Raw genomic sequence first — 144179 nt, forward strand, 5'->3', positions numbered from 1 at the left:
TAAAATTCTGTTAATAAGTATAACTATAACATAAACAGTACCTTTCTTTTAATAAAAATAAAACAGTCCTCTAGGATTGAGTTGTACATAGTATATCAGAGCCTAATCAATAATTTATCAGCTGAAGCCATATATGATGAAGGATAGCTATAAGTCCAATAAAGCCTCATTAACTATATACCTAAAATTTGATAAAAGAATGAACTGACTACACACAAACTCATTCCTTATCCTTAACTGGAATTATAGTGCTTTGAGCGTCCAATTTTTTTGCGGCTTGATGTAAAACTTTTATTGGTCTGGTGTTCAGTGCAGAATCCGAGGAATTAAAACTAGCAATCACGGCTTGTCTACAGGTACGTATGCATGTCTGGTTAAAGGCAACCTTGAAATATCTTCTTTGTTCTTGCCTTAAGCTTTGACATATACAAATCAAATGTAATAGCTTCCAGACTCAATTCCCACATAACAAACAAGGAGAATTTAAACCAGAGTACATCCATGAGCAGAATTTTGACCACCTCGAAGGAGACCAAAAAGATATCTGATAAATAGGTCTTTTTCGTTCTTTGACCAGCCCAAGTCCAAAAAAGGCTGATGTTTTAGGGTTTTATACTTGTTTATTATTGCCCAGAAATGAGATCTACCAGCAAAAATACTCTTATCCACTACTAATTACTTTTTCTTCACAATACGATTAATCATTTTTTTAAAGGCGTCAAGTGGTAAACTCACATCCCACACTGAGCGGGTCCCCAGGTTGTCAAGGGCCTGGTCTAAATATATCTGTGAGGGGGCCCTCGGGTACATGCTCATCTCTTTTCAGAGAGCTTGACTTACCCATTTCCATTAGCTTGTTGAACAAGTTTCCAGATTTTAACATTGGCACCCTGTCTTGCAATTGTTTGGTTCATATATCCAAATTCCAGCCTACTTTGGGCCTGAGATGCTTTCTTTGGGAGATGAAAAAGAGCTCTAAAAACATTCCCTATTATCCTATTCAGGGTAACTGCATCCCTTCCTCGCAAAGCTTGACTACCATAAGTGATACTTGGAATTAGTTTAGCAGTTATCACTTGTGACAGAGGTTTATAGCTAGGACCATGTACTGATCTTAGCAGGTTACAGAAGGCAAGCAACAGTGTATTTCCTTTTTGTGTTTAGTCTGTGATCTGGGGAGTAAAAGACTACCTCTCATCAAATAGAACCCCCATGTATCTGTCTTGTTTTACTTGTTCACGTTTTTTGCCCTGGAGGTACCACTGATACGTTTTATGAATTCTGCTGCTTATTTCCATATTTTTTGTTTTCTTCTCATTTATTAACAATCTGTTATTTACAGCAAATTCTGTCAATTTCTCTATCAAACACTGCAATTTGACTTTTGTATAACTTAGAAGGATTACATTGTCTGCATAGAGCAAATTCGAAATGTTTAAGTGACTAATCTTTGGAGGGTGTGCATTTACCTCATTTAACATGGAGAACAGATTGGGTACAAAAGGTTGAAAAGCTAAGGTGCAAGCACACAGCCTTGTTTAAGAACACGTTCAGTCCCAATTTTCCTTGATAGATACGTACCATCCTCAATTGTTATTATGATCAATGTATCTGTGTAGAGCATCTGTATTGCTTTTAATAACTTCACCGGGATACCCCAGGAGGTTAGCTTTGCCCATAACTGGCTGTGGTCTACCGAGTCAAATGTGGATTTAAAATCCACAAAACATACATACAGGATTGTTTTTTCAGTTTACATTTGTCTATAATGTTAGTGAGGGATAAGATGTTTACAGTTGTTTCAGGCCCTTTAATGAAGCCTGTGTGATTGACCGGAATAATGTTGTTTTCTACGGCCCAGGTCTGAAGATCTTCCAAGAGAGAGCCAGCATAGTATTTTCCTTCTTCGTTAGTTAAAGTAATTAGACGATAATTCTCAGGGTTTGTGCAGCTACTGCCTTTAAATATTGGGTGCATAATAGCACCTTTCCAGGAGCTTGGAATAGTTTCCAGCTCGAGGGCATTATAAACTTCAACCAACTTCTCCGCCCAGAAACCTGGGTTTGTTTTATATAAAGCATTTGGGACCCCATGTGGACCGTGAGCCCCACCCTGCCTGCTCCTATTGATGAGTTTAGTAATCTGAGCAATGGAAAGCATTTGATCATTTTCTTCCATTGGCCTGTGGAGAGTTACATTGGCATCAGGTTGCTGGCCGTAAGTCCCTAATAACCTCCCTGGATAGGGCACCTCTTCTTTACATTTTTTATCTTGATTCAAATATTGAATTTGAAAATCATACCAGGATGATTCTGAGATATCTGAACTGGTCAGGATTGTGGGGGGTTTGTTTAGATTGTTTACCATTTTCCAGAATGCCTGAGAATTCCTTTGTTTAGTCAAAAATAAGGCCTTTGCCCAGAAATCCTGCCTATTCTTTGCTTGTTCTTCCCACATCTGTTTCCGGTATAAACGATTTATAACCTTTATATCATTTTGTAATCAAGAGTTGTTGGGTGCTTTTTCGCCAGTTTTAATAATCTGTTTCTCTTAGTACTTAGTAATGTGGGAACAACTGCTGTTTTTATTTTATCTCCGTTTCTTACATTTTGTATCTCATAATACTAATGAGTTTTATGGGAGTTATCAGAGAGAAACTTGACTGAAACCCCTTCAAGAATACTGACCATAAAATTATTTGATCATCGATTGAATTGCATCTAAATTTGTTCAATAGAACCTCTGAGTTTTTCCCAATAACTTCATTTGAATCTCCGTCCCATCAAAGTTTCTTATAATTTATTGAGTTAAGGTTCCTGGGAAGGGTAACAGCTGGTTTATGCTTTGGATATCTATAATTAACCTCAATATTTTGTAAGCCATGATCACTTAATTCTGTCGTTACGATACGGTAAGAGACAACTAAGACTAAAAGTGTGAAGGTAACCACTGCATAATTAATTAGGGATTGCCTCCTGAAGGCATAGCAGGTAGCCAGTGGGGGACCATCCTGTTGATACCTATAATGCTGCTACCTTTGTTCTTTGTTTTGTGCTGTGGAACAGACCATATGAAGTCCTGATGTACAATCTGTTCCTCCCTTCCAAAGGCTGCAGTAATTTCACATTAAAATCCCCTGCAATAAAAAGCTCTCGGGCATCTGGATCTTGGAACCTGGCTAAAATTACTTCTACAAGATTGGAGGTCAAAACTTTCTTGGAGTGGGCGTAAGGATGTATACAAACATTTATTATCAAAAGGGGTCTCCCTATCTTTTTATGCCACTTTAGCAGTGTTATTACCAAAAAATCTGCATGTTCTTCTTTTAATTGAGTACAGGTTACTTTTAGCCCGGCTGCTAGGAAAGTCGCCATCCCACCTTTCGGGCGCCCAAAATTCTTCACCTTATGGGCTGGGGAAAAAAGCCCAGATAGCCATCAATTGTAAATGGGTTTCTTGCCCAAGTTTCCTGTAGTAATACAATTTGAAAATCTTTTAATAGGGTTAAATATTTTCATTTATAGCACTAATCCCGTTTATATTCCAGGAGCAGATTTTTAGTAAATTGCAATGGTGTAGAAAACATTCAGGCCCCCATTATGACATTGATGGTAAATCCTGCTTACGGCCACAGTGACAGCTGCCAGCATACCACTGCGGTGGCACATATTCGTTCGCCATATTATGACACACACACACCAAACCGACAGAACACAGCCACATGAGAGGAACATGACGGTCAGCTAACGCGCTGCCCGTGAACTCCCGTCGGACGGACGAGAGACGGCAAGCATCGCGCGATTTTGGACGTGAGCAGATCTCCCCCGGTCTGTGCTCGTCAGAGCCGCGGTGGTTTTTGCTTCCTGGATTCTGAACTTTGGAGCCCCTGGCCCCCGGCGGCCGGTCTGTCAGGAGGGATTTTGGCGGGGGAGAGGATTCCCCCGCGTCTTTGTACATTTTGGTTCGGGAGCCGGCGTTTGGAAACCGGAGCTCCCGTTTGGCGCTTTGGGGAAGTCCTGGAGCCGTGCCGGCGGAGCGAGCGAGGAGCGGCAAAGACGGTGACATCATTTGTTTGGCGGCTTGGGGGGAGTCCGGGGCATTTATTCTCCTGGCTTTAGCAGGCTGAGGCAGTTTGTACTACCGGTGCTGCCTTTCCAGGAGTAACGGGGCACCTAAGTCAAACTTGTATAAAACTTACATGTGTTGCTCATTTGCAAAATAAGTAGGTGCAAGAGTTTTCTATGGATTAGCGGAATACCGTGTTCTTGGTATTGCGTTCCACAACTGCATTTTGTCAGGGAGTGTTAAGTTCTGGCTCCTTGACATCCCACGAACTTGTGTAAGCTCACTGCACTGCGCAGAAGGGATTTGAAGCGCAGATGGTTGCCCATTATTCAGCATTCTTGTATTCGTGGTGGTACACGGTTTGTTTTGGAAGTGCTGGAGATCGTGAATTGTTGCTTCAATGGGATTTCTTCAGGTTTAAAGGCCTTTGCGATAAGAGGCGGGCCATTGGCCAGCTCGGTTCCCTGTGGAGTGGGGGTATTTGAATCCTCACAACGTGTACTGTGTTTTCCAGCATTCCCAGTGGCCAGGGAAAGAGAGAGGGGGAAAGAAAACAAAAAGATAAATACTCCTTTTATCGTGCCTCGTTAACATCCTAATTACCCCCCTATAGTGTCTTTTTTTCCGACCTTCATCGGGAAAAAACTCGGAAGGAAAACGGCGAATAAGAAGGGGGGGTCACTGGCTACGGGGATGGGTGGTGGGGTGTCCTGGAAGCAGACACCAAATTCCAGTATTTGGACAGAAGCGGCGAGAGGTGTGCGACGTGGGAAATCTTATACTTCCCGTTGCTCTCTTCGTGGGAGTCTCCCGGAGACCCCGGGGGTCTTCACCAGAAGTAACTTAATTGGGAAGGGGGTAAGAAGGGAGTGTGAGAGTGTTGGAGCCTCACAGTGTATGTCATCAATCAAGCGCCGCCCCAGGGGTGCCCAGGCAGAAGTCAATGACTTGATTGTTTCCAGGAAAAGTAAGCCCGGTACCCGTGGTGCAAGTGTTAATCTTCGGACTCAGTTGTCTGGGACTATAACAACAGGCACAGCGGACTTAGATCATAAAACCCACGGTGAGGGGTCAAACTACACAACATTACTCGTGGATCACCCTTTACCCCTCTGGGAGGAAAGTCAAATTGAGCTTCAAGGGAGGAGCGATTCGTTGATTACAAGGTATTTTCAGACTACAATCCCTCCACCACAAGCCATGGCAGACGCTCAACCGGTCTTAGGCGAGCTAGGGGTTTTAAAGCTAGTTGAAGGTGGTTCAGCTGTTGGCCCAGCTCAAAAGCTATTAGATAAGGAACCAGCTACGTTGAGAGAGGGCCCTCCTAAGACACCACCCTTACTGGAAGTTGACGGTAATTTCTCTAGTGGATCAAAATCACACGACTTGGACGTACAGGCTCTGTTGATCTCTCTTACTAAAGAGATTAGGGGAAAATTTGAGATTTCAGAAACTAATCAAAATAGGATTCGGGAAGCCTGTGAAGTCTTGGAAAGTAAAATCAACCTGTTAACAGACCGGTTGGGGAAGTTAGAGGCGGTGGTGGAGGGCCATGAGGAGCGAGTTTTAGCTCAATCTAAGGACATTTTACAATTAAAATGGGGAGAAAAGTTGTTGCAGGACAAATTGGAAACATTAGAAAATAACATGAGGAGAAATAATATCAGGCTCCTGGGAGTCCCAGAGGTCTTGGAAGGGGAAGATATTAAGGGCTATGTGATTACGTTGATTAAGGAGGTCCTCCCTAGTATAGCAGGGATTAATTTGGAAGACGATATCCAGAGAGTCCATCGTGATCCTTTCAGGAAAAATTCAGGAAGGAAAAACCCCAGGAGGATCTTGATAAATTTCAACACATACTCCATAAAGGAAAGAATCTTGTCCGAAGCCCTCAAGGTTGGAGCTTTCCCCAAAGGGGATTGGTCTCTTAGGATAAGATCAGATGTGTCTAAGGCAACTTTAGACAGGCAGTGGGAGCTGGGAAACTTTATGCGGGAGCTCCGTGAACTTGGGGCTACAGTTCAACTAAGGTTCCCGGCCGCTCTCCGTATAATGTGGAAGAATAAAATGTATAATATGAGAGATCCCGGGGAGGTCAGCACATTTATAGATCAGATTAAGGCGTCTCAATAAGATCTAGTGGAAAGTTCCGTCCGGCGAGGAGTTCGAAGTGGGGATAACAGGATGGTTATCCCAGTAGAAATAGGGAGGGTTCCTCTGGGGGCGGGGGGTGGTTTTGGGGGTATGTTGGTGTTGGGTGTAGGGGTGGGAGGCACGGGGTGTTGGGGTTTGTTCTGGGTTTGGTGGGTTGAAAATGACAAAAATAAGAAAGTCCTCATATCTTGCCTACATAGGTCGGGGGTTCGGGGTTCTCCTTTTTTCTTCCTTCTCTCTACGAATGTTCATGTATGGCAATGTAAGGTTGAGATTCCTCTCTTGGAATGTGAATGGGTTAAGGGTGCCTGGTAGGAGGAGGAAGATCTTTGAGTATTTATGATTGGTTGAGGAGGAGATCATTATCCTGCAGGAAACTCACCTTCATCAAAGTGAGTGGAAGACCTGGCTTAAACGTCTGAATTGGGTTTCATTTAGCGTATGTTCTTCTCAAACCAGTACAATAAAAGGTGTGGCATTTTTGATTAAGAAATCCATGAGGTTCAAGGCAGGAACAGTACATGTTGACTCCAGAGGGAGGTGGGTAGTGGTAGAGCTGTGTGTATGCGGTTACTGGATTACAGTGGCGGGTTATTACGGGCCAAATATTGACGACCCAACGCCATTTCAAGACCTATTTAATATTCTACTTTCAGCTAGGTACCCAGTGGTATTAGGTGGGGATTTTAATATATTGCTAGACCCTGCACAGGACAAGTCAACCCCCTGGGGTACAGTAAATTCACCTAAAACAAGGGCAATGGTGAAACAAGCGATGCAGGATTTAGGCTTGGTAGATGTTTGGCACTGGAGAAGGGGTGAAGGAGATAGATATACATTTCACAATAAAAAATATGGGCATAGATCCAGAATAGATTTTTTTCTAATTCATAAAAGTTTATGCCCAGAGGTAAGAAGGGTAGCCCACAATATAGCATACTTGTCAGATCATTCAGCAGTAATACTACACTTGGACAGCAGGGTCATTAATAGGACTACTAGGAGCACAATTAATCGTACTTTATTTCTAGACGACGCAATAGTAGAAGCGTTAAAAAAAGATACTAGAGAATTTTTCCATGTGAATCAAGGAACTGCAAGTTTGTGGTGTGTTTGGGATGCGTTTAAGGCATATATAAGAGGGAGGTTAGTCAGCCTAGCATCATATAAGTATCGGGAAGAGAGGGAAAAGCTGGGAAACATGGAATTGTCATTAAAAACGCTTCAAGTCTCATTATATAATGCGCGGTTAGAAGGGAAAAGGGACTTATTAAAGGAGCTGTCTTGTCAAGAGGAAAAGGTTCGGTCTAGTTTAGACGCCTTTTTGGAAAATCGCTGTAGGTTAAAGTGGGAAAGTAGTCAATATGCACACTTTGAATATGGAGAAGGTTGCAGTAAATTGTTAGCGTGGAAGGTTAAGTCGGACCTTTCCAAAAAGCACATTTTATCAGTCAAATCAGATCTTACGAATCAGACCCGCTCGGAGCAAGAAGAGATTGAGGAGGCATTCGTATCCTTTTTTCAGAAGATATATTCAGAAAGTTTGGTCAACTCGGAAGAGTCGGTAAGAGAATTTTTAGATAAAGCACACCTCCCAGCGTTAGAGGAGTCTAAAATGCTCTTATTGAACGACAAGCTAAATGAGGCTGAGTTGGTTGAAGGTTTAAAGGTGTTGAAAAAAGGTAAGGCAGCGGGGCCAGATAGTCTACCTAATGAATTATACAAGGCTTTGGGGGAGGAACTTACTCCATTCTTATTAGAGCTATTTAATTCTATGTTGATAGAAGGGGCCCATATTCCTAACTCCTGGAGAGAGGCGACAATCTGTTTATTGTTAAAGCCAGGTAAGGATTCATCGTCTTGTTCCTCCTATAGGCCCATCTCCTTGCTGAACACGGACTATAAACTTTATACAGGAATCTTAGCTAAGAGATTGGGGAGAGTCATCGGCAATCTGATCCATCTGGACCAAAAGGGTTTCATGAAGGGGAGGCAGCTTCACGAGATAACTCACGAGTTATTTGCTGCAGTAGATTTGGCGGAACACGAGAAGGCGCCATTGGCGATTTTGGCTTTTGATGCAGCTAAGGCCTTTGATCGCGTTAATTGGTTGTTTTTGTTTTTGAAGGTGGTGTTGGAAAAAGCGGGCTTGGGAACCCCCTTCGTCAGAGCGATAGGGGAATTGTATAGATGCCCCTCAGCGAGAATCCTGGTTAATGGCCAATTATCACAAGAATTTAGGATCTGGCGGGGTACGCGACAGGGTTGCCCCCTATCTTGCTTTTCAATTTATACATTGAACCCCTGGCTACTTTACTCCGGTCTTCTAAGGAGATTATTCCATTTCGAATTGGGGGTTGGGAAAAAAAACTAGCGTTATATGCAGACGATTTGATGATATACACGAGTGATGTTAGGTCTACTCTACCTAGGGTCATCGCCTTGATGGAACTATTTGGTAGATATTCCGGGTACAGCATAAACGTAGAAAAGACGGAAATAATGTGTTGGAACTTGTCGTATGCTTCCCCCTTAGTTAAACAAGAGATCAGATACTTGGGAATTCGATTAGCAGCTGATCTTAATGAGGTAGCTAAATTGAACTTTGACATAACATACAGGGACACCAAAAAACTGTTAAAGGCGTGGGCCGCTCTTCCTCTTACGATAATTGGAAGATCCAACATTTTGAAGATGTGTATTCTTCCAAAATTTACTTTTTTATTTAACACTATCCCACTAGAGTTCAAGAAGAGCTGGTTTAAAAAACTACAGGGGGACTTATCCTCATTTGTATGGGCTTCCAAGGGAGTAAGGATTGCTTGGAAAAAGATGAGTAGAAAAAGAGAGTGGGGGGGATCGCGTCTCCTGACCTTTTTAGGTACTATTTGGCTTTCCAATTAAAAAACATTAGAGTCTTATTGAATAAAAAGTCAGAGCACGATTTAGTCTGGAGAGCATTACCGGCACACCTTGAAGAAGGAGCAGACCATTTTTTATATATATTTGGACACCCCAGGTACTTCAAGAAAGTTCGTTTGAAACTTCCCAGACATGCATGCAATGTTTGGATGTATTTTCGGAGGGTGTCAGAGATACCTTATTTTTGTAGTTCAGCTCCCATTTGGGATTCTCCTGGCACTCCGGAATGCCTTACAGACAAACTATCAACTCCTTTGAGAGCAAGTGGGATGGTAAGATGGGGCCAGTTAATAGAAGGAGTTGAATTGTTAAGTTGGTGTGCATTCCAGGAAGGTACTGGTGGGACAGTTTCTAGATTCAAGTACCTTCAGATATCTAGTTGGGTAAAGTCTCGTCGAGATGGAGAAATAGGGAGGAGCATATGGGAAGGGAAGCTAAACCAGAAAATCATTAATAAAGAGGTTGCAGTATGGTACCATGCTTTGTTGGAATCAACAGAGGATAGTGCATCCCTTCCCTTGTTGAAGTGGGGAGCGATTTTTCCATCTCTAGATGTTATAGCATTGTGACAAAAGTTTGTTCAATATTGTGGCTTACCACCAGTCCAGCAGGGCTGAAGAAAAATCACTTGTTTACACTGCATAGGGTTTACTGGACTTTGGCCAAATTAACAGCTATTGGGAAAATTCAGAAGAAGTGTCCAAGGTGTGGGGAAGATAAGGCTGATGATATCCATATGTTTTGGCAATGCTCTAAGTTGTTGAATTACTGGGGGGATATAGGCAGTATCTTAAAGGTAATCTTTAATGTTAATTTAGTTTTAAACCTAGCAATAGTGGTGTTTGGGGTTCGGGAACAGGATACAAACTACCAGAAATTGTCAGTTCAGCAGGAGTATTTGCTGTTTATATTAATCCTTCTAGCTAGGCGAGAAATTTGTCGTAAATGGATTGATCCTCTTCCTCCTCATGTGCTGGATTGGCAAACAGCTGTAAATCGAATTTGTACATTGGAACAACGGGGTCCCCTGTCTAGAAAAGATAACTTTTGGTTGTATTGGGAAAATGTGTATCAATAACATATTATTCTATGCTGTATAGGTTCTTTTGTTTTGTCTCTTCCCTTTAATTTTTTTTGAATTTTTGAACTCTTAAAGTCCAATGATTAGATCCCCCCCCACCCTATTTGGGTGCTGCTTTGGTTATGATCGGGTTCTAGAAAGTAACAATTAGCAGAACAGGAGGGATGGATCATCCGAGGTATGGATTATATACTTGGAGGCACACTGTCGCCTGCCGTGCCAGTGCTTTTCCTACCCAACCAAAGCAGTGGTGATGAATATGAGGACAAAAAAAAAAAAAAAAAAAAAAGAACACAGCCACATAAATAAATCTGCCAGCCCAAAGGTCAGTGGTAACCTGTCTGTACCAACACCCAAACCATTACGCCAACAAAACAACACCCACCACATCATGATCCACAAATCACAATGGCGGACATTCCACATTGGTAAACTATTGGTGGTACACACCGCTGCGCTCAGAATGGACCCCCAAATACTAAACTACACAACATTGGCCAATTAAAAAAACACACACCTGACACCCATACACATACCACACCCAGTCACACCACTATAAAACACACACCCACATTACCCAAAACCCCTTACGAAGACAAATCATTGCCACCAGACAGACATCAAGACCACTGCAACAACTACACACACACACACACATACATCCCTCAAGCACTCAACTACGCACACCCAATCACACTACCCAACACCCACACACTTACACACACCTCACAACACCCATGGCCCCACAAAGGCACCCCTGTTTCACAGATATGGAGTTGCGGGTCATGGTGGAGGAAATAGTCAGGGTAGAGCCACAGCTCTTTGGAGTACAGGTCCAGCAGATATCCATTGCAAGAAAGATGGAGCTATGGAAGAGAATCATAGACAGGGTGAATGCCGTGTCACAGCATCCAAGAACAAGGTACGACATCAGGAAAAGATGGAACGACCTACAGGGGAAGGTACGTTCCATGGCAGCAAGGCACCAGCTCACCATCCAGAGGACTGGAGGTGGACCCCCACCTTCTTCCCCACAGCTCACAGCATGGGAGGAGCAAGTCTTGGCAATACTGCATCCAGCGGGACTCACTGGAGTAGCCGGAGGACTGGACACTGGCAAGTCAACATTTACCACTTATCACCCCCATACCTGCATGCCATCTCATACCCTCACCCTCACTCACATCACTCCATTCCATCCCACACACTGCACCAACGCAGATGACTAACCCCAATGCTAAGGCCTGCATGTCATACCAATGTATGGACAGGCCTCCCAGCCCTTCATGGACAACCAGCCCCAAAGCATGCACTGCATAGGGGTACTAATAAACCCACAATACATCACCATACACGTTCAAAGGTGGTAGGGCAACAGCAACAATCGTGGTTAAGATAGGGATGTAAAATATGTCACAGGTGTGAAGCATAATACATCACTTACATTCCCACAGTTGCCCCAGCCAATCTCAGTGGAGAGGAGGGGCCACTACTAGCCACTCCCCCAACAGAAGATGCCCCCTGTGATGACAGTAACTCTGGACTTCAGGATCTGGATCAACAACCTGGCCCATCAGGGACCACTGGTCAGTTGGTCACCCCAACCCACTCCCATTCCACCACAGACCCTCCCTCATCAGTATACAACACCACAGCACCCACGCAGCGTACCCACACCTCTGTCCCCAGGACACATCAATCAGCAGTGTGCCACCTGTACAAGGACCCTAGTCCACACCTTGTACCCAAGACAATCAGGGACCTGGGGTCAGTGGCAGTGGATACACCGTTCAAGGGACAGGGGCACAGGGCAACAAGGACACTGGGAGGACCGCTGTGCACCAGAGAAAGAACAGGCCCAGGGAACCGACTCTCCACGAGGCACTCAATAATGTCCTGGGGCTTACCAACAATCCCAAGATATGATGAGCCAGATCCTGAACAACATGCAGGAGAACAAGTGGCTCAGGTGATCAGGGAGGACCTGCACACCCTCAAAACCACCATGATCGCCATAGCAGGGGTGCTGGCAGACATGGCCAACATCATGAGGGAATGGACTGCACAGCAGCGGGCCCCTACCACTAGCCAGTTTATTGACAAGCCACCACTTCCGCTGCAGCTAGTGGACAGGAGGACCCAGAGGCCACCAGCACCCCTCCCCCTGCAGAAGGTGAACCACCCCGCAAACGTTCCCTGTGACACAGACAGAAGCCAGAGACACTTGCCAAGACCAAGACCTCCGCCAGGAAATGAGACTCTCCTGATTGTCCCCCTTGTGTTCCATCTTGTCACCTTGTCCACTTTGAACTGCCTTTGCTCCCCTTCCTATGGCTCCTTGGACACTGGACCTGTGCCACAAGCAGACTGGAACACTACCCTGGACTTTCCACCACCATCACCCCATTCCATTGCACTTTTCAGTCACTTATTTGCACTACAATAAACACCCTTGAACACAATTTGAGTGACACCGTTTTATGTGTTGAAAATGTGCATGTGTGGGAACAGTCATATCTAGTGCAAATGATCTGAACACTGTGATAGTATACAAATAATGACCTGTAACTGTCTGTAGTGATCACATCAGGACATGGTTGTCATATCACCAACATCTGCAAAATGAGAAGCCATAAGTGACAGTAAGTTGAGATGTAAAAGAAGTGAATACCATAATGCTACAGCCACAGAGAAAATGTCAATAGTCAGAGTAATGGTCAGTTCCACTGTCTCACCTGTGTGTCATTGGAAGTATTGACGTAAAACTGGTTTTCTGTTGTCCTCATCCTCGTCCTTTGCCTACTCATCCTCTCTCGTGAGGGTCCACGGCTGCCACAGGGGCATCGCCAGTCCCCTCCTCCTGCAGAAAAGGCACATGTTGTCTGATGGCCAGGTTGTGCAACATGCAGCATGCTACTACTATCTGGCATACCTTTCGAGGAGTAGCACAGGAATCCACCTGTCAGATGGAGGCACCTGAACCTGGCCTTCAGGAGCCTGAAGGTCCTCTCGATTATTCTTCTGGTTTGCCAATGTGCCTCATTATAACTGTCCTCAGCCCCTGTCCTGGCATTCCTCCCAGGGTTCAGGAGCCACAATAGGTTTTGGTAGCCAGAGTCACCTGCAAGTATTGAGGGACAACATTTAGCCTTACACAATACTATGGGGATAACACCTAAAGGTATGGGCCTACAGTGGGTGGGGACTCTGGCTCACCTATTAGCCACACCCTGTGCCTCTGTAGTTGGACCATCACATTTGGGATGCTGCTATTCCTTGGGACAAAGGCGTCATGCTCCGACCCAGGATACTTGGCAGTGACGTGGGAGATGTACTGGTCCGCCAGGCACACCGTTTGCACATTCAGTGAGTGGAAACTCCTATGATGCCTGAATGCCTACGCTGGAGGTGGGGGACAAATGCTATATGGGTACTGTCAATCACCCCAATAATATTGGGGACATGCCCCATTGCATAGAATCCTGCCTTCACAGTGGCCAAATCTTCCAACCTGGGGAAGCAATGTAGCTGCACATGTGTTTCACCAGGGCAGACAAAACCCTTGGCAGCACGATTTAAAACATTGGCTGTGATATACCTACTGCCAATCCCACTGTTACTTGAAAATAACCAGTTGCTAGGAAATGGAGCACTGATAGCATTTGTACAAGAGGGGGGATCCCAGTGGGATGACAGATAGCTGATATCAGGTCAGGCTCCAATTGGGCACACAGCTCCTTGATTGTGGCCCTGTCTAGTCTATAAGTCAGTATAATGTGCCTGTCCTCCAGTGCAGCCAAGTCCACAAGGGTTCTGTATACAGGGGTTGGTCTTCTCCTCCCATTCATCTGCATTGGTAGGTATCTAAGGGACACAAGGTTTAGTAGGCTGTCACAATTTAAACAATGGAACCCCCACCTCAGTGTACATAATGCATTTATGTGATGGGACAGGCTGAATAGCAAGGTTTGTGCAAATCTAGGCAGTGACGCAGTTAAGGTTAATCTGATCGTTGTCCACTACCATGAAATGGCGACCACCTGTCCTGTAAGTAGGGACAGGTGGAAGTGAGGTAGCTCCGCTGACGTTGGCCGTCATGGCAGAAGGCGGTCTTGCAGCTCCATGAAATTCCTCAATGAATAATATGGGGCTCTATGGAGTACAGTGGCCAATGGGGATCAACACCAGCGGTGACGTTGTACACTGCCATAGATGTGACCGCCATTTTCTATCTCATTCCTTACTTGTTTACTGACCTTCAACAGGAGAACACCTACGCTGCGTGTGCTGCTGTAACCTGGGTCTGGAACTTACCATGGCCCATGTGACCAGAGAAAGGGCCCCTGTCTTCACTGCAGAGGAGTTGGAGTGATTGGTGGATGGGCTCCTACCCCAGTACGGACTACTGTATGGGCCTCCAGACCAACAGGTGAGTACACCTTAGGCAGGATGCATGTAGGAAGGATGCATGGAGATGTGTGTGCAAGCATCGTGTCATTGGGAGGAATGTCTTGTGGTGGTGTACATGGTGTGCGCCGGATTGTATGTGTAATGGTGTCCCCCAGTTTGTATCGCCAAGGACGTTCAGACCCAGGGGGTCTATGTCAGGTGGAACACCCACTGCTGGAAACATTGGGAGGACTTGAGATGCTGGGCACGGAAGAACGCGGAGGCCCAGCTGGGGATGGCCTCCCAATGAGGAAGGGGTGCCTATCGGAACCTGACCCTCTTGATGGCCTGCACACAGGCAGTGGCCTACCCAGAGCTGGAAGGGTGCTTGAGGGCATTACAGCAGCCACAAGGGGGTGAGTACAGTGGCCGTTACAACAATAATTTGTAGGTGGCATGGGATCCGGGTGGTGGGTGTCAGTTAGTGGGTGCCCCTTAATGTAGCCCAGACATTGCAGCATGATCCAGCTCAAGGGTAATGATTGAAAGGGAAAACAAGGTAACCTAGGTAGATTGCATTCCATGTCAGACAGGGCTTAGTTGGTCCCAGGAGGGGTGCAGTTGGCAGTGGTTGGCCCTCATCTTGCTGTGGCATATAGCCAATTGTTTGGCAGTGCAATGCATCGTGCTCAATCCTGATCCCTGTGTGAGGCGATACTGTGTATGCTTGCTGTGCTTTTGGTGCAGTAATTGACCTAGTGCTCCTTTTCTCTCTCCCCCCTTTTTTCCTCTGTCCATGTGTGCATTAGCATCATCTGGCGGAGGAGCAGGGGTACCGGTGACAGAAGGAGCTGCATCCCACAGGACCCAGGAGGCAGAGTCCACCGATGCCGAAGGAACCAGTAAGACGGAGGGCGAAGAAAGCAGCACGGCAGAGACAGGAGGTGACAACACTGACTCAGATACCTCCTCCGATGGAAGCTCCATGGTGGAGGCGGACACCTCTGTGACCACCCCAGCTGCAGGTATAGCCGCCACCCCCTGTACCAGCACCGCCTTTCCAGCAGCCTCTCAGTGAGTTGACCGTGCTCGCTCACCAAGGAGGGTGGGCATCTCCTTCGCCCCAGGCACCTCAGGCCCTGCCCCAGTGAGACCTGCTGCCCTGAGTGAGGAGGCTATTGACCTCCTGAGATCCATCTCTGTAGGGCAGTCAACCATTGTGAATGCCATCCGGGGGCTGGAATCCCAGATGCAGCAATGCAATGTATTCCTGGAGGGCATCCAAAGTGGATTGGCAGCCTAAACAGAGATCGATTCAGGCTCTGGCCTCCTCTCTGATGGCAGCCATTTTCCCTGTACCTACCATCCCCCCTCCAACTACCACTTCTCAGTCCCAGTCTCCTGAACCCCAACCCACTCCATGCACACATACAGATGAGCATGCACACAAGACATCACACAAGAGTGGCGCAGTCAAACCCAGTCACCACACTTCAGCCCACAAGTACTCATGCAACCACTAGACAGTTGCAGTCACACCACATCCACTGCCTCCACTGTCTCCCCCTCCTCCACCACCTCCCTCACAGTCACATCCACTCTTACACCTGCATGTACTGCATCAACATCCACCACCAGCATCACACACCAAGCAGCACACACACCTCACTAGCAGACACCTCTACAACATCCATCCACGCATCCCCTGTGTCCTCCCCAACCCTGTCTGTCTCCCCCAAAGGACACAAATGCAAGCACTCAGACACCCAACAGCCATCCACCTCACACACGCACACTGCCCATGCCTCCTGCACTCAAGTTCAGCAGACATACACCTCCAACAACCAATCCCTCAACCTCCACTCCCATCCCTCCTCCCTCTTCCCACCGTCCCTAAGAAGCTTTTCCCAGCCCATCTTGACCTCTTTGCTCCCCTTCCCCCGTCCTGCCCCTTTCCTCTTCCCCTGTAAGAGCAGGGTCCCAACGACCCAGCCTAGCACCTCAGCCAAACAGTCCATGCGGACAGTGGAGGCACCTCCTAGTCTTGGAGGCAAGACAGTGAAGGGTCCCACTCCACCAGCCAAGAAGGTTAAGGATCCCATACCTCCTGCCATGGAGGGGAAGAAGCCCTCAACTTCTGCCATGAAGGGGAAGAAGCCCTCAACTCCAGCAGAGGGTGGCAGTGTGACACCACCACCACCAGTGGTCACGGAGCACTCACCTCCAGCTGAGGCAGTGCAGCCCACTCCTCCAGCAGAGGCTGTACCTTCACCTGCTGAGACAGTGCAGCCCTCACCTCCAGGGAGTTCTCACCGCCATGGTCATAATTTGGAGGTAATTACTGCCGGCCTGTTGGCGGTATTTCTGCCTCTTTATCAATGTCATAATGACCACCTTAATCTTTAAAAAATCATATTTCTGGTTGCCTTTACTGGATTTCTGCGTTCTTGGTGTCATTTTAAATATAATAATATAATATATTTTAATAAGTTGGTGTTTCATTTTTATTGTGTTTTGTGTTTTACTTATTTATTCTTTTGTTGATATTAAATCCTTTACAAACCTGTCTCCTAAATTAAGTCTAATTGCTCATGGCCAAGCTTCCAAGGGCTGAGCCAGGATTAATTTATTGAGAACTTGACTGGACATAGTGAGGCTTGTGGCATATTGCTAAGTGTAGGTACTTACGTGCCCTTACCAATAATCCACTTTCCAACATTAATGTGGTAACTTGCTTCTTCCTGTTAAAGTTTCTTAGGAAGATCGTACATGTTCTTCGAAAGGTTGTCCATAAAGTGTTGATCCAGGACTCCTAAAAAAACTTCAGCTGATACAGAATATTATGGCCAGATTGGCACTGGGGCTTACACATTTCTCTTCCACACCTTAGACCTTGAAATCCATACATTGGCTTATAGGGGAAAAGAGGGTTATCTTTAAGTCTCCCTGCCGTGTGTGTAAAGAAGTCCACTGTAGTAAGCCAGATTACTTGTTTCAGAGGTTCTGCAACTACACTCCTTCATATTGCCTCTGCTTTTCTTAGGCCAAAATGCTTATTTTACCTCGGATTAAACATACTTACTCAGGTGGCAAACACTTTTCTTTTAGAGCGGCTGAATTCTGGTATGAACTTTCAATTTCTCTACAGCGTTTCTCTTCATTACTTCATTTCACAAAGTCTCTGAAGACCTGGCTTTTTAAGAACTAAGATTTGGGTTCAGTAGATTCCAGTAGGAAAACAGTGCAGTCTTTTTTGACTATCTGTTTTCATTCTGTTTCTCTTCTAGCTTCAGGACCCCCCCTGTGATATTTGTTGGGATGCTTCAGTTTTGGTAACATAACATAATAACAGGACATGATGTGACAACATAACATAACCTATAACATAATATAACATGTGTTGGACCTGGCATCTTTCTGCAAGGTCATCCCCAGGCATTTTGCCTTTTCCCTCCAATTTTGCTGAATTTCTTTTGTTTGTTTGAGGACTCGGGGCACTTTACCACTGTGCTCAAGTGCATGTGCTCTCTACTGAAAGCATGGTAACTTAAACTCATTCAAAATTGGCATATTTAATGTACTTATAAGTCCTAGTGAAGTACACTGCATGTACCCAGGGTCCGTAAATTAAATCCTACTAGTGGGCCTGCAGCACTGATTAAGCCAAATACTTCAGTAGCCCCTTTAAACATGGCTCAGGCCTGCTTTTCCACAGTGTGCTCTTTAAACTGCCATGTCAGCCTGATAAGTTAACCCTCTTGCCAGGCTCAAACATTCCTTTTTCATACATATAAGTCACTCCTAAGGTATGCTCTAGACAGACCTGAGGGCAGGGTGCAGTGTATTTAAAGTTTTAAATGTCCAGGTGGTGATAAACTCTTACATTTGTTTTGCACTACTGCAAGGCCTGTCTCTCCCATTAGATTAGCTTTGGGATTGCCTTATTATGTTTTATAAGTGTAATTTCAAATTGGGAAGAGAAGGGGCCCCTGAGTTTGGTGTCTCTGGAATCACAATTTAAAATCACAACTTATGTTGAAGTTGGATTTTAAATTGCAATTCTGAAAATGCAACTTTAAAAAGTTGCCATTTTCTTAGTTAAACAATTTGCTGTCTTCTGCCTGGCTCCAATACACATCTGGCGTGGGTGACAGCTGGCTTCCTAAATTTCCTCTAGACAGACACACACAAAGGAAAAGTAGGTGTGACTGAGTGGCTGTCTGCATATTGATCGATCATCATGAGCAGGATGGGAGGAAGAAGCTGGCACTTACATTTGAGCAGGCTTTGTCCTTATCCCACCCAAAAGGGCTGCACAACTCCCTCTAGTGAGTATGGAGACAAGGCAGGAAGGACAGGGACTCTGTGCACTTCAAAGGCCTCTCTTTGAAGTCCTCCACCTTCAAAGGTACCAATGGCCATAAGAGCTGGACTTGTGACCCTACCAAATCAGCACAATTCTGGACCTGAGGGCATTAAGCCAGGAAGAAGGACTGCTGTGCTGCTGAAGGGAATGTCACTCAGCTGTAACTGCTGGACTTTGCTGGTCTCCTGGTCTTCTGTGCTTGCCATGCTACCCTCCTTTCCTGGGAGTGAGGAGGACTGGACCTGCATCTCTACATCTCCAGAACCAAAGTGACTCCAAGGGCTTGCTGGCTTGCCTCTTGTTCTGAAGTCTCAGGGACAACAAAGACTTCACTTCATCCTACTACAGGACCAAGACTTTACTTTCTGCAAGTCTAGCCCTGGTAAGTGGTGTCAGTCCAGTACAGGGCCTTTGGAAGTGGGTAAAAGATGTTGCAACTGTTAAATCCATATATTGCCATTGTTGTGCCAGTCAGAACCGACACATCTCCCTTCAATGCATCACCAGTGAGGACAAAGATATTGCATCACATACGCGGCCCGATGACAACTGATCACCTAGATCACAAAGAGGTTCACTGACTCAACGCTGCTTGAAAACATTGCATCAACGGCTGCACTGCTCTATGATGATACATCTCTGACTGCGTGTATTGGAACCAACGAATTGCCTGCATCCTGAGGGTTCTGCACTGACAGATCACCTCTTCTGCTCCTCGCATCTGCTCTCCAACATCGCTGTATCCCTCCTGCCAATGTACTTTTTCAATGAGAATAGGTTGGTCCTTTTATCCGACCCGCACTCCAGATTGGTCAGCCTAAACCTTCAGATTTGACCCAGTGCGACCTGATGGCCCCGGTTGGGGCTTTATGTTTCTTAGCACTATGAAACATATTTAAACTTTAAACGCAGTTTTGCACCAAAAGGTTTACAGCCGGCTTGTGCCATTCCTGAACACTAGCCTGGCACCATATTTCTGGAATGGCGCAAACCAACACTAAGCTTGGGCTACCATCTACAGAAATTACGCTAGCTGGGTGGGGGTAGGGGTATCATTTCCAGGTGCACAACCATCATAAAACATGACTCCTGTCTTAGAAAAGACAGGAGTCAAGCCCACCACCCCAAAGGCCCGCACAGGAGACCAGTGTCCCCTGGGCATGGCCATTGCACCCAGTGCCATGCAGGGGGGCCCTCATTAGGGCCCCAATGTCATTTTTAAAAGATAACAAAAATGCTTATCTATACTTACCCTAAGGATGGGGTCCTCCATCCTCTGGGCTCCCTATGGTGTGGGTGTGCTTTTGGCTTGGGGTGGGCACCTGTGGACCCATTCCATAGTGTTTGACCATGGAAATAGGTCCACTGGTCCCCTAACACCTGGTCTGACCCAGGCGTTAAATAATGGCGCTAAGCAAGTTTAATGCCATTTATTTGGGTCCGCCTCCAACCTGTGCGTCATTTTAGCAATGGGGGAATATATATGGCGCTATGGGGATAGCGTCATTGTTTGGATGGGAATGCCTACTTGCCTCTCATTGATGCAAGGTGGGTTCATGCATCCCAAAAATTGTGCAAACTCCAATATTTTGATGCTAGACAGGTCTATCATCAAAATGTAAATAGGAAGTTAAGTTTGCACTGAATTAGCGTAAAAGAAGTGACACAAATTTGGTGCAAACAGAGTATAAATATACCCCTACATTTGCAGACATTCTTAAAAAATGAATTTCCCAACTTTTAATTATTGGATTTTTGTTCATTAAGTTCAGGCCTATTTTTCTAACATGGTGTGGATTAATCTTGTGCGGTGTATTCACTGCGTTATGTCTTAAGTGCTGCACAATTACTTTACAAATTGCCTCCTAATTTAAGCCTTCCTGCTCTGTGCAAGCTACCAAAGGGTGAGTTCAGGCTACTTTATGGTGTGTATCTGACTTACATTGACTATGATGGTTGTTCCCGCTTGGATAACGTGCATGCCTCTGCCAAAAAGAAATGAAATTTCTAACAACATAGCGTAACATACAGCATGTCATAACATACTTTATATAACATAACTGTGTTTGACGCATGGCCAAAGGTTCAAGTTTTAGCTGGTACACTCAAACTTTCATCGTTCAGAGATTGCCAAAATATGTACCATCGGGTTTGGTAACAATAAACACCAGTTATTTACGGCAAACACACCCCAATAAGAGATTGCAAGCTTTACAAAAACACGTTATGTTGTGATAAAGATTAGATCAATTGTTTTACATTAAAGTCAGATAGGGAAATGAGAGATGAGGTTCAGGCACAGTTCAAGAACAGTCAAGAACAAGATAAAATGGTAAAAACAGTATGTAACGAAACAGAAAGAGGAGTAGAAATTAATGTTAGTGCTTTAGCTAAACAGCTGAAGAATGAAGTATGGGGTCATAAAGTCCATTAGTATAAATCTGCTTGGAAACATCTTTCGATAAGAAGTGTAAAAAAGGTGCACAAAGCAGGGGGTGTGTTTTCCAAATTCTAGATAGTACTGGTTAAAACCACATACGAGTTTTAGATGGGTTTCCATCAGGAGTTACTCTGAAAGTGCACAGAAACCCTTTATTATCAGACATTTTCTGTCCCCTCGTGTGATAAAGAGGGATGTTGACCTAGCTTTAATAGGAAGCCATTGGAGCATGACTAGGATGGGTGATCTGATAGAATTGTCTGCTTCTGATGAGAAAGAGAGCTACCCCATGCAGAGGTGCCTTTAGTGCCGCCAGGTGGTCTTGTGGTAGGCTGGTGAAGACCTGCTCTAGGGTGAACTGTCTAATCTCCCAGAATAGATAGAGTTGGAAACATGTTCTCCTAGCCATAACATATGTAATATTTTATTTTACTTTTATATCCTGAAGTCCTTTCTGCTTTACTAGTGATTGCACACTTTGCTCAATTTGACTCCTTATATAGATGGCAATAAAAAGAAACACACAAAAGGACAACCGGTAAAAGTGAAATTCAAAGTGCAATTATCCATGTAACCTGAAAAAGTGCCAAAATCCATGTAACAGGGTCGATGTCATGCAAAGCTCTCTACTACTGCCCAGCGAGATGGCGCTGCCTACGAAATGAAGAGAAAAAATAGTACTGAAACTATATGGAAAACATGGAGCCTCGTATGTTTTCAGTAGTTGGCCAGTGCGCTTGAGGCAGGCTAAACACCGGAAAAGGCACAACTTATGCATCCCTTTCACTGATTAAATAAAGCTAATTTTAAATAAAAGGCAATTGCGCCCGAAGCAACCAAACTGATGGGCCTCACATGGGCATGGTTAAAAGCCCACGGAGAGGTTACAACAGGGGCCAGAGCGCTTTGCGCTCAATCCTAAAAATGGCCGCATAGAATACAGACTGAAAGTAGGCAGCATTATTTCAATATATTAAAGCAAGCAAGTTTGGAGTTGTGCTGTCGGCATGGGTAATTGCTACTCACACCAATTCCAGGGGAAGCCAAGAAGCATTTTATATTAGATATTTGTTTTTACGAGCTTTTAGATGAAAAATTGTAACTAGTTTCCGTTGTTATCCACATTATTTGGTTCCATTTAAATCGCACAGCGAAATGTATTCTTTCTTATTATGGAAAGTAGAAAATCGAGAATGTAATTTAGATCGGTGGTTCGAAGGAATTTCTTTGCCTGGATCAGATAGGCAGCCATCGGAAAGGAGTCATCAATCAAGGGGATGTTCAAAATGATTTGGTGCTCCCTTATCTGGCTTTGCCTGGAAAAAAATCTAACTGAATGTGCTCTTCTCCCTTTTTTGGGAGCTAATGAATAGGGATAATTGACAGTCGGAAATACGCCCTACATTATAGGTCTTGCCATCAACACTTCAACATCAAGTAGTTTCGATGAAACTCTGTTTCTTTCGGCCTGTCTCTCGCGGTCTCTCTCTCTCCCACCCTCTGTGATTCTTTCATTAATTATATATTTAAACGAAAAAACACCGTAAAAATTGCTACATGTCATTATTACTCTTCAAGGTCTTCATTACCAGCAGCCCAGTATACATGAGATAATTAACACATCTCTTAAAATTTGTATTTACCATGTTAGCTTATTGTCGCCTATTTAAATGAACATAACATGTTGAGTTTGAGGCATTCCGCTTCGAGATCGGCAGTTGCCATTATTTCCCAGGCATCTTCTGTAGGTAAATTGAGGCAGGATTTTTTTGCGGGGATGCGGTAAGTACCAAAAATACCGGCAATTTTGATCCCTACGCAAACATGTATTTGCGCAGTCATTAAAAACAGGGCAGCCCACTCGTAACTGGGGTCTGTGTGGAATTCACTACGACCACACCATGGAATGGGAAACGCATTAAAAAATCCTAACTTTTTTTTCATTCATATACCCTTTCTTAATTCAGTTTCTAACCATTTATCTCAATATCTATATTTTCTTTAACTTACATTGCACTAAAGTTAAAGGGCCTGGACAAGAGGAACTGTCAAGGCACTATTGTTGTGGTGCTATGAATACTGTCAGTTTATCTCAGCCCGTCAGATGCGTGGGTTTGCAAATTCTTATAGGGGCATATTCAAACTTTTTACCGCAAAACTGCACTTTTGCAGCAAAAATAGCAGATCCGGCTTGCGCCATTTCACAGTGCCAGCTGCGCGCCATATTTAAGGAATAGAGCAAGTCGGCGTTAAGATTAGGCTAGCTCATCAAAAATGATGCTAGCCAGGTGGGGGTGGCAGTTTGGAGTGAGGAGGTTGTCCGCCAAAAAGGATGTTAGGCTGGTTAGCAGCAAACAAAAATGCAGCTATCATGCCTTATTAAGGACAAGACTCATGCACACCACACCAATGGCCAGCACAGTGGACCAGTGTCCCCTGGGCATGCCCCCAGTGCCATGCAGGGGGCCCCTTGTTAGGACCCCAAATGGCACTTAAAAAAAAAGCCCTAATACTTACTGTTAGAAATTAGGTTTCTGGTTGGCTAGGGTATGCACCTAAGCCAGGCAGAACCCACCCACTCTAGTCAGGGCTTGGGAGTTCCAAGACTCATGCTCACCCCCTTGATAGCTTAGCACGAGCAGTCAGGCCTAACCCGGAGGCAATGTGTAAAGCATTTGCACAACACACACAACACACGTGACGCAATATGTACACCACAAAGTAAACACAACTTTGAGCTATGTAAAAATAAACTATATTGCACAAAACATTAGACCAAACATTACATGTCAGTAACATGCTGCCACCTTAGCAGTTGTCAGAACGTTACACAGGTTACTAATACGCTGCAATAATAAGCAGTAGTCAAAACAGAACACATATGCGCTCAGGCCCTGACTTATACTTTTTGATGCAAACCTGCGTTACCGCAGGTTTCTGTCAAAAAGTATAGCGCCGGCTAGCACCATTTCAGAGCGCCAGCCAGGCACCATATTTAACGAATGGCGCAAGCCGGTGCTAAGGCCGAATTAGCATCAAAATACATGATGCTAACCGGGTTGGGGGAAGTGGAGGAAAAACTGGAGGTTATGTCTAAAACAATGGCGCTAGTCAGGTTAGAGTCACAAAAATTACTCTAACCTGACTAGTGCCATTGTTAGATGCACAACCCCCATTGACATGACTCCTGTCTAAGTAAAGACAGGAGTCATGCCCCCCCAGCCCAATGGCCATGCCCAAGGGACTTAAGTCCCCTGGGCATAGCCACTGGGCACAGCACCATGCAGGGGGCCCAAGTTAGGGCCCCCAAGAGAGATAAAAAAATATATATATAAAATACTTACCAGGACTTACCTGGGATGGGTCCTCAATCCTGTGGTGTCCCTCTGGTGTGGGCAGGTGAGTCCCTGGGGCCAGGCAAGGGCACCTGTGGGCTCTTTCCATGGTCTCTAAGGCCTGCTCTGACCCAGGCATTAAATATTGGTGTGAAGCAAACATTATTTGACCCCTCCTCCCCCTGTGTGTGATTTTAGCATGGGGGGGGTAAATATGGCGCTAAGGACATAGAGTCATTTTTTGCATGGGAACGTCTACCTTGCATCTCATTGACGCAAGGTAGGTTTCCACGTCCAAAAAATGACTTTAACTCCAAAACTTTGGTGCTAGATGGATCTAGCACCAAAGTAAAAATATGGAGTTAGTTTTGCACTGAATTTGCATAAAAAAATTATGCAAATTCGGCACAAAACCAGTATGAATTGAATATGCCCCTCAGTATTCTGCAACATAAGCAGTAGTCAGGAATCACAGGAAGAAAGAAATACACTTGTCATAGAAGTTTCATACATGCCTAGATCAGGAACATCATAAAACCATATGGCAAGTAATCAACACATAACAGTATTTCCGGCCCCTAAAAGGCACATCAGCATGTACATGGCACAAAAAGACACAGGCTAACATCATAATCCACCCTGTCTATTAGGAACATTTGAAGTCATATGTTCTGTAAGAGAACCACTTAGGCACCAGGGATTGGTGTGTGTGTATGTGTGTGTTTTCTTTAGGGGGGCAGCCCCTTGGGTAGGGGTCTCTCCCCAAGGGTGCACATTACTGGTGGCCATATCTGCCCCCGATTGGGGGCAGATGGGCCTATTTTTGGAAGGCCCATCTGCCGCCAAGGGGGGCAGAAAGCCCACCACAGGCAGGGCTGTTTTTTTTTCAAAAATAACCCACCCCAAATAAATGGGGCCAAAGTTGTTCTGCCCACCAGTGGGCAGGTGGGGCATTTACCCCTGATCCACAGCCCGGCTGGGCAGAAAGTCTACTAGATGACAGGGTGATTTAAAAAAATATATATATATAGGCTACCAACCAGTATGGGCCTGGTTACGCCCCCACCTCAACTGAAGGGGTAACAGTCTTTCAGCTCTCCCCCGCACTCTAAAACATCTTATCCCATAGCAAGCAAGAAGACATTTGATTATTTTGGGTTTTAGGTTTGCATTTGGGCCATGAGAGTTTGGCTTACTCTCAAAATCGTCCCACTTGAAATGGTGAGGGCTGCACTTTATGGACTTTGGGACGCTGCCATGTAGAAAAATCCACAAGACCTAGACACATCTGAAAACTAAACATCTGGGTGATTCCAGGATAGTGTGTTTCGCATGCACCCCGCACCATTTTTGTACCCACAATCCCCTGCAAACCTCCAACTTTGTTGGAAATAACACATTTTTCCCACGTTTTTGTGATGGAACCTTCCGGAATCTGCAGGAATCCACAAAATTCCTACCATCCAACATTGTGTCATCTATACCGATAAAAATTCTGCTGCACTTGTCAGCCTAAAAATGTTTTTTTGCAAACTGCCCTTTTGGACCCCCTTTGGTTCCCCCTCAATATCAACATGTTTTTGGCTCTTCCCTTTCACAAGCACTTGGCCCACTTACACAAATGAGGTATTATTTTTACCGGGAGACTGAGTGGAACATTGGGTGGTATGAAATGTGTCCCAGTGCGGTGATCCCACACAGAAATGTGAGAAAAATGTGATTTTTTAGCTAAATTTGAGGTTTGCTGAGGATTCTGGGTAAGAAAACTTTGAGGGAACCACGCAAGTCAGACCTCACTGGACTCCCTCGGGTGTCTAGTTTTCAGAAATGTCTGGGTTTGGTAGGTTTCCCTAGAAGGCTGCTGAGCCCAGGACCTAAAACGCAGGCGTTGCCCCGCAAAAACAGGTAGTTTTGTATTTGATCATTTTGATGTGTCCAGATAGTGTTTTGGGGCATTTCCTTTCGTGGGCAGTAGGCCCACCCACAAAAGTGAGGTACCATTTTTATCAGGAGACTTGGGGAAACACTGGGTTGAAGGAAATTTGTGGCTGCGCTCTGATTCCAGAACTTTCTGTCACCGAAATGAGAGGAAAAGGTATTTTTTCGGCCACATTTTGAGGTTTGCAAAGGATTCTGGGTAACAGAATCTGGTCAGAGCCCCACAAGTCACCCCATCTTGGATTCCGCTCGGTGTCTAGTTTTCAGAACTGTGCAGGTTTGCTAGGTTTCCATAGGTGCCGGCTGAGCTAGAGGCCAAAATCCACAGCTCAGTGCTTTGCAAAAAACAGCTCTGTTTTCTTTGTGAAAATTTGATGTGTCCACGTTGTGTTTTGGCGCTTTTCCTGTCACAGGCGCTAGGTGTACCCCCACAAGTGAGGTACCATTTTTATCGGGAGACATGGGGGAACGCTGGGTGGAAGGACATTTGTGGCTCTTCTCTGATTCCAGAACTTTCTGTCACCGAAATGTTAGGGAAAAGTGTTTTTTTGGCCAAATTGTGAGGTTTGCAAAGGATTGTGGGTAACAGAACCTGGTTAGAACCCCACAAGTCACCCCATCTTGGATTCCCGTAGGTGTCTAGTTTTTAAAACTGCGCAGGTTTGCTAGGTTTCCCTAGGTGCCAGCTGAGCTAGAGGCCAAAATCCACAGCTAGGCACTTTGCAAAAAACAGCTTTGTTTTCTTTGTGAAAATGTGATGTGTCCATGTTGTGTTTTGGGGCTTTTCCTGTTGTGGGCGCTAGGCCTACCCCCACAAGTGAGGTACCATTTTTATTGGGAGACATGGGGGAACGCTGGGTGGAAGGACATTTGTGGCTCTTCTCTGATTCCAGAATTTTTTGTCACCGAAATGAGAGGAAAAACTGTTTTTTTGGCCACATTTTGAGGTTTGCAAAGGATTCTGGGTAAGTGCAGGCTTGCTAGATTTCCCTAGGTGCCGGCTGAGCTACAGGCCAAAATCCACAGCTAGGCACTTTGCAAAAAACAGCTGTTTTCTTTGTGAAAATGTGATGTGTCCACGTTGTGTTTTTGGGCTTTTCCTGTCGCGGGCGCTAGGCCTACCCCCACAAATGAGGTACCATTTTTATTGGCAGACATGGGGGAATACAGAATAGCAAAACAAGTGTTATTGCCCCTTGTCTTTCTCTACATTTCTTCCTTCAAATGTAAGACAGTGTGTAAAAAAGACGTCTATTTGAGAAATGCCCTGCAATTCACATGCTAGTATGGGCACCCAAGAATTCAGAGATGTTTAAATAACCACTGCTTCTCAAAACCTTATCTTGTGGCCATTTTGGAAATACTAAGGTTTTCTTGATACCTATTTTTAAATTTTGATATTTCAGCAAATGAATTGCTGTATACCCGGTATAGAATGAAAACCCATTGCAAGGTGCAGCTCAGTTATTGGCTCTGGGTACCTAGGGTTCTTGATGAACCTACAAGCCCTATATATCCCTGCAACCAGAAGAGTCCAGCTGACGTAACGTTATATTGCTTTCAAAAATCTGACATCGCAGGAAAAAGTTACAGAGTAAAACGTGGAGAAAAATGGCTATTGTTTTCACCTCAATTTTAGTATCCTTTTATTTCAGCTGGTATTTTCTGTAGGAAACACTTGTAGGATCTACACAAATGACCCCTTTCTGAATTCAGAATTTTGTCTACTTTTCAGAAATGTTTAGCTTTCTGGGATCCAGCATTGGTTTCTCACCCATTTCTGTCACTAACTGGAAGGAGGCTGAAAGCACAAAAAATAGTCAAAATGGGGTATGTCCCTGTAAAATGTCAAAATTGTGTTGAAAAAATTGGGTTTTCTAATTCAAGTCTGCCTGTTCCTGAAAGCTGGGAAGATGGTGATTTTATCACCGCAAACCCTTTGTTGATGTCATTTTCGGGGGAAAAACCACAAGCCGCCTTCTGCAGACCTTTTTCCCATTTTTTTGAAAAAAACTAAATGTTTGCTGTATTTTGGCTAATTTCTTAGTCTCCTTCAGGGGAACCCACAAAGTCTGGGTACGTCTAGAATCCCTAGGATGTTGGAAAAAAAGGAAGCAAATTTGGCATCAGTAGCTTATGTGAACAAAAAGTTATGAGGGCTTAAGAACAAACTGCCCCAAATAGCCAAAAAAATGCTCGTCACAGGAGGGGAAAAGGCCAGGCTGCGAAGGGGTTAACAGAGAAAACATGGATACAGGATATCTGAATTGTGACTAGGAACTTTGTTATGTGCTGGCTTCTACGAGGTCACAATGGATATCTAAAGACAAAAACGATGTAGTTAATTCCTCATTTCCGCATAGAATGATCTGATACTCATTATAACAAATAATGATTCTCCAGAATAGCTTTGTGTCTCACTCTCAAAGATAGCGGTGAAAGTCAGACATTCCTGAATCTGAAAAATAAACCGCAACAATGAAATGTTTATTATTTGGTATTTGGCATAAACCCATTTTCTTCTCCGACAAAGACACAACTTATTTTTTTGTAAGCGTTTGCCCTCTGATTCTCCAATTCATTCAAAGTGTATTAAAATAAACAACAGTTCATCAGAATAGTTTACACTGATACAAGTGAATCACTTTCAATGGCACATACCACTATCTTAAAAACGATGGCCCATATTTATACTTTTTTAGCACCGCATTTGCGCCGCTTTTTAACGCAAAAATGGCGCAAACTTACAAAATACAATTGTATTTTGTAAGTTTGCGCGGCTTTTGCGTCAAAAAGTGGCGCAAATTCGGCGCTAAAAAAGTATAAATATGGGCCGATGTGTGCATCATAAAATACCTACATTCTTTATAGGTGATGATGCTCCTTACCATTCCTCTGAACTTATTGGCTCTGATTTAGAGTTTGGTGGACAAGATAATCCATCACAAATGTGACAGATATTTCATCCACCTTATTATAACCGTTACACTTGTAATTAGGCGGACAGCATATCTGTCACGTTTGTGATGGAGTAACATCCGCCAAACACCAAATCAGACCCTTGGTATCCAGCTGTGCATAAAAATAAGTTTAATTGCCTACAAGGATATCTCCGAAACTGGATTAAGATAGAATTCCCTGCATTACTTTCCTGTACTCAGCTTCGACACTCTTCCAAAAAGGAAATAAATAACTAAAAAGTTTTGTCACAACGTCTATATATAAGGTCCTGGCCACGACAACAAAGTAGCTTGACTGCCTGGAAAGGGCATGGTGAACCACACCGAATCTTGGGCCAGATGTAGCAAAGAAACATTTTGCGACTTGCAAATAGCGAGTCATAGCGACTCGCTATTTGCAACTCGCAAAATGTTATGCAGAACGGTGTCTCAGACACCGTCTGCGAGTCGGTATGGGGTCGCAATGACCCACCTCATTAATATTAATGAGGTGGGTCGCAAATTGCGGCCCCATACCGATTATGGGCACTCACTGACATGGAGGCCTGCTGTAGTCAGCAGACCTCCATGTTCGTGACTGCTTTTAAATAAAGCAGTTTTTTTTTCTTTTAAGTGTAGCCCGTTTTCCTTAAAGGAAAACGAGCTGCACTTAAAAAAAAATCCGAAACCTTTAGTTTCGGTATTTTTTCAGGGTAGGTAGTGGTCCCTTGGACCACTACCTGCCCTGAAAAAATAATTTGGGGTCCATTCACAAAGAGGAAGGGGTCCCAAATTTGCGAGTGGGTTACCATCCACTTGAAGTGGATGGTAACTGCGACACCATTTGCGACCGCATATGCGGTCGCAAATGGTATTGCATACCACTTGGAATCGCAAATAGGAAGTGAACACCCCTTCCTATTTGCGAATCTGAAATGCATTTTGCGAGTCGGTCCCGACTCGCAGAATGCATTTCTGCATAGGAAAATGCGATTTGCGACTCGCAAACGGCAGTTTTTGCCGTTTGCGACTCGCAAATCATTTCCTACATCTGGACCCTTATTCTCACTATCTCCAAAATGGCTGCTGACATTTTCCGAATATGTCCGTAGCTTAATTGGAAATAATATTTTTGAATTTGTATTCAACCTCCTATGTGTAATGCATCCTCCAGAGATAGAAAGCCTTGTGTCAGGCAGCACCAATGTTCCAAGTGCACTGCCGGACATTCCTTCCCCAAAAGGAATGCAGTGAAAATGAGTTCAGAGAATTATGCTCAGTGGGTGTGCATGTGCTGGAAGGTGAGCCTGTGCCACAGATCAAAACACTTCCATTGATACTTACTAAGGTCACATACCAGTCCTTTTTGTGTTTTCTATTGTGTTACCCCAGATATTAACAAGCCAACATTTGGTCCGTCTCCAATAAGAATACTTTATCACAAACTGTCAGGCCAGAGGTCTCCTCTGATTTGGAACAGAAGCATCACCACATCTGTTTCAGCCTAACTAGGCCACGTCAGTGAAGAATATCGAAGGCCCTTTGGCAAAATCAACACAGGACACAGGACAAATGTCTGGAAATACAAATAGCACTTAAGTGAAAATGTAATGATGGAATGCTTGAATATTTCTCAGCAACTGATAATTACTTGAGCTGCATTTTAGTCCATACCGTCTTTGTCCTCCATGCTACCTCAGAGAGAAACCAGCCATGTGCAGCTAGGTCCCATGTGAATGGGAGCATACCAACCCCAGACTAGCAGCTGAGGTCATGGTTGATGGCACTTGTGGACATTCAGTTATTGAATAGCACACTCCACTTGTTGCAATGGCTTTCATATCTTCGCTTTCATATACCGTGTAATGTGCTGCAATGCCCATCATTGCTTTGAGTGAATATGGCAAATTTGCCTGACTCAAACATACTCCTACTTAGAGATCCTTCCAACACCCTCTTCTGAAAAAAAATTATTATTATGAAAAAGCAATACCTAAACTTTCCAAAATTCATTTGCACCTCAAAATGACACAGCCTCAAAAAACTCATTTTCCCCTCTCCATTAAAAGATCAGATTTCTTTCGTTTCAATCTGAGACGGTGCTCCTCTAAGAAACACATTGCCTCACCACAAAATAATCTATATTATTGTAGGGTTTACTTTTTCTCATGGAAGCCACCTGTCTTTGCGTTCCTATCTCATATTACTGTTTGCTAAATCTGGTTGTTTGTACCTTAATTTTCTTTTATTCAAACTCGTATAATCCTGTTGTATATATTGGAATTAATTGAACATGAGAATTGAGAACAGCTATGCTTTGCCCTAATTAGCTGCAACGCGCACCTAATTTAACTGTTTTCGCAATAATCCTTGACATTGCTTCTGTCAGGATAGTCCCCTTCCTGTTCTTACACATGCACTCTAACACATCCCTGTTCCAGTGATGTAGCAAGTCTGCTATGCGCCATAGTAAAAGGAAAGAAATAGGCCCCTGGCTACAGCTTGAATTGGCAATACAACAATAATCAAAGTTCAGTGGGCCCCAAGGGCATCTGGGCCCTAAAGCTACTGCACTCTCTCTCTCCCTCTGTCTTTCTCTCTATATATATATCTTGCTCCCTTCTATGCATATTTAGCTTCCAAATATGCAGAAGGAAGCATCACTGCAACCAGAGGGACCATCTCAATGTATGTTCTTGCTTACTATTCGTTAGACCTGTCATCTTTGACATGCTATTCACACAGACATGTTTGCCTTTAATAACCTGTTTTTGTTGTCAGTATAACTGTAAACACTCTACTCCTGATAGCTAGCGGTAAGGGGCTTGTGCTCTCCCTTCCAAACATGGTAACTTTGGTATGCAAGAAATTGGCACATTTAATTTCCTTACTAATTCCTAGCATATGATACTTCTTGTACCCAAGGACTGTAAATTAAAAACTACTAGTGAGCCACAGCAGTCATTTTGCCACCCACTAAAGCAGCACTGTAAAACATGTATCAGGCCTACCAATGCTGTCTGTAGTACATGTCATTTGCCATTTCAGTCTGGCAAAATAAACCCTTTGCTAGGTCTTCTAAACCTTCCTTTTAAATCCTTATGTCACCCATACAGGTAGGACATAAGGGCTCATAGTGCAGTTCACATGGTATTTAAAAGTGGGGCATGTGTTTTTAAGTTTTACAAGTCCTGACAGTGAAAAACTCCTAAAGTTGTTTTTCACTGTTCCATAGATTAACAATGGGTTACTTTATTACACTTATATGTGGTAACTTCAGTTTGGGTGCAGATAGAAAAATGTTACTTGCATTCATTTAGGTTGTAGTTTAAAGTCTTCTTCAAAGGTAAATTGTTTTTTTTTTATTACAGTCTGAAAAAGCCACTCTTAGAAAATTGGGATTTTTCTGCCTAAACCAAATGTGCCTTTTTGACAGTGTCCAGAATTATGTGACTGGGAATGGCTCTCCTGTGGTACACTGTATTTTTCTTCCAGACATGGGCACAAAAGGGACTTGGGTGTGGGGCAGGGTGTTCCTCTCCTGAACAGACTAGCCTAGCAGTTGTACTCAGCCCTTCCTGCACTCAAAGGATAGCCTGAGGTCTGTGACCACTCCTTTAATGACTTGTAAGTCTGTCTGGCCTCTTACTGACAAATACAGCTCACACCTAGGCCTGCCTTTGTCCCCCTAGAGAGATCAATGCCAAATCCAGAAAAGAGGGACTGGTAAACAAAGGGGGCATTCCCCCACCCTCAGGCTTGCACTGGATATAAGAAGGGCACCTTCAGAATGTCTCATCAGAACCCCTCAGGTCCTGAGGACTGTTCAGAAGAAGGGCTGTTCTGCTGTCTGAAAAAAGAACACTGGATTGCTTGCTTTAGAACTAGGATACCCAGAAGTGAGTCCAAGGGTCAGCTGGTTAAGCTTCTATTTGAGCTACAGGGAGACAAGAAGCCAGAGGTTTTCCCTGCTACTGCCCAGCCGACCAACACCAACTGGACATACCTGAGCCCTGCTACTGGCCCCTGTTAATGTGAGTCCTGATCCTGAAGCGGTGCCTCAGTAGGTCCTGTATCATTTGGTCACATCAGAGTGTATTCCTAATACTTCAAGACTGCTAATACTGAATTGCAGGTGAAAATCCATAAGTTTTGGACTCCTTGCAGCTATGAGTAGACTCCTCACAGCAGCAAAGACTACTGTGACTCCTGTAAATGTGAAATTTGATATTGATCTGCTCTTCGCACCAACAGTGACTGCCCATGTCTCCAGCCAATGTGAAGCTTCAAGAGCAACCTGCTCCTCGTACTGAGAACAGTCTCCATGTGGCCCCCCTACAGTGTGAAGCTCCAGCTGAGGCTCCTTGCTTAGAGCTGGACTGAGACAAGGTGAACAATTCACCAGCATTAACGTTGTCCCTGGTTTGGACCTGCTCTCCATCACATTCAGCCTGAATAGGTAAGACGATCATGGTCAGTCTGAAAGTGTTAACTGACTTTGACTTGGACCACATTGACCAAATAATTGTGCCTGGTGCTTTCTGCTTTTTGGGGCTTTTTTCACCCAAAACTTTAAAAACTCATGTCTCTGGTTCATCTTAATGGATTTTTTTGATTTTCCTGTCATATATTTTATTAATCTTTACTCTATTTTCCCAAAATTGTCTGGGATTTTACTTGGTTGAATTCTCCTTTTATTACTGTTCAAGTGCTACATTGATACTTTACACATTACCTCTAAGTTAAGCCTGACTGATTTTGTTGCAGGCTTAATCATACATTAAGTAAGTGGCTTTTATCCTGACACAGATTTTGTTTATTACTTGAGTGGGTCTCTCAATCCTGTCACCTAATAACCTACTTTCTTACATTATTCATTGGTCACAGTTGAACCTTATTATCTGAATGTTTAACTGCAAAGGTTATAGTTGCAGTTTAGTTCCTTTGCAGTGCATGATTGTTTGCATACATACTGTTTCCTCTGTAGTTTAATTGAAATGGAAACAATTTAGAAAGCACAGTTAATTTCTAAAAGTATATTCAGAATGTGACATTCTCAAACACAGTGGGCGCTGCATAATGGAAATGTATCACTGTTTTTTACTACGGAACAATTCTAAGAAAGCAAAACAATGTTAAAATATGTTAAAGACACAATGTAATTATCCCATTATGTTGTTGACCTTTTTAAAGCTATTCACTAGCCCTGCAGCAACTCTGAAGTGATAGCAGTAGCACTCTTACACTTGAGGTACCTACATGGGGCACAAATCAGATAACCCACAACATAATTTCCAGTCACTTGGGTGGAACAGGACCCAGTAAAAGTCTTATTTAAAAACACATCCTTCAAGTTATCTAGGGTCAGAAAAAAGGCAATCCACAATCACAAACAGAAGTAAGTCCACAAGAACCTCGAGGACCAAGAATGTAAGGAAATTGGTGAATGTGCAACCATACAAAATGTACAAAATATACATTCAATGCTTCACTGAGTAGCAGACCAATTAACTTTCTTTTCAAAGTATGTATAAGGCTTGGCTAACCATGTTTTGCTTCTGTGATCAGATGACATTGGAGTGATTCAATGTTGTACATTCGGAGGACAAAAAATCATTGAAGGCGAGAGAAGAGTTTTTACAAAATTCAAAAGTTTGATTAGCAAATTATTACATTACATGCACTTAATATACAGGGGGTCATTCCAACCCTGGCGGTCAGTGTTAAAGCGGTGGCCAACCCGCCAACAGGCTGGCGGTCCAAAAAATGGAATTCTGACCCGGGCGGGAACCGCCAACACAGGCCGCCGCTTTAACACTCCGACCGCCACGGCGGCACAAACAAACAGCGCGGCGGTCACCGCCAACAGACAGGCAGCAGACAATGTACCGCCCACACTATCACAACTCACCAATCCGCCACCTTTTCCGGGGCGGGAGCCCCGCCGATAAAAACACGGCGGAAACAGACTACGAACGGGAAAACGCTCACCTATACACACTCCACGAGGACGGAGAACAGCATGGAACCCGAATTAAACATCCTACCAGCTCTTGTCTACCTGCTCATCTACCACGAGTACGAACGCCGGCGCAGACGACAACGGTGAGTACTGCACCTACGACACAGGGGAGGGGGGAGGACGAAAGCTTACGTGCACACACATATGCACCCCCCCCAACTATCTACACACCAATGCAGAGCACCAAGTCACAGTGACACCACCCAAACTCCCCAGAATAATCCAAACACATAATTAAAGTGAGAATCAAAATTTATGTATAAAAGAGGGTCATTGAAGTCATGGTACAATAGCAATATGATTTTAAAAAAATCAAGTAAGAACCTTGCGAAACCGATAAACATAGGCAAAAAGTCCTGCACAGTCACTTAAATTTCCACTGTCCGTGGGCCAAAGTGTATCAACACATGGGCAAAGCCCACACAGGAGACCTGAGTCCGTTGGAGAGAACACTGATGGGGCATCAGATGACAAAACTACAGGCACCTCAGGGGGAAGGGAAGTGGGGGCACCTCAGCCACATGAGTCCACGACGCCAGATCCACGAAGGGTCCACCATGCCCACTGTGCCATCCTGGGGAGTGCAAAGCCACAGTCTCACAAGTCTCAACAGTGGGTGGTCTGCCCACTGTGCCATCCTGGGGAGTGCAAAGCCACAGTCTCTCAAGTGGATGACAGTGGGTGGTCTGCCCACTGTGCCATCCTGGGGAGTGCAAAGCCACAGTCTCACAAGTCTCTACAGTGGGTGGTCTGCCCACTCAGCCATCCTGGGGAGTGCAGAGACACAGTCCATCAGGTGGATGACAGACTCCACAGGTAATGGAGGAGGCAGGGTGCCCCGAGTGCAGCGTGAACACTAGCTCGACACAGAACCAGCACTGTCAATGGGCCAGCGGTGCTTGACAGGAAGGGCCCAGCGGAGCGGTGCTTGAGACGGCGAGGCCCAGCGGAGCGGTGCTTGACAGGAAGGGCCCAGCGGAGCGGTGCTTGACAGGAAGGGCCCAGCGGAGCGGTGCTTGAGACGGCGAGGCCCAGCAGAGCGGTGCTTGACAGGAAGGGCCCAGCGGAGCGGTGCTTGAGACGGCGAGGCCCAGCGGAGAGGTGCTTGACAGGAAGGGCCCAGCGGAGCGGTGCTTGAGACGGCGAGGCCCAGCGGAGCGGTGCTTGACAGGAAGGGCCCAGCGGAGCGGTGCTTGACAGGAAGGGCCCAGCGGAGCAGTGCTTGAGACGGCGAGGCCCAGCGGAGCGGTGCTTCACAGGAAGGGCCCAGCGGAGCGGTGCTTGAGACGGCGAGGCCCAGCAGAGCGGTGCTTGACAGGAAGGGCCCAGCGGAGCGGTGCTTGAGACGGCGAGGCCCAGCGGAGCGGTGCTTGACAGGAAGGGCCCAGCGGAGCGGTGCTTGACAGGAAGGGCCCAGCGGAGCTGTGCTTGACAGGAAGGGCCCAGCGGAGCGGTGCTTGAGACGGCGAGGCCCAGCGGAGCGGTGCTTGACAGGAAGGGCCCAGCGGAGCGGTGCTTGACAGGAAGGGCCCAGCGGAGCGGTGCTTGAGATGGCGAGGCCCAGCGGAGCGGTGCTTGACAGGAAGGGACCAGCGGAGCGGTGCTTGAGACGGCGAGCCCTGTTCAGCGGTGCTTGTCTTCACGGCGGGGCCCTCTTCAGCGGTGCCTTTCTTCACGGCGGGGCCCTGTTCAGCGGTGCCTTTCTTCACGGCGGGGCCCTCTTCAGCGGTGCCTTTCTTCATGGCGGGGCCCTCTTCAGCGGTGCCTTTCTTCACGGCGGGGCCCTGTTCAGCGGTGCCTTTCTTCACGGCGGGGCCCTCTTCAGCGGTGCCTTTCTTCACAGCGGGGCCCTCTTCAGCGGTGCCTTTCTTCACGGCGGGGCCCTGTTCAGCGGTGCCTTTCTTCACGGCGGGGCCCTCTTCAATGGTGCCTTTCTTCACGGCGGGGCCCTCTTAAGCGGTGCCTTTCTTCACGGCGGGGCCCTGTTCAGCGGTGCCTTTTTTCCCGGCGGGGCCCTCTTCAGCGGTGCCTTTCTTCACGGCGGGGCCCTCTTCAGCGGTGCCTTTCTTCACGACGGGGCCCTCTTCAGCGGTCCTTGTCCAGTCAATCAAGGGAGCCACACCTGGCCAGGACTCCCTGCTTAGTCGCCCTCCGACCGTGCAGTTGCTGGACCCTTCGCTGACGGAGTCCTGGGCCCGTGGGTGTCCTCCCTCACACCCGGGATGGGGCTTGTGGGGCCCTCCTGGTCCGCGCCCCTGCTGGCTGTCTTCTCCGCCTTGCTGCCCTTGCCCTCCTTCGATGAGGCTCTCTGGCCCTTGCCTCCCCTGGATGTTGTGGCAGGTGACGGCCCAGGACTTTGCTCCTTGGGGGCAGCCGTGTCAGCGTTCTCGCGGCAGCCCTTCTGTTTACGGGTTCTCTTTCCAGGGGGGGGGGCTGGCTGTCCCCTTGCTGCTGGCCGATGTATCTGTGCTGGGAAAGGGTGGACTCCAAAACCTGTGCACAATGCTGACACTTGAAGCAGGGCTGGTGGTGGCTGAGGTGCTTTTGGGACTCTTAGCAGATGGAGGGGGTGGGTCAGGTGGGGCAAAGAGGTTAAGTTTGGAGAGGTAAAGTTTTTTAGGACCAATGTAAAGGGTAGGTGTAGTGGGTATGGGAGTGGAGGAAGAGGATGTGGTTGTAGGAGAGTCAGGTGTGCTGTCTTTGGGTGCAGGTGCTTGGGACGGAGGCTGTCGTGAGGTGGATGGCTGTTGGGTGGGTGGCTGCCTGCGTTTGTGTGTCTTGGAAGAGGGGGTGACAGACACAGTGGGAGAGGACACAGGGGACGTGTAAATGGCAGTGGGGGTGGTAAATGCACGTGTGCGGACTGTACTGGAGGGTGTGCTGGTGATGGAAGTACTGGCTGATGGTGGTGTGCATGCAGGTGTGAGTGGAGACGTCACAGGGAGGGAGGAGGGAGACGAGGAGGAGGGGGACACAGGGGTGGTAGTGACTGTTGGCATGTCTGCATCTGGGTGTTGCTTGGGTGAATGCTTGTGTGATCTGTGGTGCTTATGTCTGGATGAGTTGCCCTTGGGTGTTGAGGTGTGTGCAGGCTGGTCTGATGGTGTGGATGGGATAGGCTGAGGAACAGGAGACAGAGACAGGGTGGAGTCAGTCAGAAGAGGGAGGCTGGAAACAGGGACAATGGCTGCCGTCAGTGCTGAGGCCAGAGCAGTGAACGATCGTTGATGGGCAGCCTGACCCGAATGAATGCCCTCCAGGCATGCATTGCTCCGATGCACCTCCCTCTCTACCCCCTGGATGGCATTCAAAAGGGTAGACTGCCCAACAATGATGGTCTGTAGGAGGTCAATGACCTCCTCATTGAGGGCAACAGGGGTAACAGGGGCAGGGCCTGAGGTGCCTGGGGCGAAGGAGAAGCCCGCCTTCTTGTGCGAGCGGGCACGGAGCGAAGGATGAGGGGCTGCTGGGAGGGCGGAGCTGGTGGGCCCGGATGTTGCCGCAACCGCTAGGGAGCTCCCTTCCGAGGACGTGTCGGTGTCGCTGGTGTCACCACGGGTCCCCGTTGTGGTGCTCCCCTCGCCCTCCGTATCACTGGTGACCTCGGTGTCTGTACCATGGCCCACCGGGGCCTTGTGACTTGCAGCTCCCTCGTGCTCCGATTATAATTCTCCTCCGCCTGATGATGCTAATGCACACATGCACAAGAAGAAAAAGAAAAAGGGTGGGGGGAGAAATAAAAACAGGTTGAGTGCATGCATTGCCAACACCGTTGGCGGAGAGGAGAGACACAGGTGCCTCATGCACTACGCCGCGCAATCGGGGTACACTACTCAGTACTTGTGACTAGGCCAACAGGTCTATGGACAACAAATGCGCCCATGGGTGATGCTGGACCATGGATTGCTGTACTTGGCACCCTACAGAGGTGGGGGGCGGGGGCACAGGGCCATGCCTAAAGGAGGGGACTACACTACAGAAAGCGCCCTGGCCTAATGTCACCCACAGCCCTCCTCCCCCACCCAGACGCCTCCACTGCGTGTAAAGATAGCAGAATGTGCAGGTACTCACCCCCTTGTGTCTGCTGTGATGTCCTCACGCGCCCATCCAAATCGGGGTAGGCCACCGCCAGGATCCTGGACATCAGGGGGGTCAAGGTACGACTGGCACCCCTCCTACATTGGGAGGCCATCCCCAGCAGTGACTCGGCGGTCTTCCTGGTCCCGCGGCGGATGTCCTCCCACCTCTTTCGGCAGTGGGTGCCCCGTCTGTTGTGGACCCCCAGGTCCCGGACTTCCTTGGCGATGGCACGCCAAATGTCGACTTTCTGATGGGCGCTGACCTATTTGACATGTACAGGGTGGGAAAGAAAATTTCAACATTTTCTGCATGTTAGATTTGTTTGCCCCCCCTCCCCAACCCTGCCATGTGGCACATGCTCTCATCTGTCGTGCCTTGCACTCCTCATTCGCTCCCCACCCCACCATCTTACATCCACCATACACAACCCAGGCATAGCCCATTCAACGTGCACCCAGTGTACTTACCTGTTGGTCTGGAGGACCGTAGAGTAGCGCATACTGGGGCAGGACCCCATCCACAAGTTTCTCCAACTCTTCTGAAGTGAAGGCAGGGGCCCTTTCCCCAGTCGCAGCAGCCATGGTATCTTCCAGACCGAGGTCACAGCAGCACTTGCAGTATAGGTCCTCTCCTGTGGATGATCAGGTCTCGAGTGATTAATCAGATAGAAAATGGCGGTCACGCCCGCGGCGGTGCGTACCGTGGCGGTGCGTACCGCGACCGCCGGCGCACATCGTCATTGGCTCCTGAGACCCATAGGGTTCAATGTTAACCAATGCTGCTTTGCGCCGCCGTCTTCGACCGCCTACCGCCACGGTGTGCCACACCAGCGCAGTGACCTCACATCCCACTGTCACACTTCACAGGTCAGGAAGCCGCCATTTGAAGGGCCCCCATATCTTAATTTCTACTGCGTCACACAGGCCTAGGCCTTGCATTGCCACTCATACAAGCCTTTCAATGCATAGCGATTCGTGTACTGTGCAAGCTGTGTGAACGAACCTGTGGGTTGCTTGACTCTGTGCTCCATGTTGTCCTTCCTAGGCACCGTCCGCTGGGACTTGCGAGGAGAAGGATGAATCCTCCTGTGTACCGACCGCTGGTGGACCTGTCGACAAGGGAAGAACGACATATTATACTTCGATACCGACTTGACCGAGCCACTATACATGAACTATGTGCCCAGCTGGAGCCAGACCTGATGTCCCCCATCCGCCAACCCACAGGGATTCCCCCTCTGGTGCAGGTTCTGTCAGTACTCCACTTTTTGGCAAGTGGGTCTTTTCAGACAACAGTGGCCATGTCATCAGGGATGTCTCAGCCTATGTTTTCTAAGGTTTTGTCCAGAGTGTTGTCTGCCCTGATGAAATACATGCGGAGATACATTGTTTTCCCTGAGGAGGGTGATTTGGCCACTGTGAAGGGTGATTTCTATGCCCTTGGACATATCCCCAACATCATTGGTGCCATTGATGGGACCCATGTGGCTTTAGTACCCCCAAAAGACGATGAGCAGGTGTACAGAAATAGAAAGAATTACCATTCGATGAATGTCCAGGTGGTCTGTTTGGCTGACCAGTACATCTCCCATCTAAATGCAAAGTTCCCGGGGTCAGTGCATGACACGTATGTCATGCGAAATAGCAGCATCCCTTATGTGATGGAACAGCTACAGAGACACCGTGTGTGGCTAATAGGTGACTCTGGTTACCCCAACCTGCCTTGGCTATTGACCCCAGTGAGGAATCCCCGGACCAGGGCAGAGGAACGCTACAATGAGGCACATGGCCGAACTAGGAGGATTATAGAACAGACCTTCGGGGTCCTGAAGGCCAGGTTTAGGTGCCTCCATATGACTGGTGGATCCCTAATGTACTCACCAAAGAAGGTGTGCCAGATCATCGTGGCCTGCTGTATGCTTCACAACCTGGCTTTGCGACGCCAGGTGCCTTTCCTGCAGGAGGATGGTCCAGATGGTGGTTTTGTAGCAGCTGTGGAGCCTGTGGAGAGTGAAGAGGAGGAAGACGACGGGGACGACACGGACAACAGGGACACAGTTATACAACAGTATTTTCAGTAGCACACAGGTAAGAATCACCCACGCCATTTTACATTTACTTCTGGCCTCCTGCATCTCTACTTTCTGTGTTTCCCCCCAGTTCCTTTTCACTGATTTTTGACTTTCCCTTCCCTTTTCAGAGCTGTATGACCCACAGCGTGACCTCTGCTTTGTTTGCCCATGGACTAATGCTTATTGACACTGGTATGTTGTCATCACAATGTAAATGAACATTATTGCACCGTTATGTGTAATACATTTGTAAAGAATACAAGCAGACTCCTGACATTTGAAGTGCAATTGGTGATTTATTTAAAGTGCTGCGTATAGGTCCATGATAGTAAAACGGTGATGGGTGGGGGTGGAGTAATGTCCATGGCAGAGTCCAGTTCTCAGTCGCACAGGTGCATTGTCCATATGCCTGTGGAAGGATGGAGCAGGGGCAGTTCAAGGTTGGACAGGGTGACAACGTGGGAAAGTGGGATGACATCAGGGGGTATCTTATGCTGGTGGGGGTCTTGGCATCCTACTCTGTCTTCTTGTGTAATCTCAGGTTCTGCTTGCGGGGTGGTTGATCTTCAGCAGGAGGTGGGGTTCTGGTGGCCTGTCGTGGTGTGGGGGCCTCCTGTCCACTAGCGCCGGCGGAGGTGGTAGGCTGTTCGTCGTCCGGGCTGGTGACAGGGGCCCTTTGGGGTGCCACATGGTCCCTCAATGTGGTGACTATCAGGTTGAGGGCCAGGGCGATGGTCCCCATTGCGGTACCGATGGTCCTGAGTTCATCTCTGAACCCCATGTACCGTTCCTCCTGCTGTGCCTGGATCTCCTGGATCCTGGCCAGTACCATCGCCATCGTCTCCTGGGAGTGGTGGTATGCTCCCATGATGGTGGTGAGGGCCTCTTGGAGAGTGGGTTCCCTGGGCCGGTCCACCCCCTCTCGCACAGCAGCCCTCCCAGTTGCCCTGTTTCCCCGGGACTCTGTCCCCTGGACGGTGTGCCCACTACCACTGCCCCCAGGTCCCTGTTGTTGTTGGGGTGGTGGGTCAGCCTGGGTGCCCTGTAGTGGTGGACACACCGCTGATTGACGCGTCCACGAGACAGAGGCATGGGTCCGCTGGGTGGGAGCTGTGCTGGTATTCCCAGAGGGGGTTGGGTCTGCTGTGGCCAGTGTCTGTGTGTGGGGAACCGACTGTCCAGAGGTCCCCGATGGTCCGGGCTGGTCATCAGGTTCTAGGTCGACAGAGCTGCTGTCATCACTGGGGGCCTGTTCTGGGGGCAGGATGGACAAATCTGGACCCTCCTGGCCGGTGTGTTGGCGTTCGGGCCCTGCAGGGGTAAAAGAGTATGGTTATTGCTTCTGTGTGTGCCATGGCGTGCGATTTGTGGGTGCCCTTGTCCCCCAGTGCTGGCATTCCCTTGTGGGAGGAGTTGTGAGGGTGGTTTGTGATGGGGGATGGGTATGTGCAGTGGTCATGCTTAGGTGAGGGGTGTCCATGGTTTGTGTTGGCATTCAGGGATTGGTGTTGTGTTGGGTGGGTTGTGCTGGTGAGACATTGGCAGGGAGGATGTGTGCTGGGGGGTTGGGGGTGAGGGCGGGGTGTGGGTTGGCATGCTGGTGTTTGGGGGGGTAAGGTAGTTGAGATTAGACTTACCAGAGTCCATTCCTCCGCCTACTCCAGCGAGGCCCTCAGGATGCAGGATGTTCAAGACCTCTTGCTCCCATGCTGTGAATTCGGGTCGAGTGGGTGGGGGTCCGCAGCCAGTCTTCTGCACAGCGATGTTGTGTCTTGACACCATCGACCGCACCTTCCCCCGTAGGTCGTTCCAGCGCTTTCGAATGTCTTCCCGGTTTCTGGGATGCTGTCCCACAGCGTTGACCCTCTCGACGATCCTTTGCCATAGCTCCGCCTTCCTAGCTATTGTGGTGTGCTGCACCTGTGTGCCGAATAGCTGGGGCTCTACCCTTATTATTTCCTCCACCATGACCCTGAGTTCTTGGTCCGAGAACCTGGGGTGTCTTTGGGGTGCCATGGGGTGGTGTTTGTGGTGATGAGTGTGGTGTGTGTGGTGGTGTGTGGTGTTTTGTGCGTGGATGTAGTGTGGGTGATGATGTTGTGTTCCTGTGTGTGCTGGGTTTGTCGATAGCTGTGCTCTCTCTCTCTCTCTCGCCTTCTCTCCGAAATTCTAGTAGTGGGGGTTTGTGGGTGATGTGGGTGTGTGTTTTATAGTTGATTGGATGTGTGGGAGTGGTGTATGTATGTGTATCAGGTGTGTGTATTTGAATTGCCCAATGTGGCTGTGTTTTGTGAAGGTGTGTGTATTTTGACCGCGGCGGTGTGTACCGCCAATGGAATACCACGGATGAAAGACCGCCGCGTGGATTCGTGGGTCGTAATGGCATGGGCGTGTTTGTGTTGGCGTGACGGTGGAGGTTTGGCCATCTCCAGTTTATCGCTGACCGCTGATGAGGCGGCCTTCCGTGGATGTCGGGTTTTTGGCGGTTTGGCAGTTGTGGGTCAGAATGCCCGTGGCGGTTTACCGCGGCTGCGGCGGTAGAATGGCGGACTTCTGAGCCTTTTACCGCCGAGGTCAGAATGACCCCCACAGTGACTAAAGTTCATGGAGGTCCAGAAAGTCGGGGAAGCGAGATCCAAGATGGCGGCTGGCTGATCGGCTGATTTGGACCGGCGTCTGCACCTGGCTTGCTGCTTGATAGTAGAACGCTACCACAGCAGCTGGCACTCTCTGCTTCCGTACGTTCAAGGGATGATTGGAGGCAGCATTGTAGCCGCGTCTTCTTGGTTCTGTGCAGTGCGGCGTTACGGAAGGTGGAGCCGCAAGACTGCGGGCAGGAGTGCCGCGTACAACCCGGACTGGCTTGCGGACGCCAGGAGCGCGCCGCAGTGGGTGGTTTTTTTCGGCACCTGCGGCCAAGCTGGGCATGTGGAGGTGTTCGGCTTGCTCCTGATAGCCCCTAAACCCACGAAAACACTGAAGACACCCCGAGCCTAGCTTGGAGATAAATACGGGGAGGAGGGACCAGAAACATCCTATTAGTCCCTCAAAGAACCGAGCCAATGTACAGCGAAAGGTACAGCAGAGCGGCTCATTGATGGAGAAACTGCAGGATAGTGTTAATCATGTGCCCACAGTGGATACAGGGCCACAGATCTCCGAGATGTTCAAACAACCCCTGAGGATGAAGCGTACGCCTCCCCCAAGAGCTTGGTAATGATGGGATGCAAGGTGCTTGGTCTTCAACGTACAATGGTTATGCAGATGGCAGTACAAGGACTGCAGCTGGGGCACTGCACAGCCAGGATAGAACATGTATGACTTTACTACTCAGGGATCTTCGGGTCAGCGAAGTAGACCCCCTGCAGGGTATTAAAGTGGTAGACCCCTTACAGATTGTGGCACGGGAGAGAGACGATTTGTGGGGGTCTGCTATTGAAACTGGACTCTGTGGCTCAAACCAACAGGAGATACTGTAAGAGACGATAGGTGGGGGGAAAAAGACCCCCTCAATACCTGAAATAGACTTACTTAGTAGAAACCGAGAGAGGGAGGATGATAAATCACTGGGCGCCTCAAGAAACACAGGGATTTCCTCTCAATTGGGGGGAGACTGGACAAATGGACACTGCAGAGAGTTTCTTCTCTCTGTCTGATCAGTCAAAAGAGTCGGATGAAGAAGTCTCGTCAATAGATATTGACTCAGCAGGAAGATCTGCCACTAGTATTTGGGGGTCGAATATGCTGACCTGCAGAAGGAAACTGATTGACTCACAGCTTAGCAATGTTTGCAAGCAGGGGGGAACCTATAGGAGAACACAGTTGGATGATCGAGAAGGAGCAGGGGAGCTGCAGTGGGGCTACACGGCAACTCAGCAAACATATTCAAAAATTTATATTGCTGATGATCTTTCTATAAGTCCAATGGCTGGGCTTCCAGAACAGGCAGGACCGCCATCGCTGGAGCTTATCTATCGCACAATGGTACATAATCATGAGAAAGCACAAAAAGACAGTAGGAAGGCTAAGATAGCAAATAAACAACTACAGTCTTCAATTACAAGAGTGGTAAAATCCTGCAATGATGTAAGGATGCGCATTACTGCAATAGAGACTCGCACCGATTGCAGGAAAGTACCATCTTGCCTGGCATGTTACCCCCATTTTTACTTGTCTGTCAGTTTGTTTTTGCCTTTCTCACTGAGATCCTGCTAGCTAGGACCCCAGTGCTCATAGTTGTGGCCTGAATGTGTGTTCCCTGTGTAGTGCCTAACTGTGTCACTGAGCCTCTGCTAATGAGAACCTCAGTGCTTATGCTCTCTCTGTCTTTAAAATTGTCACTGAAGGCTAGTGACCATTTTCACCAATTCTAATTGGCACACTGGAACACCCTTATAATTCCCTGGTATATGGTACCTAGGTACCCAGGGTATTGGGGTTCCAGAAGATCTCTAAGGGCTGCAGCATTTCTCTTGCCACCCATAGGGAGCTCAGACCAATATTACACAGGACTGCCACTGCAGCCTGAGTGAAATAACGTCCACGTTATTTCACAGCCATTTTACACTTCACTTAAGTAACTTATTTCACCTATATGTCTAACCCTCACTTGGCGAAGGTTAGATGCAAAGGTACTGAATGTGAGGGCACCATGGCACTAGCCAAGGTGCCCCCGCATAGTTCAGGGCAATTTCCCAGGACTTTGTGAGTGCGGGGACACCATTACACACGTGCACTACATATAGGTCAATACCTATATGTAGCTTCACAATGGTAACTCCGAATATGACCATGTAACATGTCTAAGATCATGGAATTGTCCCCCCATGCGAAATCTGGTATTGGGGTGCCAAACCCATGCATCACCGGGGCTCCAGCATGGACCCCGGGTACTGCCAAACCAGCTCTCTGGGGTTTTAACTGCAGCTACTGCTGCTACCAACCCACAGGCAGGCATCTGCCCTCCTGGGGTCTGGGCAGCCCAGTCCCAGGAAGGCAGAACAAAGGATTTCCTCTGAGAGAGGGTGTTACACCCTCTCCCTTTGGAAATAGGTGTTAAGGGCCTGAGAGGATTAGCCTCTCCTGGCCTCTGGAAATGCTTTGAAGGGCACAGATGTTGCCCTCTTTGTATAAACAAGTCTACACCGGTTCAGCAAACCCCCAGTCCTGCTCTGGCACAAAAGTGGACAAAGAAAAGGGGAGTGACCATTCCCCTGTCCATTACCACTCCAGGGGTGGTGACCAGAGCTCCTCCAGTGTGTCCCAGACCTCTGCCATCTTGAATCCAGAGGTGTGAGGGCACAATGGAGGCCTCTGAGTGGCCAGTGCCTGCAGGTGATGTCAGACACCCCTCCTGACAGGTGCTAACCTGACTAGGTGGCCAATCTTCCTCTGAGGGCTATTTAGGGTCTCTCCTGTGGACTTCTCTTCAGATAACGAATGCAAGAGCTCACCAGAGTTCCTCTGCATCTCACTCTTTGACTTCTGCCAAGGATCGACCCCTGACTGCTCCAGGACGCCTGCAAAACTGCAACAAAGTATCAAGAAGACTACCAGCGACATTATAGCGCATAATCCTGCCGGCTTTCTCGACTGTTTCCTGGTGGTGCATGCTCTGCGGGCTGTCTGCCTACACCCTGCACTGAAAGGCAAGAAGAAATCTCCTGTGGATTGACAGAATTTTCTCCCTGCTAACGCAGGCACCAAACTTCTGCTTCACCAGTCCTCTGGGTCCCCTCTCATCGTGACGTGTTTGGTCCCTGGAACACAAGAGCTAGATCCAAGTGTTCCCGGCAGTCCAGTGGTCCATCTGTCCAAATTTGGAGGATGTAAGTCTTTGCCTCCCCTCACCAGACAGTAATCCTGTTTACTGCATGAACTGCAGCTGCTAGGGCTTCTGTGCACTTTTGCAAGGAATCCTTCATGCACAGCATAGCCCAGGTTCCCATCACTCTGTCCTGCATTGCTCAACTCACTGATTTGACCACCGGCTTCGTGGGACCCTCCTTTGTAGTGTTGAGATGACCGCCATGCTCAGTTTTCTTGAACCTGTGTTCAAGTACTTCTGTGGGTGCTGCCTTCTTCTGCATGGGCTCTCTCTATTGCTGAGGCCCCCCTCTGTCTCCTCATCCAAGGGGCGACCTCCTGATCCTTCCTGGGCCCAGGCAGCACCCATTTTCCTCAACTGCAACCTTTGCAGCTAGCAAGGCTTGTTTGTGGTCTTTCATCAAGAAAACAACTCTGCACCCTCCAGCAAACCGTGGGACGTCTTCTCTGCAAAGGAGAAGTTCCTGGCATCTTCCGTGGTTGCAGAATCTTCAGCTTCTCCCACACAGAGGCAACCATTTTGCACCTTCATCCGGGGTTTAGTAGGCTCCTGCCCCCCTGGACACTTTCGTGACTCTTGGACTTGGTCCCCTTCCTTTACAGGTTCTCAGGTCCAGAAATCCATCTTCAGTGCTTTGCAGTCAGTTGTGGTCTTTGCAGAATCTCATATCATGACTTTAGTGTGTTTCTGGGGAAACTGGGTCACTTTACTCCTACTTTTCAGGGTCTTGGGGTGGGGTATCTTGGACACCCTTAGTGTTTTCTTACACTTCCAGAGACCCTCTACACACTGCACTAGGCCTGGGGTCCCTAAGTGGTTTGCATTCCACTTTCTTAGTATATGGTTTGTGTTGCCCTTCGGCCTATTGCATGCTATTGTATTCTACAGTGTTTGCACTACTTTTCTAACTGTTTACTTACCTGATTTTGGTTTGTGTGTATATTTTGTGTATTTTGCTTACCTCCTAAAGGAGTATATATCCCCTGAGATATTTTTGACACATTGTCGCTAAAATAAAATACCTTCATTTTTAGTAAACCTGAGTATTGTGATTCTTATGATATAGTGCTATATGACATAAGTGGTATAGTAGGAACTTTGCATGTCTCCTAGTTCAGCCTAAGCTGTTCTGCTATAGCTACCTCTATCAGCCTAAGCTGGTAGAACACTACTAATCTACTAATAAGGGATAACTGGACCTTGCACAAGGTGTAAGTACCATCAGGTACCCACTATAAGCCAGGCCAGCCTCCTACACCGATGTACTGGAAACAGAAGTTAAGGCTGCAGTTAGGCAGTCAGCTGTACAGGAGATGCAAATTTTGGACATTCAATGGAAACTAGAAGATGCTGAGAATCGCCAATGCCGCAATAATCTCTGGATTCTGGGCATAGCAGAAGGTCTGGAAGGGCAGGACACAAGGGCCTACATAGTGTCATTGTTTAAGAAGGTCCTCCTGGACCTTGTTGGTTGGAACTGGGTAATGGAGATACAGAGAGCACATCGGTTTTCACTTTTTAAGAAAAAACAGGGGGTGGGCGCCAATGGTGTCCAGAGTCACCCTAGGGCCATCATTATATATTTTGGCAATTTTTTGCTCAGCCAAGCGTGTTTGAAAAGGCTCACCCCAACTCGATGATAAATGTGGATGGGGTATCTTTCTTCTCACAACCAGACTTAGCAAATGCTACTGTAGAGAGACGATGGCGGCTGAGGAAAATGATAGCACCTTTTCAGGAGGTGGAGGTGGAGGCGTACCTCTTAAGCTCTGCTCGCCTTAAGATTTTATATAAGGCTGTAACATGGACTTTTACATCAGAAATCAAGGCCGGGGAATATTGGCACAGCTGAGAGATAGCAGAAGCAGTGGAGAATCAAACTGAACTCTGGAACTTTGACATCTGAAGGGGGGAGAAACAAAAAGCTAGGCATAGCTCGGGGGACTTTCCCCTGTCCTTCTTTCTTGGTCTTCTACAGGCTCTCTCTTCTCTTTGTGGATGGGTAGCGGTGGTAGCTTGGAGGATGGGCTGAGTTTGTTTTTTAAGGGTAGACACATGGCAAGCCGGGTGGGGAGCAGGATGACTTCCATTTTACAGACCTAGTGGTTTGGTGATCTCGATTGTTAGGGTAGCGGGGCAGGTTAGGGGTGGGTTGTTATTTTGTGAGGGGGGCTTTGGCTGTGACCAAGGCGGGGGAGTTTAAGGGGACACACAGCAGGGGGTAGCAGTAATAGTGGACTTTTGGCAGGTACAGGACGTGGGAAATCCAGAAGGCTGATACAGCTAGGGAACAGAGAAAAATGGATAACATGGGTCAGAAAGGTGAAATACGCATAGTAACAGTTAATGTTTGTGGGCTCAACAATGATAAAAAATGACAACTGGTAAGGGAAGATCTTAAGGCCTCTAAGGCTGACATTGTTTGCATGCAAGAGACACATATTGTTGGTGCGCAGAAACACTTGATGGAATTTCCTAGATGGAGGCTGGTGGCGTATACAAGTCAAAATACAACTACTAGAGGGGTAGCTATACTCACACGCATTACATCATTGGTGGTTTTAAAGCGATTTGCGGACAAAATTGGCCGAGTGGTGCTGTTGGAGTGTTTAGCTACAGGGTCAAAATTTACAATTTGCTCAATCTATGGGTCACATGTATACGATCCGGAGGTGCTGGATCTTGTCAATAGGGAGCTCGCATCCTGGGCTACTCCGGTGATAATGTGCAGTGATTTAAATATACACTTGGACAATGAAAACCCATTCAAGAGCAAAAAATATACCAGGGGAGGAAACCCAAAGTTTTTGCTGCACTACAGACAGTAATACTAAATTATGGCATGGCCGATGCCTGGCAGAACTGTAGGTCTTTAGAATTAGGCCACATGTTCTTTTCCTTCTCACACAAGAAATCAGTAAGGCTAGATTATTATTTTTTTGTGTCAGCCTCTTTGCGAGAGGGTCTAAGGATTGAGAGATATCCAAGAATAATATCGGACCATAACCCTCTGGTTTTGGAAGTGTGTTTCGGGAGGGATGGCTTCCAGACTAGGTCCTAGTTGTTCAATAGAGGATTGCAAGCCGACCCAGTGCATTGCAACAAATGAGGGCCTGGATCCCTGAGTTTTTGGAGGTGTGTGGGACACGTTCAGAGCTGCTATCAGAGGAGAGACACTTAGGTATGCAGTGAGAAAAGAGAGGTTGTGTACTAAACAGCAAGAATTAACACAGAGAAAACTGACCTCAGCCGAATGACGGCTGGGGGAGACGGCGATGAATAAGCCAGAGATGCCAGCCATTCTAAATGAAATAACTGTGGCAAAAGCCGGGATTGTAAAAACATAGCAGCATGGGTTTATTCCCGAGAAAGGCACGACTGATCATGTTAGACGCGCAATCACATTATTGGATGCTATGGAAGCGGCAAAGCTCCCGATAGCAGTGATCCTGGTTGATGCAGAGAAAGCCTTTGACCGGGTGCACTGGTCATTTTTATGGGCAATTTTGGGTAAAAATAACATCGGTCACGGGTTCATTAAGGTTGTCCAGCAGCTGTATTATAACCCCACTGCCACCATGCAAGTGGCGGGATCAAAATCTGATCCTATTATCATCCAGAGAGGTACAAGACAGGGGTGTCTGTGCTCGCCGTTTGCCCTATATATTAAGCCAGTGATTAGAAAACCATTACACAACAGACTGATTAAGCCATTGGAGTTGATAGTGGGCAGCACCAAAATATTGGTTTATACTGATGACATTGCAGTTGTAACACCTGACCCAGTGGCTGCTCTCAGAGAGATAGAACAAGAGGCGGTACGATTTCGGAGGGTGTCCGGATAATTGCTAAACAAGACCAAGGGGGTCATTCTGACCCCGGCGGTCTAAGACCACCGGGGCCAGGGTCGGCGGAAGCACCGCCGACAGGCCGGCGGTGCCCCGCAGGGCATTCTGACCGCGGCGGTTCGGCCGCGGTCAGAAGAGGCAAACCGGCGGTCTCCCGCTGGTTTACCGCTGCCCTTAGAATCCCCCATGGCGGCGCAGCTTGCTGCGCCGCCATGGGGGATTCTGACACCCCCTACCGCCATCCTGTTCCTGGCGGTTCGCCCGCCAGGAACAGGATGGCGGTAAGGGGTGCCGCGGGGCCCCTGGGGGCCCCTGCCGTGCCCATTCCAATGGCATGGGCACAGCAGGGGCCCCCGTAAGAGGGCCCCGCAAAGTATTTCAGTGTCTGCTAAGCAGACACTGAAATACGCGACGGGTGCAACTGCACCCGTCGCACCCCTGCAACTCCGCCGGCTCAATTCTGAGCCGGCGTCCTCGTTGCAGGGGCATTTCCTCTGGGCCGGCGGGCGCTCTTTTGGAGAGTGCCCGCCGGCCCAGAGGAAATGTCTAAATGGCCGTCGCGGTCTTTTGACCGCGGTGCGGTCATTCAGCGGCGGAACCTTGGCGGACGGCCTCCGCCGTCCGCCAGGGTCAAAATCAGGCCCCAAATGTCAAATTCTGTCTAATGCCTGGATAACCACTGAGGATAAGCAAAAGGTGACTCAAGCTCCGTATCTAGGGGTCAGGCTGTCATCCAATTTGGATTAGATATTGGAAATTAATTTGGCTCCGGGTTTAGCGAATGCCAAGAAAGAACTCTGTTGCATTAATAATTTGCAACTTTCATTGGTGAGGCGCTGCAATGTGATTAAAATGACCTTTCTACCCAGGTATTTTTTTGGACTATATCGCTAGAAATAGAACAGGATTGGTTTAAGCAGATGGAGGAGCAGACTAGCAGCTTTATATGGTCCTATTCTAAAACACTCCAGGCTCTTCGCTATTTAATGTTACCAAGGGAGAGAGGGGGCTGGGCGCTCCCTAGTTTCAAGTTATACTATCTGGCGGCAATATTACAATACACGCAGACGCCATGTTTTCCGGGCAGAAACCCACAAGATATCCTTTCCTCTATTTATGCACTGATTTGGGGTAAGGAGGTCGATGCAGTCTTTTTAAGAATACTAGAACCCAGCTACTTTAAGAAAGTCAAATTTAAAATGATTAGAGCTGCTTTTAAAGTGTGGGTTCAGATTAAACGCAAGATGGGTATGGGACGGGTTTGTTATTATACGCCGCTCTGGAATACTCCAATGTTTCCAGGAATCTTTAAAGATGGATATTGTTTAAAATGGGTCAATCATGGGGTTCAACAAGTGGGCGATTTTTTTCATGAGGGCGGCCACTTAAAGGCATTTGAGGATCTGAAAGAAGAGTTTGCCCTAGACAATAAAGATTTTTTTAAATTCCTACAGATTAGGATTTTTTTTTAATGACCACTTTCAAACACAACTTGTGTGGGGGAAGGATCAGATTAATGGACGTTGTGGGCAAAGCAACATGCTGCACTATTAGAAATCTCTACCCGCTTTTGCTAGATTCAGTGCAAGATGATGTAGGACTTCTTGTCAAGAAGTGGGAGCGGCGGATAGGTGCTAGCGAGGCTGCAGTCTGAGAGTCTCTAGATGTGGCTCAAAGTGTGCTTTTGTCGGCCGGACCGCAAGCCCAGCATTGTAAGGTTTTATTTAATTTATATTATACACCCACCAAGATTGCTAGCTGGGGTAGGATAGAAGGTAGCACCAGTCCCCGGTGTGGGAGCTCAGAGGCTGATTTTTCCATATGTTTGTCAGCTGTGGAAAATTGTCTAGGCTTATAAGAGACATCTCAGAATTTTTTAAAAAGCTGCTGAAACAGGATATTAACCTAACACACCAGTTGGTGTTGTTAGGGGTTGATGATGCTGTTTGTAAGAACCAATTGTGATACTTTCTTGTTCTGGCAATGTCAGTGTTGCATGGGTGTGTGGCATCTGATTGGCTGAAACCCCTTCCTGAAATCAATGGATTACGCAGCTCTTGTCCGTGTACCATCTGGAATCTTGCCTATATATGAAAAAGGGTACCACATCTCGAAAAAGGGGCTCTAAAATCTGGGCCCCTCTGTCATTATGGCTCCAAAGTACTGAGAGGATAGATTAGTAACTTTGCGGCTAATAAACTTGCACCTGCTTCACGTATGTATTAGTGATTGACTATTGTTTATCTATAATTGATTAAGATTTTTTTCTTTTTTTTAATGAAATTGTATCCTGCTGGTTGTCAAAAAAAATTAAAATAATAAAAAAATAAAATAAAAAAAAAGCATAATACACAGTGACAAATTTACATGTTAAATATTCACCTGATTTAATGCTAAAAACATTATCTGCTGTCTTCTGTGGATCCACAAACCTCAGCTCTCCATGACTCGACATGTAATCATGCTACCCAGTTAATATCAAGGGGCAGGATTTTAGCAAATAAAGGTAAGCCATAAAGAGAGAGTAAAAAGTCTGTGGGAGTTTAGTTGCTGAAATAATTAAATGCTGCTTCAATCTTCCCCTGCACGACCATTGGTTCTTGTAGTCCTAATTGCCTACTTAACACCTTACACCAGGAATGGCATGTTTCTACCAAATACAACAAATGAAGTTTATCTTCAATGCAGGAGGAGAATGAGACTGCGACAGGTAAAACCATTGTCACGTCAGCTACAGGCCTTTCTGTGGTTCCGCATAGTGCCAGCAAAATGAATAGATCTAACCAAAGCATATAGGAGTATCCACTCAAGGTCTCCCTATGTCCTTGGTTTGATCCTTCCTGTTGTGGCACTATGCCCAGCCACACAAGTGGGCCAGCGTTTTTATTGACACAAATGGGGCAATGCTGTGTAGTAGGATTTTTATGGATTCCTGCAGATTCCTAACGTTTCCATCACAGAAATGTAAGGAACATGTGTGATTTCAGGAAAAGTTAGAGGTTTCCAGGGCATTGTGGGTAGAAAACCTAATGGGATCCACACAAGACACACCATCCTGAATTTCCATAGGTGTCTAATTTTCAAAAATGTACAGATTAGCCTGGTTTCCCTAGTGCCAGCTGAGCTAGGATCCCAAATCTAGAGATACCTATATCGGAAAAAGAGCTTTGTGTGGGAAAATGTGCTGTATGCATGTTGTGTTTTGGGCAATTCCTGTCCCTAACACCAGGTCTACCCACACAAGTGAGGTACCATTTTTATTGGGAGACATGGGGGGTTGCTGGGTGTAAGGAAGTTTGTGGCTCCCCACAGTTTCCAGAACTTTCCATCACAGAAATGTAAGGAAAATGTGTATTTGTTTTATCAAGGTTTGAGGTTTGCAAGGGATTATGGGTAAAAAATGCAAGTCAACCCGCACTGGATAACCTTAGGCGTTTAGGTGCAGATTTAGGAAAAGTGGTGCTGCACCTAGTGCAGCTCCACTTTTCTTGCACCCCTTAGCGCCCCATAATGGCACCATGTGTGTGCTGTATTTACAATACGGCACACAATTGTGATAGTAAGAGGTACTAGTGTCATCATTTTTTAAACTAGTCCGGTGCTTTGCAGGATTAGCATAAAAAAATAATGCTAATCCTGCAAAGCACCTAGAGGCCCTTTGAAAACAATGGGAGCCTCCCTTTAACACCTGCTCTTAGCAGGAGTTAAAAATGCTGATAAAAATTACCCAAAGAAATCTCTTAGATGTCTTTGCCCCATTTTTTAGCCCCCCGCCTACCCCCGGGACACCCACCCTTGCGTACATTATGCCTGGCGCAGGCATAATGTGACGCAAGGGGATAGAAAGTGGTGCAGAGCAAGCATTGTGCCACTCTGTAAATGTGGCACAGAATTTTTGGCCTTCCAACACCATATTAGCGTAATAAAATGACGCTAATGTGGCATTGAAATGGTGCTAGGCCCTCTTAAATCTGGGCCTTAGTTTAAAAAAATGTACAGGTTGGCTAGGTTTTCTTAGGTTCCAACTGAGCTAAGGTGCAAAATCTAGAGCTACCCATATCAGTAAAATAGAGCCAGTTTTCGATGGAAAAATGTGCTGCATACATGTTGTGTTTTGGGGCGTTTAGTGTCACGGGCACTAGGTCTACCCACACAAGAAAGAAACCATTTTCCCAGGAGACTTTGGGAAATTCCAGGTGGAAGGAAGTTTGTGGCTTCCCACAGTTCCTGTGACTTTCCATCACAGAAATGGGTACAAAATCTGTTTTTTTTGTTTGCAAAGTTTGAGGTTTGCAAGGAATTCTGGGTAAAAAAAAAACATGGTGATAGCCATGCATGTCAGCTCTCCCTGGATACCCCTAGGTATCTAATTTTTTTTAAATGGACAGGTTGGCTAGATTTCCCAGGTGCCAACTGAGCTAGGATCCAAAATCTAGAGCTACCCACATTGAAAAAAGATTGTCAGTATTTGGTGGAAGAATGGACTGCAAACATGTTGCATATTGAACCTTTTTCTGTCACAGGCAGTAGGTCTACTCACACAAATGACGGACCATTTTTATTGGGAGTCTTTGGAAGGCATAGAATAGTAGAACATTTATTATTATCAATTGGATTTTGCTGCATTTGCGTCTTTCAATTGTTAGCCAATTAATAAGAAAAATTATATTTTGAAAAATACTCTCCAAATTATACGCTAGTACGGGTGCCCACAAATTCAGAGATGCACAAATAACCACTGCTTCTAAACTCTGTATCTTGTGTGCATTTCAGAAATGCATACGTTTCCAAGATACCCACTTTTCACTCTGCCTCTTTCATTCTTAGAATTTGTCTTTAGTTAGTACTCAATGAAAACCCATTATATGGAACAGCTGAGTTGCTGGTACTGGGTACCTTGGGTTCTTGCAGAACCTACGAATCCTACAAATCCCCACCACCAGAAGAGTCTAGTGGACGCAGTGGTATATTGCTTTTGTCAATCGGTCACTGCAACAAAAGGTTTCAAATGAAAATGTTGTCACAAATACCTCTTTTTCCTACTCATTTTCAATATTTCTTTATTTCAACAGTTATTTTCCTTGGGAAAACCCTGAGAGCTCCACACATATGGCCCACTGATTTTGTCTAGTTTTCAGAAATGTAGAGCTTTTCTGGAACACTCGGGTTTCCACCACAAACTGGAAGTACGTTGAGAGCACAAAAAAGGGTAAATATGGTGCCTCTTAGAAAAATTTTAAGACTGTGGTACTAAGTTAGTTTTTTAAATTCATCTCTGCATGTTTCTGAAAGCTGAGAAGATGCTGACTTTAATATGGTAAACTGTTTGTGGATGACAATTTTAGAAAACAAACCAGACACTTTTATTTGGAGCAAATTTTCCCTATTTAAATTTGTTTTTAAATTAAACGCTGCTATGATTTGACTTTTTTTTAAAGTTCCATCTGAGGGAATCCACAAACCCTGGGCACCTTTAGAATCCTTCTGGTATTGGAAAAAAAAGGACACAGATTTGGCATGGATAGCTCATGAGTACAAAAAAGTTATGGAGGCCTAAGCACAAACTACCCCAAATAGCCAGAAAAGGGCTCATCACTGGTGAGGAGGGCGAGGCTTGGGCAGAGGCCTAGCAACAAAAGGGCTAATGACCTGGAGTTATGAGTTGGGAGGACCTTGTGGGATTAAGTTGTTTTAAGGTATAATTTTTGGACATTTAAAGGGATGGTGGCCTATTGTTATAAATACATGTTCACAATTTCTTTGTTTTTTTGTGTGAATTCATCAAGTGAAAGCTCTTTCTATTTGTGAGCACCTGTTCATTTCTCCGGGGGGGATGGACAAATGCAATCTGTGTACCATCAGTAGCCCCAATAATGTTGGGGATATGTCCTATTCCATGGAAGTCAGCTTTCACTGTGGCCAAATCTTCCACCTGGGGAAATACGATGTAGCTGCGCATGTGTTTTATCAGGGCAGCAACCCTCTGGTCAGCACTATTGAGAACATTGGCTGTGACATTCCTGCTGCCAAGCCCACTGTAACTTGGAAGGAGCTAACTGCCAAGAAATGTAGCAGAGATAGGACTTGCATAAGAAGGGGGATCCCGTGGGGTAACGGATAGCAGTTATCAGGTCAGGTTCCAATTGGGCAAACAGCTCTGTGATTGTGGCCCTCTCAAGTCTATAGGTGAGGATGATGTGCCTGTCCTCCATAGTTGCCAATTCCACCAGGGGTCTGTACACGGGGGGATGTCTCCATCTCCTATTCATCCACAGCGGTTGTAATCTAGGGGGCAAAATTGTGAGCAGCTGGTCAGTATTCTACATTTCACACTGCATTGCATGTTGTGACTGTAACAGTATATTGTTGTATAGGCCCAAATGGTGCATATTTGTACTGTGACGCAGTTAGATGTCATGGCCTGCCCCCCCCTGAAATGGCGTCCACCTGTCCTGTGTGGAAATGAGGTAATTCTGCTGATGTGGTGCGCCATTGCGGAGGCAGTCGAGTGTCACAGTGCAACTCCTCCTTGGTTGTCATTGGGCCCTATGGGTTACAGTGGCCAAAGATGATGTACGTCAGCAGTGACGGTGCGCACCGCAGTGGACGTGACTGCCATTTTCTATCTGTTCACTCACTTGCTACATGACCCGCAACAGGAGAGGACCTACACTGCAAATGCTGCTGTGACCTGTGTCTGGAATCAACCATGGCTCATGTCACTGGGGAAAGGGCCCCTGCCTTCACCACTGCGGAGTTGGAGAGACTGGTGGATGGGGTCCCACCCTAGTACCGAATGCTGTATGGGCCTCCCGACCAACAGGTGAGTACACTGTGAGCACAATGCATGGGGCATGAATGTATTGAGTGCTGTGTGTGAGGGCCTTGTGTGAGGAGGGGTTGGTGAAAGCGTCCTGGGCAGCGTGCTGCATGCATGGTGGGCAATGTCTGTGCATAAGGGGATGTAAGTACTATGATGGGACATGTGTGTAACAGGCTGGATGGTCTGACTGATACCTTTTTCAATGTGTATTTTTCTGTAGGTCAGCGCCCATCAGAAAAAGGGTATATGGCATGCCATCTACAAGGAGGTGAGGACCCTGGGGGTCTATGGCATGCGGAGCACCCACTGTCACAAACGGTGGGAGGACCTGAGACGTTGGGCAAGGAAGATGGTGGAGGCCCAGCTGGGGATGGCCTCCCAATGAGGAAGGGGTGCCAATCGAACCCTGACCTCCCTAATGGCCCACATACTGGCGGTGGCCTATCCGGAGCTGGATGGGCGCATGAGGGCATCACAGCAGTCACAAGGGGCTGAGTACAGTTTCGCAATATAGTACTTGCGCATGGTGGGGTGGTCTCTGGGTGGGGGATGTGGGCCTGTGTGTGCCCCTAGGCCAGGCCAGACATTGCAGGGTAGGTCCCATGTTGAGCAGGGTATGATGTGAACCACCTCCAACCAAGCTAGTAGTCATCCACTACTGGGCAGGGGTCTGTGGGTCTCAGGTATGCTGCTATTGGAGTTAGGTATTCCTGTCCATGGCCTGGTGATTAGCATTGTGACTGGTAGTACATTGCCTAGTGCGTAGGGCTGTTCCCTGTGTGTGTGTGTTTGTCGGGTACACCAACAGTGGTGTTGGAGCAGCCATTGACTAAGTGTGTCCTTTGTCTCTTCACCCCCGTTTTAATTTGTCACCCTGTCCTTCTATGTGTTAGCATCATCTGGTGGGGAGCAGAGGCACTAGCAACGGAGGGAGCTGCATCCCACATGGCCCTGGCTGATGAATCCACCAATGGTGAGGGCACCAGTGGGACAGAGGTTGCGAGGGAAGCCCCACGGCGAAGACAGGAGGGGACAGTTTGGACAGTGATATCTCCTCCAATGGAAGCTCCCTGGTGGTGGCGGACACCTCTGAGGCCACACCAAATACAGGTACAGCCACCACCACCCGTACCAGCACCGCCCTCCCAGCAGCTCTTCAGAGTGTTTCCCATGCCTGCTCACCCAGGAGGGTGGACATCTCCTCTGCCCTAGGCACTTCAGGCCCTGCCCGTTAGCCCTGCTGCCCTTATTGAGGGGGATATTGACCTCCTGCGATCCATCTCTGTTGGGCAGTCAACCATTGTGAATGCCATCCAGGGGCTGGCAGCCCGTTTGCAACAAACAAATGCATTCCTGGAGGGCATTTACTCTGGCATGGTGGCCCAACAGAGATCAATCCAGGCTCTGGCCTCCTCTCTGATGGCAGCCGGTGTTCCTGTTTCTAGCCTCCCCCCTCCAACTTCTTCTACCCAGTCCCATTCCCCTCAACCCCAACCTATCCCAAGCACAGAGGCAGACCAGCATGCACCGAGGACAACACACAGGAGTGGCTCAGGCAATCACAAGCACCACACATCATCCCACAGGCACTCACAAAAACACCATCCAAATGCACACATACCAACATCCTCTTACTCCACTGTGTCCCCCTCCTCCTCATCCTCCACCTTCCTCCCAGTAGTGTCTCCACTCACACCTGCATGTAGTACATCCTCATCCACTACCTCCATCACCATCATGCCTATCACTACACACCCCTTGTTGGCAGTCACCCCCCCACATCCATGCACACGTCCCTGTATCCTCTCCCACTGTGTCTGTGCCCCCTCCTCCCAAAGTACACAAAGCAAGCACTCAGACACCCAACAGCGATCCATCTCACAAAAGCATCCAGCCCATGCACCTACACCCAAACATAGCAGACTGACACCTCCTACAACTACTTCCTCTTCCTCCACTCTCAAACTTTCTCCCTCTTCCCGCCCCAATGTCCCAAAGAAGCTTTTCCTCACCACCGTTGACCTCTTCCCTACCCCTCCCCCTACCCCCCATCCTTCACATTGGGACAGGGTGGTCAGAACCCAGGTGAGCACCTCAGCCACCCAGTCCACGGCCACAGTAGTGTCGACAGGTACTGCAGGTAGGAGAGGATCCCAGGAACCAGCCAGCAGCACTGAAAGTGTGACTGCACCAGGTGCATCAAGGAAGGGCAAGGAGGCACCACCAGCAGCGTCTAGGAAGGGCAAGGAGCCACCACCAGCTATGAAAGTGAAGAGCAAAGAGGCATCACCAGCTGTGAAAGGGAACGGCAAAGAGGCACCACCAGCTGCGAAAGGGAAGGGCAAGGAGGCAACACCAGCTGCGAATGGGAAGGGCAAGGGGCCTGCACCTGCAGGCAGGAAGGACAGGAGGCCTGGTGCTGGGACTCATTCGGAGCCCCCACCACCAACCATGGCGGTTCAGCCATCCATAGGCTGCAGGGGATGGGCTGGAGCCTCCCCCAACCACTGCCAGCACTGCCACCAGAATCACAACCAGCACCACCACCAGCACAACTGCCAGTAGCAGCCCCAGTGGGCAGCCGTCCAAGGCTATAGGAGATGGGCTGGAGCCTGCCCCCACCACTGCCAGCACCGCCACCAGCACCACCACCAGCACCACTGCCAGCACCACTGCCAGCATCAGCAGCCCCAGTGAGCAGCCGTCCAAAGCTGCAGGGGGTGGGCTGGAGCCTCCAGCCCACCACTGCCAGCACCGCCACCAGCACCACTGCCAGCAGCAGCAGCCCCAGTGAGCTGCCGTCCAAGGCTGCAGGGGATGGGCTGGACCATCCCCCCAACACTGCCAGCACAGCCACCAGTACCACTGCCAGCAGCAGCAGCCCCAGTGGGCAGCCATCCGAGGCTGCAGGGGATGGACTGGATCCTCCCCCACCACTGCCAACACGGCCACCAGCACCACTGCCAGCAGCAGCAGCCCCAGTGGGCAGCAATCCGAGGCTTCAGGGGAAGGGCTGGAGCCTCCCCCCACCACTGCTGGCCCCGACACCAACCCCAACACTGCCACCACTGAGCAGCCATCACTGCCAACCACTTGAGAGACTATGGCCTTGCACTCCCCAGGACCAAGCAGTGGGCAAACCACTCACTTGAGATATGTGGCCTTGCACTCCCCATTACCGGTCCCCCTGAGGTGCCTGTGTATTTTTTACCTGATTTCCCTGCAGTGTTCTCTCCGTGTTGTTGCAGGAGTGAGGTGAGGCCTTGGCCTATGTGTTGTGGACCTGTGGCCCACGGACATTGAGGACTGGGCAGTGTCCCTCCATTTGTAAATATGTATATACATTTGTAAATTGATGCACTTATTCATGTTCTTTAATCGTGTTACACTCACTTTCTTCCAATCATTTCATCCTTGCATTATTCCTGAGGGGTACGGGATGGATATGTAATGTTAGTGCATCTGGTTGTGTGTATGGTGTTGGGGGTGGGGGTGTTGTGTGTTGTGTGTGTGTGTCACCCTCTTTTTCCTCCCTCCTCCCTTTGTGTGCCAGACAGCAGTACTCACTGTGTTTGTCTTCACCGGAGTTGATGTTCGTAATGTAGGAAAAGGTAGAAAAGCATGTGAAAAATGTGCAACTCGGGCTCCACGGCGTTGTGGTTGTTCCCTGAGTCTCCAGAAGTGAGTCCTTTGACTCTTGTGTTCTGTTTCCGCTGTTATTTTGATATCGTTGGTACTGCCCCGGAAAAGGTGGTGGATAGGTGTGTCTTCCACCTGGTTGTTGGCGGTTACCACTGTGGTCCTTGTTGCTACCGCCGTGGTGGTCGGTGTCTTAAAGTGGCTGTCTGTCTGAGCGGTTTCCACTGTGGTCATAATTCCATTTTGGTTGCCGCCGGCCTGTTGGATGTATTACCGCAGCTTCATTACCGCCCGCCAGGGTAGCAATGAGGGCCACAGTGTCCCTATGGGAACTGGATGAGGACAGGGTAGCTTTTTCTGTGTAGTGTCAAGAAAAAAAGTTAGTTTATGCATTGGTACAATACTATTAAACGTTTGTGATGATGATGATGATGGCTTGTATTACAGCAACGTAATTGCCTAACTCTCATTGACGTCCTGCTTTATTTTTATTATCTGTAGGCGCACAAGATGTCACTTCAAGCATAATATTGCGAAAGAAAAAAGTCAGCGAATTAGCTGACAGCAACACCAGAGTTATCTGGAAAGTGCCTCTGCTTGTGTTAAGTGCTGCTAATCTATAAAAGAAAATGGCCCCAAAGAAGGAGGTTCCTGCTAAGAAAGTAGTCAGTAAGGAGAAGAGGTCTATTGATAGTGCTACCACAAGCATCAAGCCTTACTCATCATACCTGCTGCATCCTCCTCCCATGGGGGGAAGAAGCTTGGAGGAGGATTGCACTAAGATAAAGTGCACTACCATAAAAATAAAAGGTCAGCTCTGTGATATTTGCAGTTGTAGATAACAGTCTCAAACAGAACTGTCCCAGGAGCATACCAAATCTTGACAAGAAGCATGTCCACTAACGCCTGATGTTGCAGAAGTGGGAACATAGCAAGAAATTGAGCTTCCTCAGGAGCAAGATGTTGCTGTAACTGCTCTTCCTGTGAACACATCAACAAAATAGCAGTCCCCCATCTTCCCCAATCCCCCCTTATGTTGATTTAGATACGGATAGGAACCCAAAAAAGACCCACCAAAAAAGACAAGGGAAAAGAAAGGTTCCCCAAAGCTGTGGGAATAAAGAAGGTGAAGATGAAATAGTGATTTTTAGTATGAAGAGTAGCACAAAGGAAGCACAGCTCACTTTATTCATCCGGCTCCACTCACATCACTTACTTTTATCTTTTCAAGACCCCAATAACCTGCAACAATCACCTTCCTCATTGCAGTCACAGCCTGCCCTATTGAAAGGGCAAAACAACCTTCTAGCTCCACCTCAACACATTCTCAAGGCTTTATCAATGTAGTAAAGCTCTTCTTCCCAGTTCTTGATTCTAAATGCCTGGGCTGCATCAGGTGCAGATGCCGCACTGTTCAGTTTTTCAAAATAAGTTCATTGTAGTAAGCCAGGTCAACATTATGATTTTGGGGTTAACTGGCCAATTTGCAAGAATGAACACACAATCGTTCAGGAATAGCACCTCACATATATAGCTGCTGGTGCAGACAGAGAAGAAGGAGTGATAGAAGAAGGTGGTGGCGAGCAAGAATATGAGGATGTCACTGTGCTGTGAAAGGTGCTCATAGTGTGCACTCACCACCTGTAGTGCTTTCCTCTTATTTAGTTTCTAAGCACTAACATAACACACCAGAAATGCACTTCTGAGGTCAAAGAAGACTTTTATTGTTGTTAATTCTTCCCCAACCCCAATTTTTATGTATGACGAATTAGTAGCTTTCAAGTCCGCGTTAATCAAACAAAATATATCAGTTTGCAATATACACAGCAGGTTATATTTATAAGATATTGAATGCAAAGCAAAACAAATACTTCACCGTGTGGGAAACTATCTACAGCTTCATCTTTCTAAGGTCTGCAAGCTGATGACCCCTGTCAGCCGCGAGAAAGAGATTCATCTACCCACACAGGATTGCTGGCAGCTGGCGCCAAGCTCCAGCACGAGGTCCGGCAGATTCGAATCTGACTCTCTGCAGCCTGTTACATTTGTTACAAAGGTGTGCCCCCTCCTCTCAGACCTGGGAAACTGAGCAAGCCTTTTGGAGACTGGCCAGGTCTCCAAGACTACTCCTGTTCCCAAGCTCTAGCGAAGAAAAACAACACCCATGTACTCTCTCTTATCATGTCTAGTCTACTGTGAGAAAAACATCTTGGTTCTCTGGTGCAAAAACACAGCTTGGAAAAATACAGCTTGGATTCTCAACTGCAATGTCTAACTCCACGTTAAAGGCAATAGGCAGCTAACCTAAATATCAAATGCAATGTCATGTTAAAGGCAATAGGCAGCTAACCTAAATATCAAATGCAATGTCTAGTGTCATGTCAAAGCCAATAAGCATCTAAGCTGAATACAAAATGCAATGTCTTATATCATGTCAAAGCCCATAGGCAGCTGAGCTGAATACAAAATGCAATGTATAATATCATGTCAAAGCCAATAGGCAGCTGAGTTGAATACAAAATGCAATATATAATATCATGTCAAAGCCAATAGGCAGTTAAGCTGAATAAAAAATGCAATATATAATATCATGTCAAAGCCCATAGGCAGAATATCTAATAGCATGTCAAAGTCAATAGGCAGCTAAATTGAATACATCATGTCAAAGCCAATAGGAATGCAATGTCAAAGCCAATAGGCGGCTAGACTGGATACAGCATGTCAAAGCCAATAGGCAGAATACAGAATGTAATGGCTAATGCAATGTCAAAGCCCATAGGCGGCTAAACTGAACAAAACATACCATGTGCTACTGGTGAACATTGAGCAACTAATATGCGCAGTGGTGAAACACAAAGTCATTGGTCAAAACAAACTTTATCAAATGGCAGTACACCACCCTAAGCAACCTCAGAATGGCAGAACGAATAGTGATACAGTCACCTCAATGCAACCATACAGCATACCTGATCCCCATAGATCACTTGTAGAGGTATCATAAAAAAGCAGTGAAACAACCAACAATAAAGGCTATGTTCACTAAGGGGTAGCCATGAAAAAGTGTATTTATGCAATGAGAAGCTTTTCAAAAAGTTAGCACCTGATGTCCTCCCTTTTCCTTTTGTGGAGGGAGAGGGATTTCTTGAATTTGTAAAGACCCACTGTCAAAAATGCAAGGTACCAAGTAGGACCTATTTTTTCACAGGTCCTGTACCAGCTCTCCATCATCAAGTGCTGCAATTGATTATTGCTGCTATGAAGAAGAGTAGTGTTCAATTCATCAATCTCAAGATACACATATGGGAACAGTTGTCAAGCAACAGATTACATGTGCATCACTGCACACTGGATCTCTTTCCAAGTAGTGAAGCAACAGCTAACTGTTGGACTCAGTATTGTTGTGAAATTATGCCCATATTTACAAGCAGCCCGCACCACTGATGCATCACATTTTGTGACAAACTGGTGGCACAGGCTGCTCATCCATATCTACAAGGTCACGCTAAGCCACTTTGCATTGCTTTTCACAGCTTTGTAGAGATGGAATAAGACAACGCAATGCAAGTCACTGCGTTGCTGTATTTTATGTCAGGGAAGTGCTTTCATGGGTGTTACATAGGTGGTACTGCACAAAATCCATGGATTTTGATGCATTCCTAGATTTGCAAGGTTTTACAAACCTGGGAGAGCGTCAAAAGCCTATGCCACCCCAGGAGTGGCATAAGAGTGACGCAATGGAGAGAAATATCTTTATTTCTCCCCGCATTTTCGTCTTCCTATGTGTGTTGCATACTGCAGCACAAATAGAAGTAGGGAATCACCTTGACTGATTGTTTTGTGCAGGAAGGTGTCCCTTCCTGCACAAAAACATCCCCACAATGCAGACACCCTTGCACCATGGTGCAAGGTTGCCTGTGTTGGCGCATGGCAACAATTTGTGTACCAGTGCAGGCGGAGAGGACAAAAATGCACCACATCTTGTAGATTCATGCATTTCTGCCCTTTCCCCGATGCAGCAGGGGGTGCAGCAAGGCACTGGCTGGGCCACCCTGCGCCACTGGCCTTGTGAATAGGGCCCTTAGAGTATTATTTGTGAAAGGTTAGAACCCACCTAAAATATCACAATCCTTGTCAGCATTAACTTCAAAAGTAATTAAATAAACATGTGCTCACCCCATTGGTAGCCCGGCACAAATCATTCAAGCTCAGCCTCGAGGAATGTGTAAAGTATTTATGCAGTTAAGTCTGAAATTCGGTTATTGTGCAGGATGTAAGGCCTGTGCAAGTACAATGTTCACAGTTGCCTCGTTACAGAGAACCAAGCACCCCATGTAGCACTTGACTCGCTCAGGCTAGTGAAGCGGAGCAGTTCAAGGCCTACTCAGGGAAGATGGTAAAGGCTAGTAATTGCCAGTCTCTGGTGCACAATATTAACACTTAATAAATGATTGTCCATTCAATGCTTATTATTTTACAAATAGATACATCAGGTAGATGAAATTTCCTTAGATGACAGTCTGAAAACACATTTGACACCCAAGGGGACATGATCCCTCAAATCAAAGTACCCTTTCACCTATAAAAGACTGAACATCACAAAATAGGGGGCACTTCACTTTAAATATCACTTTAAATAAAGAAGGTCTACTGGCTTTGTCAAAGGTCACCACAAATATATAAGACAGAGCTATTGTCAAGAAATCAACACATTATAAGACCAATTACCACATGCTTAAAAACACCATTACAGCATTGAAATCAATAACCATGTTTAAATGCAATCCATACTGTCAATAAAACATTAAAGTCAACATAGCAAGTGTCTGAGTCTTTCTTGTACCACTTTATGGCACATAACATGTAGACATAAAGCCAACCAGCTGAGTTCCCTGCACTCCAGGCTGTAGAGCAAAAGTTCCAGCTTCAAAGTATTCTAAAAATGATTGAAAGACTACGCAGGTCATGGATCCAATTTCCTGGGAGACATAGGGCTCCCTTATGAGTTTGGCAAATGGAAAACTTCATCCCCCAAACTCCCAAAATGCTGCCTGCAGGAGCAATTATAGGTTTCCTGCTAGGTCGGTGCAGGGGGAAACCTAGGTTTCGGCTCACTGGCTTAGCGGGAAACAGGCTACAGCATTCTCTCCTGCTCGTAATCGAGCCTGTAGCAATGCTGTAACCAGCAGGGTTCACCAGCACCGTTGCGATCTTCACTGCTTCCAAAGCAGATAGTGAAGATTGTAATGGTGCTGGCCAGGGTGACCCCTGCACTTCCCATGACAAGTGCATGGGCCGTACAGGGGCCTCCTTTAGTCTCCTGAACCCTTTCTCCACCAGCGTTTTCATGGCGCTGCCAAAGAACGAGGTCGTAATCCCCAGGGAAACGCTGCTTGCAGAGCTACCCTGGTGGATTAGAACCTCCGCCATTGCCAGACAACCGGGATCCAAGATCCTGGTGGAGCTGGCGGTCTGACCATCAGGGTCGCAATCAGACTGCCGCATTGGCAGCGGTTCAGATCACTACCGGGAGTGTGGCGGTCCTTAGACCGCCGCACTTGTAATAAAACCCTAGTATTACTTTCTTTCAAAAGCAAAAGGAGTAGGGTACTGCACCTTGTAGAGCCCCTACAATACTTTTCAAACATGTGGGTGATCATCCTGGCACCACCACAAGAAGGTGAACATTTGAGAAATAGCCTGTGCAGGAGATTATGGGGCACTACCAGCCGGTACAATGTATATGGTTGAGCAGCTTCTCTGCTTGATTTCAATCCTTATCTCAGCCTCACCTCCTGTCTTCTCTCTCTCTCTCTCTCTCTCTCTCTCTCTCTATATATATATATATATATATATATATATATATATATATATATATATATGTGTGTGTGTATGTGTGTTTTTTTATTTATTTTTTGTTTTTAAAGGGGTGCTCCTGTCCACCCAGGGCATCCCCACCATGGAAACTAGTTGCGGGGCATGGAGGGATCCCTAGTCTGCTTGCCAGATGCCTTCTACCAAAGGTCTGGAAGCCCGCAGCACTTCTTTCACTCCCACGCAATGTGAGCGTTTTCTTTTAATGTTCTCTTATGGGGCAACAATTCTTTACTGGCTCTCCAGTCTGAAACTACTTGTTGGGGATAGGAAGTGTAAATTGCTTACTGTGCTTCTAGTCCAGAGGATGGGATCCTGTGACCCAAACTGTGGACCTTATTTACAAAGAAGTGGCGCAGCACCAAGCTGCATCATTTCAGAAATGTAGGGATGGGCTGCATTTACTACAATATGGCAGCCACCAGTGTTTTCCCTAGCACTGGTGCTAAAATTAGCTGCCAGCACCAACGCAGGCACCTTTGCACCATAGTGCAAGGGTACCTTCATTGCAGGGAAAGACAGTTTATGTATAGGAATGTGTCCCTTCCTGCACATAAGCAATCAATAATGGCGATTTGCTAGTTCTATGTGTGCTGCATTCTGCACACATAGAAGCAACAAATCACCATTATTTACTGATTGTTTATGTGTTGAAAGGGACACCTTCCTGCACATAAATAATCATTAATGGTGATTTGCTGCTTCAATGTGTTCTACAAAATGCAGTACACATATATAAAGCAAAAGTGAGGAGAAATAAAAGAATTTCTCCTCGTTGCACCACTCTAAAGCCACCCCTGAAGTGGCATTAGTTTTTGGCGATGGATCAGGTTTATGATTTCTTGTAAACTTGGAGCTGCAGCAAAACGCAGTGGGTGTTGCGTTGGAATGCCCACAGCAACACCCACTGCACGTCCCTTTCACACAAAGTGATGCGTATAAAGGGGCTATATTTACAAGGCAGCGTTAAGCCGCAAAAAGTGACTTAATGGTTCTTTGTAAATATGGAGCAGGGCATTGCGCCACCAGAGTGTTGTAAAAAGTAACATTCCAGTGGTGCAATGCCCTTGTAAATGAGGCCCTTTGTCTTTGGGGCCCAGGGTTGCGGCTCTGGGCTACCTTTAAATACACGCTGTCCTGGGGAATAGATTCTCAGGACTAGTAGGACTCTGGGAATTGGGCCTCACACACACCCCCTCCATGGTAATTTTTCAAATGAGTGTTGTGTCATTCCCCAAGTGCTTGACTGTCCCTGTGGAAATCTCAGAGGGAGAGGTAGAGCACTGTTTACTCATCACTGAAAAAGGTCAAAGGTCACAAAGCTTTAAAGATGCATACTTCTGGCCCCTTTTGGGTTACTTTTAATGTTCTTGGACTTGTTTTTGTGGTGGGGTGTGATCACCAGGAGAACTTCTGCAAGCATTCCAGCCTAAAAAATTAGGCCCCCTTCGGGGATCCAGTTTCAATGGCTCCATACACCAGCGTTCTCCCCCGCTGTGCCCTTCGATGACCTGAGGCCTCATGGCCATCTTGCAAGGCATCTGAGGGGCAGTAGACTCCACGTGTTCCTTGTCCATCAGGGCATGAGAGGTCTTCTCCTTACAGCTGTCCATGGTTTTGTTGCCATCACAGTCCAGGTGCAAAGCCTTGCTCTCCTTCATGTTCTGGGATGTCACTTTTATGCTCAATCCAGCATGTGGATGGGAGACACCCCTTTGTTAACCTTGAAACTGGTTCCTGTCAATTTTCCCCTTGTAGGTATAGCTCTAACCTAGCCAGTGACAGTGAAGGCATATTCTTCCTCACCACCTCCTCCTTCTATCAGTCCTTCTTTCTCTCTCTCTCCACCAGCAGCTACATATGCGAGGTACTTTTCTCGAATGATTGTGTGTTCATTTTTTAAATGGGCCAGTTGATCCCGGCATCATAAAGTTGACCTGTCTTACCACAATGAACCTAATGGTGTCAAATTGAGCATTCTGTGATGTGCACCTGATGGTGGCTTTGCATAAAGAAGTCCCAAACTGGGAAAAAGTGCATTACTATAGTGACAAAGCCTGAAGAAATTGTTGATGTGGAGCTAGAAGGTTGTTTTGCCCTTTTAATAAGGCATGATGTGACAACAATAGGGATAGGGATTGCTGCAGGTTATTGATATCTTGAAAAGATGGAAGCAGGTGGTTTCTAGTGGAACTCCATGAGAAAGAGCAGGCTGAATAAAAGTGAGCTGTGCTTCCTCTGTACCACTCTTCACACTAAACATCACGAGCTCATCATCACCTTCCTTACTTCCATTTGTCACGTCTATATGTCCCTCTGAAGTGTAATCAGGGAAGGGGAACAGATCACCCCCAGACATCCTGTCAGAAAGACCCATACCCCTCTACACCAGAACTTTTTGTGTACTGTATGACATTTCCCAGCGGGAGAGCAATCAGCAGCCTAGGCACCTGGAAACTAACAGGAAAAATCTAAGTTGCATTTCTAAAACAATTAATTAAAATTTGACCTTACAGTTGAAGAGAATTTTAAATTAAAATTCATATACATGGAAGAAGAATTTCTCTATCTATTACCAATCCAAAGTTAGCATTTCATGGTTGTATCAATGTAGCCCAATGATTCCTTATAGCAGCATCCAGTCTTGCTACAGTAAACATCATTTTGGGGATACTTCACTATAAATATCTGTTCAACAACAATTTGTATATGCCTTCCTTTGAAATATCAGACACCCTGCCTTTATGGGCACTACAGTCTATATATTGGTTACTTAATCATGTTTTAAAGGAAGGTACATACCTTAAAAAGGGGTATTTTGACAGGTTGAATGTGCTCGTTAAAAGTTTGAGAGGCAGGTTAACTGTGCAGCTACTAGGCTGCACACAAATGTAGTTTCTCTTGTGCAGCCTGCACTCATGCACACACACTTGTGCACGTGTTCACTGTAACCAGCCCAATGCCCCTTACCCAAGCTGTGTTGCAATGGCCTTATCTTAAAAGGCCAACCACATGCACTAAACATGCACAGTCCAATTTACCATGAATTTACATGAGAGATTAAGACTCAGGCAGAGAGACTCACCCATAATAAGGCTCCAAAAACCAGGTGATCCAAAGAAAAGGCGTAATGAATGAACAGAACTAATTTGCAACAAACACTAAAACAGTAATAAAGTGAAAACACAACACAGGACACAGCCCAATCCAACTTAGATAAATGGAGGACATTTTAATAAATATAGTTAATAAATCAAATGACATCAAACGAAAAAATATGCAATAACTGGAACTGGAGATACAATGTTTTAAAATTTGAATTAAAAATAGCACTGAAAAACAAAAACTGCAAACTGTTGGTATCTAGGCACCTTAGCCACACTCAACATCAAAAGATAAGGCTGAGGGCAATGGAGTGTAGGTTGGATACACGGGCCAGGTTTGTCCCTGTGGAAAGCGTACATTCAAATGTTTATTGAGAAAAAATGGTTGTCAACAAGTCATCGTCAAGGCAAGCTGGATCCAATGTGGGACTCGACAATGGCATAATGCTAAAAAAGCATTGTCCTTGTGCAACCATCAACAAAGATGGTGAGGCTTCAAGCAGGCGAAGCCCAAATTCTGTGCCAGGGGCATCCTTGACGTTGATATGATGCTGCTCGGCTTTGGTACTAATAAAGCCCTCTAGGTTCAGACTTCTAAACTTTACTGGAAGCTAGAGCTCCTTCAGTGGGATAAAGCAAGAAGTTAGGGGTGACCAGCAATTTGATCTCAGTGGGTGCAGCTTCAAAGGTGATCCCAGACTCCTTTGGTTCTCCAGACTGACAGTTGGCAAAATGTTTTTAAGTCCCAGCTTGCAGTGTGGACAGGAGTACATTCTAACACCAGCCAAAAGTTACAACTCACTGCAACAGAGGCCAGAAGCAGAGCCCATTGCACATCCTGTTGGAACTGGTCAGCTGGTTAATGGCAGGGATAGAGTCACTTGAAGCCTATTGTGTCCCAGTAGCTCTATCCCACTGATAATTGAAGTCAGTTCTGGGGTCCCATGTTCAAGGAAAGGAGGTCCAGTCTTTCTTCAGCTTCTTCAGACAGTGGAGTTGTATTTCTAATAATTCTCCACAGGCCCAGGAGGAGAGGTCTGTGGGGTCCAATTTTATGTCCAGTATCAGCCTGTGGGTGGAGTGCAAACTTGTGTTCACCCAATAAGCCTGTTTTGGTCAGGTCCTTTACCCCTGGGTTTGGTGCCAGCCTTACTAGACAGATAAAGGGGAGGCAGGCCTGGGTGTGACCTCCATCTTCCAGGGACACGGTAGGCATCCTATGAAGCTTAGAAAGGGGCTAGGGACAACACTCCAGCCAACCTGTCATAGGAGGAGTCACCTCCACTTCTAAGGCCCTTTGTCTACTGTCAGGAAGCAATGCGCATTTCACCACGGGGGAGCCATCGGAGTTCAGGTGACAGCTGGAAAAAGACAGAAAAGCATTTTGGTTTTAGGCAGCAGAACAAAAGCTTTCTAAAAGTGTTATTTCCAAACTAGTATTATTAAAACAGATTTGTCCATCAAGTTGGATTTCAAATTACTTTTAAAATTAGTGGTGGACGATGAATTTTGCTCTGCCGGAGGTGTTCGCTGAGTTTTGCCCACCAAAAATATTTTTCTCTCTAATGGCTCATCAATGTTAGGTTTGCGAGTGAGAAAAGCACACGCTATACCACCCCCTGGTGAGATTTCTAAATGCAAGTGGTCGCAGCAGGCTGCTAATGCTCATGTTGAGAAACAGGCCGCTCACATTGAGAAAGTTGCTGTTCGAGTAGAAAATCTACTCGAGTAGCAGAAAGAAACAACACCCTCTTGTGCTGTGTATTGTGCCATTTGCACTGATTTTACAGTACGGGACATACTCCCGGTGCTAAAAAATCAGTGTGAGCAGTGTGACTTACCGCACTCCGCAACTCACGGAACTCTGTGAAACACAGTGGAGTTTTTTTCAGCACTTTGTGGAGTTCCGCGTAGCAGAACGCTACAAACTCCATCCAGGCCTAATTAAAATGGCTTATTGAACCAGTTGTCTAGCTACTCCCAAACTTAATTTAGCACTTATTAAATGTAATAGTGTAACACAGTATAAAACTATGGGACAGCCCTAATTGTATTAGTGGAAAATGAACAAAGAGGTTTTCCACTGCCAAGACTTGCAAAATATTAAAAAAACATGTTCTACTTTTTAAATACCATAAACCCTGCACTGTATGCTATTGAGGAGTACCTTAAGGGTGGAGCTTTAAACCTCACTAAAGGTATGTTTTGCCAGGTCAAAATAGCAGTTTTAAAACTGCCCATCTGTGCACCAATGGCATGCCTGCAGACAGGGTTTACAGGGCTAATTTAGTGAGTGACAGAACGGGTGCTGCAGCCCACTAGTTGCAGTCAATGTATGTGCCCTGGGTACATTTAGTACCATATAGCAAGTGTAGGAAAGTCCTCCTTTCTGCCCTGGTCACCCCATACATTTTGGACAGATACTGGTGGTCACTGACTCATGGTTGTTCCCTGTGTACCACTTACCAGTCCCAGGGCCAGTGCTCTATGTAAAATGTATATGCAATTTAGGGTCATTATAATTGCAACTTACCTATAAGTCCCTAGTATATGTTAGGGCAATTAGGTATAGGGACCCCAGCACAGGTAGTAAATCAATAGGTGACCTGTTGAGGTGCCTAGTGTGATTTTAAAGACAAGCCTGCCTTGCTGGCTGTTTTTAAACTAAAGTTATATGCAAATTCGATTTTGGAATTAAAAGTACTTCCAAAGTCGTAAACTACCTTATTTATACATACAAGTCACCCCTACGGTGTGCCCTAAGTGCCCCTAGTGTTGGGTGCTATGCAACTATAAACAGGGACCTTATAAAAAAACTGATTTAGAAGCCATGGTGAGGTAAAATAGCCAAATTTGCTTTTCCCCCACTGTCATTAATGGTCTTCTGGCACCCGTGGCTTCGGCGGTCTGAGGAAAAGACCGCCAAAGTCAGAATGACCACCTTTGAATCCTAAATTAAGCTTTGTTGCTCATTGCCAAACTACCAAGGGATGAGCTGGGGTTAAGTTTTTGAGACCTAACTGAAATTAGTGGAGGTTGATGGCCTATTGTAATTGTAGGTACTTACTTGCCCTTACCAATAATCTACTTTCTAACATTTTTGGTGCACAGTGGTGGGATCCTGTACTTGTGTTCAGTATCACACTGCAGTTTCAAGCCAAGCTAATTACAAATCCCTGAAATTGTCCTGGTGCAAAAATTGTTTTTCATTTTCAATTTGGACTAATTTAAATTATTGCATTTTTGTGATTTTTCTAAATTCTTGCTTCCAGTTTTTGCAAAAAGTTTTTGTGTGACACAAAACTAGAGAACCAAGGAGCTTGATCTGGCTAGCCTACCCACAATGACAGAAGTCCAGCTTAGGGTGTTGTGTACTGAGAGGGGGCTGCCTGCAGCCACTAATCTCAGGAAAAATGTGTTGATTAAATCCCTGACAACCTGGGCTGAGGCCCAAGAAGTAGGCACAGAGGAAGACGTAGGGGAGGATGCCACCTCCAACCACTCAAGAGGGGAAGGTAATCTGAACTATAGTGAGGAGGAGAAAGACCGGTCCTCACTTCACACAGTCACCAGGGCCATACTCAAAGCTAGTTGGGGAAAGTGAGTACCTTCAGAAGGAGAAAACCTGTCCTTTGGAGAGAGAGAGCTGGAAGCCCAACTGGCATACATAGCTTTGGAGTCAGATAAGCTGGCCCTGGAGAAGAAAAAGTTGGCAAGAGAAGAGAAAAGAGATGGAAGCAGCCACAAAGAGCTGTCCATGGGTGGAGGCCTTTGCCCCAGACTACCCAAGGGGGTTGTTCCTCCTTATGTAGAAGGGGATGACATAGATACATGGCTGGGGACCTCTCACAGTGCCCTCCAGTACCCAGTGACCTCTGATAATCCATGGGCGAGGGCAGTGGTACTAGTACCCAAACCTAATCCCCAAGGCAGGAAAAAAGAGCTAAGATTTTGTGTAGACTACAGAGGTCTAAATGCAATCACTAAGACTGATGCTCACTCCCAGTGCTTATGAGCTTGACAGGTTTGGGGCAGCTAAGTTCCTTAGTATATTTGACCTGACCTCAGGATACTGGCAGATTGCCTTAAGTCTAAGAGCTAAGGAGAGGTCAGCATTTTCCACACCAGATGGCCACTTTCATTTCAAAGTGATGCCCTTTGGCCTGCAAAATGCCCCTCCCATCTTCCAACAGTTGGTAAATAGAGTCTTGTCCGGGTTGGCATCTTTCAGTGCAGCTTATCTGGATGATATAGCTGTATTCAGTTCCACCTGGGAGGCTCACCTGTATCACCTGAAGAAAGTGCTTCAGGCCCTGCTCCAGACAAGCCTGACTACCAAGGGAAGCAAGTGCCAGATAGGGCAGAGTTCAGTAGTGTACCTGGGCCACCTTGTTGGGTAAGGCTATGTACAGCCTCTCCAGCCCAAGATCCAAACTATCTTGGATTGGGAGGCTCCTAAAACCCAGACTCAGGCCAGGGCCTTTCTTGGCCTGACCGGGTATTACAGGAGGTTTGTTCAGAACTGTGGGACCATAGTGACCCCTCAGACAGAACTCACCTCGGGACAGAGGTATGGGCCCGCTGGGTGGGTGCTGTGGTGGTGTTTCCTGAGGAGGGAGACTCTGTGGTGGTGTGAGAGTGTGCCTGGGTAAACGACTGTCCAGCGGTCCCTGATGGGCCAGGTTAGGCATCAAGATCCAGGCAACCAGAGGGGCTGTCATCACTGTGGGCCTCTTCTGGGGGGGGACTGGATGTTGCTGGCACCTCTTTGCCGGTGACATTTGCTGGGTTACCTGTGGGGATGTAAATGCAGTTTTATTGTTTCTGCATGTGACATATAGTGCATGGGTGTGTTGCCCTCTATGGTTGTTATTGCCCTGGTAGCTTTGCCTTTTGTGAGTTGTTATTTGTTGGGCTAGGTTATTCTTTCTAGTGTGCATGCTGTGATGATAGGTGTCCATGCAGGTTTGAGGAATGTCCATGCATTGGTGTTGCATGCAGGGCTTGGCATTGGGATGAGTGGGTTGTGATGGTGGGGTGTGTGGGAGGTGGTGGAGTTATGGGAGTGAGGATGAGGTTGAGGGAGGCTCATGTGATGGAATGCAGGTAGGGGGGTGTTAGTAATAGGGAATCGACTTACCAGAGTCCAGTCCTCCTGCTACTCCTGCCAGGCCCTCAGGATGCAGTATTGCCAAGATTTGCTCCTCCAATGTTGTTAGTTGTGGGGGAGGAGGTGGGGGTTTACCGCCAGTCCTATGTACAGCGAGATTGGGTCTTGCTGCAATGGAACGCACCTTCCCCCTTTGGTCGTTCCACCTCTTCCTGATGTCATCCCTTGTTCTGGGGTGCTGTCCCACAGTGTTGACCCTATCTATGAGTCTCTGCCATAGATCCTTCTTCCTTGCAGTGGATATCTGCTGCACCTGTGATCCGAATAGCTGTGTCTATACCCGGATGATTTCCTCTACCATGACAATTAGCTCCTCCTCAGACAACCTGGTGTGTTGTTGTGGTGCTGTGAGTGTGGTGTGAGTGGTGTGGGTGAGGGTATGTAGGGTGATGTGTTGGAGTTTGTGTTGTGACGTGTGTGGGTGGTGTATAGGGGATGGTGGTATGTAGCGCTGGTTCTGTGAGTGTTCTTGCTGTCTCTCTCTGGTGGAAATTGTTTGCATTCGTAAAGGGTTGTGGGTAATGTGGGTGTGTGTTTTATTGTGGTGTGGGTGTAGTGTGTGGTACGTGTATGTGTGTCAGGTGTGTGTAGTTTGAATTGGCCAATGTAGTGTTGTTTTGTATGTATGTGTGTATTTTGAGCGCATGGTATATACCACCAATGGTTTACCGCCATTGAATGTCCACTGCAGTGATTCGTGGGTCCTAAAGTTGTGGGCATTGTTCTGTTGGTGTAACAGTGTAGGTTTGGATACCGTCAGTTTATCAGTGACCTTTGGGCTGGTAGACTAGTGTGGGTGGCTGTATAGTGACCAATTGGTGTGTGTGTGTCATAATATGGTTGGTGGATATCCGCCGCTGCGGCAGCGGTATGTTGGTGGCAGTCGGCATGGCGGTAAGTGGGATTTACCGCCAATGTCATAATGAGGGCTTATGTCCTTCCAAGATTACATCTGTGCCACAACAGTAGGTCCACAGCACAAGAAGGAGAGCTGGCCACTGTCATTCCTTTACAGAACTGGATGTCTCAATTTACATGAATTGAATCATCAGGTAAGCAGGTGACCTAGAAGAGGAAGGACTGCAAATGTGAGGCCAGGTCAGAACTGAGTTGCAGGCTTTTACCTCCAAAGATGGCAGTGCTATTGGTTCTCAGTCTCTGCAACAGCAACCAATGTCATCGCTGGGTAATAGTATACTGTTAACAACAACAGCTTCACTGTCAACCTCTGCAATGGGTTGCTTTTATGTAGCTGGACTTAAGTCAAGCGCACAGGTGTAAACAATGGTAGAACAACAAGTGCCAGTATCAATGACAATTGAGAAGATGGTCCAAAACTATCTGAATGACCAAACAGAGGTGTACATGGATCAAGACCCATTGACCTACTGGCATTGGAAGAAAGAATAGTGGCCAGAACTCAGGAGACTGACAATTATGTATCTATCATGAGCAGTAGCCATTGTGACTTCGGAGCATACATTGAGTACAGTTGGGCAGTTGTTGACTATACTTTTCGGTAAGTTAAGTTCATCATACCTAGGTTCTTTTGAGACCACTCAATTTACCTAGACCATATTAATAAACAATTTTGTTTCATTTTCTTGTTTAACAGTTTGATCTCTTTTTTGGATGAATTCTTAAAATACTGTTGACAACACGTCAAAGGAGGTCCAATGCCTATCTACTTCCACAGCTAACAAGAAGTCTCAAAAAGGCCTACCCATTTGACTCGAGAGGTGCATTGGTTAGGAAAATGCAGGCTAGAGGCTCAAGTATCAAATGGATTAGGTGGTTATGGCCTGGAAAATATGGTCTATCTATCTACCTATCTATCTATGTATATTAGGATCCAAGGAGGCTCCGAGAAGGATCCAAGAAAGATCTGAGAAGGCTCCTCGAATCTATGGATCAGTTGTAAACAAGAAAATGGGCAATTATTTGCCCATGAGAGGTCCCTAAGGGACCCCTCCATTTTGTCCTATGTGGTCAAGATACCTGTATCCTGACCCCTTATAAGGTTTTTAGACAGTTTTTTTCCAACCCCCTGGCAATGCAAGAAACAAAATGGTGGTCTCAACTTTTCTGTCAGGTTACGGCCAGCCAATCAGGGCCTTGCTTTTCCCCATGATCCAAGGAGGATCCGTGTCCCATATATACAAATTTGGTTTTCATTTAACAACTAGAAAACCACTGAACACATTCACAACAAATTACAAATAGGTGACTTTCTTGACCAGCACCTAGCTTTCTGCCAAATTTGTTCTAAATCTGTCCAGTGGTTTGGCCACTATTGCTCCTCAAAATCCCTATAAAAAAATCTATAGGAAAAAAATGTGTATCGGGACCTTCTTGGTTCTTGGCCTCTGCTAGATGGATCACCCTGAAACTTTCCAGTCAGATGCTGAAGAAAGTGTTGTATTTGTTTGGAAAATTTCATTGGAATTTATCAAACAGCCCCAAAATTATTAGCTAAACAAAAAACGCTTTTCTATAGAAACTAGGTCCTAACTATAAGTACCTACTATTGACCTCCAGTAGGTAATATATATATAGATATATTCATGCACACGCAGGACCAAATTCTGCTAATGGTGGTTTGTATGTGGGTTGGGCTCCTGCCACTATATTGCTTCTACCATACTCTAGCTCCTACTGTAACAGAACATACAAACTCTGCAGCATTTGAAGCAACAAGATTTCTTAGTGATAAAGTGCAACCTCACAAGCACATCGATGACGTAGTTTCCATAGAAAAGCATTTGACAAATCTTCACAATTTTTTTTTAAAAAGTGTCAAGTTGGGTTTTGTTTTGCATGGAAAGTCTTGGGGGGGGGTCTATTGCGTGGGCCGAGAAAAAGAGGGGGGGTCAAAAAAGTGTGTTTCCCATAGTAATTCCCAGAGACTCGTTAGACACACCTGCACCCTGAACCGCTTGACGAAATTACACCATATTTGGCACAATGGTAACTTTTGGTCTGCAGATGGCCATATTACTTATTTGGTACAACTCCGTTCAGTAGTTTTTGAGATATTAAAGAAAGTCCAAATGTGAATATCTCAGGTCGCAACGACTTCGCAAGTAGTCCTGATCTCGTGATGAGATTTTGTTGGCTGACAAAACTTCAACAAGGATGTGTTGGTAGCCATTTTGGGACTCGGCGTGAGCCGAGCCCCCCAAAACAAAGAAAAAAATAAAGGTTTCAGGATAGAATATCCTGAGCCCCTAGCCTTGTTTCGCCAGTGCTAAAAAGCATTTGATTTCTTGCACTTCACAGTGAAATTTGCGAATATTCCTGAATTATGCTCAGGATAAAAAAAAAAAAGGAAGCACGGTCTCCTGTGCTTGTTTTTAATTTTGCGCCTTGGCGGGCCAGGTCCTCTGGGCATTCCCAAAATAATGGAGGGGGATGCAGTGCCCCACCTTGTAGGGCTTATTAAAGCACTCGGAGCACCCACCTCCCAGGAGCTGAATATTATAATATTAGGGGACCATGCCGACCACCCACGGGTCCCAGGAATCACCACCTCCTTGGACCAAGAAATAGAAAGTGAATAGGGGGACCACTGGCCCCCCACAATGCCGGGGGGACCACAACCTCCCTGGGCCTACAATATCATAATATGCAGAGGCACCCAGACCCCCATGCCCTTGGGACCACTACATCCCCAGGGCAAGAAAGAGAAAAATTAATATGGGGAGCCCAGGTGACCCCCCCAAAGAGACGACCACCTCCCCAGGACAAAATGTAGGAAATTTGTTGAGGGGTGGCGTGGACCACCACCTCCCTGGGGTCAAATAGAAGTAAAAATGATGGAGGGAGATGTGTTCCCCCCCTCCTGGAGCCATATATGGCCCTGGCGACAGACACCCCCCCAGGCTGGCTTCTGCTACCTCCTGAGGTGCCTAGAGGTAACCATTTACATTTCTTGTCTGGAGCTATGACAACTCCCGCCAATCAAAAGCAAACACTCTGCTTTCAGCAAGCAGAAGTTTTAAAAATGCTTCAGCTTGCTAAAATTTGAGTTTTAATTTCTTTCCCTGCCCACTAACATGCAGGAAGGGAAAGAGATGGAAACATTTCTCCTGCGTGTAGGAAGTTGCTATTTGTATAGAAATTCAGCTATAACTTGTGCAATAAGTTAACTATAATTCATGCCCACACTATGCACTGCTAATTACCCCAGACATTACAGCAGTCATGACATGCTTGATAACATCATTGATAATAACACTGTAACATTTGCAATAACATTATTGATGAGCAAACTGTGCATGATGAGGGCGCAAGTTATAGTTACTTCAGGGCATGAGTTATAGTTACTTGAAATATCTTTAACTGCCACCTATTGAGGCTAAGTATAAAAAGCATGTGGATGACTGTGGCCCTCCACACCCTGGGGACCACAACCTCCCTGGGGTAACATATTAAAAAAATAATAGGGGGGTCCTGCAGACCCTACCAGGCCCACGGGATCACCACCTCCCTGGGGCAAAAAAGAAAACATGGATAGCCATACGTGGCCCCCAAGGACCAACACTTCCCTATGGCCGGCTCCTGCTACCTCCCAAGGTGCTCACCCTTGGCAGGTAGCTGTGTGATTTTGCTTGTCAGAAGCTGATAACTCCTGCCAAGCACAAGCAAACTCTCCAATTTCAGCAAGTAGGAGCTTAAAAAATGTTTTGCTTGCTAAAAGCAGAGTTTTCATCTATTTCCCTGCCTGCTGACATGCGGGCATGGAGAGAACTGAGGATATTGTTCCCGTGCGCAGAGAGTTGCAATTTGCAGCAGCTCCGTGTGCGCTGGAGCAATGTTAGCTTGGACTACATGGGCCTTAAGGCTCCTCCCTTTATCCTTATCTATCACTACTGGGTGCCCTGTGTGGGTCTAACGCACCCTGGAGGACATGGTTGGTCCCCAGGGGATGTGGTCCCTGGGGCTAAAAGCAGTGAGGGGGCAGTTTGTGGGCCCATCCCTTTTTAATAGTAAAAATGGCCTTGGGGAGGTAGTGATCCTCAGGGTCTGGGGGTTTCCCTGGGCTCCCATCAATTTATTTGAAGTAGCCTTGGGGCAGTGGTGGTCCCCAAGGCCGAGGGGGGTGGGGGGGTCTGTGCATCCCACTGTATAATAATTAAATGTAGTCTGGGGGAGGTTGTGTTCCCCGGCGACTGGGGTGTCCATGTGGCCCCCAACTATTTTTAGTAGGTATCCCCAGGGAGGTGGTGGTCCCCATGGCCGGGGAAGGGGGTGAGCCCAGCACCCTAACTATTTTTAATTTGTTGCCCCAGGGAGGCGGTGGCCCCAGGGACCCAGTTGGGGTCTGCATTGCCCCCTAACAATTGTTTTAAGGTAGCCCCAGGGAGATAATGATCCCCAGGACCTGGGGGAGTCCATGTGGCCCCTCCAACCATTTTTAATTGGTAGACCCTGAGAGGTGGTGGTCCCTGGATTTTGGGGGTCCCTGTGGCCCCCACCATTTTTTATTAGCTAACCCTGTATAGGAGGTGGTCCACGTGGGCAATGGCAAATATTTTTTTAGGTAGCCCCAGGGAGATGGTGGTGGCATGTGATTGAGTGATTATAGAGAGTTGTCTGCAGCCAACCACTGCCGCACACGGCCAAAGGTTGTGTGCGTTGATGGTTTGATTACCATATAGTTAACAAAAATACTTTATGTTGAAAAAACATAGAAATGAAAAAAAACAAAGGTTATGGCAAAATTATAGTTAGAAAATAGAATTTAAAAAACATAGAAATTCACATAAAAAACTAAAAAGCAAACGTTACAGGGACTTTGCAGTTAGGCTCACATTTTAAACATAGAAAACCGCAGAAATTAAGCTGTTATAGTTAGGGATATTTCAAATAACTATATCTTAGACCCTAAGGTAGCTATAACTCCTGCCCTTGCTGCGCACTGCTGATTATCCCACATATTAAAACACTCATGACATCTTGATTACATCACTGATAATATCAATGTCATTATTTGTAGTAAAATTGTTGAGGAAAAATCTGTGCATGGCGGGCACAATATATATATATATATATACATATATATATATATATGTGTTTAAAAAAGGTTTGTCAACATTGCCGCACTTCAAACACTGCAGGTGCTATGGCCGTGGGGACGAAACCACACTATCTCTATTTTTCAAAAAGCTGCCAAGCACTCACGGAATCTAATTGTATTTTCATAAATGTATTATGCCGCCATTGTATCAGGAATGATAGCGATAAGGCACCGATCCTTCCAGTAGTTAAGTAAGTCTTAAAAGGCTTAACATTCACCAAACACTGGGGTAGATTAATGGAAAGTGGCTCTGCACCTAATGCAGTGCCACTTTCCCTGCACCCCTTAGCACCCCCCTATTGCCACCATGTGTGCACAGTATTTAAAATAAGGGCAATAGAATCATTTTTTTATGACGCTATTGATGTACTCTGCAAGAGTAGCGCCAAAATAGTGTCCCTAATTCTGCAGTATATAGGGGCCAATTCTGGAGGAGGCGTTAAAAATTCCGAAATAAATGGTGCAAGGAAATCTCATAGATTTCCTTGCACCATTTTTCTGGCTCCCCTTATGGGGGAATGCCCCCTTTGCATACATTATACCTGAGGCAGGCATGATGTAGCACAAAGGGTTACAGAGGGGCGCAATGCATGCATAGCGCCACTCTGTAAATACGGTGTGGGGATTTTGGCCTCTTAGGGCCACATTAACGTCAGAATAACTGACGTTAATGTGCTGCACTGTTCTCTAGCAATAGGGTGATGACATCAGCCTGGGGGACTGCCTCCTCCTCTGGGCAATTCATTCACATTAAGCACATTAAAGGGGGACGCAGAGTTCCCCATAGCCTTGGATAGCACCATCTCCCCGGGTCTGCTATATAATATGATGAAGGGGGTTCATTGCGGACCCCTGGCTCTGGGGACCACGTCCCCAGGTCTGTTTAAATGTTGGAAGGGGGCCATGCGGCCCGCCTTGCGGAGCCAATTATGGCCCTGAGGACTGTCACCCCAAGGGCTGGCTCTTGCTATGTCTTGGGGTGCCAAACCAGCACATAGCTGTTTCCTCCAACTCAGAGCCAACAGAACTCCACTCCCAGCAAGTGAGAGTTGTCATAATGCTCTTGGTTTCTGGGAGTGGAGAATTCTCTGTTTACCAGCTAGCATACATGTGAGAAGGGAAATGGAGGAAGCGATTGCTTTCACAGACAGGAAGCTGCATGTTTAGCAAGGCTGGATTCCGCTGGAGGCGGGGAGCCTTCTGCGACCATGGGGGCCTTGAGGCTCCCCCCAGAACCATTGCACACTTGGGCCCAGATTTATGCTAAAGTGGCGCAGTGCTGCGCCAAATATAGCAGAGTTGCACTGCACCACTTATAAAACACATTTAGAGGAAAACAGCACACCTGTGTTTCCCCCTGCGCTGGTGCTGAATTAAGCTGCCTAGCGGCAACGCAGGCATCCTTGCACTATAGTGCAAGGTTGTCTGCTTTGAGAGGATAGATTGTTTATGTGCAGGAAGTTGTCCCTTCCTGACATGAACAATCTCTAATGGCGATTTGACACTTCTATGTGTGCTGCAAAATGCAGCATGCATAGAAGTACCAAAGCGTCATTTTGAATAATTGTTTATGTGCAGGAAGGAACACCTTGCTGTACGTAAACAATCACCCATGGCATATTGCTTCTTCTATGTGTGTTACAGAATGCAGCACACATAGAAAATGCAAAACACAGCTAGGAATAAAAGCACTCCTCCTCTTTTTGCCATGCTAACGCCTCTCCTGGGGTGGCGTTAGTTTTTTGGCTAGGTCTTGGTTTAGGACTACTCGTAAATCTTAGGCAGCTCAAAAGCAATGGGTGTTGCAATGGAATGCCCACAGCAACAGCCATTGCACAACCCCCTGACACAGAAAACAGCATAAGAGGGGCCTATATTTACAAGGAGGCATAACACCACTAAAAAGTGGCGTTACACCTCCTTGTAAATATGGAGCAGTGCTTAGCGCCACTGCCACATCATGAAGAATGATATTCCAGTGGCTCTAGGGGCTCTTAAATATTATCCTTGGTGCCCTGGAGGGCCAGGCGCAGAAGGATGATGTCTCTGGGGACAAGATAGATCATAGGAGGAGGCCTGGCCCCTTGCCCCCACAAAATATGTACTTTAATGCTGGGCCCCAGGGTATGGGTCCCCAGGGCCAAAATCAGACAGAGGGAGGGGCCCCATGGCCCCTCCTTCATTTAATGAATGCTGGGACCCAGGGGATGGGGTCACTGGGTCAAGATCAGTGCAGGGATAGGAGCTGCACATCCCCTCTAATCCACACTGGCCATTCATCCAATAAGGTAGCACTTACTAAGTAACCAGTAGAAAATACTCCAGTTGGGTAGACATTGTGTGCAAACCTGAAGCCTCTTTTTAGATAAACGAGCAGGTAAGGTTCCATTCTGGCGATGATGCTCATTTAACAGAAAGTAAAGCTCAACAGGATGCACTTACAAATAGAAACATAGCAGGTGCCCCAGTTGAAGCTCCACTTATGGAAGGGAAGAATGATCCTAACTCCTGGCTTGTCAAAGGCACAGCAAGTGTGTTTGCTCTGCAACTCCATGTGGAAGTGGATGCCTCTTTCATCTATCACAGCGCAATCAGATAGTCTCACGCCCACTCGCACACCCACATAGACCCTCTCACTCCCACTCACACACCCAGATACTCTCACACCCTTTCTCACACCAAGAGACACCCTCTAACACCTATTCTCACACCACGAGAAACAGGCCCTGCAGCCAACTCCCTCCCCACACATCCAAAGGCCATGGGATTGGGTGGTTATAGGGTGTTGGCCACGGTTGGATTAACGTGTGGTAATGAAAATTACTTTTTTTTAACCAGTTGGCAGCCAAGGACGTAACAGTTATGTCCTTGAATGCGGCACCCCGGCGCCAAGGACTTAATGGTTACATCCTTGGACTGGCTCTCGCTCCTCCCATGAGCCTCGCCTTGGCACCCACAGGGCAGGGATGGAAGGGGAATCGCTTCCTTTTCACCCTGTCCCCCAATCCCCCTGGTGTCTGATGACGTCAGCACACAATCGCGCACTGACCTCATCAGAGGCCTGCCCCTGAGCCCTGGAATCTAAAGCATTTCTCCTCTGATCACGTGGAGTGGAGGAGAGAGGCATCAAAGGAAACGAAAGGCCTTTCCTTTCCTTTGATGTCTTTCTCAGCATTTCTGATCGGGCAGCAGAAATACCCACTATACACAAGGGAGTTTGTTTTTTTCAGGTAATTGAATGAGGGGAGAGGCCCCTTGGACAAGGGCCGCTCCCCAGGGTGGCAATTAATTTTTAGGCCATTTTTGTCCCCCCTGGGGGCAGATTGGCCTATTATAGTTAGGATGATCCTCCCTGGGGGGCAGAAACTGCTAGACACCAGGGATAATTTTTTATTTTTTTGTATGTGGGGAGCGACCCCTCAGGCAAGGATCGCTCCCGGGGGGGCAAAATTACCTTTAAGACATTTCTACCACCCTTGGGGGCAGATCGGCCTATTTTTATTAGGTCAATCTGCCCCCAAGGGGGCAGAAACCACTAGACACCATTTTATATAATTGAATGACGGGAGCGGCCCCTTGGCAAGGGCTGCTCCCCAGCGGGGCAAAATATTTTTAGGCCTTTTCTGCCCAGATCAACCTATCATAATTAGGCAGAGCTGTCCCCAGGTGGGGCAGAAACCCCTAGACACCAGGGATATTATTTTTTTGGTTTACTTAAATTTTTTAATAGATGGGGAGCGACCCCTTAGGCAAGGGTCGCTCCACTGGGGGGCAAATGGTATATAGGCCATTTCTGCCCCCCCTCGTGGTCAAATTGGACCACTTTTATTAGGCCAATCTGCCCCCAAGGGGGGCCGAAACAACTAGACACCAGTTTTTTTTTGTGTGTCAATTTCTCACAAGGGGAGCCACCCCTTAGGCAAGGGTCGTTCCCCTGGGGGGAGGCAAATTTATTTTAGGCCATTTCTGCCACCCATGGGGGCAGATCGGCCTATTTTTATTAGGCCGATCTGCCCCCAAGGGGGCAGAAACCAATAGCCACCAGGGATTTTTTTTTGCGTCAATTTCATGCAAGGAGGCAGATTGGCCTATTTCTATTAGGTCGATCTGCCCCTGGAGGGGGCAGAAACCTCTTAGGCACAAGGGAATGGGGTGTGTGTGTTTTGTTTGGGGGCAGCCACGTGTGCATGGGTCGCAACCACATGGGGGCACATTACTGTTGGCAGTATCCATAACCCTTGGGGGCAGATCGGCCTATTTTTTGAAGCCACATCTGCCCCCAAGGGGCCAGAGAGCCCACCAAAGACCAGGGAAGTTTTTTTCAAAATAAGAGGGTAGGGATATGGCCATACCCCCACCCCAAATAAATGGGACCAAATTTGTTCTGCCCACCAGTGGGCAGATGGGGCAACTACCCCTGATCTATACCCCGGGGGCAAAAAGTCTATCAGATGCCAAGGAATAAAAAAAAATTAAAAAAATTGTGTGGTGGTGGCAACCACCCAGTATGGGCATGGTTATGCCCCCACCCCAACTGAAGGGGGTAACAGTCTTTCAGCTCTCCCCTGCATACTAAAACATCTTATCCCATGGCAAGCAAGAGGACATTTGATTATTTTGGGTTTTGGTTTTACATTTGGGCCATGAGAGCTTGGCTAACTCTCTAAATCATCCCACTTGGAATAGTGAGACAAGTCACCCCATCATGGATTCCCCTAGGTGTCTAGTTTTTTAAAAAGTGCAGATTTGGTAGGTTTCCCTAGGTGCCGGCTGTGCTAGAGGCTAAAAGCCAAAGCTAGGTCATTTCCAAAAAACAGCTCTGTTTTCTTTGGGAAAATGTGATGTGTCCATGTTGTGTTTTGGGGCATTTCCTGTCACGGGTGCTAGGCCTACCCACACAAGTGAGGTACCATTTTTATCGGGAGACTTGGGGAAGCGCTGGGTGGTACGAAATTTGTGGCTTCTCTCAGATTCCAGAAGTTTTTGTCACCAAAATGTGAGGAAAACATGTTTTTTTGGCCAAATATTGAGATTTATAAAGGATTCTGGGTAACAGAACCTGGTTGGAGCCCCATCTTGGATTCCCCTAGGTCTCTAGTTTTCAAAAATGCAAAAGTTCAGCAGGTTTTCTTAGGTGCTGGCTGAGCTAGAGACCAAAATCCATAACTAGGCACTTTCCAAAAAACAGCTCTGTTTTCTTTGGGAAAATGGGAGGTGTCCACGTTGTGTTTTGGGGTATTGCCTCTCACGGGCGCTAGGCCTACCCAAACAATTGAGGTAACATTTTTATCAGGAGACTTGGTGGAACGCTGGGTGGAAGGAAATTTGTGGCTCCTCTGAGATTCCAGAACTTTCTGCCACAGAAATGTGAGGAAAAAGTGTTTTTTTGGCCAAATTGTGAGGTTTGCAAATGATTCTGGGTAAGAGAACTTGGTGAGAACCCCACAAGTCACCCCATCCGAGATTCCCCTATGTGTCTAGTTTTAAAAATGCAAAGTTTTGGTAGGTTTCCCTAGATGCCGGCTGAGCTAGAGGCCAAAATCCACAACAAGGGACTTTGCTAAAAACACATCCAATTTCAATGTAAAAGTGTGATGTGTCCATGTTGCGTTTCCTGTCACGAGCATTAGGCCTACCCACGCAAGTGAGGTACCATTTTAATTGGGAGACTTGGGGGAACACAGAATAGCAAAACAAGTGTTATCGCCCCTTGTCTTTTTCCACATTTTTACCTTTCAAATGTAAGACAGTGTGTAAAAAAGACATATATTTGAGAAATGCCCTGTAATTCACATTCTCGTATGAGCTCCCCTGAATTCAGAGATGTGCAAATAACCACTGCTTCTCCACACCTTATCTTGTGCCCATTTTGGAACTACAAAGGTTTTCTTGATACCTATTTTTATCTCTTTACATTTCAGCAAATTAATATGTATACCCGGTATAGAATGAAGACCCATTGCAAGATGCAGCTCATTTATTGGCTCTGGGTACCTAGGATTCTTGATGAACCTACAAGTCCTATATACCCTGGCAACCAGAAGAGTCCAGCAGACGTAATGGTATATTGCTTTCAAAAATATGACAGTGCAGGAAAAAGTTACAGAGTAAATCATGGAGAAAAATTGCTGTTTTTCTTCACCTCAATTTCAATATTCTTTTATTTCAGCTGTTATTTTCTATAGGAAACCCTTGTCGGATCCACACAAATTACCCCTTGCTGAATGTAAACATTTGTCTTCTTTTCAGAAATGTTTAGCTTTCTGGGATCCAGCATTGGTTTCACACCCATTTCTGTCACTAACTGGAAGGAGGCTGAAAGCACAAAAAATAGTAAAAATGGATTTGTCCAAGTAAAATGACAAAATTGTGTTGAAAAATTGGGTTTTCTGTTTCAAGTCTGCCTGTTTCTGAAATCTGTGAAGATTGTGATTTTAGTACCATAAACCCTTTGTTGATGCCATTTTCAGGGGAAAAAACACAGGCCTTCTTCTGCAGCCCTTTTTTCCTATTTAAAAAAAAATAATGTTTTGCTGCATTTTTACAGATTTCTTGGTCTCCTTCAGGGGAACCGACAAACTCTAGGTACCTCTAGAATCCTTAGGATGTTGAAAAAAAGGACGCAAATTTGGCGTGGGTAACTTATGTGGACAATAACTTATGAGGGCCGAAGCGCGAACTGCCCCAAATAGCCAAAAAAAGGCCTGGCACCTGAGGGAGAAAAGGCCTGGCAGCGAAGGGGTTAAAAATTCATAGAAAAAACAAAGGTCAAGGGACTTTATATATATCTTCTGAATTTACTTTCACAAAATCGTAGAAATCCAGTATTTATAGTTAGAGTAATTTCTAGTAACTATAGCTCGTGCCCCCACCATGCACAGTTTTTTCTTCAATAATTTCACCGGTAATGGTTCATTGATGTTTTTATTGATTATATAAAAGTTGTCATGAGTGATGTAATATTTGGGATAATTACCAGTGCATGGCGGGGGCACAAGTTAAAGTTACATTTGGATGCGAGTTATAGCTACTTGAAATGACTTTAACTATAACTGGTGACATTCTAAGGATTTGTGTGAGTAAATTCACAACCTAACTATAACTTACCTGTAGCCTTTGAATTTTTAAGTTAATTTTCATGCTTTTTTAAATTCTATTTCCTAACTATAACATCCCTGTATCCTTTTTTTTCAGTGAATTGTTCTGTTTTTTTAGAGTAAGGTAATTTCCATCACTATACATTAATCCAATCCCCACTGCACATGGCTTTTGGGTGTGTGTAGTGGGGGTTGGCCCTTCGTCTAGCCCTCTATAACTATCGAAGCCCACACCGCACAAGGCGAACCACCCAACCATACACTGCTCACGTCTTTTGACTGTGTGCAGCAGGAATTGGCTGCAGAGCCTATCTATCTGGGTGTGAAAATTGGTGTGAGAGGGTGTCTCTGGGTGTGAGAATGGGTGTGAGATTGTCTGGTTGTGAGAGGTTCTATATGGATGTGAGAGTGGGAGTGTTTGTCTGGGTGTGAGAGTAGATGCAAGAGGGTGTCTCTGGGTGTGACAGTGGGTGCTTATGTGAGTCTGAGAATGTATGTTTGAGAGTCTTAGTGGGTCTGTGAGTGGGTGCATGAGTCTGAGTGTGTGTGTGCCTCAGTGAGTGAATGTCTGAGTGGGTCTGGGAGTGGGTGTGTGAGTCTCTGGGGGGCCTGTTAGTGGGTAAATGAGTCTGTGAGTTGATGCATAAGCCTTTGAGTGGGTCTGTGAGTGGGTGCATGGGCCTCCAAATGCGTCTATGAGTGGGTGCGTGAGTGTGTCAGTCGGACTGTGAGTGGGTGTGTGAGTGTCTGAATGGTCTGTGAGTGATAGCATGCATCTCTGGGTGGGTATGTGAGTGGCTGCATGAGTTTCTGAGTGCATCTATGAGTGGGCGGGTGTCTGTGGATGTTTCAGTAGTTGTGTGAGTGCCTCTGCCACAAAGGAACCTCACCTGCCCTTTTATTCAACAAGAGTCTAAGAATGACATGAAATATATACCCAGGTGGAGTTCATTCTGACTCATCGGGTAAATGTCTAACATGTTTTCTACACTACAGCTGCCTAATGGAACACATGAAAATCCCACCAGTGAAATTGTGTGCATTTGGCAATGTGATTATTCCTCATGCATCTTTCTTCTTCAGAATTCTGTGACAATATAAATATATATAAATATATATATAAAAGCTGCTGGCGGTCACCAGTTGGTAGATTATAGTTAGGAACATATTTCCTTTGTAAAAGCATTTTTTGACTTGCCTATATCTTTGGCACAGTTTGAAGATTCTTCACAACATTTTCCAAAACCTGTGTGCCAGTGATTCTTGTTGGGCATGAAAAGCTTCAGGGTGATCTGTCAAGCAGGGGCTGAGAAAAATAGGGATAAAAATGTGTGCATTTCCGATGTTAATTCCAATAGGAGTTGTGAACACGACTATAGCCCAAACCGCTGGACGGAATTGAACCAAATTTGGCGTAAATGTAGGTATTGGTATGCGTATTACACTTTTGGATACTTGGTACAAAATTGTTTTGAAATATAAAGGGGAAATCAATCTTTATATCTACGCCTGCTGATGTTGCAACGTTTTTGTGGTGATCGCAGCAATTTTGTGAATGCACACACCAACTGGAATGCTGTGATTGGCTGGCCACAACCTGACCAGAAAGTTGCAGCCAACATTTTAGGTAACGGGGCACAATCCCTGGGACTGAAAAAAAAGTGAAAAGTGGAACAAGAGATCAGAATGGAGCTACCCTGACTCCAGGGCTGCGGTAAAGTAGTCTTTAAGGGTCTAATAATGACCTTTAAATATTTTTTTCACCCCACACGATATTCACTAAAACTTTGCAACTCTCAGCCCAGCTCCCTTTGTCACGTGAGGAATTCACGAATATCAGCAACATAAAAAAAAAAAAATACATTCTCAGATTCATTCACACAGTAAATCATTCACTCATAGAAGCACTCAGACACTCATAACCCACTCACAGACCCACTCAAAGAGTCATACACCCACTTTCAGACCCACTCAGACACTCACTCATCTACTCAGAGACCCACTTGGACACTCATGCTCCCAGTAACAGAACCACTCAAACCCTCATGCACCCACTCAGACACTTACACACCCATTCACTGACCCACTCAGTCTCTCATGCACCCACTCACAGACCCACTCAGACACTGATGCATCTACTAGCAGACACACTCAGACATTGACAAACCTACTGACAGACTTACAAAACACTCACACCAACTCACAGACCCACTTAGGTACTCCCACTCACACACCCGCTCAAGCAATTATGCATCTTCTCACATACTGTGAGAAAACCAGGCTGATTCCAGAAGCCGCCTACATTTCTGACTCACTTTTTCACTTTTTGCTGGTGTTTTCATGACTCTGATGGTGCCCTAGGCACTGCCAAACAGTCCCAGGGCCTGTGCTCTGATTAAAATGAGTATGCAAATTAAGCTATCTATATTTGGCAGCATCAACCTACCTATAAGATCCTAGTATACGGTAGGGCATTTAGGTTGAGGGACCCAGCATAGGTAGTGCAGCCATAGGTACACTGCTGAGGTGCCCAGTGTCATTTTAAAGGCAGACCTGCCTTGCCGGCTGCTTTTAAATTAAAGTTACCCTCAAATTCTACTTTGGGATTAAAAGTACTCCCAAAGTCTTAAACTACCTTAATTTTACATGTCACCCCTAAGGTGTGCTCTAGCTGCCCCACTAGGTGCAGCACCCCATTTCATAAATCAGCCCCCAAAAGGTTACAGGGATGTTGTAGTTAGGAAATACAATTAAAAAAAATAGAAATTCACTTTAAAAACCAAAGGTTGCATGGATGTTATAGTTAGGTTCTGAGTATACTCGTACAAAATCATAGAAATTCCACAGTTATAGTTAGAGTTATTTCAAGTAACTATAACTCATACCCTAAGGCAACTATAACTGGCGTCCTCGCCATGCACTGCTAATTACCCCAGGTATTACAGAAACTCATAACAACTTTTATAACATCAATGAAAATATCAATGAAACATTAGCTGTCAAAATATTGAAGAAAAAACTCCAACATGTAAATAGCCCTGGGCAGGTGGCGGTCAACCGGGGCTGCGGGGGAAGGCACTGCACCCGCATAATTTAAGTAAATTACCCCGGGAGGTGACAGTCCCCAGGGCTGCAGGGGGCCCTACCCCTCTGCACTCATCAATACATAAGCACCTGGGAAGTGGCTGTCCCGGGGCTGCGGGAAGGTCCGTGTAGCCACATCACATTTTTTTCTCTGATCACCTCAGAGAGGTGGTGGTCCCCTGGGATAATTCAAGCCCATAGGAGGGGGCCCTGATGGTCTCCTCCTATTTAAATCCCCTAATGCCCTAGAACCTGGCCTACCTGGTGGAAAATTAAAAAAAAGGTTGGGTTACTGCCCATTTTTTGGCAGGAAATCTGAGGATCCGAATTGGCAGATTTTCCTCACAATTGAAAAAAATGTTTTTTAGCCTTAGTGGGGTCCGTGAGGTGCCCCTAGACCAAGTCTAGGGTCCCATGGTGACCCTACCCTAACCCCTTTTCCGTTTTCTTAATTGTTTCCTGGGACTTGGCTGAAGCTGAGTCCCAAGATGGCTGCCAACACGTCCTTGTTGAAGTTTTGGCAACTAATCAGATATTAGCACAGGGCCAGTTGAATCTGCAGAGTATCCACATGCCCAGATATGTATATTAATTTTCCTTCAATATGTATAAAACTACTGAATGGATTTACATGAAATCACAAAAATGTCTCTTGCTGGACAAGAGCTAGCTTTTGGTCAAAGTTGGTGTAATTGTGTTCAGTGGTTTGGGCTGTAGTTGTGTTCAAAAATTTGAAAAAAATCCCTTTGAAGTAGAATTGTGAAAAAGTGTTTTGTGACCCCACATTTTCTCGGTCACACTCGACAGATCACCCCAAAACTTTCAAGGCAGCAATGGAACTGACCAAAGTATAAGGTTTGAACATTTTGTGAAGATTTGTCAAGCGGCTTCAAGTTGATGGAACAAATGGTCATAATTATAACCACTTACTGTTACTGGCGACTGCCAGCCAGTCTGTAATATATATATATATATTAGTGTGTGTGTGTGTATATATAAATATATATATATATATATATATATATATATATATATATATAATAATATGTTCTATATGTAGTGTGAGATTATAGTGATTATAGTCCTGATCATGTCTAAGTAGAGCAAGGATGTGATAGTCATGTTTGAGTCTCTGCAGAGCTAGTGTGTGAGTCGGGTTCATGTCTCACTTGAGATAATGTTTGATTATAGTCATGCTCAAATCTCTGCAGTGATAATGTGTGATTATAGTGATATTCAAGTCTGTCCCCACAAAGATAGTGTGTGACTATAGCTATGTTCAAAGCTCTGTAGTCATTAAAGTAATACCATACAACCCTTTCCTATCGCCAATATCCAACAAGATTACCACATAAACCCTCTTACTTTTAAGTCCCTTGGAAGACTGTCTTTGAATGCCCAGCAAAGTTGACAAGATAAGAACAGTATTTACAGGCACGTTTACAGAAAAGAGCACTCGTAAAAGAACGCAAGGAGAGTTGGTGTGAACAGGCCTTGCTCCTTGAGAGGGACAAACTTACCCTGGAGAGCTTAAAACACATAGGGGGTGATTCTGACCCCGGCGGTCTTAGACCGCCGGGGCCAGGGTCGGCGGGAGCACCGCCGACAGGCCGGCGGTGCCCCGCAGGGCATTCTGACCGCGGCGGTAAAGCCGCGGCCAGACCGGCAACACTGGCGGTCTCCCGCCAGTGTACCGCTGCCCTGTTGAATCCTCCAAGGCGGCGCAGCTAGCTGCGCCGCCGAGGGGATTCCGACCCCCCCTACCGCCATCCAGTTCCCGGCGGTCCGCCCGCCGGGAACCGGATGGCGGTAGGGGGGGTCGCGGGGCCCCTGGGGGCCCCTGCAGTGCCTATGCCACTGGCATGGGCACTGCAGGGGCCCCCGTAAGAGGGCCCCTACAAGTATTTCACTGTCTGCTTGGCAGACAGTGAAATACGCGACGGGTGCAAATGCACCCGTCGCACCTTCCCACTCCGCCGGCTCGATTACGAGCCGGCATCCTCGTGGGAAGGTCGTTTTCCCCTGGGCTGGCGGGCGGCCTTTTGGCGGCCGCCCGCCAGCCCAGGGGAAAACTTGAAATACCCGCCGCGGTCTTTTGACCGCGGCGCGGTATTTTGGAGGGCGGAATTCTGGCGGGCGGCCTCCGCCGCCCGCCAGAATCAGAATCACCCCCATAAAGCCAGCAAATAGAAAGCCAGAAAATGGGAGTTACAAACCACAAAACCAATGGTAAGCAACAGCCAGATTGCATTTCTAGGTCAACTTTCCAAATGTCCCCAAGATGCCTTTAGCAAACCAGACAGCTGGGTGGTCTGGTAGGTTTTAACCTACACAGGAAGGCATGGATGGAGAACACAGGAAAACACTATAAATCAAGCACTGGCAAAAGACGGTAGGCATTGTCTCGGGTTTGCCAGTGGAGCCCTTTTAATTTGCACATGATTTTGGCCTGTGCTGTTTACTTTCAGCAAAAATATGACTATCATCAGAAACTACCTGTGTGGGGACTTTAACATGACTATCATCACACACTATATCTGTGGAGACTTGAACATGACTGTAATCACACACTATCACTGTGGGGACTTGAGCATTGCTATCATCATACACTAACTCAAATGAAGTGTAATCACGACTCTCACACACTAGCTCTGCATAGGGGTGGCTCCTCTGCAATGGCCTAGGGGTGTCGTCCTCTTCCTTAGAGCTAGCAGATGAAAAATAAAATGATATCTTACTATCATGTTATTTTCCATCTGCTGGCTCAGCCAGCAGTGCAGGGAGGGGTGGGGCTGGGCCACTGGAGGTAGAATGAGGAAATAGTGCAACTAAGTGTGCATGTGTGTTTGGCTGGCCAGATATAATCACACGCTATCTCTGCAGGATCTTACACATGGCTTTAATCACATACTATCTCAAGTGAGACGTGAATGTGACTCACACACTAGCTCTACAGAGACTTGAACATGACTAGAACATACTAGCTCTACAGAGACTTGAACATAACTATAATCAGATAGAATCTATGTGGGGGCATGTTTCACTATAAGCACACACTATCACTGTGCGGACTTCAACATGTCTATCATCACACACTATCACTCAGGCTACTTTAGCTTGACTGTAATCACACGCTAGAACTGCAGGGACTTGAAAAGGCCTATCATTGTGTGGTATCTCAGCAATGTCTTGAACATGCTTACCATCACACACTATCTCTGTGGGGACTTGAACAAGACTATAATCAAACACTATCACTGCAGGAACTTAAAAAGGCTATCACCACACACTGGCGGTCATTCCAACCCTGGCGGTCAATGACCGCCGGGTTGGAGGACCGCGGGAGCACCGCCGACAGGCCGGCGGTGCTCCCAAGGGCATTCCGACCGCGGCGGTAAAGCCGCGGTCGGACCGGCAACACTGGCGGTCTCCCGCCAGTGTACCGCCACCCTTTGGAATCCTCCAAGGCGGCGCAGCTAGCTGCGCCGCCGAGGAGATTCCGACCCCCCCTACCGCCATCCAGTTCCCGGCGGTCCGCCCGCCGGGAACCGGATGGCGGTAGGGGGGGTCGCGGGGCCCCTGGGGGCCCCTGCAGTGCCCATGCCACTGGCATGGGCACTGCAGGGGCCCCCGTAAGAGGGCCCCTACAAGTATTTCACTGTCTGCTTGGCAGACAGTGAAATACGCGACGGGTGCAACAGCACCCGTCGCACCTTCCAACTCCGCCGGCTCGATTACGAGCCGGCATCCTCGTGGGAAGGGAGTTTTTCCCTGGGCTGGCGGGCGGTCTTTTGGCGACCGCCCGCCAGCCCAGGGAAAAACTTAGAATACCCTCCGCGGTCTTTCGACCGCGGAGCAGTATTTCGGAGGGGGGAAGTCTGGCGGGCGGCCTCCGCCGCCCGCCAGACTTGGAATGACCCCCACTGTCTCAAGTGAAGTGTGAGCATGACTCACACACACTAGCTCTACAGATATTTGAACAGTACTATCACACACTAGCTCTGCAGACTTGAGCATAACTATAATCACACTCCTATCTTTGTGGGAACCTATGTTTCACTGTAATTACACACTATCACTGTGGGGAATTCAACATGCCTACCATCACACACTATACCTGTGGGAACTTTAATATTACAGTAATCACACACAATTACTTCATTAACCTGAACATAACTATCATTGTGTAGTATCTCAGCAACATAAAAAAAAAAATCATCACACGCTATCTCTCAGGGGACCTGCACTTAACTAAAATTGCACACCATGCTCTGCAGGCACTTCAGCATGACTTAAATTACATACTATCTCTGCAGGGACTTGAACATTAATATAATCACACAGAATCTCAGAGAAGATTTGACCATCACTCTCACACACTAGCTCTACAGAGACTTGAACATAACTATATTCACACATTATCTTTGTGGGGGCCTGGGCTTGATTATAATCACACAGTATTACTGTGGGGATATGAACATGACTGTAATCACACACAAGCTCTGTGAGGATGTAAACATGCCTATGATCACACTCAGTCTTTGCTGGGACTTAAACATGGCTAGCATCACACACTATCTCCAGTGAGAGGTGATCACGACTCTCACACACTGTCTCTACTGACACTTGAACGTGGCTATCGCATGCTAAATCTGCAGAAATTTGAACATAACTATAACACACCACCTCTTTGGGGACTTGTGTTTCACTATAATTATACACTATTACTGCAGGGACTTCAACATGCCTATCATCACACTCTGGTGGTCATTCCGACTCTGGTGGGTGGCAGTTGCCGCCTGCCAGGCGGGAACCGCCATTTTGCTGCTACGCGGTCAGAAGACCGCTGCCGGCATTCCAACCTTCCCGCTGGGCCGGCGGGCGCTAACCATGTTAGCGTCCGCCGGCCCAGCGGGAAGGAGGCCTGCAACACAGAAGCCGGCTCCGAATGGAGCCGGCGGTGTTGCGGGCGTGCGACGGGTGCAGTTGCTAGGCAGACAGTGAAAAGCTGGCTGGGGCCCTGTTAGGGGGCCCCTGCACTGCCCATGCCAGTGGCATGGGCAGTGCAGGGGCCCCCAGGGGCCCCAGGACACCCGTTCCCGCCAGCCTCTTCCTGGCAGTGAAAACCGCCAGAAACAGGCTGGCGGGAAGGGGGTCAGAATCCCCAGGGCAGCGCTGCTTGCAGCGCTGCCCTGGCGGATTCGCCCAGCCGGGGGAAAACCGGCGGGAAACCGCCGGACCCGGTTTTCTGACCGCGGCTTTACCGCTGCGGTCAGAATGGGCTAGGAAGCACCGCCAGCCTGTTGGCGGTGCTTCCGTCATTCGTGGCCCTGGCAGTCTTGGACCACCAGGGTCAGAATGACCCCCTCTATCTCTTAAGCATAACTATAACCACACACTACAACTGGAGTGACTTGAATAAGACATTCATTGTGTGGTATCTCAGCAATGACATGAACATGATTATCATCACACTCTATTTCTGTGGGGATTTTAACATGACTATCACCACACACTATCTCTGTGGGGACTTGAACATGACTGTCATCACACATTATCACTGCAGGTACTTGAGTATGGCTATCATCACATACTATCTCAAGTGAGAGGTGATCACGACTCTCACACACTAGCACTACAGGGACTTGAACATGACTATCACACATTAGCATGAACCTGAGCATAACTATAATCACCACAATCACACACTATCTCTGCAGGGACCAGTGTTTTAGCATAGTTGCACACTATCACTGTGGGGACTTTAACATGCCTATCATCACATACTATGTCTATGGGGACTTGAACATGACTATAATCAGACACTATCTCATCACCATAACTCTCACACACTAGCTCTACTGAGACTTTACCATGATTTTCACACACTAGCACTACAGAGACTTGGACATGATTATCATCACAATAATTATACACTATCTCTGTGGGACTTCAACATGACTATCTTCAGAAACTTTCTCTGAGGGGACTTGAACATCACAATTATCACTTCTCTCTCAGTTCTTGATTTTTACTTTAACTAATTGCCATCTCTTTACACAATCACATAGGAAACATGACGTCTAGTGATAAAGTTGATTGGCAAAGGTGATAAAAAACAAATGTATTGATATAACCCTGACCTGCCCACATTGCATGTCGTTTTGTCAGTCGGTTAAACTGCATATTTTCCATGTCCTCATCGCCTAACATTTGTGAGCACTTATCAAAGTGCTATATATTGGTGAGATATGTTATCATCAAAATCTGGCTTGTGTGTGCCCCTACGATTTCAGCAGCTTTCTACACATGAACAAGCCCTTATGCAAATGAGGCCCAGCACTGTAAACATAGCCTTTTGCTTGTGAATGTGTTCAGTCGCACTTATCAAGATAGTCCCCACAATGTTAGTAACACGTGTTCAGGTCCTCATAAGGATGGTTCTGTGCGCACGATTAAATAAAGCTATTTTTGCAAATTTGAAGCAGGACCCTGTATTATGTATTATGAATTTATATTAATATGGGAAAGGTTAGTCCCCACAAGTCAGGTGTCCACACATAGGCCCTCATTACAACCCTGGCGGTCGGTGTTAAAGAGGCGGTAGTACCGCCAGCAGGCCGGCGGTAAAAAAAATGGGATCACGACCACGGTGGAAACCACCATTTTAGACAGCCACTTTAACACTCCGACCGCCACCGCAGTAGCAACCAACATCGCAGCAGTCAACGCCAACAGACAGGGCGAAGACAATGTACTGCCCACCCCATTACAACCCGCCAATCTGCCAGCATTTCCGGGGTGATACCAACGCCATCAAAAGCACGGCGGAAACAGTGTTTGGAAGGGAAACCACTCACCTCTCAGCACTCAACGAAGAACCACGACGCCATGGAGCCTGAGTTACTGGTCCTCCCCATGCTGATGTACCTCCTGATACACCAGGAATATCAAAGGCGGCGGCGACGACCACAGTGAGTACTGCACCTAGCACACAGGGGAGGGGGAGGAAAAAGAGAGGGACACACACATGCAACACGCAACACTCCCAACCTCACCCACAACACCATACACATAAACACATGCAGCAACATTACATTTACACTCCTCACCCCCCTGGAAGAACGCAAGGACAAAAGGAATGGAGTTAATCAGTGATATTTTAGAAATAGGTAGATATACGCAACGATTCAAAAAACAGTATTCACAAAAATATACAATATGTACATAAGGTCGTACATTATCCTTTGCAAATGTCCGTGGCCCACTGGGCCACAAATTATGGGACAAGCCAACACTTGACTCCTGCCTCAATACGGAGAGAACCCTGCAGGGGCATCAGGTCAAAAACTCACAGGCACCTCAGAGGGATGGGGAAGGGGGTGGCACCTCAGCTGGAAGATGGAATAACGCCACTGCTCCTCGAGGGGACTCCATGCCCACTGCGTGGTCCTGGGGAGTGCAAAGCCAAAGTCTCTCAAGTCTCTCAGGTGGGTGGGTTGCCCACTTCTTGATCCTGGGGAGTGTAAAGCCACAGTCTCTCAAGTGGGTGGGTTGCCCACTGCTTGGTCCTGGGGAGTGCAAGGCCACAGTCTCTCAAGTGGATGCCTGTCTTCACAGGTTCTGGAGGGGGCTTGGTGCCCAGTGTGCTTCATCCTGCCAAGGATTGGGTGAGTGGATGCCTTTCTCCACAGGTTCTGGAGGGGGCTTGGTGCCCAGTGTTCTTCATCCGGCCAAGGATTGGGTGAGTGGATGCCTTTCTCCACAGGTTCTGGAGAGGGCTTGGTACCTACTGTGCTTCATCTTGCCAAGGACTGGGTGAGTGGATGCCTTTCTCCACAGATTCTGGAGAGGGCTTGGTACCTACTGTGCTTCATCTTGCCAAGGACTGGGTGAGTGGATGCCTTTCTCCACAGATTCTGGAGGGGGCTTGGTCCCAGTGTGCTTCATCCTGCCAAGGATTGGGTGAGTGGATGCCTTTCTCCACAGGTTCTGGAGGGGGCTTGGTGCCCAGTGTTCTTCATCCCGCAAAGGATTGGGTGAGTGGATGCCTTTCTCCACAGGTTCTGGAGGGGGCTTTGTGCCCAGTGATGCAGCACATGGGGTGTGGCAGTTCACATTCCCTGACCTGGGTGTCTGAGGCACGAGATTTGCAGGGGACAGGTAGCAGGAAAGTCCATGGAGGCAGGGCCAGACTCCATTTTGGGGCGACTAAGGCTGCAAACTGGTGGTTGTTGCGGAACTGGTGGGGGTGCTGCCAGTGGTGGTGGGAGGCTCCAGCCCATCTCCTCCAGCCCCGTACTGGTGCACATTGAGGCTGCTGCTGCTTGTCCTACTGTCAGCGGTGCAGATGGCGGTGCTTACGGTGGTGCTTGCGGTGGGGATGCTGGTGGTTCTGGCTGTGGTGCTGGTGCTGCCAGTGGTAGAGGGAGGCACCAGCCCTTCTCCTGCAACCTCTGACGGCTGGCCACTGGGGATGCTGCTGCTGACAGTAGTGATGGCAGCAGCGGTGCTGGTGGCAGTGCAGGTGGCGGTGCAGGTGGTGGTGCATGTGGCGGTGCTGCTGGCGGTGCAGGTGGTGGGGCTGTCGGTTCTGATGGTGGCCACCAGGCCCCCACCTGCAGGCTCCGACGCCTAAGGTGCCCTGCCTTGGCTTTTCTGCGCCTTCTTCACCTTGGCAGCTGCTGTTGGGACCTTGGCTCTGGCAGCTGCAGTTTTGGAGGAGGCCTTGCTGGGTGGGTCGTGCTCCTTGCCCTTGGTGCATGCTGTACCCTTCTTCACCTTGGCAGGTGGCTGTATGGTATGGTCCTCAGCAGGGGTCAGAGGCACACTGGCTGGCCTGGCAGGTGCCCCCTTGAAGCCCCTGGGAGTTGCAGGTATCACGGAGGTGCTGGCCTGGGTTCTGGACACCCTTGCCTGAGCGGAAGGATGGAGGGGTTGGGGTAGAGAACAGGTCAGTGTTTGCCAGGAAAAGTTTTTTAGACACACTGGGGCAGGAAGATGGAGAGGGTTTGGGAGTGGAGGACGAGGTAGTGGTTGTAGGAGGTATCTTTCTGCTGAGTTTGGGTGAAGGTGCATGGGCTGGATGCTGTTGTGAGGTGGATGGCTGTTGGGTGGGTGGGTGCTTGTGTTTGTGTACTTTAGGAGGAGGGGTCACAGACACAGTGGGAGAGGACACAGGGGTCATGTGCATGGTTGTGGGGGTGGTGACTGCCATTGAGGGGTGTGTTGTGATGGGCGTGCTGGTGATGGAGGTAGTGGATGAGGATGTAGTGCATGCAGGTGTGAGTGGAGGCGATACTGGGAGGGAGGTGGACGAAGAGGAGGAGGGGGACACAGTGGAGGCAGTGGATGTTGGTGTGTCTGCATGGGGATGGTGCTTGTGTGAGTGCCTGTGAGATGAAGTGTGGTGCTTATGTTTGCCTGGGCCACCTTTGTGTGTTGATTTGGATGAATGCTGGTCTGAAGGTGTGCCTAGGAAAGGCTGAGGTTGAGGGGATTGGATCAGGATAGAGGAAGTTGGAGGGGGGAGGATAGACACAGGAACAAGGGTTACCATCAGTGCTGAGGCCAGAGCCCGAAATGCTCTCTGTTGGGCTGCCACGCCAGAGTGAATGCCCTACAGGTATGCATTTGTTTGTTGCAAATGCCCTGCTACACACTGGATGGCATTCAGTATGATTGACTGCCCAACAGAGAAGGATCTCAGGAGGTCAATAGCCTCCTTACTGAGTGCAGCAGGGCTGACTGGGGGCAGGGACTGAGGTGCCTGGGGTGAAGGAGATGCTCACCCTCCTGGGTGAGAGGGCACGGGAAACACGCTGAGGGGCTACTGGGAGGGCAGTGATGGTGGGGGGGTGGCGGCTGTACCTGTTGTTGGGGTGGGCACAGAGGTGTCCGCCACTGCCAGGGAGCTTCTATCCGAGGGGGAGCCGCTGTCTGTGGTGTCCCCTCCGGTCCCCGTTGTGGTGCTCCCCTCACCCTCCGTCCTACTGGTGCCCTCACCCTCAGTGGGTTCAGCCTCATGGGCCATGTGGGATGCAGCTCCCTCTGTCACCAGTGTCTCTTCTCCTCCGCCAGATGATGCTAATGTCCACAAGGACAGGGTGACAAAACAAAAAAGGGAGGGGGAGACAGATGATACACTTCGTCAATGCCAGCAACACTACTACCGTTGGCGTACACAACACAGGGAGCAGCCCTATGCCCTAGGCCATGCCCAACCATTTACTAAGACAGTCACCAGCCCATGGGGTTCAATGACTAACGCCATTAGCTGCATACCTGAAACCCACAGTATCCTGCCCAGGAGTAGATGGTCACCAATACTATTGGGGTAGGAGTGATACTGAGCCTGCCCAACCAGGGACCTACCCTGTCATGCTCGCCCTGGTCTAGGGGCACCCACAGCCCACATCCCCCACCCAGGTACCTCCTAACGTGGCCAAAGTCAGGTTTCAGATTCTGTACTCATCCCCTTGTGGCTGATGTGATGCTCTCAAGCACCAATCCAACTCGATATAGGCCACCGTCAGGATGCAGAACATCAGGGGGTTCATTGTGCGACGGGAACCCCTTCCTCGTTGGGAGGCCAGCCCCAGCTGGGCCTCCGCCAGCTTCTCTGCCCAGCGGCGCAGGTCCTCCCACCTCTTGCGGCAGTGAGTGCTCCACTTTCAAAGACCCCCAGGGTCCGCATCTCCTTGGCAATGGCAAGCCAAATACCCTTTTTCTGGTGGGCGCTGACCTCCAAGGAAAAGACAGCAGTAAAGGGAATTATTCACCCGTTCGGACCGTCATACTCATTGCCCACCAGATCCCACACATCCCCTGATGAACATACATTGATCACCTTACATGCAGCACTCTGGCCAGTATGCCTCTTCCCCCGCTACATGTGGCTTACATACACAGCACTCCATACGTTCATGGCCCACGCATCATGCTCACAGTGTACTCACCTGTTTGTCTGGAGGACGGTACAGTAACGTGTACTGGGGTAGGACCCCATCCACCAGTTTCTCCAACTCCTCCGCAGTGAAAGCGGGGCCCTTTACCCAGACACAGGAGCCACTGTCGCTTCCAGACAAGGTCACAGCAGCACTTGCAGTGTAGGTCCTCTCCTGTTGAAGGCCAGGTAGCAATTGAGTGATTAGATAGAAAATGGCGGTGACATCCATGGCGGTGCGTACAATCACTGCCAAAGTACATTGCCATTGGCTCCTGGAACCCATAGGGCCAAATGATAACCAATGAGAATATGCGCAGTGGTCATCGACCGCCTACCATGATGGGCGCACAATGCCAGCTCAATTACCTCATTTCCACTTGTCCCTCCTCACAGGTCAGGCAGCCGCCATTTCAAGGGGGACACAGGGCATGGCACCTGACTGCGTCACAGCAGACATTGGCACATCAACAGACTCTGGAGTTCACATACTGTTTCTGTAAAGTAAACAATTCATCATTAGTGCAATATAAGTGTGAATATGACCATCTGCTTAACGTTTTCTTCCATAGGCTTCAACCGCTTAGGCAGATTAGGCATCCTCCACTGTATAGACCCCTGGTGGACCTAGCGACAATGGAGGACAGACACATTGGGGGTCATTCTGACCCTGGCGGTCGGTGATAAAGCGGCGGCCAACCCGCCAACAGGCTGGCGGTCCAAAAAATTGAATTCTGACCCTGGCGGGAACCGCCAACATAGCCCGCCACTTTAACACTCCGACCGCCACGGCGGGACACACAAACAGCGCGGCGGTCACCGCCAACAGGCAGGCGGCAGACAATGTACCGCCCACCCTATCACAACTCACCAACCCGCCACCTTTTCCGGGGCGGGAGCACCGCTGATAAAAACACGGCGGAAACAGACTACGAACGGGAAAACGCTCACCTCTATACACTCCACGAGGACGGAGGACAGCATGGAGCCCGAATTGAACATCCTACCTGCTCTCGTCTACCTGCTCATCTACCACGAGTACAAACTCCGGCGCGGACGACAACGGTGAGTACCGCACCTACGACACAGGGGAGGGGGGGAGGAGGAAGGGTTACGGGCACACACATACGCATTACACCAACCCCCCAACTATCTACACACCAATGCAGAGCACCAAGTCAAAGTGACCCCACCCAAACCCCCCGGAATAACGAAAAGATATAATTAAAGTGAGAAACTAAATTTATGTATAAAATAGGTTCATTGAAGTCATGGTAAAATAGGAAAATTAATCAAAAATATCCAAGTGTAAACATTGCGTAACCGATAAATAGAGGCAATAAGTCCAGCACAGTCACTGAAATTTCAACTGTCCGTGGGCCAAAGTGGATCAACACATGGGCAAAGCCCACACAGGAGACCTGAGTCCGTTGGAGAGAACACTGCAGGGGCATCAGATGATAAAACTACAGGCACCTCAGGGGGAAGGGAAGGGGGGCACCACAGCCACATGAGTCCACGACGCCAGATCCAAGAAGGGGCCACCATGCCCACTGTTCAATCCTGGGGAGTGCAAAGCCTCAGTCTCTCAAGTCTCTACAGTGGGTGGCTTGCCCACTGTCATATCCTGGGGAGTGCAAAGCCACAGTCTCTCAAGTCTCACAAGTGGGTGGCTTGCCCACTGTCATATCCTGGGGAGTGCAAAGCCACAGTCTCTCAAGTCTCTACAGTGGGTGGCTTGCCCACTGTCATATCCTGGGGAGTGCAAAGCCACAGTCCATCAAGTGGATAACAGTCTCCACAGGCAATGGAGGAGGCAGGGTGGCCCGAGTGCAGCGTGAACAGTAGCACGACACAGAACCGGCACTGTCATTGGGCCAGCGGTGCTTGAGACGGCGGGGCCCAGCGGAGCGGTGCTTGAGACGGCGGGGCCCAGCGGAGCGGTGCTTGACAGGAAGGGCCCAGCGGAGCGGTGCTTGAGACGGCGGGGCCCAGCGGAGCGGTGCTTGAGATGAAGGGCCCAGCGGAGCGGTGCTTGACAGGAAGGGGCCAGCGGAGCGGTGCTTGAGACGGCGGGGCCCAGCGGAGCGGTGCTTGACAGAAAGGGCCCAGCGGAGCGGTGCTTGAGACGGCGGGGCCCAGCGGAGCGGTGCTTGAGATGAAGGGCCCAGCGGAGCGGTGCTTGACAGGAAGGGGCCAGCGGAGCAGTGCTTGAGACGGCGGGGCCCAGCGGAGCGGTGCTTGACAGGAAGGGCCCAGCGGAGCGGTGCTTGAGACGGCGGGGCCCAGCGGAGCGGTGCTTGACAGGAAGGGCCCAGGGAAGCGGTGCTTGAGACGGCGGGGCCCAGCGGAGCGGTGCTTGAGATGAAGGGCCCAGTGGAGCGGTGCTTGACAGGAAGGGCCCAGCGGAGCGGTGCTTGAGATGGCGGGGCCCAGCGGAGCGGTGCTTGAGATGAAGGGCCCAGCGGAGCGGTGCTTGACAGGAAGGGGCCAGCGGAGCGGTGCTTGAGACGGCGGGGCCCAGCGGAGCGGTGCTTGACAGGAAGGGCCCAGTGGAGCGGTGCTTGAGACGGCGGGGCCCAGCGGAGTGGTGCTTGACAGGAAGGGCCCAGCAGAGCGGTGCTTGAGACGGCGGGGCCCAGCGGAGCGGTGCTTGGGACGGCGGGGCCCAGTGGAGCGGTGCTTGAGATGAAGGGCCCCTGTTCAGCGGTGCTCCTCCCGGCGGTGCCCTGTTCAGCGGTGCTCCTCCCGGCGGGGCCCTGTTCAGCTGTGCCTTTCTGGACGGCGAGGCCCTGTTCAGCGGTGCCTTTCTGGACGGCGGGGCCCTGTTCAGCGGTGCCTTTCTGGACAGCGGGGCCCTATTCAGCGGTGCCTTTCTGGATGGCGGGGCCCTCTTCAGCGGTGCCTTTCTGGACGGCGGGGCCCTGTTCAGCGGTGCCTTTCTGGACGGCGGGGCCCTGTTCAGCGGTGCTTGTTCTGTAAGTCAAGGGAGTCAGACCTGGCCACGACTCCCTGCTTAGTCGCCCTCCGACCGTGCAGTTGCTGGACCCTTCGGTGACGGTGTCCTGGGCCCTTGGGTGTCCTCCCTCACACCCGGGATGGGGCTTGTGGGGCCCTCTTGGTCCGCGCTCCTGCTGGCTGACTTCTCAGCCCTGCTGCCCTTGCCCTCCTTCAATGTGGCTCTCTTGCCCTTGCCTCCCCTGGATGTTGTGGCAGGTGAAGTGGCAGAACTTTGGTCCTTGGGGGCAGCCGTGTCAGTCGTCCCGCGGCGGCCCCTTACTTTACGGGTCCTCTTTCAAGGGGGGGGCTGGCTGTCCCCTTGCTGCTGACCGATGTATCACTGCTGGCAAAGGGGGGACTCCAAAATCCATGCACTACGGTGACCCTTGAAGCCGGGCTGGTGGTGGCTGAGGCGCTCTTGGGACTCTTAGCAGATGGAGGGGGGGTTCAGGTGAGGGAAAGAGGTCAAGAGTGGAGAGGTAAAGTTTTTTAGGACCAGGGTAAAGGGTAGGTGTAGTGGTTATGGGAGTGGAGGAAGAGGAGGTGGTTGTAGGAGAGTCAGGTGTGCTGTCCTTGGGTGAAGGTGCATGGGCTGGAGGCTGTCGTGAGGTGGTTGGCTGTTGGGTGGGTGGCTGCCTGCGTTTGTGTGTCTTGGAAGAGGGGGTGACAGACACAGTGGGAGAGGACACAGGGGACTTGTAAATGGCAGTGGGGGTGGTGACTGCACGTGTGCAGACTGTACTGGAGGGTGTGCTGGTGATGGAAGTACTGGCTGTTGGTGGTGTGCATGCAGGTGTGAGTAGAGACGTCACAGGGAGGGAGGAGGGAGACGAGGAGGTGGGGGACACAGAGGTGGTAGTGGCTGTTGGCATGTCTGCATCTGGGTGTTGCTTGGGTGAATGTTTGTGTGATCTGTGGTGCTTATGTCTGGATGAGCTGCCCTTGGGTGTTGAGGTGTGTGCAGGCTGGTCTGATGGTGTGGGTGGGATAGGCAGAGGAACAGGAGACAGAGACAGGCTGGAGGCAGTTAGAAGAGGGAGGCTGGAAACAGGGACAATGGCTGCCGTCAGTGCTGAGGCCAGAGCATTGAACGATCGTTGATGGGCAGCCTGACCCGAATGAATGCCCTCCAGGTATGCATTGCTACGATGCACCTCCCTCTCTACCCCCTGGATGGCATTCAAAAGGGTAGACTGCCCAACAATGATGGTCTGTAGGAGGTCAATGACCTCCTCACTGAGGGCAACAGGGGTAACAGGGGCAGGGCCTGAGGTGCCTGGGGCGATGGAGACGCCCGCGTTCTTGGGCCAGCGGGCACGGAGAAAAGGCTGAGGGGCTGCTGGGAGGGCGGAGCTGGTGCGCTGGGTGGAGGCTGTACCTGTAGAGGCGGGGGGCACGGATGTTGCCGCCACCGCTAGGGAGCTCCCATCTGAGGACGTGTCGGTGTCGCTGGTGTCACCACGGCTCCCCGTTGTGAAGCTCCCCTCGCCCTCCGTATCACTGGTGGCCTCGGTGTCTGTGCCATGGCCCACCGGGGCCTTGTGAGTTGCAGCTCCCTCGTGCTCCTGTGCCAATTCTCCTCCGCCTGATGATGCTAATGCACACATGCACAAGAAGATAAAGAAAAAGGGTGGGGGGAGACATAAAAACAGGTTGAGTGCATGCATTGTCAACACCGTTGGCGGAGAGGACAGACACAGGAGCCTCATGCACTAAGCCGCGCAATCGGGGTACACTACTCAGTAATTGTGACTAGGCCAACAGGTCTAGGGACAACAAACGCGCACATGGGTGATGCAGGACCATGGATAGCTGTACTTGTCACCCTACAGAGGTGGGGGGCGGGGGCACAGGGACATGGCTAAAGGAGAGGACTACACTACAGAAAGCGCCCTGGCCTAATGTCACCCACAGCCCTCTTCCCCCACCCAGGCACCTCCACTGCGCGTAAAGATAGCTGAATGTGCTGGTACTCACCCCCTTGTGTCTGCTGTGATGTCCTCACGCGCCCATCCAAATCGGGGTAGGCCACCGCCAGGATCCGGGACATCAGGGGGGTCAGGGTACGACTGGCACCCCTCCTAGGTTGGGAGGCCATCCCCAGAAGTGACTCGGCGGTCTTCCTGGTCCCGCAGCGGATGGCCTCCCACCTCTTGCGGCAGTGGGTGCCCCGTCTGTTGTGGACCCCCAGGTTCCAGACTTCCTTGGCGATGGCACGCCAAATGTCGACTTTCTGATGGGCGCTGACCTATTTGACATGTACAGGGTGGAAATTGAAATATCATCAATTTTCCGCATGATAGATGCGATTGGCCCCCCCTCCCCAACCTTGCCATGTGGCACATGCTCTCATCTGTCGTGCCTTGCACTCGTCATTGTCTCCCCACCCCACCATCTTACATCCACCATACACAACCCAGGCATAGCCCATTCAACGTGCACACAGTGTACTTACCTGTAGGTCTGGAGGACCGTAGAGTCGCGCTTACTGGGGCAGGACCCCATCCACAAGTTTCTCCAAGTCTTCTGTAGTGAAGGCAGGGGCCCTTTCCCCAGTCGCAGCAGCCATTGTATCTCCCAGACCGAGGTCACAGCAGCACTTGCAGTATAGGTCCTCTCCTGTGGATGATCAGGTCTCGAGTGATTAACCAGATAGAAAATGGCGGTCACGCCCGCGGCGGTGCGTACCGCCGCGGTGCGTTCCGCGACCACCGGCGCACCTAGTCATTTGCTCGTGAAACCCATAGGGTTCGATGTTAACCAATGCGGCTTGGCGCCGCGGTCTTCGACCGCCTACTGCCACGGTGTGTCACGCCAGCGCATTGACCTCACATCCCACTGTCACACTTCTCAGGTCAGGCAGCCGCAATTTCAAGGGCCCACATGACCTGATTTCTACTGCGTCACACAGGCCTAGGCCTTGCATTGCCACTCATACAAGCCATTCAATACATTGAGAATCGTGTACTGTGCAAGCTGTAGTTACGTACCTGTGGGTTGCTTGACTCTGTGATCCATGTTGTCCTTCCTAGGCACCGTCCGCTGGGACTTGCGAGGAGAAGGATGAATCCTCCTGTGTACCGACCGCTGGTGGACCTGTCGACAATGGAGGAACGTCATATAATACTTCGATACCTACTTGACCGAGCCACTATACATGAACTGTGTGCCCAGCTGGAGCCAGCACTGATGTCCCCCATCCGCCAACCCACAGGAATTCCCCCTCTGGTGCAGGTTCTGTCAGTCCTCCATTTTTTGGCAAGTGGGTCTTTTCAGACAACAGTGGCCATGTCATCAGGGATGTCTCAGCCTATGTTTTCTAAGATTTTGTCCAGAGTGTTGTCTGCCCTGACGAAATACATGCGGAGCTACATTATTTTCCCTGAGGAGGGTGATTTGGCCACTGTGAAGGGTGACTTCTATGCCCTTGGACATATCCCCAACATCATTGGTGCCATTGATGGGACCCTTGTGGCCTTAGTACCCCCAAAAGACAATGAGCAGGTGTACAGAAACAGGAAAAGTTACCATTCGATGAATGTCCAGGTGGTCTGTTTGGCTGACCAGTACATCTCCCATGTAAATGCCAAGTTCCCTGGGTCAGTGCATGACGCGTATGTTATGCGAAATAGCAGCATCCCTTATGTGATGGAACAGCTACACAGACACCGTGTGTGGCTAATAGGTGACTCTGGTTACCCCAACCTGCCGTGGCTACTGACCCCAGTGAGGAATCCCCGGACCAGGGCAGAGGAACGCTACAATGAGGCCCATGGGCGAACTAGGAGGATTATAGAAAGAACCTTCGGCCTCCTGAAGGCCAGGTTTAGGTGCCTTCATATGACAGGGGGATCCCTAATGTCCTCACCCAAGAAGGTGTGCCAGATCATCGTGGCCTGCTGTATGCTTCACAATCTTGCATTGCGATGCCAGGTGCCTTTTCTGCAGGAGGATGGTCCAGATGGTGGTGTTGTAGCAGCTGTGGAGCCTGTGGAGAGTGAAGAGGAGGAAGACGACGGGGACGACACGGACAACAGGGACACAGTCATACAACAGTATTTTCAGTAGCACCCAGGTAAGAATCCCCCACGCCATTTTACATTTACTTCTGGCCTCCTGCATCTCTACTTTCTGTGTTTCCCCCCAGTTCCTTTCAACTGAATTGTGACTTTCCCTTGCCTTTTCAGAGCTGTATGACCCACTGCGTGACTTCTGGTTTGTTCGCCCATGGAGTAAAGCACATTGACATTGGTATGTCGTCATCACAATGTAACTGAACATTTTTGAACCGTTATGTGTAATACATTTGTTAAGAATACAAGCAGACTCCTGAGTGTTTTAAGTGCAATTAGTGATTTATTTAAAGTGCTACATGTAGGTCCATGATAGTAAAACGGTGATGGGTGGGGGTGGAGTGATGTCCATGGCAGAGTCCAGTTCTCGGTCGCACAGGTGCATTGTCCATATGCCTGTGGAAGAATGGAGCAGGGGCAGTTCAAGGTTGGACAGGGTGACGATGTGGGACAGTGGAATGACATCCGGGGGGATCTTAGGCTGGCGGGGGTCTTGGCATCCTACTCTGTCTTCCTTTGTGATCTCAGGTTCCTCTTGCAGGGTGGTTGATCTTCAGCAGGAGGTGGGGTTCTGGTGGCCCGTCGTTGTGTGGGGGCCTCCTGTCCACTAGCGCCGGCGGAGGTGGTAGGCTGTTCCTGGTCCGGGCTGGTGACAGGGGCCCTTTGGGGTGCCACATGGTCCCGCAATGTGGTGACTATTAGGTTCAGGGCCAGGACGATGTTCCTGAGCTCCTCTCTGTACCCCATGTACCGTTCCTCCTGCTGTGCCTGGATCTCCTGGAACCTGGCCAGTACCGTCGCCATCGTCTCCTGGGAGCGGTGGTATGCTCCCATGATGGTGGTGAGGGCCTCTTGGAGAGTCGGTTCCCTGGGCCTGTCCTCCCCCCCCTGTCGCACTGCAGCCCTCCCAGTTGCCCTGTTTCCCCGGGCCTCTGTCCCCTGGACGGTGTGCCCACTACCACTGCCCCCAGGTCCCTGTTGTTGTTGGGGTGTTGGGTCAGCCTGGGTGCCCTGTAGTGGCAGACACTCTGCTGATTGACCTGTCCTGGAGACAGAGGCATGGGCCCGCTGGGTGGGAGCTGTGCTGATATTCCCAGAGGGGGTTAGGTCTGCTGTGGCCTGTGTCTGTGTGTGGGGAACCGACTGTCCAGAGGTCTTTGATGGTCCGGGCTGGTCGTCAGGTTCTAGGTCGACAGAGCTGCTGTCCTCACTGGGGGCCTGTTCTGGGGGTGGGATGGACATATCTGGACCCTCCTGGCCGGTGTGTTGGCGTTCGGGCCCTGCAGGGGTGAAAGAGTATGGTTATTCCTTCTGTGTGTTCCATGGCGTGCGATTTGTGGGTGCCCTTGTCCCCCAGTGCTGGCATTCCCTTGTGGCAGGAGTTGTGAGGGTGGTTTGTGGGGGGGATGGGTATGTGCAGTGGTCATGCATAGGTGATGGGTGTCCATGGTTTGTGTTGGCATTCAGGGTTTGGTTTTGGGTTGGGTGGGTTGTGCTGGTGAGACATTGGCAGGGAGGATGTGTGCTGGGGGGTTGGGGGTGAGGGTGGGGGTGTGGGTTGGCATGCTGGTGGTTGGGGGGGGGAGTAGTTGAGACTAGACTTACCAGAGTCCATTCCTCCGCCTACTCCAGTGAGGCCCGCAGGATGCAGGATGTTAAAGACCTCTTGCTCCCATGCTGTGAATTCGGGAGGAGTGGGTGGTGGTCCGCCGCCAGTCTTCTGCACAGCGATGTTGTGTCTTGAGACCATCGACCGTACCTTCCCCCGTAGGTCGTTCCAGCGCTTTCGGATGTCTTCCCGGTTTCTGGGATGCTGTCCCTCAGCGTTGACCCTGTCGACGATCCTCTGCCATAGCTCCGCCTTCCTGGCTATTGTGGTGTGTTGCACCTGTGTGCCGAAGAGCTGGGGCTCTACCCTTATGATTTCCTCCACCATGACCCTGAGTTCTTGGTCCGAAAACCTGGGGTGTCTTTGGGGTGCCATGGGGTGGTGTGGATGAGGTGTGGGGTGGTGTTTGTGGTGATGTGAGTGGTGGTGTGTGGTGATGTGTGCGTAGATGTGGTGTGGTTGATGATGTTGGGTTCCTGTGTGTGTTGGGGTTTTCGATTGCTGTGCTCTCTCTCTCTCTCTCTCTCTCTATCGCCTTCTCTCCGATTTCCAACTAGTGGGGGTTTGTGGGTGTGTGTTTTATAGTTGCTTGGATGTGTGGGGGTGGTGTTTGTATGTGTATCAGGTGTGTGTATTTCAAATTGTCCAATGTGGCTGGGTTTTGGAGCTGGGTGTGTATTTTGACCGCGGCGGTGTGTACCGCCAATGGAATACCGCGGTTGAATGACCGCCGCGTGGATTCGTGGGTCGTAATGGCATGGGCTTGTTTGTGTTGGCGTGGCGGTGGAGGTTTGGTCATCTCCAGTTTATCGCTGCACGTTGATGAGGCGGCCTTCCGTGGATGTCGGGTTTTTGGCGGCTTGGCAGTTGTGGGTCAGAATGACCGTGGCGGTTTACCGCGGCCGCGGCGGTAGAATGGCGGTCTTCTGACCGGCGGTAAGAGCCTTTTACCGCCGAGGTCAGAATGACCCCCATTATCATTACCTACAGACTTGATCGTACCACAATCCAAGAACTGTGTGCCCAATTGGAGCCAGACCTGATGTCTGCTATCAGCCAGCACACATGTATCCCCCCTCTAATGCAGGTCCTGTCATTGCTCCATTTCCTGGCAAGTGGTTCCTTCCAAACAACAGTGGCCATGGCATCAGTGATGTCTCAGCCAATGTTCTCTAACATGTTGACCAGAGTGTTGTCTGCCCTGCTGAAACACATGCGCAGCTACATCATATTCCCACAGGTGGAGGATTTGCCCACAGTGAAAGCTGACTTTTATGGCCTGGGACATATCCCCAACATCATTGGTGCCATTGATAGTACACATGTGGCATTTATCCCCACCCCCGGAGAAATGAACAAGTTTATAGGAATAGAAAAAGCTATCACTCAATGAATGTGCAGATGGGGTGTTTGGCGGCCCAGTACATCTCCCATGTAAATGCCAAATTTCCTGGCTCTGTGCATGACGCCTATATCTTGAGGAATAGTAGCATCCCATATGTAATGGGCCAAATTGAGAGGCACTGGGAGTGGCTAATAGGTAAGCCAAAGGTACCCACACAGTATGAGTAGGTGTCTGGGTATGGGGTTGTCCCTAAGAGTTAGTGTGTTTCTAACCTTGCTTGTCCCTCAATATTTATAGGTGACTCTGGTTACCCCAATCTCTCATGGCTACTGACCCCTGTGAGGAATGCCAGGACAAGGACAGAGGAACGTTACAATGAGGCACATGGGTGTACAAGGAGGATTATAGAAAGAACCTTCGGCCTCCTGAAGGCCAGGTTTCGGTGCCTCCATCTGACAGGTGGATCCCTGTACTACTCACCCAAGAAGGTGTGCCAGATCATCGTGGCATGTTGCATGATGCATGTTGCAACAACCGGGTCTTGAGATGCCAGGTGCTTTTCTGCAGGAGGATGAGCCTGGAGATGGTCTTGTGTCAGTGGTGGAGCCTGTGGACAGTGAGGAACAGGAGGCAGAACAAGAAGATGTTGACAACAGAACCAATATTATTCGTCAGTCCTTCCGTGACACACAGGTAAGACAATGTAACTTCAATTAACATTTCAGTTATCTGTTGGATATTGTACAAGGCAGCCTGTTTCCCTATGTCTATGGCCACTGACTGTACCCTTTGGAATCTCCTTTTTGAGATCTCTGTGCCTAACTCTGGCTCCTGCTATGTGTACTGCTGCCCACCAGAGGTCATCCTAAAGTATATTTCACTGTATTTTTGATTTGCAATGCTTTGATAATGTTGTACTAATACATGTTTGAATCATTTGACAGACTCCAGATTGGTATTTGTTCCAAGGGTGTTTATTTAGGTGCTCATAAGTAGAGGGGGGGGTGCAAGGGGCTGGGCTGATGGTGGAAGGAAGTTCAGGGAAGAGTCCTGTCTCTTGCTATCACAGGTGCATTGTCCAATGGGGCATAGGAAGGGGAGTAATGGCAGTTCAAGGTGGACAGGGTGACAGTGTGGGACACAAGGGTGACAATCAGGAGAGTCTTATTTCCTGGTGGGGGTCTTAGCAATGTTCTCTGTCTTCTGTCTGGATCGCAGGGACCGTTTGCGGGGTGGTTCTCCTTCTTTAGGGGGTGGGGTGCTGGTGGCCTGTTGTTCCAGTGGCGGGGCCTCCTGTCCACTAGCGCCGGCGGAGGTGGAAGGCTGTTCCTCAGTTTGGCTAGTGTCAGGCACACGTTGTTGTGCCACAGCCTCCCTCATGGTCTTTCCCATGTCTGCCAGCCCCCCTGCAATGGTGACCAGGATGGTGTATATTTTTGTTAGGTCATCCCTGATCCCCAGGTACTGTCACTTCTAAAGCCGCTGGATCCCCTACAGTTTGGCCAGTATTTGGCCCATCGTCTCCTGGGAATGTCGGTATGCTCCCAGGATGTTGAGGAGTGCCTCGTGGAGATTGGGTTCCCTGGGCCTGTCCTCCCCCTGTCGCACAGCAGTCCTCCCAGCTTCCCTGTTGTCCTGTGCCTCTGTCCCCTGAACCGTGTGCCCACTGCCACTGGTCTTCCTGGGTTTGTGAGGTGGCCTGGGGTCCCGGTAGCGGTGGACACACGGCTGATGGACGTGTACTGGGGACAGTGGCATGGGCCCACTGGGTGGGTGCTGTGGTGGAATTTCCTGAGGGGGGAAGCTCTGTGGTGGGTTGGGGCTGTGCCTGGGTACCCGACTGTCCAGAGGTCTTGGATGGGACAGGTTGGTCATCGAGATCCAGGTGTGCAGAGCTGCTGTCGTCACTGTGAGCCTCTTCTGTGGCGGACTGGATGTAGATGGCACCTCCTATTCGGTGACGTTGACTATGGGTCCTGTGGGGTTTCAAATGCTGTGTTAGTGTATCTCCGTGGGCCATATTGTGCATGGGTGTGTTTCCCTCTATGATTGTGAGTTCCCTGTCAGCTTGGCCTTGTGTGAGTGGTGATTTACTGGGCATGCTTTGGTGATGGATGTCCATGCAGGTCTGTGATGGGGGTCCATGCATTGGTGTGGCACGCAGGGCTTGGTACTGGGATTGGTAGGTTGTGATGGTGGGGTATATGTGTGGGGATGGAGTTATGGGAGTGAAGTTAAGGGTGGGGGCATGTGATGGCATGCAGGTAGAGTGGGGGATATAATAGTAAAGATATGACTTACCAAAGTCCAGTCCTCCTGCTACTCCTGCGTGGCCCTCAGGATGCATTATCGCCAAGACTTGCTCCTCCCATGTTGTTAGTTGTGGGGGAGGAGGTGGGGGTCCACCGCCAGTCCTCTTTACGGCTACCTGGTGTCTTGCAACGACAGAATGCACTTTCCCCCATAGGCCATTCCACCTCTTCCTGATGTCATCCCTTGTTTTGGGGTGCTGTCCCATGGTGTTAATCCTGTCCACTGTTCTCCGCCATAGCTCCATCTTCCTAGCTATGGACGTCTGCTGCACCTGTGATCCGAAAAGCTGTGGCTCTACCCGGATGATTTCCTCCACCATAACCCTCAGCTCCTCCCCTGAGAACCTGGGGTGTCTTTGGGGTGCCATGGATGTGGTGTGTGTGAAATGTGTGAGGATGTGTGGGGTGATGTGTTGTGGTGTATGCTGTGATGTGCGTGGATGGTTTGTGGGTGATGGTGTTCTGTGCCTCTGATTGAGTGGGTGCTCCTGCCTTGTGTCCCTCTGTGTGCTATTGTTTCTTTCACTGTAAAGGGTTGTGGGTAATGTGGGTGTGTGTTTTATAGTGGTATGAGTGTGTGGGCGTGGTGTGTGTATGTGTGTCAGGTGTGTGTAGTTTAAATTTTCCAATGTGGTGGTGTTTTGTAAATGTGTGTGTATTTTGAGCACAGCAGTGTGTACCGCCAACTTTTTTACCGCATTTGAAAGACCGCCGCCGTAATTCGTGGTTCGTGATACTGTGGGTATATTCCTGTTGGCATAACAGTGTGGGTTTTGCTATTGCCAGTTTATCACTGACCTTTGGTGTGGCGGACTTGTATGGGTGTCTGTATTGTGGAGGATTTCTCAGTGTGGGTCATAATACTCATATCAGAATACCGCTGCAGTCATGGTATGTTGGGGGCCGTCAGCACAGTGGTAGGAAGCATTTACCACCACGGTTGTAATGAGGGCCGTAGTTCTCACAAGGATGGTAACACATGTGTGAATGTATGTGTGTGCGTGAATGCAGGTGTGTGTTGAGTGTTGAATGTGTGTGTGCATGTACGAACGTGTGAGTGCATCTATGTTGTGAAATGTGAATGCGTGTCTGCGTGTGTGTTTGGAAGTCTGTGCGGATATGTCTGTGATTGGATGTATGCATGCGTGTAAGTATGTGTGAATGAGTGTGTGTATGCATGTGTGTGTGTGTGAAGGGGGCGTGGATGTTGGAGGTGGGGGTATGGAGAGGTGGGGGTAACTGGAGAGTTGGGGGGGAGAAGGAATTCCCTGTACCTGATATGGCCTAACACCACAGTTTCTGTGGCATTACGAACGCCATGAAAACCGTGGTGGTAGGTGGGGTCATAATCCCACAGGCGGCACAATGGAGGCCGCTGGGCTGGAGATGGATATCTCCAGCCCAGGGGCTGTTACTGCAGTGGCAGTCGGAGTGGTACATTGGCGGGTTGCCTACCAGCCTGTTGGCGGTACTTACAAAATACACACATTTTCCATACACACAACACCCCCTGCATGCATACATGCCCTCACACACCCCCTCTACGCAAACACACGCACACCCCCATGCACCCACACAGCACACAACAACCCCCTCCCCTAATGGATGATCACCTTACCTGGTCCGGTGATCCTCTGGGAGGGAACGGGATCCATGGGGGCTTCTCCGCCACCAGCACCCCGTCACCAGAACACCGCCACGCCGAATCATGGGAAGTGATTCGGTGAGTGGTGCTCTGATGACGTGGTGGTGGAGCACCCTCCACTTCACCGCTGACCGCCAGTATGTCTGCTGGCGGCTCTCCGTCCAAAAAAGGGTGGAGGGCTGCCAGCAGTCATAATACGCTGTGTGGAAAACCACCTGCACTGGCGGTCTTCCTCATGACAGTACCTTCGCGGTCTTGTAAAAAGACCGCTGAGGTTGAAATGAGGCCCTGTGAGTGATATATTATGTAGGGTAATTTACAGTGCATGGCGAGGGCGCAAGTTATAGTTACCTTTAGGGCACAAGTTATAGTTACTTGAGATAACTCTTACATGTGAATTTCTATGGTTTAGTATGTTTAAAATGTGAGCCTAACTACAACGTCCATCTAACCTTTAGTTTTTTAAGTGAATTCCTTTAGGTTTTTTAATTCTATTTCTTAATTATAACATCCCTGTAACCTTTGTTTTTTTGTGACCATCCCCTATAACATTCCAACCCTGCACTGCACATGGCCTCTGGCCATGCACAGAGGGGGTTGGCTGCAGGGGCTGGCCTCAGGCCAGACCCAATAGCACCCAATCCTATTGGCTGGCCCCCCCACATTTACTTTGTCATTAGCCCTGGGGAAGTGGCAGTCCATTGGGCTGCAGGGGAGCCGGATGGCCCCCACATTACATTTGGTAAAGCCCCTCCCACTTTTATTTTATTTTTATTATTCAATGAATATAATTTAGTTTATTCCTCAAGTTGCCCTCATTTAATGTTTGATACTTTAAATTCCCTATGTAGCAATCCTTGATGTAATAGCCAGTCCGATGTACCATTCATAATGCTGTGATCAGCTGTTGTTATAGGTCAGATGTAGTGGGGTACACCATGTTGGTACTAGGAAGAAATAAATACAACTCATACCCTCACCATAGTTTCCTAAAAAAACCCTGGATACCCTACAAGGATGGTGGAGCCTCCAAGTACAGAGGGCCAACAACTCCTACTCTTTCACTTTATAGTCATCATTTATTTCACAATTAAATGGTTTTTGTTTGGTACATTTACATGTGTATGTGCGCTCACACATATATTCTGGATGATGCCCTCAAACCCAGTAAGATTAAAATTTACAATAATTATATAGAACGACCAAAGAAAAGATGAGGACTAAAATAGTCATACATATAATCAAAGGATCGATACTTGCAGGGAGTCACACAGTAAAAATAGAACACAGTTAAGATAAATCACTGTTCTTTTATTCATATTACAATAAGTGTATTAATCAGAAACGGGTTGTCCCTAGTATGTGCCTCGCCTTAATTTGGAGCTTCATCCTTCTACATCGGCTGATAGGAAGTTACAGGATGTTTGAATCAATTGTGAATACAATACGTTTTGTAGCTCATTACATCAGAGAAGGAATGTTTTGAAGGGGGATGGGACCATGAATGAAAGTGGTTCTTTTAGAATGGATCTGGTAGAACTAGTAAGTTTGCGAGAAGGGTGAGGAAATTTTTCTTAAAGTTCAGATCATCAGTAGCGGCGCATAAGGTGAAGAATGGGTGGTGTGGTGCAGGGGGAGGGGGATAAGGTGGAATAAACATTTATTTCATTTTTAAAAAAACAGTTACCTTCCCTCACCGCCACGCCACTCCTCTCCTCTGTCGCTGTGCCCAATCCTGACACTGATCAGAATAGCATCATGATTGGCTGGGAGCCTGTGCAGGCTCTCTCCAGCCAGTCAACTGTTTTGCTGGACTGGAGAGACCCTACTACGCATGTGTTTTTGGCCAGCTCGGGACAGTCGGCCAAACATACATGCGCAGTGAGGGAGAGTGCTGAGCACTCCCCCTCGCTGCTCGTCACCCCTGTGACCCCACCCCTTTACCAGAAAATAATAATAAACTCAGTTTATTATCGTTTTCTGGTAAAGGTTTAGCAGCTGCCACTGCAGGTGGGATGGTGACAATCCTCCTCCCTAATTGAGGAGCCTCCCCTGCAGATCCTACCCCTCAGGTTTGGACCCCTCCTGTACTTAGTGGAGCTGGCAAGGTAGACACAGTACCCTTTCTCTTCTTTTTGGAGGCCCACTGTTCCAGTGTTCAAGTATCCAGCACTTCCCTGTTGTGCTGCCGGTGACCTAGTCACAGCACACACCGATTTGTGGAGGTCGAGCATCTGTGCATGGAACCCTCTTTCCACCTCTGACCATTGAAATGCTTCCTGATAATTTCCCAGCAGATATTCTACCCGGAGGGCAGGTTCTTCTGTTACTTTCTTAGGGCCAGTCACACCTCTCCATTCCAGGCTCACCATGGGATAAAGCTTGGTTCTGCTATCTGCAGTTGCTTGTATGAAGACACCAGGTAATACCTGTTCTGGAGACACCAACTTTTCTGTGACCATTGTCACACTGGCTCCTATATCTCTCAGAACTTTCACCTCAGTCCCATTGACTTCAGGCCTCAGTCTATACCTTTCCATGCTAGGAGGTAAGGTGGCCACAGTTGCAATGTCCACCCCACCCATGGACACTAAGGGGACCTCTGTGTACCCTGATCCCAGCTCTGGGCCAGCTTCCAACCCCCACACTTACACTAGCAATCCCATTGGACTGCCCACCAGTGGGAGGCTTCTTGGAGCACATTTCATCCCCTCTTTTGTGTCCAGGCTGATGACACTCAAAACACTTGCCGGCCATAGCAAGCTCTTGAAACTTTCCTGCCTTAACAGGATCATAATGCTTCCCCTAGTATCCCTTCTCCTTAGAAGTGGCATGGCTCGGGGCTCCTCCACCCTAAGAAGGTTCTGGGGACTCTTGTGAGGAATATTTGGATATTTTGTCATCTTTCCCTTGATTCTTACCCTGAGAAGAACCATGTGCTCCCTTTCTCTGGTCACCCCTTAGGGGTTTCTGATTAACTCTGGTTCTTTACCAGTCATCTGCTTCCTCCCCCCGGCTCTCTGGGGTACCTCAAGTTAGAGTCAACTAGATACTGGCAGAGCTTCTCTTGTGCACAATTAGGTAGAAGGTACTCCCCTATAATCAAATTGTAAAGCCCCTCAAAGGTATTTACCCTGTTGCCCTGAATCCAGCCCTCTGGTGCCTTAACTGAGATGTCCACAAAATCAACCCAGAACTGGGTAGCTATCTTCTGGGTGACCGTAAACGTAAGCTTATATTGTTACGTGGTCAGAACAAACTTTTTGGTTAAGCACCTCTTCATACTAGGGTATAAATCTGCCTCCTCCCCAGTTAATGGTCAGAAGCCTATCCCTCCCAGAGTTGTGGATCAACTTCCACAGGAGTGAACCCCAGTATTATGGATTAACTCTACATCTCGAGGGCCCTCTCAAAGACCCCTAGCCATTTAGCTATATCATCCACCTCTACATAGGCAGGAACCACCCCCTTTGGTAGTCTGAGACAAACCCCTCCACCCATGGAAATCTCAGCTTCTCTGTCGCTGCCACCATCTCTTTTCTCTTCCCTTGCCCACATTTTCTTTCCAGGGCTAGGTTCTCTGCCTCCAAAGCTACATATGCTAGGTGGGCCTCCAGCTCTCTTTCTCCAAGGGACAGGTTCTCTCCTTCTGATGGGACCTCTTCCTCCAATTAGCTTTAGGTACGGCCCTGGTAACTGTGTGCACTGAGGACTGCACTTCCTCATTCTCACCAAGGTTCTGATGCTCTCCTTCACCTGAGTGATTGGAATTGGCATCTTTCCCTACTTTTTCCTCCCCTGAAGCTTCCGTTTTGCCTACTTCTTGGGCCTCAGCCCAGGCTGTCAGCGATTTAACCAAAACATTTTTCCTGAGGTTAGTGGCTGTAGACAACCCCTTCTCAGTGCACAACCCCCTAAGCTGGACTACTGTCATTGTGGGTAGGTTAGCCAGATCAAGCTCCGTGGTTCTATAGTTGTGTTTCAACAAAAAACATTTTGCAAAAAATTGGAATCAGAAATTTAGAAAAATCACAAAATGCAATAACTGAAATTAATGCAAATTAAAAATCCAAAACAATTTTTGCACTAGGACAATTTAAAGGATTTTTAATTTGCTTTACTTAATACTGTGATACTGAACAGAAGTTCTGGATCCCAATACCGCGCACCAAAAATGTTGGAAAGTGGATTATTGGTAAGGGCAGGTGAGTACCTACACGTAGCAATAGGCCATTAAACCCCACTTAGGCCCAGGTAGGTCTCAATAAATTAAACCCAGCTCAACCCTTAATAGCTTGGCAATGAGCGACAAGGCTCAACTTAGAAGACAAGTGCATAAAACATCACAAAACTGCATATAAGTAAAACTCTAAACACAATAAAAATCCAACACCAACTTATACAAAATAGATTATATTTTTATCTTCAAAATGACACTAAAATTATTACAATTGGATAAGGGGAACCGGAGATATGAATTTGTAAAGATTTAGGCCTTCCTACTGCTTTAGCAGTCTTTTCTCAAAACCACCAAAGCCAGTGCTGGCAGTATGTTGGCCACCCTATCAGTAGTTTTCCACTGGGTCAGAGGGGAAAAACAGAGTTTCTGCCCGCTGGCCCAGCGGAATACGCACCACATCATTGATGCCGACTTGTAATCGAGCCGGCAGCAATGTTGTGGTGTGTCGCGTGCGACAGCACCCATCGTACATTTCCCTGCCCGTAATTCGGGCAGTGAAATACGCAGCAGGGCTGACCATTGGGTCCCCTGCGCTGCCCACTCCTAGTGCATGGGCATTGCAGCTGCCCCCATGTGGCCCCAAATGCCCCCTTTCCATCAGCCTTTGCATGGAAGTGAGACCACCATGCAAAGGCTGGCAGAAAGGGGACTCGTAATCCCCAGGGCAGCGCTGTTTGAAACTTGGCGGTGCCAGCGGTCGGATCGTGGCCCATATCCCACGGTCATAATAGGGCAGCCGGACCACCCTGCCTGCTGTGGTCCAACCACCACATCCGTAATGAGGGCCTTAATATTTTCTAGCCCATAGAAGCAACTATCACTCAAAGGGTTAATAAAAGGTTGCACTGGACAGGGACAAAGTCCAGAGTTCAGGCCACCCACAAGGTAACACTGTTACACTTCCTTTCAGAAGTGTTTCTCAATTCAGGAAAGTGGTCCACTGCTCAAGCCAAGGGTTCAGAGGCTCTGGGCTCTGGACTCTGGGACTAAAACTCCCACAATGCACCTCTTCAACTTATTGAGTTACTCCAAATGTTTTCAAGCTTCTGGGTCTTCTTCCAGAAGTCCATTTTGGGTCCTTGAAGTGTCCACAACTTAATCCAAGGTTCCAGAAGCTCCGAGTTGCACCTTGGGAGTTAGGACTACAATTCCCAAAATGCACCTGATCAGAATCCTGAAATGACCACTGGATGCTGGTCAGCTGAGCTCTGCTTGCAGGACTTGATGCAGGGAACTCTGGGCAGCTCCTTTGTACATGTAGCAAACAGGAAGTCACTTCTAGAAGCAGTAGAAGACAGGCAAGGTCCTTTTAGTAGTGAAGCCCAAGTGTGCAGCTGGTTCTGTCCTTCAGAGTGCAGTGTCCAGGTGTGGATCAGGGGTCCAGCAGGGCAGTCATTCTTCTTTTTCTTTTTCCTTGTAGGGATCTTAGGAGTGGGTAGTGCTCTGCCATATTTATCCTTGCTCCTGAGGTGTGAACGCAGGGGGGCCTGATTGTCCAATCACAGGCAGGCTCCTTCCCCCTTTGATGAACACTTACAGGGAAGTGTGGCAAAACTCTATCCATAGGAGCAACATTCTTCAATAATCCAAAATGGCTGAAATTGATTTTTGGAGGCTAGATCTGGCTGAGCTTACCCACAGGTGTGACTAAAGACCCTAAACACACCTCTTTCCTGGCCTCTCCTAATATAATCAAGAGGGCACCTAATTATCTGTGGTTGCAGGAAATGGAGGAGGTCCTGAGCTGCTCCAAACATCCTTCCCTGCCTTTGAAGACCAGTTTAGCTGCTCTCCCCCATCCTGCTTCACCATCTGCTGAGGCATATCTCCTCCCCCAGGCACATCCTTTGTGTTCAGCCCAGGCCACTTCACATGTCATCAAGGCAGCCTGCCCAGACTGCTAGAGGCTGGCTAATTAGAGAAGGGCACTACAGAGCTAAAATTGGCAACTTTCAGTTAGAGTTTTAAAACTCTTTACCTGTCCTAGTTATATTAATTCCAACAATGGCACGTTGTGGGATTTATTATAACAATTAATTGGATACCAAACACAAGGTATCTGTCTCTTATGGGGACTTTGTTAATTAAAATAAAGTCTCCCCATGTTAGCCTATGGAAGCCATTAACTACAGTGGGAGAAAAATGAATCTGGCTATTTTACCTCACCAGGTTTTATAAAGCAATTTTATAAGGTCCCTGCTTATAGTAACATGACACTCAACCCTAGGGGCATGAGGGGCACATAGAGCACACCTTATGGGTGACATATATAAAAGTAAGGTAGTATAAGACTTCGGAAGAATTTTTAATTCTAAAGTCGAATTTGCATGTAACTTTCATTTAAAAGCAGCCAGCAAGGCAGAGCTGCCTTTGAAATTACAATGGGCACCTCAGCAGTGCACCTATGGGTGCACTACCTATGCTGGGGTCCCTAAACCTACATGTCCTAACACATATTAGTGACATATAGGTAGGTTCATACTGGCAATTATAATTAGCCTAATTTGCATATCCACTTTACACAGAGCACTGGCCCTGGGAAGCAGTACTCAGGCCTAGGCCAAGAGTCAGTAACCACTAGTATCTGTCCCAAAAGTTTGGGGGTGACCAGGGCAAAAAGGAGGACTTTCCTACAATTATAATGAAACATGAGGAGTAATAGAAGTACCAAGAAGAGTAAGAGTAACAGTAATTTGTAATTAAAATACAGTGGAAATGACATTGTTAAGACGTAGAACCTAGGTTCTTACCAATGTCCCTTTTACTGCATTGTGCCATGATGTCGTTGTTAGAAATGGGGTCTTTGGTTGGCAGTCAGGTTACCCCCTGTCCAAGCAAGGACCCTCACTCTAGTCAGGGTAAAAGAGAATCACTCTCAGCTTAGATAATATTTATCTAAACAAAACAAGGCCAAAATTACAGAAGTCCAACATACACAAGTCAAGTTATTGATTAAAAAGCAAAAAGAGTCTTAAATCCTTTAAAAAACAGGTAAAACACTGTTAGCATTGAAAAGTACCTGGGTAGCATCAAAATAACACGCACGGGCGAGTGTGCATCGAAAAAGGTAAGCCGTGCATTGATTTATCACCTGCAAGCGAGTTCGTGCGTTGTTTGTCCTTCTCCAGTCAGACCGGCGTGTGTCGTTTTTCCTCCCTGCAGAGAAGAGATCCGTTGATCCGGGCAGCACTCAGGTCCGGGCAGGCATTGCATAATTTTTCCGCACCTTGCAAGGTTTGCGTCGAAAATCCTGCAGCACGGTCTCAGCAAAACTGCGCAATGTGGTTTGCGACATTAACAGCCTCCGCCAGCGAGTGTAAGCGTCGTTCTTCCAGCTGCGTAAGTCGATTTTCCAGCCGCGATGGTGGTGGAGCGTCGATTTCTGCCGCAAAGCCGGCATCGGAAGGTACATCAACTTTTTCCTTGCACGGCGGTCTGTGCGTGGATTTTCAGTCTTGTTCTGCCAGCTTCTCCTTTCAGGGTCCCAGCAACTGGATGGGCACCACTTGGCAGGGCAGGAGTCTCTCCAGAGGCTTTGGGTGCTGGCAGAGAGAAGTCTTTGCTGTCCCTGAGACAAGAGGAGGCAAGCTCTAAATCAAGCCCTTGGATATCTTCACAAGAAGGAAGGCAACACAAAGACCAGTCTTTGTTCTCTTGCAGAGGCAGAAGAAGCAACTGAAGGATGGCTCCACAAAGCACAGTCTCAGGCAGGGCAGCAATCCTCCTCAGCTCTTCTCCAGACAGTGGTTCTTCTTTATGTCCAGAAGTGATCTAAAGTCTGTGGTTTTGGGAGCACTTCTTATACCCATTTTCTCCGTTGACGTAGGCCTACTTCAAAGCAAAGTATTTCTTGATTGTGAAATCCTGCATTGCCCAGGCCCGGCCCCAGACACATACCAGGGGGTTGGAGACTCCATTGTGTGAGGGCAGGCACAGCCCTTTCAGGTGTGAATGGCCACTCCCCCCTCCCTCCTAGCACAGATGGCTCATCAGGAAATGCAGAGTACACCCCAGCTCCATTTGTGTCACTGTCTAGTGAGAGGTGCAACCAGCCCAACGGTCAAACTGACCCAGACAGCGAATCCACAAACCGGCAGAGTCACAGAAATGGTTTAAGCAAGAAAATGCCCACTTGCTAAAAGTGGCATTTTCAAACACACAATCTAAAAATCAATTTTACTAAAAGATGTATTTTAAATTTTGAGCTCAGAGACCCCAAACTCCAAATGTCTATCCGCACCCAAAGGGAATCTTCACTTTAATCAATTTAGCAATATTTCACTGTCATGACATATAAAACACATTACTATATTGCCTACCTCAACCATACACTGCACCCTGCCTTTGGGGCTGCCTAGGGCCTACCTTAGGCGTGCCTTACATGTAAGAAAATGGAAGGTTTAGGCCTGGCATGAGGGACAGTTTCTCTGTTACCATCACAGAGTACACATTAAGAGATGTGCTTTGCACAACCTGAGGAAGTATGTTCCTTTACGATACATGGCCTGCTGCCATGGCATTTTGTAACTAGTGCTGCACTAGGGGATGTGCTTTTGCAGGAGCTATCCTATTCTGTGAAATTCCTGCTGATCATGTCTCGTGTACATTAGTCATGATGTGTGTGACTCTGTACATAGTTCTGACATGTGGACTGCCATACATTCCAAAGTATCTCACACATGGGTATCTGAATACAATATTGTGAGATTTGGGGTTGGCTAATAAATGTATGTTTGGTGTCCATAACTATGAAGCAATGACAGATGCCAATGCCTGTCAAATGAGTGGCCATGGGTGTCTGACTAGTGAGGTATGTAACATAGTCATGTACATGTGATCAAAAGAGTAAGGCAGGAGCATAGCTAGTCCTCCCTGAATGTGTTCTGTGAGTCATTTAGGTGCAGTGTGACATGACACACAGGTAGCCTTGCAAAATGTTAGGGTAGTGAGTCAAATATAATAGTTCAACAATGTGTCCAAGAGATGTAGTTTACATTTCATCATATGTGTGTACATCTCAGCCTGCTCTACCAATATCACAACAAGAAGGCTTCAATGTCCATTTGCAAGGCATGTATAATGTACACTATTTGATCACAGTGTTTTGTTGTCCAGCATTCACAGTGCCATGTTGCATGTTATGTTTTGCAGGTGGACCCACGCCTTACACCATTAGAGAGCTTGCATGCTTCAGTGACCCCAGTGCTACCAGTGAGTGTCATCCTGTATGCCTACTGGGTAATGCATGGATTGTGTGTGATGTTGGATGCTTTGTGCAATGACATGGTCATTGTGTATTTTAAAAAAATCAAAAAGCAGATGTGACATATGTTTCTGGACGGGAAGGTAGAGATTGTGTACTGGATGTGCATTTGCCTCTGACTAATGTCAAGGAGGATGTGATTGCTATCACAGAGGGGCCACATGGTTGCTAGTATGACCAAAATGCAATGACCACAGTGCCAGGATCTATATACATATGTGGTGGTGAATCAATAGTTAAACATGGCAGGGGATGTAGAACTTAAATGTATTTTAGATGCACAGATGTGCTCTTGGTGCTTGCAATGCAATCTATATCCGAAGTGGGGATGAGTGGCAACACAGTAATGACAGTTGGGACATGTGCCAGGATTACAGGGTCACAACAAGCCATGCAGGGTGGCATCATGTAGTTTTTTCATCATGTTTCTGCTGTAGGTGTCACAGGAGCACCACAAAAAATATGATCTTCTAGAACTGATGGACTTACAAATAAGGCCCTAAGTGTAGCAGGACAGAGGTCAACCTTCCACACTTGTTGGTGCAGTTGAAGTGCCCACTCATGTGGTGTTATACCCTATAGTCTGTGTTAGATGGATCAACATTGCTATCCTCTGTCATCCTCACACACAAGGCAATGTGTGTTTGAGCTGAGGAAAGTCTGCAATGCACTGTCATGCAACATGTCAATGACCAATCCATCCTCAGATAGTGCTGGCCATTATAGCCGGTACAATGTACTGCAAACAGGATCATACTGGAAAAATCATTAGCCATTGCCATCCTAAGATCCCTGTGCAGATGCGATTCTGTGCATGTACGCAAACTCATCAAATGGTTGTGTGGAATGCTGTGTGGTGTGCAGCAAGGTTGCATGCATATTGGACATGTATGTACAGGCAATAGTCTACATAGTGGGACACATGCAATTACTTGAGTAGTATGCAAAAGTCAAGGAGTGAACCTAGGAGCTATTCCATTTATCCTTGTGTGTTGTGAGTGTGCTATCCACCCCCATTGTCACATATACCTGGCACATGTTGATTCTATGTAGCAATGTGTCCAGGTATGTGGCCTTGACATATGAGACACACAATGTTGTGACACAGTACATGTGACTTGCAATCCTTGTTCAACTTACTTTGGCTACTGCTAATGGTAACAAGGGTATTGCAGGATGCAGAAAGGACACTGATGGTCAATACAACATGAAGATTGTGGCTTCCATGGTCACAAAACAGCATTGTTCCTCAACACATCCAGTGCTGTCTTAGTCATGCCTAGATGTCATGAGATGTTGCATTGCTATTATGCAACATCAGTTTAGCCTCAGTCATTGCTCATGGTAAATTGTGTGATGGGGAATATTGTTCAGATGCATGAGCACTTTGACCTTCATTACGCATTTGTGTCATGTAAATCGCAACGTCTGAAGAGAGTATTTATATGGCATGGTTGATGTACAGTTACCAAGTTGACTATTGTATGACATGTTTTCTTTATGTTTACACAGTGAACGTTACGCCAGCTCAAAGGAAACACCACCAGCAGAGGGTAGATCGGCACAGACACATACACCAGGTGCAGAAGGCCTACAAAAAGATGTAGAAGACTTGCACCTTAAGAAGGCATTCGGGTCCTGGAAGGCATTTCCCCAAAGTGCTCCAAAACTGGGACAAGCAACCACCAACAATGCTCACAGTGCAGACAAGGCTGGGTCTGGAGAGCAGGACCTTGAAAATCCACCATCACTCACACCACAGAAACAGTCTTCCATGCCCAACCACCAGTACTTTCTCATGACTTTGAGCAGGATGTGCGGAAGGAATCAGCCGATTTAAAATTGAGAGAGGCCAGACTAGAGCACACACTGGATAGCATGCACATCCTGCAATGTGAAATTTAGCATGTGGTGCAGAGATACTGACCGGCATGATGAGCCCAATGGAGTCTGCCTTCCTGTCACCTTTGTATTGTAGGTTATTAGATAATTTAGTGTAGGTAAATTGGTATACTGTACGTTAGTGTTAGGATTTTGCAGTTTAAAATAGGGTGGGTAAATTTTAGATATTCTTTTTTTTATTTAGGAGTTTTTAGGAAGTTAGAGGCTGATGTGTAAGGTATGTGTTTTTGTTATAAAAGAATAATTTTGAAAAAAATCCCTAAACATATAAAAATGTTAGTGATTGTTAATGTTGTCCTTCCCTGCAGAAGTGTTTTAAAGGGTTTGAGGTTGTTATGTATCATGTAGCATTGAATGTATACGATAAGTTAGATTAAGTTAAGATAGGCATAGGCATTAAGTAGGACTAGTTAGTGTAGGTTAGGCTAGTTAGAATAAGTAGTTTAGGTATTTTTAGTAACATAAATGGTATGTTTATTACATATTGTTGTTAGCTACATATATCACCGTCTTGATTTCCTGTGAGGTAGCATGTCTGGCCAGATATTGTTTGGTACATGCCTTTGCTAGCAGTATTTTGCTACATGTATGACTAGGTGTATTCCCTATGGGCAGGCACCTCTCCGCTTGGGCATGGAATCACATGAGCTATCGACAAACATTGTTGAGCAGTGCATGTGACAATCTGATTGCAGATGGATACTTAACCCAACACAGGAATTGATATCCAGTTCATCTGTGCAGGTAAGTCAAGGCAATACACATGCATTGGTTGGATGTTGTGGTTCTTGCAGTCATCCTAATGCAAGGATTTTTTACTCACACACTGGGGCATGCCCCTTACAGTCTCACACTTACATCATTTTGTTGTGACAACAATGTTGTTTGATGGCTACTATCCAGGGGTAGACCACCTACCTATGGTGTGAGTTACATCATCTTTAACAATGACTGCATGATACCTGTTGCCTTACATGCTGGGGGTCCTCAGGGGCTGCTTGCTGGTCAACATAGACATCATATTCATCAAATATGCTTTACTCAGCATATGTGGCTTTGCCTCTGGCTCCATTCCACACAGGTACCTTTGTTAAGTGTATTTTCTTCAGACAATCCAACATGTTGCAAATGTTCCTGTTTCAGACACATACAACACACAGGTTTTATTTACATGTGCAAATGTGATGTGATGTACTGGCATACATTCCATGAGACAACAACTCCAAAAGATTTATCAAGCCATTGGATGTCCAGACGGAGTACATGGAGGAACATGTAATGGGACATGTGTAGGATAGGAGTGCTCCAGTGAAGAGGAGAACCACACTGCCGGTAGAGAAGACCGGCCGCGATGAAAGTCCAGAAATGTGAGAGGCCAACAGAGAGACATTTAAATTGAGGGCGATGCCAAGTGTTTGAACACTGGTATGATCTTTAGCACTGGTGGTTGTGTACCACAGGGATTGCTTTCAGGCTGTTTTTCTGCTGAAGGATATGCATTCCTCATCTTCTTCCTCTGTTGTATGCTGTGCTTCCCATAACAGGGGTGTTGTAGGTGTTAAAGTAGAGGGAGGCACACACACATCAGGGACAGAAGATGTGGATGTTTTTTTACTTTCTATGTGTGCTGCATTCTGCAGCAGACATTGAAAAAGGTATGCATCATTAATGATTGCTTGTGTACAGAAAGGTGTCCCTTCCTGCACATATTCAATCATCACTACAACACAGGTACCCTTGCAAAGTGTGCCAAATTTGGCAGCGTCGTGCACCGACATTTTCAAAATGTAGGGATGTGCCGTATTTACTAGAATACAGCGCCCCCCTGTGTTTCCCCCTGTGCCAACGCTAAATTTGCTTCTGTGCACTAACAGAGCCACCCTTGCACTATAGTGCAAGGATGGCTGGATTGAAGGGGAGATTGTTTATGTGCAGATAGAAACAATCTTAAATGGTGATTAAGTGACAAAACACGAGGAGAAATGAAAGAATTTCTCCTCATTATAGATTTTAGCCCTACCTCAGGTTTTACAAAACTCATAAATCTGAGGCAGCGTCAAAGTGCACCATCCATTGCATGCCCTTCCCACGCAAAGTACTGCATGTGAAGGGGCCGTGTTTACAAGGTGGCGTTATGCCACAAAAAATTGCCTTAACACCACCTTGTAAATATGACGCAGGGCGTAGCAACACCGGAGCGTCATGAAAAAAGATGCTCTGGTGGTGTGGGGTTCTTAAATATGCCCCTTAGTGCATTTACCAATATATTGCAGATTCCCCATCCTCCAGGATCAGTTGTTTAGGCATATTTAGACCTGAAGAAACTGCTGGGTTGCTGACAGCAGAGACTGCTGGTTTACCATAAGAAACCCTTAACATGAAGGCCCATCTACTAAAGAGCTGCTATGTCTATGGGTTCGATTGGCAAAGATAAACAGAATTTTGTTCTGAAGTTAGACCAAATGTCTATGTTTATGACTTTTGGTATTCACTAAGGGCATTTAAGAGTACTATGTTTGAGTAGGCACTCGGGCAGATCTCTACCCCGAGTGCAGACATAAAGAAAAAAAGAAAGCTAGAAGCCTTAGAATGAAAAACAACTGACCTGGAGGAGTTACTCATGAATGGACCCGCTAAGTTTCACACCCTGAAATTACTGTTTCTTTTTCTGAACATGAAGTTCAATATATTTCATGCCTCTAGGTCTGGCTCAATGAGACTCTATTCAGTTATAGTCAATGCTATTGCTACAACTTGAAAAAAAATATTATTTTATTCTGCATTACAAACCCAAACACTGATAGTGGGTTATCTGGGCCACCAGTGTGTGTATGTCACTAAATTTGATGGTGGTGAACACTGTTTTTGATTTTCTTGCTTACTTGAAAGATTTCACTTGGGTGTCACACACACCTTCACAACTATTTATAAATTCTCACCTGTGGTTCCCCTTTACAAATCAAACATCATTGGCATGTGATCAATAATTTGTGACCACAGTTGTGAATACAAGCCACTGGTAAATGTAATTGGAAATTACAATGAGAAATAGATGATATTTTAATTTCCTCTCCTATTCGTGACTTGGAAATTAGTTGGAGAACTCCTTTTGTGAGTTGAAAAGCCTCTTTCAAATCATTAAACAGAATTTGCACAGCACAGAAAGTTTTTTTAGCAGTTCACCTCCACTGTGATCTCATGAATCACAGGCTTTATTACAGTACAATCCTTTTGTGAATGAGGTCTTTAGAGTTTGAAAAAAGCAAGGATTAGGCCTGACGTGCTATATCTGAGAATTGTCAGAAAAGAATATGAAGATCTAGTGACGGAAAATTGAAAGCTTGTGTCCTCTGCTGCTGGGAGTATTTGAGGTAGTGGCAGAGACAAAAGATCATTGGATACTATGGAGAAAGACTATCATACAATTTTCTGGGTTTTTAAATAATGGAATACATATCCTTACTCTCACATGTCTGATTTAGATGACATATGACTGAACGATGTATTGCACAAAATAATATAGTAGGTAATTTAGGTATTGCTGAGCATTGGATTCTTGTTGATTGTTAAACTACAGTAATTGATGAATGAGATTACATTGCAAAAAATGCAAAAAGCCCAATGCCTTGATAAAATACTTTAAGGTATTTCTGTAATTAATCCTCAGATTTGAATTCCAGGAATATCCAGTGTAGTGAAAAAATATAGTTATTTTTTTCCAGTTCCTTATCTCTCGTACTCACCAACAATAAACACTTTTGATGTTGATTTGATTGTTGGCAGGAGGTGGGGTTTAGAGACTATTATGTACTCTCGATTAAGGAATAGAAAAAATGCTGTGGCATTTTGCAAATCTATTGTCTAAATACAAGTTGCAGGGGCAACCTCTAAATCAAACATGAGAGAGAATTATCGAGTATCTGAACCTTGTGAGTATTTTCTTGTTCTCTATATTGCTTAAAGTGATTGTTAGAACTGTTCTTCAACAGTGAATTGTAGCAGTTTATGTGAAAAGTTTTCTGCAGGATTACTTAAGAGTGTGCGATCTTTTCTTCTCTTGCAAGGTTTATGAAGATCCTTTTTATTGGGCCTTATGTCAATTGTGAACTGCCCCCTTTTTCTTTACTGAGGACAGGGCAATTTCTCTGTTAGGACTCTGGGGCTGTGCCCTTCTGAAATCTTACATGTTTACTTTTAAAAAACCTAAGTAGTTCAATGTATTTAGGGCCTTATTTATACTTTTTGGTGCAAAACTGCACTAATGCAGTTTTGCACCAAAATATTTTGCACCGGCTTATACCATTTTTTAGCACCAGCTGGGCACCATATTTATGGAATGGTGCAAGCTGGTGCAAAGGGTAGGCTAGCGTAAAAAAAAAAGGATGTTAGGCAGGTTAGAGTCAAAATAAATTACTCTAACCAGATTAGCGTCATTTTTTGATGCTAAGGGGCATATTTATACTCTGTTTGCACTGAATTAGCGTCCCTTTTTTAAAAACTCTAATTCAGTGCAAAACTAACTCCATATTTATACTTTGGTGCTAGACCCGTTTAGTGCCAAATTTATGGAGTTAAAGTCATTTTTGGAAGTGGAAGCCTACCTTGCCCTAATGAGATGCAAGGTAGGCGTTCCCGAGCAAAAAATGACTCTATGGCCTTAACTCCATATTTAGACTCCCATGCAAAAATGGTGCAAGGGAGGGAGGAGGGGTCAAAAAATAGGGCAAAGCTTGCTTTGCCCCATTTTTTAAAGCCTGGGTCAGGGCAGGTCTTAAGGGACCTGTGGGCCTATTCCATGGTGGAACACCATGGAATAAGCCCACAGGTGTCCTCCCCAGTCCCCAGGGGCACCCACACCAGAGGGACTGCGGAGGATGGGGGACCCCATCCCAGGTAAGTACAGGTAAGATTGCATTTTATTTTTGAAAGTGCCATATGGGGCCCTGAAATGGGCCCCATACATGGCACAGGGTGCAATGGCCATGCCCAGGTGACCCTTGTCCTCTGTGCTGGCCATTGGGTGGTGGGCGTGACTCCTGCCTTTTCTAAAGCAGGAGTCATTTGGCATGGTAGGTTTAGCACCATAAAATGACGCTAATCTGGTTAGAGTCATTTATTTAACTCTAACCTGCCTAAAGTCATTTTTTGGTGCTAATCCCTCTTCTTCTATACTGCCAGCCCCACCCGACTAAAGTCATTTTTTTTTACTCTAGCCTACCCTTTGCACCAGCTTGCACCATTCCATAAATATGGTGCCTGGCTGGTGCACAGAAATGGTGCAAGCCGGTGCTAAACTTTTTAGTGCAAAACTGAGTTAGTGCAGTTTTGCAGCAAAAAGTATAAATAAGGGCCAATATTTGTAAGTTTGCCCCACTTTTGCATCAAAAAATGACTTTAATGTGGCGCAAAAAAAGTATAAATCAGGGCCTTGGTGCTAGACGGGTCTAGCACCAAAGTATAAATATGGAGTTAGTTTTGCACCGAATTAGAGTAAAAAAAATGACACTAATTCGGTGCAAACAGAGTATAAATATGCAGCAGAGTATAAATATGCCCCTAAATATGGCGTTAAGGCCATAGAGTCATTTTTTGCACGGGAACGCCTACCTTGCATCTCATTAAGGCAAGGTAGGTCTCCACTTCCAGAAAATGACTTTAACTCCAAAAATTTAGCGCTAGACGGGTCTAGCACCAAAGTATAAATACTGTATAGAGTTAGTTTTGCACCGAATTAGAGTTCAAAAAAATGACGCTAATTTGGTGCAAACAGCGTATAAATATGCCCCTTAGTGATACAATTACACCTCTAAACAAATCAATGAATTTAAGTCTGGGAGGTCTGTTCCACGCTGCCTGCCACACCTTGCACTGAAGCAGGAGACAGAAACCATGCAGGAAATCAGCATTCTTTAATGTGACACATGATGCAAGGATGAACTTTCTAAAGCTCTCAATTGATATTGTAGACTATGGTGGAATCCACTGCACTGTCACAGTAGTGGGCATTGGAGTCTGAAACCCTGTGTAAGGCCAGGCACCCATCATTCACAAATCTAGATCCCACCCTTTCTCCTTTCTGATTTGTCACACAGTAGGATCTGAAGCAAGCATATGTGATTTAGGGCCGATGTAGGTAGTGTTTTGCATGGTGCAAACTGCAAAAATCGCAGTTTGCGCCATGCAAAACGCGCATCGCGATGCTCATTCACATTTTGCGAGTCGGTACCGACTCACGAAATGTGAATGCGACTTGCAAATAAGAAGGGGTGTCCCCTTCCTATTTGCGACTCGCACCGCGATGCTAAATTGCTTTGTGACCGCGAACGCAGTCGCAAAGCAATTCGCAGTTACCACCAGTGTCACACTGGTGGTAACCCATTCGCAAAAGGGAAGGGGTCCCCATGGGACCCATTCCCCTTTGTGAATGTCGCCAGTAATGTTTTTTCAGAGCAGGCAGTGGTCCAATGGACCACTGCCTACTCTGAAAAAACGAAACCAAATGGTTTCGTTATTTTTTTGTATTGCAACTCATTTTCCTTTAAGGAAAACGGGCTGCAATACAACAACAAAAATGCTTTATTTAAAAGCAGTCACAGACTTCGAGGTCTGCTGTCTCCAGCAGGCCACCATCCCTGTGAGTGCAGGGAATCACAATGGCGTCGCAAAATGCGACCCACTTCATTAATATTAATGAGGTGGGTCTTTGCAACCCCATTGCGATTCGCAGACGGTGTCTGAGACACCCTTCTGCATCTGATTTTGCGATTCGGAAATTGCGAGTCGCACCGACTCGCAATTTCCAAATCGCAAAATGGAAAATTGCTACATCTGGCCCTTAGAGCCTTATCCTTGGTAATGATTAGAGTTAGAATGCTAATCTTGTGTTATGTATATTGTTCTGAGACTACTAGCCATGTTAACCTCCACCACTGTCACAAAACAGGACCTGGCTGCAGGTCGCTGGCCCCTTCAAAAGTGGAGCTGATGTATTTGTTCCCCCCCAAAATAGATCTAAAAGACAAACTTTTTTTTTGTTCCCTTGCAAAGTTAATCCAATATCTGATTCAAGGGCAAAGTGAGAAATATGTGCTTATAATAAAGACAGTTGCATACTGCATGGCTTTAAAACTGGCTCTATCTTCATGTCCTTAACATTAATGCTAGAAAGGATTGGTTGATTTATGATAATGAATGTTAAAACATGAAGGTCCTGATTTAGATCTTGTCTCAAGTTCCTTCGTCCCTCCGTGGCAGCGGTCTCAAGTACTTCATAATTAAAGGGAAGAGAGGGCCCCACTCAACCTGTAACCCCAAGGGGACAGGTCACCGTAACGCAGAAATAAAAAAAGTAACCCCTAGGGGGAACAAGAACTGTCAGCCACTTAATACTACCACAAACCCTCATGCATTCCAATGAACAGTCTTAATAAAGGAATATCTAATAAAAAAATATATATTTTTATTTAATAAATAATCCCATGCAATTGCAAAAACCACCTAAAAAGATCCAACCGGCACACTACTAAAAACCAATAAAACTATTGCAAAACAAATAAAATGGGAGACAACACATAAGACATCCTTCCTAGTCTATCACCTTTTGCTGTTCTAAATACAGTATCTACTGGCTAATTGATTTATACATCCAGTCTGCAATCTATGTTAGCCAGTTCAAATAAGTCCAGCAATCTAACGTCTGTCGAAGCGTTTCGGTGGTCTTTCAAAATCCTTCCACCACCTTCTTCAGGACAATTCAATATGCTCCCAACATGCTCCAAACATATTTCTCTTTGTGCCTATACAGGAATAATGAACAAACAAACTTAAATTCCCTGGGTACCTACCCTTTAAAGAGAACAAAACAATTATTTTTGTAGAAACTTTTTTTTAAGAGTTTTTATTAATCCCCAACTCAAATCCTCCCAATGTTACTTAAACGGAATAGAGACCTGTTATAATATACTATAAAAGCTAATCATTATTCCTTTATTAGAATATTACATAGAAACAACCAAAATTTGTTTACCAACACATGAGTCATTATTAAGAGTCTCCACTCACCTGCATCCAACATATGACAAACACACACAGACTCACAAATCATCACCAAATTCCTATCCTCATCCAGAGAATACCTTTTACTTCTCTTTGGTGCAAGGAACAAATCACTTCTATATGGACAAAGAAAATTTATAAATAATTATAAGTATTTCAATAAGACCCAATTGCTTAGTGGGTAATCATTATCTCTTTTTTCTTCTCCTTATCACACGTGATTGACAATCCACATGCCAAACCCATTATTCTTGCTCAAGTGTGGTGAAATAAAATAAAGTAAAACCAATTAAAAGCCAATATTAATAATATAGCAATTAAAAGTAGCTATATTATCATAATCAATTTCCCAGGATAATCCACGGAGCTTACCATTTGTGCCATCAAATCCTCAACTTCATTTAAATATTAAAGGGGATCCCTATGTCATCAAGTTAGCTCTCACTCTTTGACCTGTGGGTAAAAAACAGGAATAAGCACATCGACCTAGTATTACCCAACCTGGATTAGCACACTTTCAAAACAATTTAGTTGGAAAAATGAATATATCAATAATTCTTGGCAACACACTCTGCATTGACCTGTTAAAAATCACATAACTATAAACAGGCACCACTGTCCATCTAATATAGCACAATATTACTTGATAGCTTATTTACCTTAATCCAAGTGAGATAATAGTAGAATCCCTTTCCCGTCTATAGTGTGGGACTGTATAACACCTAAATGAGATACAGGCTCAAAATGTATTGCACTAGATTCTGCTTCAATTATGACAATCATCTACCCAATAGTAACGGGGACAGCTGGAGTTTGTACTTAACACAATTCACCCTTCTCATGTCTATTTAAAGATGACAGAACATCTAGCCAACTATGGACCCGATCTAAAACATACCAGGTTTCAAATAACTTTTTCTCTTGTATACCAAATGCTCAGAGTCCTCACTACATAACAGACTCCACTCACCTTTATTTTCCGGAACACCGTTCACATCTCAAGTACTCTATCAAGCTGATGGAGTTCTGACTGTTAGATTTAGGTGTAAGGCGTATGAACCTTCATCAGCATCCACAGAGTGCAGAATATAAGTTGTAATGATAGTAAATGTACATAGCAAATTTCATATGATAACCAATGCCATTAATCCTACCAAGTTGAACACTAGTCTGAATTTTAGCCTGCTATGCCTTGGAATAGTTTACTTCTCAATTCTCCTCATTACTGAGTTGAGTTGAATGTGTAGTATATTTTATTTACACTTCCTAAGTAATCTTTATTCTTTTCAGGACATCTCTTTGTATGCCTTTTTGAGAAATTTGCAGGAGTGTAATTTATTATGTTTAGGTAATCACAAAAAAGCACAGAAAGTTCTAATCATGCTACTAAGTCTGTTTTTTAATTTAGGTTGCAGCTTTTGTAGCTCAAAACACATTTGATCCATAATCCAGACTTTGAAAATTGGTTTCCTTGTAATTCATATTATCTCCTACACCTAGAATACGCGTACAATCATATGCCACTGAGGATACCTCTACTTCAGACCAGGATTAAGCCTTCAGTAAGGACTCCACTCCTGATGATGATGAGCTAGTTGATTCATCTCCTCTGTCTTGGCAGACAGTTCCAGTGAGCACTCAGCTCACACCTACCCCTCCTATCCCAGCAGTTACAACACCTCAGCCAATGAATGCCTCCACTTCCTGTGTCCAAAGGAATATTACCAAAAACAGTGTCCCCAGTCCTGGCTGCTGTTGAGCCAGGACCACCACCACCTCCAGTTCAGCCAGCACCCAGTGGGATGGGGCACACTGGGCCAATGGCACAAGGTAATGGGGGTAGGACTCATGGGAGGGAATCTGCAGCCAGCAAAGTGAAGCTACTGTGTTCGCCATCACCCAGACCACCAAAGAGCAAGTCTTGGGATACCTACATCAGTCTCAAGATATGATAGGCCAGGTCCTTGCAGAGCTCCAAGACATGAAGCAGTTGCAGACGGAGTACAATGTAGTATTGCAGAATGTTAACTCATTGACTGGGGTGCTGTTTGACAGTTACCACCATATGTACAGGGCTTTTTCAACAGCATTTAACCCTTTCTTTGGCCATACAACCTCTGGGCCCAATACACGTGCTTCAGACACAGAAAGGGAGGCCCTGCCTCAAGAAGAAACACTTGCAACCACCATTCACTGATTTTTAAAAAATAATGTGTAAATAATGCATTTTAAATATATTATTTACACAGTATTTTTCTTTTTTTTCTCTAAGCCTCCGTCTACAGACATATAAAATAAACCGTGCCACTAACACATTTAACCACAGTAACACATTGCATTATATTTTTTCAATTTAAAAATAAAATATTAACGTTCACAATTTGTGTGAGTAAACGAACAAACCTCCATTTTGAGTGGTGGTGACACACTTAACATTAAAAAATGCACTGGTTAACATTCGAAACTAGCAGCCACCTGACTTTGCCCTTAGGAAATTTGCAATCCGACAATCTAAGTGATTTTTAGGTGTGTGTTTTATGTTGAGAGATTTTGTTTTATATTTAATGGCATGTCTAAACTTTTCACTTGAAATTGATGTAGTTATTTTCTAGCTTTATTACAGAGGAAGCAATCAATCTTGGAAACACAACGCTTGTGGTACACTTGCGTTATGATTTTGAAACACAAAAGATTTGAAAAATCTGCTACTCGCAACTATGGGGGCATATTTAAGAGCCCCTAGTGCCACTGGAGTGTCACTTTTCGTGACAATTCAGTGGCGCTAAGTACTGCTCCATATTTACTCGGAAGTGTAACACCACATTTTTGTGGAGGTATGCCTCCTTGTAAATATGGCCCTTTCAATGCAGTACCTGTAGAAGTTCCACCGCAACACCCATTGCTTTTGACACTGCCTTAGATTTACGAGTTGTTATAAACCTGAGGCATTCTGCAGCACACATAGAATAAGCAAAATGCCATGGGTGATTGTTTATGTGTCCCTTCCTGCGCATAAACAATCACTCAAAATGATGCTTTGGTACTTCTATGTGTGCTGCATTTACAGCACACATAGAAGTGCCAAATCGCCATTATAGATTGTTTTTGTGCAGCAAGGGACACCTTCCTGCACATAAACAATCTGTCCACTCACTGCAGACACCTTTGCACTATGGTGCAAGGATGCCTGCCTTGGTGTTAGGTAGCTTAACTCGCCACCAGAGCATGAGGAAACACAGGGGTGCCCTGTATTCATATTTATGTAAACAATATTTAGGACAGAATATTTGTGTCAGACAATATTTTGGTTACAATATCCTAATAACATACAATATGAGGTTTTGTTAGAAAGGTAATGGACATGTTTTTGCTGTGATCTTTTCAGGACGATTTGAAGCAATATTCAACGTTTTTTACTGCAAATTTAGCATTCATGGGCCTCGATGCTGGTCCTACAATCATAGTAAATTTTGGAGCACATTCTGCTGAATGCCCTGTGAGTTTGGGTGGTTTTGCAGGGCCCAGTTCTCCATTCACACTTTGGGGCATATTTATAGCCCATTTGTACCGAATTTCCATAATTATTTTTACGTAAATTCGGTGCAAAACTAACTCCATATTTATATTTTGACGTTAGACCAGTCTAATGTCAAAATATTGGAGATTGCACCATTTTTTGATGTGTGAACCTACCTTGCATCAATAAGATGCAAAGTAGCCGTTCCCATCTAAACAAATGGTGCTAACCCAATAGCCCCATATTAATCCCCCTGTGCTAAAATGATGCATGGGTGGGAGGAGGGGCTAAATAACGTGCAAAGCTTGCTTTGCATCATTATTTAATGCCTGGGTCAGACCAGGCATTAGAGGACCTGTTGACCCATTTTCATGGTAAAACACCATGGAATGGGTCCCACAGATGCCCTCCTCAAGCCCCAGGAACACCCCCGCCCACACCAGAGGGACACTGGAGGAAAGGGGACCCCATCTCAGGTAAGTAGGGTAAGTATAGGTAAGTATGTTATTTTTTTAAGTTAAAGTACCATTAGGGGCAAACCTGGGGCCCCGTACATGGCACAGGGTGTAATGGCCATGCCCAGGGGACACTGGTCCCCTGTGCTGGCCAATGGGGTGGTGGGAATGACTCCTGTCTTTTCTAACACAGGAGTCATGTTGTATGGATGATTTGGCGTCCAAAAATGACGCTAGGCTGGCTAGAGGCATTTTTTTTGTCGCTAACCAGCCTAACGTAATTTTTTGGTGCAAAACCCCTTTCTCCAATACCGTCACACCCACCCTTTGCGCCGGCTTGCACCATTCCATAAATTTGGCGCCCGACTGGTGCTCAGGAATGGTGCAAGCCGGTGCTAAACTTTTTGATACAAAACTGCGTTAGTGTACTTTTGCATCAAAAAGTATAATTATGCCCCTTTTTATGTTGAGCCTTTGGAAGTGGTAAGGGTCCCATGGTAGAACATCCATTTTCCCAAATTTTCTGCATTGTTTTCAGTTTACTGGCTGGAGTTCTGGGATTTGAAGAAACCCTTGAGTTTCCACCAATTAATTCCTTAATATTTATGCCAATATTCCAGGATATCTCCTGAGATCATAGTAGTGACAAGGCTCCCAGAGGTGACTACAAGCAATTTTCCTTACTTTTTCTGTGTTTCTTTTGTGTCACCTGGAGTCCAGGTAGTGGCTCTAAGAGGCCACAATTTCAAATTATAATCCTCCTCGTGCTGGAATTGTCACAGGTCTGAAAATAGTACGTTCTTTCTACTTTCCCCTACAGCTACTTTCACTATAGGCTTCTCTTGTGGTGTTGTGACTCCTAGGCGCAATAGAGACTGTGACATAGAAGAAAGTTTTTATTAGGGGACGACATGTATTTATAATTGTGTGATATGCATACATTTCATTCTATAATTTATTTGAGCGTAATTCTCAATTCTGAACAACTGTATTAATTCTTATTAATTCTTCGCTGCAGGTAGCTCAAGTAAACCTCTTTTTTTGAGGCTGGGTTTTCTATTTCCTGACTTTTTGTCCAATATTTGTTACTAACAAAGTGGCCACTGAGAACTACACCTTCAAACAATTCCACAACCAATGTGTAATCGGCTTGGTGCGTTCCCTTTACATGTTTGTAAGAACTCTGCACTGTGGCATTACCATCTTCTTCAACAGCTTCTAGATTAAAGAGCCCTTCACGTGCAACAAACTACCTTTCGGAGGGTGGTGGGACTAAGCGCCAGAAGAGATCACAAAAATACGTTCAGGAAAGTCTGGGTTCCTGAGTCATAATAGGGGTAAGGAACCTGCGAATGTTGGTGATGTTGGCACTGAAAGAATGGCACGTATTTCTAGGCAAACAGCAACATTTGCCATCTCTGCTAGTTCCATGGCCTCTGACAAAGAAATTGAAAACAGGCCACGTCACCACATAGACTTGCAACAGCTTAGCCATGCCCCCTCCAGTGTACATTCATTAGCAGCCCCTGCATCAACCTATATCTCCACAAATGAGCAGAGGTTCGTTAATTAATCGACATATATCACCGATATTGTATTCGTTTTAGTCAACCCTGGGGTCAGGCAGGCTGGTAGGGCACTCAGACAGTGCCCGATGGGCTCGCCTGACATAAGTGTGTGGGCCAGCATTTTAACGGTTTATGGCCTCGAAGCCGATTTATTACTGTTTATTTCTCTGATATTACCTCAAACATGGACTGCTGCGAGCACAAATGCATCCAGTCTTCCATACCTTTCAAAATACCTATACAGCGAGTCTTTACAAGTTAAAAACTGGCTTGATTTGCAAATTTTGGCCACTTTTTACATTATTTTGTTGAGTAAAGGGGCCACTTTTATTTTGGTACTCGATCCCATCTCTTGCCACTGTCCAACCCTAGTCACTCTTTGCAGAACGAATGCATATCAGGTATGCTTTCTATTGTGTCATTTCATTTTGCCGTCTGTGAATGTGATGTGATATAAGTGTTTGAGCAGGTGGGGTGTGATTTTCAATTTCTCGGTTGCAGCTGTGGGAGTCTCTTTGCTTTGTCGTTTTCAGTATTTTTGTTATGACATTTGTGGTTCATGTTCACAATGTCATCATTACGCTGACCAGTTCTGCACTAACACTCATACTTTTAAGTTACATTTTCTTTTGCTGTTGGCTGAAAGACAATGGTGTCTGTCTAATACAATCACTTGCTTATGTGTCTCACGTTGGACACCAAAATTAGCAACATAGAGCATTACTAAAATCTGAAAAAAACAGAGAACATTATTATGAGAATTAAAATATGTCCAGGCGCTTACAATCAATTCAGCATTTTATACACATCGCAGGTATTGTCACGTGCAGATGTTTTACCCTTTGAAGGAATTAGCATTCAATATAATGATCACTTTTTTTCCTAATTTGGTGATTCTCTTCGGAAAATAAAACATAACTGACACAAGGGGAGACCGCAATAAGCTAAGGTGAGGTATGAAGAAACAGCTAGAACACGACTTTCTCAGAACCTTTAAATCATTCTTGAATGTCATTAGTATTCTGAAAATCGGCTCAGAAGCACAATAATGTTACTGCAATTTACACAATTTATAGCCTTAGCTAACAACGTAAATTGCCATAAAGTTGAAAAGATCATAAAGACACACTGGGGAAAAGCTAGGCCCAGGCAAAATAATAGCCCTGCTTCGGGATTTCTAGTTGGTACTGAAGAAAGCCTATAAACGTTTTCATTTGTTATTCTGGCTGCAGCTCCCAGTAACCTCGCAAGGAGCTGCGATAGTTCCATTAAAATGGTCAGATTTACACTTTAGACTCATCTGTGGAAGTCAAACTGCTTGTTTCGAGTCGCTCGTTCCGAATCTTTTAGAAGCACACTTTGGCTTGAAGGCACCACGTCCTTCGAGAATAGTCATTATATTTCACCTTTTCTAGTAGGACACTCTAAATCAAAAGGATGTTGACTGTATATATTTATATCAATCCCTATCTCCTGAACTCATGTTTTCCACATTGCGCTAGTAAATAGAATTCCACTCAGATACTCACCTTACCAGTGGTCCGGTTTTTGATACAATAATTATCACAATAATAAAATCCGACACCAAACTGCTTGAAATTTACTGGGTGCACTTATCGCTTATTGTGATTTTTGCGCATGAAACGGGGAATAACAGACATAGGCGGTCATTCCAACCCTGGCGGTCGGTGTTAAAGCGGCGGCCAACCCGCCAACAGGCAGGCGGTAAAAAAAATGGAACCGCCAACACAGCCCGCCACTTTAACACTCCGACCGCCACGGCGGGACAAACAAACAGCGCGACGGTCACCGCCAACAGACAGGCGGCAGACAATGTACCGCCCACACTATCACGACCCACCAATCCGCCACCTTTTCCGGGGCAGGAGCCCCGCCGATAAAAACA

The sequence above is a fragment of the Pleurodeles waltl genome, chromosome 2_2, assembly GCF_031143425.1.
Source record: "Pleurodeles waltl isolate 20211129_DDA chromosome 2_2, aPleWal1.hap1.20221129, whole genome shotgun sequence".
NCBI classification, from domain to species: Eukaryota; Metazoa; Chordata; class Amphibia; order Caudata; family Salamandridae; genus Pleurodeles; species Pleurodeles waltl.